Source organism: Oryzias latipes, chromosome 6 (assembly GCF_002234675.1).
Source record: "Oryzias latipes chromosome 6, ASM223467v1".
Classification (NCBI taxonomy): domain Eukaryota; kingdom Metazoa; phylum Chordata; class Actinopteri; order Beloniformes; family Adrianichthyidae; genus Oryzias; species Oryzias latipes.
The window spans coordinates 26550221-26664649 of NC_019864.2; the positions used below are offsets into that span (position 1 = coordinate 26550221).

General features: G+C 39.8%; 3 protein-coding genes and 1 non-coding gene across 7 annotated transcripts; 3 read left to right on the top strand and 1 right to left on the bottom strand.

The window, feature by feature from the left end:
* Positions 1-4213: 4213 nt before the first annotated feature.
* On the bottom strand, positions 4214-42128 carry trhr2 (TRHR2 protein). Of its 2 annotated transcripts, XM_011475866.2 has the most exons (6): positions 41999-42128; positions 28566-29255; positions 26409-26541; positions 24642-24793; positions 20201-20324; positions 4214-8718 (listed from the first exon to the last, which is right to left on the bottom strand). In XM_011475866.2, exons 2-6 carry the CDS (start codon positions 28946-28948, stop codon positions 8155-8157), a joined length of 1356 nt encoding a protein of 451 aa, XP_011474168.1. In that variant the 5' UTR covers positions 28949-29255; positions 41999-42128; the 3' UTR covers positions 4214-8154. The 2 variants fall into 2 exon arrangements, with proteins under 2 accessions (XP_011474168.1, NP_001191721.1); NM_001204792.1 differs by lacking the exon at positions 41999-42128 and having other exon boundaries at positions 8104-8718; positions 28566-29016.
* Positions 42129-46125: 3997 nt separating this feature from the next.
* trnap-agg lies at positions 46126-46197 on the top strand. The gene has a single exon. It is a non-coding gene; the product is annotated as a tRNA-Pro (tRNA).
* Positions 46198-47060: 863 nt separating this feature from the next.
* zc3h18 (zinc finger CCCH-type containing 18) lies at positions 47061-95592 on the top strand. Of its 3 annotated transcripts, none has more exons than XM_011476387.2 (19): positions 47061-47840; positions 49115-50030; positions 56182-56266; positions 57280-57428; positions 57512-57607; positions 59536-59678; positions 60252-60281; positions 61549-61663; positions 63322-63587; positions 68369-68551; positions 70922-71047; positions 76015-76107; positions 76361-76648; positions 87285-87401; positions 87570-87772; positions 87864-88078; positions 88212-88308; positions 89442-89538; positions 94697-95592. In XM_011476387.2, exons 2-19 carry the CDS (start codon positions 49131-49133, stop codon positions 94911-94913), a joined length of 3420 nt encoding a protein of 1139 aa, XP_011474689.2. In that variant the 5' UTR covers positions 47061-47840; positions 49115-49130; the 3' UTR covers positions 94914-95592. The 3 variants fall into 3 exon arrangements, with proteins under 3 accessions (XP_011474689.2, XP_011474690.2, XP_020559850.2); XM_011476388.2 differs by having other exon boundaries at positions 88215-88308; XM_020704191.2 differs by having other exon boundaries at positions 76508-76648.
* A 13914-nt stretch (positions 95593-109506) lies between these two features.
* il17c (interleukin 17C) lies at positions 109507-111430 on the top strand. Its single transcript, NM_001204794.1, is given in 4 exon segments — positions 109507-109633; positions 109635-109649; positions 109746-109972; positions 111103-111430. Coding segments are annotated over 3 exon segments (498 nt in total). The 5' UTR covers positions 109507-109633; the 3' UTR covers positions 111359-111430.
* Positions 111431-114429: the final 2999 nt, after the last annotated feature.

Sequence of the window (114429 nt, forward strand, 5' to 3'; positions counted from 1 at the left end):
GCATGGAGCTCAAGGTGGCGAGAGATTGTCATTGATCTTGTATTTTTTCCATTTTCTGATAGTTTCTCCAGCATTTGATTTCTTCTCACCAAGCTGTTTAACTGTTTGTAGGCCAGTGCCCTTTGTAAAATGTGTTCTAATAATTTATTTGCACAAATGTTTTTATGCAATGCTTGATATGCATCTTTTCGATATGACCCCAGCTTCTTTTATTTACAGATATTTTTCAGTATTTTACACAATAATTCCACAATGGACCTGAAACTGTCCAAAAAACTCAAATCTAAGTCGCAAAAATCACAAAAATTAAGATCAAACTGTTTTTTTTAAATGTTTTATCACAAAGATCAAATGTGTAGAAACAAAAATAAAAATGTATATATCTAAAAACCAAAGCAAAGACAAAGTCAAAATGATGTGAAAAATAACTAATAACGAGGCGCAGCGCTCCTAAACCACAACTACAATGGTCCAAGCAAAGCCGGATATAGGCAGACAAGGTGGGGTGGGGGGTGGGGGGGGGGTAATGCCCCCTAAATGTCCTGACTGCCCCCTCAAACGTAATGGTCCACAGAAATCCAGTAAAGTCCAGTAAATAGAGGGTACTGTCAGTAACCGTTTATAAGACATATCAAAAAGATCAACGCAAAAGATATATGGATGATGAAGTGATATGATGATAGTATGGTTTGCTAGGCATTTTAGGGTCTTGAGGGCCCCAAAACCTCAGCACACCCAGACTTCTACCCACACCCCATAGTGGGGCTGACTAAATCTGGGCCTGGTTCAAAGGATTTTTTCCAAGGGGAACCACAATAAGGCCATGTGTCTTGACGCTTATTAAGTTTATTGGTGAAGGTTCTCATTCTTCCAGGTGAAGTTGTCTAGAAGTTGAGTCATAGCAAAAATACTTCAAATCTCCTTGAAGTCTTTCGCTGCTCATCCTTGTTTTTTGTTTTAAAAGAAATGTCAAAGCAAACATCCCCTTTGAAATCTTGTGTTACATTTTGAATGAAAAATATACTAATGGAGGAGGAGTCTGTTATTTCTACATTGTTATGAATAACCGACGTGATTGGCAAACTCAGTTTAGAGCCCAGTCTTTTTAACCCTTGTGCTATCCTAGGCACTTTAACATTGGGAGTTGGGTCATCTAGACCCACTAGACAGTGCTCTGAACCTTTTTTCTTCAATGATTTGTGATCTTCACTGGTGTCCATGGATTACATGAAATCCTCTCCACCTTTATCCACCTTTGTCATGGTAGGAATAACACGTCAATGTGAAGGTAAAGTCATCTAAGATAGCACAAGGGTTATGGGCTGATGTAGAGCGATTCATTCCAGTTGTGTACAGGTCTACAATCTTGTCCCCCGTGTTCTTCGACCGCTCTTTGGTCTTGGTCATGGTGTTGCAGTCTGACTTTTTAAGGTGTGTACAAGTGTCTTTGGTACAGACAACAATTTCAAACAGGTGCTATTAATACAGGTAACAAATCAATATTCCTTAAAAAATTTTGATTTTCTTTACTATTTATTAGACAATTTGAAATCCATTTTAAGTTGTTTTCTTTGAAGACAACCTTCCAAAAATTAAATGTATGATCACTTACAAAAAATAAAATGGATTAGAAGAACAAAGCATTTGAAACCACAAAAAATTTTATGTTTATGAAGTGGAATAAAGTGAATGAATGAATGATAAAGTTGTAGTAAATTATGTATTGATAACAGTTCATCATCTTCCTCTGTGCTGCAGCTTTGCAGCATCCCTCTCTGGTCCTGTTGACCTTTCGGTGATCTTTACATGCAAACTGAGTAAGGTCCTATTTTCTCTCAAAAGAAGAATCGTGAACAATAGGGGATGAATTCATTACTTGTCTCATGAAATTAGCAGTGTTCCTCTTTAGTCACAGACCGTGATTCTCAGCTGTCCTTCCACGGTTCGAAGCTCACAGTAAAACTGAGAGGCAATGCTCAACAGCTCTCCTCACCTCCACACCTTTTCTCATGCTAATTTACCCTCATTGGTTGTGGTCACATTTGCATTGTAAACAGCACCACTTTAAAGACAAAGCAACAGAAAACGTGTATTTATGTTCGATTTTCCTGCTCGTATGACACATTTTCTGCTATTGAATAAATCTCGGCTGGGAAGGATGCAAACTCGGAACAGCTGGTTCTCTAATCCAAGACAAATGTGACAATCAAGGAGTGGAAACAAAACAATGTGGCTTTAAGGGGCAGTAAAGAGCAGTGACTATTAATCATGGTCACATTAATCTTGCAAACCCCCTTGGAGCCAAAATTTGTTGTGTAGAGCCATAAGGCTGAAGGAGTAATCAAGTATATTTATTCAAAATGGTGTTTATAGCATTCAGAGGTGCTCAATCATGCTGTTAAGGTATTTTAGACATATATTTGTGTGTGGTGCGTTTCCAAGTACAGGTCTGGATCAAAGTGATGGCGGCTGTGGCAGGTCAAGTTATTCTAGGAACCTATACAAGTATCATTAGCATTTATTGTAGAAATGTTTGACACTGATTAAATGCTAAGCTTTCTCCTATTTTTCTGACCTGTCCTATGATGTTTTCTTAATTGGTGACACAGGCGTAAGTTTGTTTTATGCTAAGAAAGAATAGGAAAAATATTTTTGATTCTATGGGGTGTCAGGAGGACTGCACAGTGGTGTGGTGGTCAGCGCCTTTGCTTTACTGTGAGAAATTCTCTGGTTCAAATCCCACCTTGTACCTTACAGTGTAGAGCTTGGATGTTCTTCGCATGAATGCAGGGGTTTTCTCCAGGCACTCCAGCTTCCTCACAAAGTCCAAAAACCTGTTTCATAGGTTGTCCAACTCAGGCCCGGGGGCCAAATTTGTACCACATTGTAATTCTAATTGGCCCGCGAGATCGTATCAAATGTGCATTAGAGCTGGCCCGTGGTATATACTATACCGCTAAAACTACAAATCCTGCAATGCGTTGTTCGTACGTTGGCGCAGTTTAAACTGGCAAGTGCTCCTTTCTTCTGTAGGCAGTCATTGACAGCCATGCTCCAGTCACATCGGACAAATTAATATCACCCTCCACAAAAATGGCCAAGAGAAAGATGGACAACAGGAGCTTTCAAGGTAGGCCTGCTAAAATACTAGGTTTTTGTCAGCTCAGAACCTGACCCCAGACATTAATGAACTTGCATTTTAGGAACGATGCCAGGTATCCGGCTTAGACCAATGTGCAGAGTAAATTAAAGTGTAGCAAACTGAGCTTGAATGTATCTGTTTCTTATGCCCTTTTTCTACTGCAAGGCATGGTCTATTTATAGTTGAAATGTTGGATTTTTTTTTAATTCCATTATTTTTGGTTCTTTTGTTGTCTTTTATTTCAAATGTAATTTCTCGTGTGTTTGTAATATCAAGCTTTGGTTGTTCCAGATTCTGTGTTTAAGCAAAACTAAAATTTGTTTCCCTATTTCCCTTTCTCTATTTCGTAAAATATTGTTCCCAAAACGTAAGCATGGATATGTGTCATGCTCCTCTGTCTGACCTCAGCTCGATTGTCTTTGTAATTCCACCTTTGTTCCCTTTACCACTCATCAGTCTGTCACCTGTGCCTTTGGGTCTTTGAGACTTTAGGATTATTGTTTTACGTGGTTCATATTTTTTCTTTTATGCTTTTATATTTCTCAACTTGTGAAGCACCTTGTGACTTCTGTTCTGGGAAAGGTATATAAATGAAATGTACTTACTTACTGACTTTGTCCGTCCTATCATCACCAGCAGATTGCAGTAGTTGTTACTCGTTCCAGCTTGAAGTTTGTCGAGTGCAAGTTGCTTATTTAACCTCTCCATGACCTTGAGTTTGCCGTTTCAAATTACAGTTTCGGATTTCCTTATTGTAAACAAATATGCCCCTCCTTCTCAATCGTCTCCACTTCTGGGCTACAACTTCTGCCTCTGATTTTGAAACCCTCCAATTTACCAGCTTTTCGCTGTTGTGAACAGGGACCTGGACATCATTGGCTTCATCCAAGGGATCATCACAGTGCATGATTGTTATACCTTTACTTTCTGAGTTGCATCCTGGGTTGTCCATCTTTCTACAGATAAATTTAATTTATTTAGTTGGATAGTTTTGTTGTCAGTGCAGTAAAGCCTTCATGGGTCCACGGTAGCCCACATGCTTTGTCACAAGTAAAGGAATGACTCCTCCAATTGATGCTTCAACAATTTTTATTAACTTTTTTAAAGATGCCTTAAGAAAGCCACAAAGCACACGCATACCAAAATCCCACAGACAAGAGCACAGTGCACATTTCTTCAATCAAAAATAATTTTACTGCAACAATATAGACAACGTCTTGAAAGCAGTGCACTTGAAATTCTCATTACAACACTATCAAGAACATAACAAACCAGCAGCTCTCCAGGGCCAAATAATTACAGATTTGCACACTCTCAAACACTTTCACACGCTGGCTTGTCAAGGGAGTTGTACACTGGTGCCAACAGACAATCCACATACTGTAATTATCCAAAATGAGAACATATAATATCAGAGTAAGTCATTTTAAAGGGTATTTTCGAGGCTGAGTCACAGTGCCCTTTGTTAACCTCTTCAGAAACCATTAACCGTGCTCATTTGTCTGCTGCTGCACTTACAGATACCCCAGAAACTAAAATACCAGCTTTTCTTCTGTCTCCAACCACACTCCCTGCAAGCACTGAACACATATACACTCATCCAGACATCCAGAACACCTAAAACACATTAAAGTACCAGATTCAAGAGTCTAAAACACATTACACCTTACTGATGGAAATTAGAGCTTAACACTTAAAGGTATATATGAAATTAATCACCAACAACTGACTTCAACATGGTCTTATGGGTCTGAGTTAATGTCAGGTTATTTTAGGTGATTTCTCTGTAGCGTGCTAAAGCAAAGGGCTCATTGTAGATTGTAATCAAAGGAGAATGTCTAAGCTGAGTTGAGTTACCTTGGTAATTATTCCTGGAGAACTCAAGAGCAATTTTATTCTTGGCTTTTAAAGTTAATTTGACATTGGACAACAACAAAAAAAGCATGTTTTTCTCTTATGCCTTTTAGCAGTGTAGGTGTATGAATTGGACTAAATTTGACTCCGTAGGTTCTCCGTAGTTGATGAGGAACACCTTCCCTTTACACGCACAACAGCTTTGAAATTTGTGAAAGTGAAATTTTACATTGCAAAGATCATCAAACATCACATTTACGAAATGAAGGATAATATGAACCTGGCAACTATCAACAAGCAGAGTAGCCAGAAACGTTAAGAAGAAAATACAGGACAGAACAAATCAGTTTTTCTTAAAGGCTATTGTTTAACAGGGCGCCTCCATACCAATCCGTTGTTTTTCTTAAAATAACAATAAACTCTACATTAAAGAGTGAACATTTTGTTCATAACACTTGCAAAAGCTTTTCATTATGTTCGTCAACTCCACAAACAGCATTCGCTGTTTGCTGATATTACAAAATTCCTGTCACAATATTCACATCACTGTGCATCATCGTTTACAACACTGAAACACAAAAAGAAGTTAACACAAAAAAGCTCCACTGAAATCTATTTACATTTTAACAAGGTGTTCTCCTGGAAAGAAGGAAATTAAATTAAAAAATGTTTAATGTCCATTTAATGTCCATTGTTTGATGTCCATTAACATAGTCAATGTTTAGGGAAAAAAAAAAAAGCTGAAAAGCTAACATCACTGTTTACAACCTAGACATGCATGCATGTCATCATGCTATTGGATTACTGCAGCAGCCCAAAAAACGAAATGAACCAATGATGACCAGTGTCACCACTTAAAGGGAAAGCTGACTTAAATATGTTCATGGAAGCAAGTAATTCATTTAAACAACACACAACTTTAATGTCAAACATAATCAGTACTAAACTCTATATGAAGTAGCCAAATATTAGAAGTCTCAGATCATAACAACTAAGTAACATACAAACCCAGTAACAGTGACCAAAAATACTTAACATTTTACTATAAATGTACCAATATCAAAATATAAAACAATTACATACTTAGTTTTTGTAGGAATCAAATGTTTGTGTGCTCAAAGTTTGAGTTCTTTATCACTTTCGACCAGAACTTATGAAACATAGTCAACTGAATTTGAACCTATATCGCTGCCTTTCTTAAACACTATTTAAAGTTTCAATTTTGTTATCATTCATGCTTCTTAGCTAATTTAAAATGCATCATTTCACAGCACAGTTTTTGTGTCTTTAGCTCTTTCAACATTTATCAAAGCACCAGTTTGCAGTTTTGCAAGTAAGTAGTTTAACTTCAATATTTATTGTTACCAATTTTATTTTTACATTTCTTTGCCACTATCTCACACATTATGGAGCTAATTAGGAATTCATATGAGCATTTTGGCATTGGAAAACATTGTTTCCTGTTCGGCTGTTTTGGGATATTTTTTTCAACTGTTTCTGGATGCAGCATTTAATTAAAAACGGAACACACTGTTCCACACAATAAACAATTTATTATGCTCCTTTTGGATTTACTTGACCTAATTTCTACAGCTAAATCTATTACATTTAGCCTGTAATTAAGTCTTTTCATTGTGATGCCTTTTCATTGCGCTTTTTAAGCATTTGGTTCATCATTCTTGAAATGAATTTAGCATATTTGACATCTAGTATTTTAACATTTGATTACTGCAGCATTTTAGATGTCACTCTTTTTTTCTGCTAATTAGCCTAATATCACTTGTTGCTAATTGAACATTTATTTTCAACTTAGCTTTTCCGTAGAGATTTCATCCTGGAGAATAATTGCATCTTTTAGCCGTCATGTTTATTTCTGCAGGAATTTTAGCTTTTATTTTTTAAAACATGTTTTATCTCCTTCCACATTCATCCACACAGACCTTTATTCAAAAACTATCAAAAGTACAGGTAAAATTACAAGGATTTTTTTAAAAATTAATCATAAGAATAGCAAATAGTGGTTAATATCACAAAACTTTTATGTCATTAATTACAGCAGAAAAGTTCATATTTTGTTGCTTCGAGAAATGAACATCCATGTAATAAATGGTTTGAATAGTTTTCCTTCACAAAATCACCATTGTGGACCCAATAAACATTTTGATAGTTACTTATCTTACATTAAAATTTAACATTAAGTCTGTATGTACAACAGTCTTGCAGCTCAATGTATCTGTGCATTTTCTGCTGTGAAAAGCATATATTAGATATTTTATTGTCTATTTTTCAAAAACAGAGTAAGTTGCAGTCGGTTTATTATTATTTTTTGTTTGCACAAAACTCTAAGGAAAAGACAACATTTTTAGTTAACTCAAAGATCTAGCTGCAGTTTCTCAAACGGAATTTCTTCCTTTTTGTACGAATTTGCATAAATTAGGTTTCCGGTCTGAATGGTTACTTAAGGAGCGGCCACATTTAGTCTACGGGTTGCTTGAAATTAGTGAACTGGGACTTGGAACAAGCAAACCACTAGCCAACCTAAAATGTAATTTTATTTCTAATAGCTCATATTTTATTTTAAATACATGGTAGTATCGAACGTTCCACCAACTTTTGTCAGCGTGGAGCAAAAAACACACAGCTGGCTGAATGAATTAAAATATAGAAATAGAGTTACTGTCACGAAAATGATGAGCAGCTTTTTGGAACTAAAGTTAAATGTTCACATTACAAACTGATGCACCATTTTAATTTCAATGTGAAAATTGTATTTTAACCACCAATAGTGTTTTCATTGGTTTTACTGATGAAACCTTTATCACATAAATTACAAACTTTCTCCTGCATGGATGTATGTAAAAACTAAGTCACATCTCCTAAATTCCACTAGATGAATTATTTTATGAATTTTTAAATGTAATCCTTTTTACTGTCTGTCTAGTTAAATGAGTTTTGTTAGATAGGTGTGAGTAAACATGCAGAAAATTATCAGCTTAAAAAAAATGCACCCTGTTTTGGGGAAAAACAACAGTAAACAGTTTTTAGAGAAATTCTCCAAAAATTATCATTTCTGGAACAAAAAAAATGTTTTTCTCTTGTGCCTTTTAGCAGTACAGGTGTATGAATTATTCTATATACATGCTTTCCTGCTGATTATTTTATGCATCTTTATCTGAAAATTGAACTGTGGCATTGTTTGTCATAGACTGGTCGAGCTCCTTGTCACCAGCCTGGAGCATCTCGTCTGGATTGTGCCTAAAGCTGAAATCTGAAGGTCCAGTGTCTGCATCGCAGTCGGCTGACATGCCATTAACCGTCAGCTTCTCCTGATGCTCGCCTCCATTCTGCTTCATGTTTGGATCAAAAGAAGTCCCGAGAATGGCATTCCTCGCTTTTCCCTGAGTCTCATTGGTGCAGGGCTGCGCTGGCCGTACGTCTCTTAGGGTGCCGAACCCGGACTGAATGGCCGACTGAGTTCTCTGATTCCCCTCCAGCCGTTGGCAACTATACAGGCCGCGAAATGCCAAGCGGAATTTCTGGGACATGGCGTTGTATATGACAGGGTTGATGGCGCTGTTGGCGTAAATGCATGTCCGGCAGAAAAGGAGAAACCAAGCATTCAGATAGGGAGTGGACACAAAAGAGTTGATCAAAACTAAAGTCCTATAGGGCATCCAGAGCAGAGCGAAGAGGATCACCACCACAGCGAGCATCTTCGTCACCTGCAGAACAGAGGCATAAATTATAAAAGCACGTAGGTAAGCCAACTGGTAAGTAAGCAAAGCCACAAACAAAGGGTGCTTGATTTTCTTCAACTGATTTCTTTCACAAAAACAGGGAACTTTTGGTTCTGCTTTGTATAGATTGGTGTTGCAGCTTGGCTCAGTTCTACAGTAAAACTTAAACCTGACTGCATCAGAAACATAAAGTCGTGGTTTGACCAGACAGTGATCTCCACCAGGCCACTACTAGAAAGTTATTATCTTTCCTCATTTTCTCCCGCAATCTTCAAGAGCCGCTCCAGCCTTCTACTGCCCCATTTGCCTCAATCCGCTAAAAACTTCAATAACTTCACGTTCTTTGGTTCTTCCTCCATTCATCGTTTAATCTACATTTTTTTAAACAAAAACGTGCTGTCCTTTCTCTGAATAAACCTCCTTGCGGTCATTTCTCCAAAACATCTAACATGAGCCATTCTGATCTACTCATTTCCCACATGAACCCATAAACTATCAAATACATCATAAACGTCTTAGGATGTTTTTGTAGCTCAAAGTTTTCTTAAATCTATTTCTTCTTTTTAGTTTTTGTATCACTCTAACTGCTGGATAAAAGCTAATCCCTGAGAGTGAAGCAAATACATTTACGAGAAGCAGCTACTTGTTCATAAATACAAAAACAGTTAAGAACAAATGAGGCAAACTGCAAAACAAAATAATGTAAATCCAAATCAGGCACATTAAGCCATAACTTTTGTGAAACAAACACATCAAATGTAGAATTTTAATGAACAATCAACCTAAAAATGACAAAATATATTTGACCTTACAAGATAGGCAGGTCTGGGATTTGAAGATGCTAATGCAAAAAACATTTTAATTCATTACAATAAACAATTTTTATAGTATACATATTTATAACTGACTTTATAAGCAATTTTTTAAAATCAAAATGTTTCGTTTTGAAAAACCATAAGAGAAATCCCTCCGGCATGTCTTTTATATAAACTAAAGCACACTTAACATCACTTTGAGAATTCCTTAAGAAAAATTGTACATTATTATCACTATTATTTCTTTTTAATTTTGTATACGGGTGACAGCCACACTAAAAGATGCAACCTTTTCCCAGCAGAGGGTACAGTAACCTTAAATAGAGGTCATTTTTTTAAATGCAAAATAGGAAACAATTTTTAGGACAAAATTGTATTAATGCACAGAAATCTTAAAAATATTATGTGCAAACTATGCTAACTGATTGATAACAAGAAAAAAAAACAGTTTAAGTAAAAATAAACTGTGACATCTCACCTCAAAATCAATTTTGTGTTTTTTGCCAAAGGTTATCTTCTCTCTGACATCCTTACATTAAAATTTCCCGCATTGGTTTGTTTATTATGTGGCATAGCAGTGACAGAAAGAGTCTTTTTGTACTGGGAGCTTAAGACATTGACATGTTTTCAGGTTATCATCAGTGAGGTTAATCAGAAAACAAAATAAAAGCTGATGTTTGTAGTGAATTTTGGGTTAAGAAAGTTTATTTGCATTTTTCCTTTTACAAGGACATAATTAATTCGCTCCTTACAAATAAATTGAATTCAATTTGATAAATAATGAGCTCAAAACAAAAAGCAGTTGAGCATAGTGATCTCTAAGACTCCAAAACTAACCCTGCTGGGTTCAACAGATAAGTAACTAAAAATGTAAAAAGTAACTTAAAATAATCGGGATTACAAGGGAGACCTGTTGGGTTTCCCTTTTCTGTTTTATTAGAGTCTGGGGACAGCTGAGAGGGCGCCGCATGCTTTGGATTGGAGCATGACAGCCATAGACATGCACTGGGTGTTTTGGTGACTTTTGAGTATGAACCAAGTCTAAATCAGTTTTTGTTTCCCAGGGTAAGGTGATTTTGTTGGCCTTGAGTTTAAATGCAAGTTTACAGAACGAACAATATATTTTTACCAAAAAAGAATTTCTCCTTTTTTTTCCTTCACGGCACAAACACTTTCATTTGACTTAAAAAATATTTTACTTGTGTGCAATAAATGATCGCCGGAAAAAGGCGCCCATCTTCCAGAGGGCAGATGAAGCGAGCTCCCATCATGCCTTCTGCCCTCCATGCAAATTGTGGGGGTTGTATTATGATTTGAGCTGTTTCTGTTGTTCAAGGGGAACTTTAGAAGAATCGGGTCGGCCAAAGACGTAAGTCTAATCAATTATTTACCTCAATGTCAAAAGAAATAATATTTTTATTTGTGAGTTTTGTTAAGTGACTTCAACACTGGATTTGAGATTGAAAGAAACTGTTAAAATTCACCCTGCTTTCCTTTTCTGTTTTCTTTATATAGGACCTATATAGTATTTCTTTCAATTAAAGTACTGCCAATTATTTTTGGATATTGCAGATACAACGTATGTTGCCAGGTAACAGTGGCTGCCTCATGAATTTCCCCTTGACAAGCTTTGTTAGCCTGACACAGAGTTTTAAAGAGCTTTGTCACTCAAAACAAACACATTACACCCCAGTCTTTAAATTCATTTTGAATATTATGCTGATATGCATTCATAGCAATCTGTGCGTGGAACAGAAATGCACAAGCAGCCATGCATTTGTGCCACGGGCCCTGAAGCTGGTGTGCCGTCATGGCTCATGTGATTAGCGGTGATTGCTGCATGATTATTCGTCATCAGCAGGTCAGACAGGCAGACAGTTCCAAAGGTGTGGAGGAGTTGACTTCACTTGAAATGCTCTTTGTGTCTCCGAGCGCATGTTGATGGGTAATTAAGAAGAGCTTACGGTTAATTGAGCCATTTAGGTAATGAATGGAAAATGAAATAATGTGAAGAAATAAATTGACTCAGTATCAGGTGCAAAATGTAATTATGAGACAGATTAATGAATTAGAATCAGAAGAGAAACTGTCATGGATGGTGACAAAAGGAAAATGGAACAAAGTCCTTGATATTTAATGAAATGCAATTTTAAACTGGTATTTAAAGCAAATGTAAGTTGATCAATAACCATTTAATTTATCTGCTACATTTAAATAACGTTTTTAACAATTTAATTTAAAATACATAAAAACCTTAAAACTAAAATAATCATCTCCTTTTGCGTCTCAAACTCTTCCTTCAGCTGAAATCCCAAAAATATAAAAATTGTAGCAAAGAAATAATCTGATCATCTTTGATCTAGTGTAAAAGTGTTCCCAGTGCTCTTTTTATTATGATTATGCTGTTTTTAGACAACATTTTTTTTAAACTGTGCCGTTTTCTAGGACATAGTTTCTGCAGAGCGGCTGTAGTTCATCAGAAATCCACCTACGAGTGGGACTGTTAGCGCCGTTTTTGACATTTGTTTTTTGTAGGTCAACCTAGACGGAACTCTGAAGGGTCTTGTAGGCTGGGAAAGGAGTTCTGTGAGGATTCTGTGGTTTAACTTGTTTTTTACATTGTTTTTGGCCATGTTCTGAGTTGCTCTTTGTCTCACCAAGTAACACCAGGTTCACGTTGTTCATCGTTGTTCGGTACACTTGTCTTCATTTAGTTCATTACCCTGATGTATACATGTCTGGTTTTCAGTTCTTCATTTTCCGTCATCTGCTCTGCTTTGTCACTCAACTCTTTTGTTGCTCCCTGATATTTGTCATGTTTAAGTTTGCTTGATAAAGATTTCCTTTTCTGCCACTATGCCTGGTCTCCTGCATATTGAGTCCTACTCTACCAGTTCCTGATAAGTTCAGAATAACGTCCATTAATCTTCCATTCCAACTTTCTTCTGCTCAGGGTCACATTTCTCCAGTACATCACAGAGCCCTTAACACTAATTTTTAAGGGACAATTCAGAAAGACCAAACACGCTATAGCATATTCTTATACTGGGAAGAAGCTGGATTGTCTGGAATAAAGCAATTCATGCTCCACATGGACCACACCCATTTGAATCGGTTAGTTCAAAAGGGGCCCAAGTCCAAGAGGTTTGTTTTTCCAGGAAATTATTTCAATTGCATAGCTTAAAGGGAGGCTACACCAAATGATTAATACTTTACCCAGATTTAGCAGCAGATCATAGCTTATAAATGCTATAATATGAAGCACCTCACTTTTATAATTTCAGAGGATTCGCAAACGAAAGTCTCTTGACTTGGGCCCTTCTTGAATTAAACAGGGACGCTGCCATAGTAGATAACTAGTGCTGCCATTTATGTGATAAAGCAAAACCCATGCAAGAGAGGCCCAAGTCCAGAAAATTTACACTTTTAAATGTCAACCATAGTCAATACATTACAACGGACTTGGGACTTTTTTGCACATAATCAGATAGCTTTTCCCTTGAAGACCATAGAACATATAATATCTCTATTTTGAAAAACTGTAGACTAGGGCCCCTATTGAACTAAACGATTCAATTGGAATTCAATCAAAGCAGAGCCTTTTTCTTGTGAGAGAACATCATTACAGCCTGGTTCAGATTATTATGAAATGGTTATTCTGAAAAATGTTGGTTTTGACAGACGGAGGTGTGAAGAATTTCCTGATAACATCATTCCAGCAGGACATGATCATGTAGCTAAACTGACCATCAAAATTACTTCTAACCAGCGAATGAAATGTTCAGCAATGCGAGCTCCTCCAAAAGTGGTGAGGTAACATGCAACTTTAGAACATCCACATCCCTGCTCCTTTGAAATAACTCACGTGGACAGAAATCATTTTCATGTCGGATTGCAGTCTGCTCATGCTGCGAGGAACACCACCGACTCCATGATTGCCAACTGGAATGAATGGGCCTCTGACCTGAGGACTTTTCACATCCTCTGACGTGTCCTTAAAAAACCTTTCACTTGGAAACAGCAGCTCGGATTTGACCGTTCAGTGGATGGGCAACATCTTTCGGCCACTGTCACTTTGTAGAAAAGTCAATAATGTTAAATTGTGGATCGTTTTGTGGTCAAACTCAAGGTTTTGAGTTTTAAAAGGTTGCTTTTTTGACATACTATGCAAAGGAAAGACATATATTGTATCTGACTTGTGGGGATTTTCTTTTGTACAACTTGATTTATTGATGACAATATTTTATCCAATGAATTCTAATTTGACTTTAAAGTCAGCTGTCAATCAAACAATATTTTCCTCCTTGATATTTATTGATTAAATACAAATAATTTACTAATTCACTAAATCTATTTAGACCAAATGAGTTTTCAAACAAGGTTGTGTTTGTGCTTAATTATCTTATAAGTTATGAGGTTTGGTGCCACCTTGTTTTTTTTTATTTGTTAGGTTTGAAGTAAATTTTTTGTCTTTTTAGGTGAGATTCAAAAGTTTTCTCTTTCCATTTTAAAGAGTACCGGTAACTCAACCCCACCAGGTCCATTTGCCAATCATCCACTTTTGTTCATATTTTTAGTTGCTTCACTTCAGTTCCTTATTGATTTTTTTTTTAACCATTTGTGAATAACATTTTAAAGTTTAGCTCTTTTTAAATTGTGTTTCCGTTTGTTCTAAGTTCCCATTAATGAGTTTTTGTTTTCCTTTTTACAACAATACTTTCCAAACATATATTTGAACCTTTTTTCTGTGGAAGTCTGTGGAAAAGGACCAAGAGGAATTCCCTTTGAAACCAAAATAAATGAAGTTTTATTGGTTGAGCCTTAGTCACATGCACATGTACGTAAGTTGACCTGTAGGGGTGCTGCTGACTCTGGGCCTTTGGAAAGTGGAGGTGGCTGCATCTTAAGGGGAGTGAAGGTGTGTCTTGCAGTTTACTTGAGGTTCCTATGGCCATCTTAAGGTATGTCATGAAGTAAAATATACCATTTTAGAGTGTGTGGTACATGTATTGTGAAGTATTTGTAAAGATAATGTAAGTTGCACACAGTGCTGGTAATGCTGTCATACAGTAAGGTGCAAGTACAGGCTCCTTACTGTCCCTGAACAAATGCTGCACGAATGGGGTGTGTGCACGTGATACGTGAGAGTCCATAGCACACCTGTAGGATGTCCACACAACCTGCGCTCTGATTGTCTAATTTCCTAATTTCTAACAGTCAATCTAAAAGGAATATTTTGTGTGAAACGTCTGAGTCTGCCATGCTTTACTCTTACTTACCCTTTAGTGTTATTAAAGTGTTATTAAAAGACCCAGCATGCCCGTAAAAAAAATGTGCATGAACATTTTCTCTCTTAGGTCAATTTTATTTTAGTAATTCCATTCGGTTTAAATGTTTCTAGATGTGTTTGTATGTTTGTATTCTATGTAAAGAGATGAAAATGCCATATAAGTCATTAAAAAAGTCCAGGCCGAATGGTTGGCCCTCACACAGTTTCACCTCACCAGATCCGGCCCTCCTTGCAAGACGTTTGGACATCCCTGCTTTCGTTTAACAGTAGAGAATGTTTTTGGAGAGTACTCTGCAGAACTCAGATCGGTGTCCTAATCTGAATTTGCACATGCATTTTTCCATCAGTCCTTTGCTTGACTTCAATCAAACCTCTCTAAAACCAACAGTCGTGTGAGAAGCACATCATCTTTAGAAGCAAACACGAATAATGCGGGTCGGTCTGAATGCTTCCATTTGTGTGGTATCATTAACCTTTGCTTGAATCTTTCCTCAAACACCTCCCCCCGTCATCCTCACACGCCCTGATTGCTTCCTGTATTGATTATTGTAATTCTGTTCTCTAAGTACCTCCATAAATCTTAGCTTGTCCAGGATTGAGCTGCATGGATCATAACTGTTTTTACCTCCTTCCCCGGGAGCTTGATGCTGAACAACACATTGATTTTAATGTTCATCCTGTCACTGTTGAGACCCTCCATGACTGACTCCTTGATCTTTGAACTCCCTTACATCTCCATGTCTGCTGGTCTCAAATTCCTCCTTTAACAGCTTTAGTAATGGTTTGTTTAAACTTTTTTTTCTCTTTTTATAGAACTGAATTTATACAAAAGTCATTTTGGTAACAAAACTAATAGAGGAATATTTAATTTTACAAATCTAAATGTGTAAGTTGTAACCCTTTTTAAATGTTTTGTCCTTGATTTAACAACTGAGAAAGATGAATTACTGTTTCACATTGATGCCCCTTTGTTTTTTCATTATTGAGAACCACAGATTGATCTGCGCCGCATTTATTTACATCTTTGAATTACAGAAGGGCTTCTCTGCAATAAAACTGAGAAGAAGCAACCACATTGTTGTTTTAGGTTTCATTTTAACCCTTTTACACTACAACTTGATGCTCTTGGAACTGCCGCAACTCTTTAACCCTTGATGCAAATGATATAATTCCAACAGAAAGTGAAGTTTCCATAATGCAGCACCTTACTAAGGTAAAGTGTTACATATAGATCCAAAGCTGCCACATCCGAATCTGTTGGAATGACTTTATTTGCGGGAACAGTCGAAGAGTTACTGCAGTTCAAAGGGTGTGGGGTTTTTTGAGGTTGCCTTGAAAAATGTTTATGTTTTACTCTAAGATGTTGTCAGATGAATTTTATTGTGATTTCACACCAAAACATATCTTTTGGCTCATGCGTGACTGTAAATTAATGCCAGCCTATTAGTATGACAGGCCGTTCTGACTGTGCATTTGTGTCCCTCTGCAAGCAACGATCTTTCTCAGTGTCCCTCATCGCCGCTGCCTGGTGACCATGGTAACGGATCAGACATTTCTGAAGACCTGCGAAACACAGATTGGGAGGGGTCGAGCCAGTCATCCAGGAAGACTCAAGCAATTAGTCTTATCAGTCCTCAGCAATGCTGCACACTTTTACATCCCCTCCCACTTATTCCCCTCCAACTATCCATTCCTTCATCTGAACATGTTCAGGTGACACTTTTTTTCCACATTGCACCAGAAAAACCTGGAAAACCGGGAAAAGCCGGCTTATACCCGGTGTCATGTACAACTTTCCTCTCAGAAACCTGCAATTTGAGATAAGAGCCAGAGTCTGAGCTGAAGGCTGACAATCAGCTGTGCAGGAAAATGGCAGCACAGCAAAGCATTTAACTGTAAAGAAGACAAAGTAAAGCATCCTCCATGCACTGATAATTAAACACATAGCATTATGATGACTTTTTGAAAGAGTGCATCATAAGTGACAGGATATTTTACTTTTTGCTAGAAACACATTTCTTTCCTGGTGTTTTTCAGGAGTGGCAGTATTCCCATTAAATACACAGACTTGCTGATCCTCCCACTGAGCCAGAGAATTAACATTTAGCCTCTGATGCTATCAGCGCAGAGTGTGACAGAGACCAAGTATCCCCTTCTCTCTTCCTGCACTTAAGGAGATCACAGCAACGGGGAAACTCTCAGAGATGAAAAGCGTCCAGTGATCTCACACCCCACTGTCATAATCTCCAATCATAAAAGTGCCATTCTTTGGTACACAAGTTTATCAAACTCTTATCAGGAAGAGTCGGACGATCAAACGATGAATGAGAGCGTCAAGAACTATTGAAGCAGAGAATCATCTGTTATGTTAAGCACACTTCAGTGTAAATCCTACATCACATTATGCAAATCTTCTGCTCTTGTGGAGCTCCTTGAACACAAGAGATTAGGATCTTCTCCGCTCTCCAGTTTGGTCTCACTGAGGCTTGTGTTCGTGCAAACGCACTTGGAAGCAACCAGGCCTGCGGGGAAGGTGAAGCACTCAAGATCCATTAATGTCGAGGGCTGCTAGTTTTAATGCGTGCCTCTGAGCTGTAGGTGACTGCAGACACAGCTCATATATTCATGAAGGCTTCATTCAAGGTTTCCAGGGGGAAGTTGCTGATTGTTTCCCCGGAAAATGCTGACTGCTGGCAGACAAAGCCGTTTCATGTTGAGGATGACCATAAAACTCACCCAGCTGAGACTTAACTCTGCAGGTTCACACCAAACAGACTTGGCATTCAATTTTTTAAAAATGCTCCCGTGGCAAAACTTCTGCAGTTTGCTGAAAAACCTGTTTTCTGGAGGACTCCAGTCCAATTTTTTATGACAGGCGTATTTTTTTAAGGATTAGTTTTACTAGAAAATCATGGCTTGATACTAAAATGCAACAGCTACTATAGCTACAATAGGGCTGCCGTGGTGCAGAGGTAGAGCGGTCGACTTCTGATGATGACTTCTGAAGATCGCAGGTTCGCTTTTTGAATTGCACGCCAATGGGTCAAGGTGTCCTTGGGCAAGACACTGAACTCCACATTGGTCTTGGTGGTCACAGGTGGCCCCAGTGTCCATAAATAACCTGATTCGTAAAATCTAGAAGTACAGACGTTTCATGGCTGTAAAACTCTGCACTACAAACTTTATTCACCTTTCTCAAACAGACATTTTTGCAATTTTCTGTCTTGTTTAAACGTTTACAACATTCAAACCTTCATAGAAAATAATTCCAGTTTTATAGAAAAAAAACAAATATTTAAAGATTTATGTAGATTTGATAAACAAAGCACATTCTCTACAGGAGACATGGCACAGAGTAAATTAATAGACAAGGTCTACAGCCAATCAGGACACAGAACACTGTTAAAACAAAACCTAAATGAAGGATGCAAAGCTACACTGAAACAAATCCGCAAATTGGCGACCGCAAAAGGTGAACCATGATGTGCCATTTACTCTATCTCAGTGCTTTTCAACCTTTTTTGAGCCAAGGTTCACTTTTTCCATAAAAACTTGGATATGGATGATGATTTAAACCATGTTGCCGATGGTTGTAAGAATCACAGAAAAGAGGTAGTTAATTTTGGGTAATATTTTTGTATCAGAGTATTTACATCTTAACCCGAAGGCTTTTCTCTTATTACCAAATAAAAATTAAAATTATTATAATAGGAGACTTCTCTTTTGTGCTCAACAAGGGTTTAATAAGAAGGCACTTTTATGGTTTGAATTCTTTTTATAATTTGAAGAAGTTGATTTTTTTCTGCGGCGTCCCGTCAGTTATGCTGCTTTGTTCTGTTGACATTTAGCCTCTTTTGCAATCCGTCATCCAACCAACCACCCATTTGCTACAGTTATGTCACAATTATGATGGCCTGCTCGGTTCTATTCTAACATCCAGGTTGCTGCTAAAAATAACTTTCCAGAAACTGGACTAAACCAAGTTGACTGAAACGTGCTGATAGCAGACAATGCAAGGACTCAGCCTGTAGACGGCTCTTGCTAAAAAGAGAGGAAATGAAGGGGGGATGGTTGGGCATTCAAAAGGTTAGAGAAACATGTTGCTGGGCAGCTTCAAGGCGCAGTGTGGAACCAGCAGCCAGGTCAGAACGCCCCCACAATCACCTCGAGGAGCCTCTTTTTGTCTGGGAACTGTTGAGAGGAGGTTCCAGTAACAGGAGCTCCCATTGAGCAGAGAAGATAAAAGCCCGTCTGGCGGCATGTTTGGAGAGACTACAGCTGGTGATTTTAAAAACTGAAGGTTTACTCTTTGGTTTCTGCCTGCTTGGTGCATATCTGTAACCCCAACCCCCCGAACCCCCCCCCCCCCCCCCCCCCCCCCCGCAGGACACTGCCTCGCACCTCTGTAATGCCCCTAAAAACTGCTTTGCTGTAACCTTCGTAAGTGGATGAGGACTCTTGATGCTATGTAGAGCAGAATGTTTCCACAGTCCAGCACTACTGAATAGAATCAGGCAATCTCCAGTAGAGAGCATGCTGCACAAAAACCTCCTCAGACTGTTCAGCCATTACAGCTGTGACTGCGTTTAGAATCTACTGTAAAAGCATCCCCAGTGGTGTTTTAATTATGATTTTGCCATTTTTAGACACATTTTTTTTAAACTGTCTCGTTTTCTAGGACGTAGTTTCTGCAGAGCAGCAGTAGGCCATTAGAAATTCGCCCTTTGAGTTGAAGGTGGGACTGTTGACGCAGAGTAAGCCCTCCCCCTTCCCATTATCCATCCCGACATCCTTCTGGTTACACTCTCTCCTGCTAGCTTATAGCTCCTCACAACCCCAGCCTGACATTACCAGTGAAACAAAAATGGAGGGCAATGTCAGAGCTATCCAGCCATACAGCTTTGAGCCAGATACCAGCTCAGACAAGGAAAACAAAGACGGATGTGGATCTATTTGTCTTCAAGTGGATGCATCAGAATGGAGCAGAGCAGGAAGCTTGTGGCATGTGTCTTTACGACACATACAGGTTTTTCACCTGCTCCTAAATCACAATGATTTCAAAAAAGAAATACTCAGGCAATTTTAAGCTCAATTTTGTTTATATATGTCCGCTATTATCAGAAAAATGCCACAAGAACACGTTAAAAACACCTATAACAGGATTTTCATTAGAGTGGGTCTTTAAGGGTCTCGGCCTGGGCTGCTCTGTTGGAGCAGACGTATGACATCGACAGGAAATCACTAATGCGCTGGTATTTAATTGCAGTTATCACAGCAAACACCAGAGGGAACAGACAAACAGAGGAGATGAGCCCACGGGAAGTGGATGGGAGAGGTGACAAAGGTGTGATGAGGCTCAGACCTGTTTCCTGGAGGAGAGCGCGCTCTTTGGCCGACCCTGGCGACCCGGTCTCGCCGCCTCTGAGGTGTCCCGACAGCTCCTGCGCAGTGTGGTGGCGCTGGTGTCGGGCTGGTGAGGCAGAGGGCTGCAGCAATACAAGACAAAGCCCATCATTACTGAACAAACACAAGACTTTTTCTCTCCATATAACAAGCTTTTCAAATCATGATAGATTTGGAGAGAAGCCAATAAAAACCCGTTGTAATCATTTATTCAGGGGTTTTTGTCAATTTTTGTAAAAAAAATACTTTAGAAAACAAAGTGAAAGTTCCACAGAGCTGCAGCATCAGTTACTCAGTACAAAGATTATACTGCAAAGTCTTTGATGTAATCTGTTAGCTACTTTTAAAGGCAAATGTTTAAATACAGTTTGACAACATGGCCCACATTGAACTAAATGAGACTGTAATGATCATGAATATTTTGAAATGAATTTGCTTATTTGAAAAAAAATAGTTTGTAATTAGCTCAGTTTAGTGTTTTTCAATATCTTTTTACCTCAAGACAAATTCAGCTGTGCATTTGAGTTTTATAAATAAACCCCAATGTATGGAATTCTTTTTGGCTGCATCTATAATAAAATCAGGACATTTATATCAAATCAAGAATAGATCCAGAATGTTATGGCATCAATATTATCTTTAGAAAATTAAAAAATGTTCTTGCATTTATTGAAAATTAATGACAGAATGATGATGACCTGAAGAGAGCAGCGGAAGAAAAACCTGCCAAATTCTTAAATCTATTTAGTTCAGATTTAGGAGATTAGGATTTGGGATTTAATCCAATTAACCATCAGTTAGTTTTTTTTCTGATTTCTAGTCCAAAATTGTGGATTTTAAAACTTCAAAAGTTACTTTTAAGATTCATACAAATCAGCACAAAGGATAGGTGAAACCAGCCCTCGTACAAAGTAAGAACAAGAATAATTTGAATTATAAATTACAGCTAAAGAAAATAGGACAGATGGCAAATAATCCGACACAGGTTCATGATCTATGAGGCAGTGTGACACTCATGTGTCACACTGGATGTCTGTTGTGGGGATGTCATGTTCATCATTGCAATGGTGATTGGCCGTTCCCTTCTGTTAGCTCAGAGAAAAAAAAACAGAAGGGATTGACAACATTTAAAAGCCAAAATGTGATGTTTTACCTGGTTGATAATACAGTGGTGCAACAAGGATTTTAACAGTGAAATAAAACATTCCCAAAGTCGGCTTGAAAACGTCAAGTTAGTGTGAATTTCAGGAGCAAACAGTGAAAAAGACTCAAATGTTTTTTGGCTCTTTGCCCACAAACTGTCAACTTTATTCACACTTTATTTGTGAAGTTCCTTTTGGGCCAAAGCAACACAAAGTGCTTCACAAAAATATATTCAAAGATATTATGAAACACAAATAGGGCCCACAGAAACTCTCAAACTCACACAACGTACACCATTACCCGACCACAAACTCCTCTCCTCCTCTGATATCCAGCCTATAACAATGAAAGAAGTCGTCTATGGAAGGAAAATAGACTCACTGGATTTGTGTGTGTGTGTGTGTGTGTGTGCGTGTGTGTGTGTAGTGCTTGATTTGTAACTTGTAACTATATTGTATGAGTTACAAATCAAGCATCACACACACACTCAAATCCAGAGTCTATTTTCTCTCCATACTATGTAAAGAAACAGATGTGCTATGATAATTAAGATTTCAAAAACAAGTCCAAATGTGCCTTTTTAAAACACCAATTCTTTTTTTTTAAGTCTTCCAGAGCTGTCCGCTCCCGCTGAGCAGCAACACCCTACGGCGCCTCCAGCACGGAACTCTACCCCGAATGCTGGTATTTAATTTTTTTTTTTTTAGTATTATTATATCTGTTTAAGAAGGTAAAAGAACTGTCAATTTTTACGATATATTAATACAATCTAAGTCAAAAGCATTCATCTTCTTATTCATTCATCTTCTTAACCGTTTATTCCCTTTCGGGGTCACGGGGTTGCCGGAGCCTATCCCGGCCACTTTGGCGTAGGCAAGGGATGCCCTGGACTGGTCGCCAGTCTGTCGCAGGGTGGAATATCCTCAATCACACATCCATTCACTCTCACACTCACACCTATGGACAATTTAGAGTTGCCAATCAACGAGGTTGTTCAATAGGATTTTAGAGAGTGAGAAGATGCCTGAGGAATGGAGGAGAAGCGTTCTGGTTCCGATCTTTAAGAACAAGGGTGACACGCAGAACTGCAGCAACTACAGAGGAATAAAGTTGATGAGCCACACAATGAAGCTGTGGGAAAGAGTAGTGGAAGCCAGGCTTAGGAAGAAGGTGGAGATTTGTGAGCAGCAGTATGGTTTCATGCCCCGTAAGAGCACCACTGATGCCATTTTTGCTTTGAGAATGTTGATGGAAAAGTACAGAGAAGGTCAGAAGGAGCTGCATTGTGTGTTCGTAGATTTAGAGAAGGCGTATGACAGGGTGCCGAGGGAGGAGCTGTGGTACTGTATGAGGTCGTCTGGAGTGGCAGAGAAGTATGTCAGAGTAGTTCAGGACATGTATGAGAGAAGTATGACGGTGGTGAGATGTGCTGTAGGTCAGACAGAGGAGTTCAAGGTGGAGGTGGGACTACACCAAGGATCAGCTTTGAGTCCTTTTTTGTTTGCTATGCTGATGGACAGGCTGACAGACGAGGTAAGACAGGAATCTCCCTGGACAATGATGTTTGCGGATGACATTGTAATTTGCAGTGAGAGTAGAGAGCAGGTGGAGGAACAGCTAGAGAGGTGGAGGTTTGCTCTGGAAAGAAGAGGCATGAAGGTCAGTCGTAGTAAGACAGAATACATGTGTCTGAACGAGAGGGATCAAGGTAGAAGCGTTAGGTTACAGGGGGCTGAGGTGAAGAAGGTGCAGGAGTTTAAGTACTTGGGGTCAACAGTTCAGTGTGATGGGGAGTGTGGAAAAGAGGTGAAGAGGCGAGTGCAGGCAGGTTGGAGCGGGTGGAGGAAAGTGTCAGGAGTGTTGTGTGACAGAAGAGTGTCAGCAAGACTCAAAGGAAAGGTGTACAAGACAGTGGTGAGACCAGCTCTGCTCTATGGGTTAGAGACGGTAGCAGTGAGACAGAGACAAGAGGCTGAGATGGAGGTAGCGGAGATGAAGATGTTGAGGTTCTCCTTAGGAGTGACCAGGTTAGACAGGATAAGGAACGAGTACATCAGAGGGACGGCTCATGTTGCCTGTGTTAGCGACAAAGTCAGAGAAGCCAGACTGAGATGGTTTGGACATGTTCAGAGGAGGGATAGTGGATATATTGGTAGAAGGATGTTGGAGATGGAGCTGCCTGGCAGGAGGGCAAGAGGACGGCCAAAGAGGAGATACATGGATGTCTTAACAGAGGACATGAAGTTGGCTAATGTTAGGGTAGAAGATGTCCATGATAGAGTGAGGTGGAAAAGGATGATTCGCTGTGGCGACCCCTGATGGGAAAAGCCGAAAGAGAAAGAAGAGAGTTGCCAATCAACCTATGAAGCATGTTTTTGGATGGTGGGAGGAAGCGGGAGATCCCGGAGAGAACCCACCCATGCACAGGGAGAACATGCAAACTCCACACAGAAAGGTCCCCCATTGATGTTGTGTTTTTTCATATCCCCCGGCCGGGACTTGAACTGGGGGCCTTCTTGCTGTGAGGCAAGAGCGCTAACCACTACGCCACCGTGCAGCCCCAAAGGCAAAAGCAGCTGATAAGAAAAATCTGATGACCCAGCATTCTAGCAGAACTTAAACGCATCATCTCTGCACAATTCTGGAGATGTGTAAAGAATCACAACCTCTCACAACAAACACAAAACCGTATTTACGCAAAGATCAGAGATCTGCACGTAAATACGGTTTTGTGTTTGTGCATCAGGCGATTAGACACATTTTGAATTTGCAGTTTGTTTTAAGATGCTGAAATATGAAGCTGTGTGTGCATAAATTGTATTTGTACGTTTTTGATATTTGAGTGTACATGTGAATACACAATTTCAAGTACACACAGTCACGCACAAATTTTATTGTATAAATTACAAATCAAGAATTACGCACGCACAAATCCATTGAGTCTATTTCCTCTCCATAGTTGTCAGATTGTAGACTCAAACATAATGGATGCTTCTTTAAATTTCAGACAACTGTCTTGACTTTCGCTTTTTTATCTTCCTTTAAATTCTGTTGAGCCTTTCATCACCATAAGGAGCAGAACAATGTTTATTGTATTTTATTTTTGCTCATAATTTCAGTCCATTGTTTTGTACAGGTTTAAATGTGTGATTCACACCAAATGTTGTTTAATGTAAGATGTTGTCCCAGACAGTGAAAAAAAGACCCTCGCGGAAAAAACGATGATGGAGTCTAAAATGTTCCAGGTCCCATTTTACCTGAGGTAGAGGATTCGGGCAATCAGTGCGTACAACACAATGGCAAGGAGCAACGGGATGACATAGAAGATGGCGAAGTCAATGAGGTAGATGGGCAGGTAGAGTTCCCGCTTCACTCTGTAGCCACACTGGACGTGTCCATCTGGGCCTACCTGAAGGTCAAATCAAATCAAATCAAATCAAACTTTATTTATAAAGCACTTTTCATATATAAATATAACACAAAGTGCTTTACATTAAAACACAACAAAATATAAAAACAAGCATTGACGATTTAAAAATAAATAAAATAAAAATAAATAAATAAATAAATAGGGCCCCCCTCCCCGTACCTAGCCCCCCACTCCTTTCACACCTCCCACCCCCTAAGTGATGGCAAAGGACAATGAGAAATAGGCTGAGCACAAAAACAGGATGCTGGAAACGCTAATAATTGGAACCTCCCCCTCCGTGAACAGCCGCATAGACAGCCAAATGCAGCTTCACAGGCGGGGACCGCTCCACCACAGCTAAGTGGTGATGCAGGTCCCCATCTAGAGCTGCAGTGGCTGAACAGCAGCCGACCCAGAAGGAGGGGTTCCAGCCGGTCAAGCACAACAAGCAGGTCACTGTATTTTGTATTGTATTCCCCATTCTGGATGGTCATGTGACAGGACATGTGACTACCACAACATTGATTTTTAACTTCCTTAAGGTAGGACTTAAGAATGTTTACACTGTAAGTCATTTAGCCTGTTTGTTTATTAAAAAAAAGTCCACACAGGTCATTTAAACCTAAAACTGTCCTTAAACTTTCATGACATACTTTATGTGATGAGCTGAATAATAGTGTACTGTTAGGATTTTGAACTGCTCAGATAATTTAGCTGATTCCATTTTATTGTATTTATAAAATTGTCATTTTTCACCAACATTTATGTTGTGTGACACATACAGTATGTCAACCACACATAGGATAATTTTGACAGTAAGGAGCAGCAGTTTGAAAAGAGAGCCAAGTTTCAGAACAGATCTATGACAGGAGGGGTATGTAAATATTTTTTTTAAAAGTTTCAATTATGTCTTTTAGGGTCTCTCCAGCTTGTATTATGCCCCCCATCATTTTGCTTGAAAGAAAACAGTGTCTGGATTCCTTGAGTTACATGACATGATGCTTCATATCTGCACATAGTGATACACTGAGTTTTTCTTCAGGCGACTGACATTGCAGTTTAAGCTGCATCTGTGAAAAAACTGGTCCTAGAAGATACCAATGCTCGACTCAGCTCATGTCATATCTGAAATGCTGTGTGTTCCCTGAAGCAGCAGGAGTTGGACTGCTGCAGCCAGTCTTGTAAAAAAAAAGAAAAAAAGAAAACCATTTGGATAAAGTTTGATTACATCAGGACCACCTACAGTTATCACATTTTCTCCACCAAACAATAAAGGTTTTGCTGTATGTCTGGAAAACTTCCTCTGCCCAGCAAAAAGTCTGCTTTAGTCTAGTCTAGTTTCACATTCAAACTATCCTCTGAACTACACAAGCTCAGAAGCCTTGGTATTTAATTGTTTTAGCAGTTTTAACACGTTAATTTAAAAACTAAATGCTTTTAAAAAACATAAATATTGTTTTTTATCTACTATTGTCAGATGGAGTCTGATGTGAACCCTCTGCTGTGGCACTAACTGGACATGCTGTTTGAAGCTTTACAAGCTAAAGAGTTCGAATCTCCAACATAAAATTTCAAAAAAGTTTGAATAAATAACGATTCACATTAATCTTCTGACCTGAATGTCCACGAGAAAGAGCCACAGCATGCAGTAGACGCAGGTGAAGATCCAAACTCCCGCTATGATCCGCTTTGCTCTGGACACCGTGCACACGGTCTGAGCCTTCATGGGATGGCAGATAGCAATGTACCTGTGCGCACAAAAAAGGAAAAAAAAACACGGCGCTCTCACATTTCTGACAAAGCAGACACCCCTGAGCTGTTAATGTGATGCTCAGATATTTTCACAGCGCAGCAAAGCTCAGCTCCACAGCAGACACCAAAGTGTGTAAAACATTTCATTCATTATTCATCGACACAGGCGGCCGGGAAATTGAAAATGTACAGAGAGGTCAGATGATTACTGTGTGGGTATGAGGATTTTTCTTTTTTAATCTCCGTGGCTTCGGCTCCACCGGGAGAACAAACACCGATACTGATTGGAATATGTGAAGTGTTTCATAACATTTCTAACACCAGTTCTCTGAAACAGAACCCGACTGGACCTAAAACAAAACTACACTAGTTCTGAATCACTGAAAAATGCAGAAGTGCAAACATTTATCTGATTTTACTGTCCAACATTTATCAGATAGACTTTCAGGGTTTAAGAGCTTAAAAAAACATCAGATTAACAAACAGGTTTATCCCTAAAAAAGCCTGTAAAGGATCACATATAAACCACTCTCCCAATACACTCAGGATTAGTGTTTATTTTCCGATCGGTGAGCATTGATTTAGTGTGTTGTCTTTAGGAAGTGGGGCAGGAATTCATGTGACAAGGCTAAATTAAATGTTTGTATGTTTTTTTTTCCATTTGGCATGCATCAATCTCAGCGTCTCTACAGCAGAAATGCATGAGTTTTGCTGCATTTCAGCCCAAAACCCTTAGATATAGATATGATTAAATATTCATTTATTTCAAAGAGAAGGGAGAAAAAAAGTATATATTAATTTTTTTATTATAATATAACATTAACAAATATGTTCATTGATGCTGATGAACAAAATGTGTTTATTGTCTTAGATCAGGCATGTCCAAAGTCCGCCCCTTGCTTGTGCTTGCACCACAGCCACTGTCTTTAAGTGCAGTTTTGTGAGCATTTTGAACAGCCAGTGGCTAAAATGGATCATCCTGACTGACTTCCTCAAGATTCAAGATTCATTTATTTTGTCATTGTCAGTGAAAACAGCGAAAATGCGTTTGGAGCATCAACAACAACAATCACTCAGTTTAATTCACCAAATAAATACCCAATAAATCAAATAAATAACCAAAGTGCAGCATCAGAGGCTGATTTGCAATTCTTACATTTTCAGCAGGTTCTCTAAGCATTTATCTTTTAGATGAACAAAAGTGTGTTTGAAGAGTAATCTTTACTTCGTGCCCCAGAGCAGAAAACAGTAACATTTATGATGAATTAATTAGAAATTTGTTTGGCAGCTCCATACTGACACTTAGTCTCTCATTGTAGTCGTCAGGATTCTGTTGCTTCTTATCTTTTTGGTCCTCCACACTTCCTGTATCTTCCATTCATGCCTTTCATCAATGTTTAGTTGTGTTTATTGTCATGTTTGTTTTGCACTTTCTGACAATTTGTTGTAGTTCTCTGCAGCCTTGCTCTTTGCCCTTTTGTTGCTAGTTCTTGACCTTAGTTACTCGCCTGACTACGCTTCAGCCCCAGGACTTGTCTGTGGATCTCAGTTACCTGACCCGGATTGCATTCTTTGGGTTTGTTATGTCTCCTCCTTCAAGTGAGAGACCGTATTTAAATGATTAACTTTCTCCTGAGATATCCGCCCCTACTTTTCTGCAGTACTTGTTTTTTCACACACTACGTATGTCCTAACCTGCTCAGGGTTTACCCTGCCTTTACCTGACAGTAGCTGGGTTGTTCTCCAGCAACCCTGTGACCCTGTGATGATACTAATATTGACTCAAAAATTGGGGGGCAGGTGTCCCCCTTTAGCTCCACTCCTGCTTCTCACACATCTTTGAAAGTTTCTGTGTCATTAGCTCGGTATATCCTCCGCTTGATTTACCGCTAAGCATTCACAGACATTTCTTTATGGCAGAGAACTTAACAACGGCTCTAAACTCTGATATTTTCCCTTTACAGTATTTCTATGATGAATGTCAGTAGTGTGGGCCAGATGGAAGGAGACGTGTCCTCACCTTTCCACAGTGAACGCAGTGATGGAACAGGACGACACGTTGATTCCTAAATACTGAAGGTAGGTGATTCCCAGGCACCCAGCTTGTCCAAAAATCCATGTTCCGGTCAGACTGTCAGACACATTTGGCAGCCCCGCCGCCACCAGCACTGTCAGGTCGGCTATTGCCAGGCTCACCAGATAACAGTTGGTGGGCGTCCTCATGTGCCGGGTGGTGAAGACCACAAGAACCACCATGACGTTGCCAATGATCCCCACTCCACACACCAGTAAGACCAAGAACACCGACACGGTCTTGTACTCCAGAGAATCAGAGATGGGGATGCTGGAGCTCAGAGAGATGTTGGTGGGCGTATCCATCCTGGAGCTCACGTTGTCCGTCATGACTGCAGAACGCTGCTGGTGTGTTAATCAGTGGAGATCAAAGGCAAGTCTTCAGAGTTAAGGGATGGGAGCCGTGATTCCAAAACGCTGCCATGTTTCTTTTTCTTCATTTAGAATGTTGATTCTTACTTGAAGCCAGATGTTAAGCGGAATACTTTAAAAACAAAAAAACAAAAACTTCAACACCATCCTTTTGTTCTATTCTTTTTCTTTGTTCTTTTCAATTCCTGTTGGCTTGCTGCTGTTCTAACCAACAGACAAAGGTGTGTGAAGACCTTCAAAATCTGCTCTGGTCACCTGGAGTCACCTGGAAATAGAAAATGTGTTTGGAAAAACAAGAATAAAAAGCGAATTACTTCTCGTCATATGATATTATTGTTAAGCAAAAGAGTAATTTCTTTAGTAAATAAAACTTTCCACTTCATTTTACTGCTTAACAAAAGTTTGTCCAGAATAACTTGAACCTTTTAATGTTGACTAGAATAAACTAGAATAACTGAGTAGAAATATTGAGATTAACCACCTTTTTTGTATTAACCATTAGCTTTAACTATCGATGTTGGAGACATTTATTTCAGCTGGAAACCCAAAACCTTGATGATTGAGTATTTTTTCATTCAACTTGTTGTGATTCAAGAGCAGACTCTGCTCCATTCTGATGCATCCACTTGTAGACAAATACATCCATATACGTCTTTTTTTTCCTCGTCTGCTGGAGTGTGGCTCCAAACTGTGCGGCTGAATAGCTCGGGGTTGTGAGGGGATGTCAGCTGCTAGCACTAGAGTGTATCAAAGAGCTCTCATCAACAGGAAAGAGAAGAGGGGGCGGGGTTGCTCTGTGCCAATGGTCCCGCCAACAACTCTTTCTAATGAACAACTGCGGCTCTGCAGAAACTGACAAAGAAAACGACACAGTTTTGTTTTTTTGGTCTAAAAACCTCATAATTAAAAGACCACTTGGAAGGCTTTAAAATTAGATTGTAGAGGGTCTTTAAACAGAAAGTCAAGTTGGAATAAACTGATAAATGGCACAATACTTACTGTATATTTTTTTAAATCAAGGCTGCTTTACAGGAAGATCAGTACTGACTGGATAAATGATTTGCACATGAGGTAAGTGTGTCAAACTGTCACTTTAGTGAGCTCTTAGGCTGTTACCTTTCTGGTAGGATAACAAAGGGATTTAAAGGTATCAGACGTAGATTGTCTACAAGTTTCCTTTGCATTAAGCAATAATCCATGAAAAGGATTCCTGAGTGCATAAACACTTTGAAACAGACTTCTGTGATTATCAAATTAGTTTTGCACATTTTACTCCTGCAGAGATGAAGCACATTCTGGCAGATTTGTCCAGAGGGATGTTTTGGGGGAAGCAATTGGCCTTTTTCTGAGGGAGCTGTTCCAAGAGAGTGAGATCCCTGCTGGTAATGGCTTTTCAGTGCCATTATGAACAGGAAAGGATTGATGGTGGTAAGTTGGGCTTGTTTTCTGTGAGTGTTGAGATCTGTCAAGGATCTGTGATTAACCATTACAGGCAGAAGTGCTGGAACTGTCCAGTCTCAGATATCTGGGGCCTCATTTATAAAACTGAAATTCAGTTTGGAACGTGGACATTTTCAGAGTTCCATGCAGACATCTCTTTAGAAAGATACAAACTACATTTGCATAAATGTATGTGATGTTGTCCTTGCATACCCTCAAATGGACATGCTAACATTAAGGCGCAGCTTTGCTCAGCCAATCAGGAAGTCAATAAAAGAGGTGTCAGCAGTGAAAGAAAAAATTGCCACGTTTGGGTCCTGTATGGTTGAAGTGCTGCAAACAGAGGAGGAACACTAAAAAAAAAAAAAAAAGGTTTTGTTTGGGAGACTAAGCTCAGACATTTAAAAAAAAAAAGTTGAGAAGTTGCAGTATCTACCAACAGATACAAGAACAAAGTAAATAACAAAAAAAAGGTACATAGATAAAAACGTTGTCACATTGCGTGGGTTTGTGTGAGCTTCTGCACAGTTATTGTCACAATTTTGTCTGGAATTCTTCCAAATACTTAAGATGACACAGTCACCATAGAAAGAGAATTATATGATTCCATATTCTCTATTTATATTGAAAGACAAATAACTAAGATTTTTTTTTGGTATCTTTCAGTATTGTGGTGACGGCTGCTGACAACAGGGCAGCATTGACTTTGCAGATTATTAAGCCCCGCCCCCTTCCATCATGTCAATCATCATTCAATCATCAATGTTCTTGTAGCATTTTCCCATGATGTGGGACAAATTTAATTTACACTTAAAATTGTATTTACGAAAATTTCTCTATTCAAATCGAGATGAATCAGTTACAGTAGTAAAAATGTAGTTTGAAGCTCTCAGTTGTGACGGTGGGTGGGCCCAAGTCTCCCAGCTCCGCTCCATTCGAATGCACGTCTTCATTTTCCTCATCCGAGCTGGCAAGTGGCTCAAAACTGTACAGCTGAATGGCTCCAACAGTGCCATTTTTGTTGCTGGAGTGGAAATTTAACAATTTAAAAGTAGGAAATATATAAAAACAAAACAGTTTTCCTAGTATATTTTGCTGTGTGACATAATAAAGAAACAACATTAAAAATTGCAACCTGTCGTAAGCCCTTCAGATTTAAAGTTTTGAGCCTCCAAGGTCATTAAAAACATTTAGGCTACTATATTAGATTATAGCATATTCATGATGAAAATATCTATTGTAAGTCCCGTTGTAAAACAAAAAATAAATACTGCGCAGTGACAAAAACGAACACAGCAGTGCACCTATGTGTCTCCATGGGGACTGAACATGAGTGTGACTTCACCCTAAGAAAAAAGTTTACTTCCGGCTCTAATGAAACCAAATCAATTCAGTCGCCATTTTTTCGCAGTACGGATTTCACCATGTTGAAATCAGACTACATCAGCAAGCAGTGATTGGTCCGAGTTAGGCTGAATAAACGTTTCTTCGGCACCCACTCTCACCAATCAGGAGTGAGCTTGTTGGAAGTCCACACCCCTACCACTGAAAAGCAGGCCTCTTAAGAATCTGTTAATCAAAGACCACCTAGTTTCGTTGAGGCTTCTGATTGGTCAGTTTATAACTTGAATAACTTGCACTACAGAAAAAATATTGTGAAAACAGAATAGGATTAGCAAGAAAATATTTTTAAAAAGGTAACAGAGCAGGAATGCTTATTCTGACAAATAGGATAACTGTTTATTTCTCAATAGAAGTCTATAGGATTTTGGCTCCTTGAAGCCAGCAGGCCATGTTTTGACTGCGAAGAGGGAGGGGTCACTCAGTCTAGTTCTGATATACAGTCAATGGTCACATCTCTGAGTTAAAGTCAGGTCTCAGGATCTGCAACTTTTGTATTTTTTGCTTGTAAATGTCTCTAATTCTGCCGTGGAAAATTTTGCAGGATTTCAAAAAGTATGAACATGAGCGGCTATTTCTATGTGTGTTTGTTTCTTTATTGATACCAACGTTAAGTCAACATTCTTCAGTCTCGGCATCATGCAAGGTTGAAACATTACCCACAGTTCCTTCATCTATGCTCACAAACTGTAAAGTGCCTGCGTCTTTATAGATATAGTGAGCAGATCAGTCATGCAGGAAAGATCTCACTAAAGGGGTTTGAGCATCTCATGATGTGTCCTGGACGCCTTCCTGGTGAGGCGTTATAGCTCATGAAATCAGAAGGAGGCTATATCATCAACATACGCTTGACAGAGTAAATCTCTTTAAGATGGTCTGGTTTCAGTATTATTGCAGACGGAGGTAAACACAGGGACGGATCTCTTTGCTTTGTTTACTGTTTGACCTGAATATGGATAAGTAGAAGTTATGGGTCAGTGGATGGGTTTCTTATCTACACATTTATGGTTTCAATCCTCACTGAAAGCCACCCCCCAAAAAAGGTATCATGTCATGTTGTAAAGAGCAATGTAAAACAGCTTTTGCTTTGTGACTTGGTGTGTTACTCTGCAGGAAGCTGCTGCTTCGGGATTGCACACAGTCCTCCACGGCACTCAGCCGGGCTGTGACATTCAAATGATGATTGGCTGTTATTGACATTCTCTCAGCTCCAGGCGGTCTGCACACACTCACAATGAGCTCTCTCATCAACAGTTTCCATTCACAGAGCCACTTCTCACTCAATCACTTTGAGTAAACCCCAACAATCCAGCAGATCCGCAGCAGAGAGAAACCAGGTTTACCAACAAACCCGGTGATCCTGTGGCTCGTGGCTCGTTCAAACTGCAGCTATGACACTTCAGAAACGAAAACTCAAAGTATTAATCAAAAATCATTTTTGGAACTTTGCTGGAGCTCAGTTTTTATGAATTATTAACAAGGTATTCTAACCAGCTATTATTTAATACAATGTTCCCTCACTATATTGTGGTTCACCTCGCTGTTTCTTGAATTTCTTTGGTGCAATTTTGCATGGTTTATTTATTTTTTCACACCACACTGCGTTCTCCATCCTTATTGACTGTTTGCATTGTCAATCAATCTTCCCAGTGCCACGTCTTCTGTACAGAATCAGCTCAGTTTGAAAACATACATCCATTTTCTATGAAGGTTTGAACTGAGAGTTTAAACAAAAGAGAAAAGTGTAAAATTGTTCAGGTCTGTCTAAGAAAAGTGTGTAGTGAGGGGTTTTAGAACCTTAGAAACTCTGTAATCTTTTTACGCATCGCAGGTTATTTTTAGAACTTATTCCCATAAACATGGGAATACTCATATAGCAACAGTTTGGGGTCTGCAGATAGAAGTAATGTTTTGAAGCTTTTTTTCCTTTTTTGGGCTGTTAAATCATTTAAAAACTATTGATGACCACTCTTTTACTCATTGACAGGTCCGAGGTCCTAACTAGGAGAGGGACTTTTTTAACCCTCTAACACAGAGGTGCCCAAATCCAGGCCTCGGGGGCTGGTGTCCCATCCAACCATCCTGCCATTGAAGCTCCATATTGGCTATTCACACCTGATCCAGGTAATCAGCAGCAGATAAGGCAAGATTTCTGGAAAACCAGCAGGAGGTCAGCCCTCGAGGCCTGGATTTGGGCACCCCTGCTCTAACAACATATTTTTAGTTTTTTTGAATTTTCATAACTCTTCCACAATTTGCGTAATTAATATAACTCCATCAGATTCAGACATTATATTACATTATCTGCATAAAGGGTTATGGTAGTTCTTCGTTTGTTTGTTCTCTTCAACTGGCATTATGGAAGGGTGCCAGTTACCATAGTTCCATGTCAGCTTACTTGTTTTTTGTTGTTCTTTTGTTGTTAGCCTGTTTGTGATGAGGTGGAATTTTTGTGCACGTAGCGAGTGCGTGCATGCCTGCTATTACTTTTTGGACTATTTTCCCCACTTCTGGGTCCGAAGTGGTCTGCGGGTGCATCGTTTAAACAATCAACTGTTGGCAACAACAAACTGCTGCTGGAGAAGTGTCTTTAGATTGCAGGAGAAGCTGAGGAGACTAGGGTCCTTCAGAGTTTTCAGGACTCTTCAAGGGTTTTTTATGATGATGTTGCATCTGGCCTCTTTTACTGAGTGAGCTGCTGGGGGAGCAGACAGAAACAGGAAGAGAATTAACAAACTAGTGCAGAGAGTCGTTCTGGAATGTCCCCTAAAGTCTGTGGCTGTGGTGGGTGACAGGAGGATGCAACAGAAACTGGAATCTATTATGGGCAAACCTCTTCATCATCAACCTCTGCATGAGTCCATGGGTGACCGGAGGAGCTCCTTCAGTCAGAAACTTTAACACCTCGCTGCAAGAAAGAGAGCTTTCTTCTTGTCAGCTATTAGACTCTACAATTCCTCATAGACATTGTACATTTTTTAAGTGTATTTGTAGTGTGATTTATTATCTTTCTGCTACAAGGTAATTTTCCCTTTGAGGGATCAATAAAGTCTTATTCAATTCCATTCTAGTTCAAAGAGAGTGTGTTATTTCTGTGTGAAAGGGTTAAGGGGGATTATTTCTGTGTACCTTTGAGGCACTTCTTATATACAGTCCTGCACATAATACATAAACAGGCTTCATTCATTCCTGATTTCCTTATTTCCCAAAGCCAGAAAAGCGTAAAAATTTCTTCCACTACAATGCTCAAATGACTGCTGCCTGTGCAAGTCTGAAAAGGTAAAAGCTTTTTCTGATAAAGCCCCAACTGCAGAAAAAGAAGATTTTACAAATAATTTCAAATTGTCTGAGAGGGATTTCAAGGATTAATGGCAGAACAAATTGTCTCTTAACTTTGGTTTTGTGGGTTTTTATGTGGCTGAAGAACACAGTGAAGCTCCATACGTCGAGCCCTCCTCTCCAGAAGGCTGCCTTTAATAAATTGAGTTGGATGTGAAATGAAAAGTAATCTAGTCTCACTGTTCTGCCATCAGTCACACAAAGCCCACTCTGTGTTTCATCCCACGTGTCTTTGAAGTGATTTTATTTTTCATTCCTGACCAACAGCTAGAAGACTGCAGCATCCTGACAACCAGGGCCGGATCCAGACAGTCCTTGTTCGGGGTGCAGACAGAATATCGGGGGGCAAGTTTGAGTATACTGAGAGGTTGGGGTGTAAAATCCTTCCAAGTGCCCAAAATTGTTCTGGTTTGGAGTAAACCAAGAAACGAGTTTACTGTGCACAGGGTCTGGTTGCCAAAGCTTGCACTATCAGTAGCAGCAAAGCTACCAGTGTGGAGGCAGCAGAGACAGACAGAGGACAGAGCTGCTGCTGTTGACATCTGCACAGAGGCATCAGGGTTACTCATGATGTTAAGGAGCCATCATTTCTTTGAAACGGGAAAGTTTCTCCTAAGAGTTTTGGGTTCCTTAAATTTCTGCAAATGCAGGCTCATTCTGTTGGCTTGTGCTGTGCTTCAGAAGTACTCAGAGCATCTCTGCAGGCTCTGAAGCCGATGAGCCAGAGTAAATGTACAGTAGAGGGTAGTGTTAGGAATGGCATCCTACATAAAACCTTAAAGAAAAGTCAAGGTGTTATGCAAAGAAAGCAATGGATAAAGGACGAGAATTATTTGAAGTAACGAGTGATCAAATAATTTCAACGATTAACAGCAGACGAAAACTCCCAACAGGGGCTGAGCTCTGCTGACAGGTGCAGCTGTGTCTGCTGGGACTGTGAGACAAGGAGCAGGAGTGAAACGAGAGGACACACCCTCCCTTGCATGTACCAATCAGCACCAGCAGCTACTTTGAATGAGAGCCAGAGGGAATTCTGTTTTTCTTTAAATATTTTTGAAATTTGGACCGTTTGCATGGCATTACGTTTGGGGGGAAGGTCCTGGCTTGTGGGAGGGCATTGCCCCTCCTTGCCCGCTGACAACGCTGACTGATTGCTGTAACACTCGAGCTTAATAAATGGGGAGCAGGCAGCAGGTTAACGTATGGACCTCACACAAATATTTGTGTTTTTCTTCTGGAGCTTCAAGGCCCTTGCCTTCACCCCAACTGGACCTCCCCACAACCATTCTGTTTTCATTTATTACAGCTGAAGCCACACTTTAACATCACAGTGAGCCTGTTTACATATCCACTAAAGTGGGCAATCCTCATGATCACTTGACTTTTTTCATCAGATTATTATGTTTACATGCTCCTTAGTAAAATATGATAACTCTGAGAATCAGAAAATGATCAGATATTTATTGGGTATGTAAACAGGCTCAGAGGTTTTGTATAAAATATGTTATTACAGATATTTTTCTGTGTCAATTTCCTAATTCTGTAAATCAGACATTTTATCAAATCTAGAAAATGTCCCTTGCAAGAAAGTTCTGAATTCATAAATAAAGAAAAATAGGGATGTATACAGAACTGGACTATGAACCTAGCTCAGGGGTTGGCAACCTTTACCAATCAAATAGTCAATTGGATCAGTTTCCCACAGAAATGAAAGCACAGAGAACCGCAACACTAGGGGTGTTAGAAAAAATGGTTTCACCAACATATCGCGATAGTTCATTTGCTGATACTTGTATTGATTCAAAATGCAATCAAACTTTTATTTTCGGTTTGGGAATAGCTTTAAAACAGTTTCATGATCATTAGATGAAAGAAGTGTATTTTATAAGGAGGTCCTGGCAACCTGTCCTGCACCTCAGGAAAGGGAAGCAGTTTTTTGTAGGCATATTTTTGGTGTGAGTTTACACAGTTTAGCACTGGAAGGAATACTTCAAGGATCTCCTCAACCACGTTGACAGGCCTTCTGTTGAGGAAGCAGAGGCTGGCGACTCCAAGGTGGGGTTTGACCATCACCCAAGCAATACTCACCAAGATACCGACAACCTGTCCCCCCCACCCCGTCCCCAGCCGAAGTAGGGTGAAGTCCCACGTACCTAATGTCTTGGCTGACACATCTCTGCAGCATTGCTTGGCAGTTGGGGACAGTCCCACTGGATTGGCAGACAATGGTGCTGGTTCCCCTTGTGTTATTTTACACTCGGGCATCAAATTTGACAGCCTGCCCAGGAAATTCAGTTCCAGAGTACTGGAGAAGAGAGCCCACCGAACTTCAGATTCTGCAACAACAGTACAGTTTCGATCCTGGTCGTGGAACAATTAACCAACTCTACACTCTCCATTGAGTTCTCAAGGGTTTGTGGGAGTTTGTGTCATCTGCACCTACCATTCCTCATCAATCATTATCGAACTCATTCATCTCCCTTGTGTTCCCCTTGATATGTACTCCTCCAATTCTGTCTCTCATTGTCAGTTCGTATTAGTTTATTTACTCGTTACAGCAGTCTTCATGTTCTTTGAAGTTCCTACTTTTGACGCGGCCACACCACACCACCAAACGAGTCTCTGGCTTGTCCTCCGGTACTCCTGTCTTAGATCAAGTTACGTAGAGTCTCCCCATTGCCCACCGTCCTCAACCAAGCTCCTGTGAATTGATCCAGTTCACGCATTTAAGAGTTCCCACGCTGTCCACCGGCCTCTTCAAGTTCAACAGCTCTCTGTGGATCTCGCTGTATGTTCTTGTTTGACTACAAACTCGGCCGTTTGGAACTACAAGTTATATAGACTTCTGTTTTTTGGAATTACAGACTTCCTCAGCTTACAAGCTTTCCTTAACTGCCCCCTTCAAGAGAAGAAAAATTTGTATCAGCTGTTCAAATTCATTAATGAATCGTAAGTAGTACCCTGCCTTGTCCTGACTTGTTTCTGTATTGTCCGTTGTTTTAGTGTTGAGCTGCTATGTTTTGCTCATCCAGTCCACATGTGCTTTGTGGATTTGGAGAAGGCATTCTAGTCTGCCCCGTGGTATCCTGTGGAGGGTTCTATATGAGTGTGGGGTCCAAAGAGGCTTTCCTGTGGACCACATGGTCCAATCAAGTATAAACTTGATTCCCATATCTGGCATTAATTCACACCTGTTCCCAGCCCAGGGCTGCCTAATATCACTGGTTCTGTTCATAATCTTTATGGAAGAATTACATGACCTAACCACAAGATGGAGGTGGTCTAGTTTGGGTGCCACAGGATTTTCCTCTCTGCTTTTTACTGGTGATGTCCCCATTGACTTCCTTAAACCTCCAGACCTCCAGAGTATGTTGGGCCAGTTCATGGCAAAGTGTGAAGGATGAAGGTCAGCACCACCAAATCTGAGGCCATGGTTCTCAATCAGAGAAAGGGAGTTTGTCCTTTTTGGGTTAGAGGAATGCTCCTGCCCAATGTGAAGAAGTTTAAGTATGTTGACGTCTTGTGCACAAGTGAGGAAAGGATGGAGTCTCAAATACAAAAGGTAAATTAAACAATGTCTTTTTCACATATTTTGGGATTTTTTTCATGCCAGTACCATGACAGAGCCCACTGTCCAGCGGTCTTTGTGCTGACCCGTTGTGATTCAGAGGAAGCTGAGCCAGAAAGCAGAGCTTTCAATCACCTGGTTAATTTTTGTTCCAGAACTGTTCCATAGTTGTGAGCCCTAGGTCATGATTAAAACAAGAATTCGGATTCAGCCTGTCTGTCTTGGCTGGCCTAGGAATGCCTTGGGGTTACCCTCGGAAGTGGCTGGGTAGAAGGCAGTCTGGGCATCTTAGACTACTTAGACTGCTGACCCTGTGACGCAAAGGTGGATGGATGGATGGATGGATGGATGGATGGATGGATGGATGGATGGATGGATGGATGGATGGATGGATGGATGGATGGATGGATGGATGGATGGATGAATGGATGGTCCGTGTGTTTTGAATTAATATATTAAAGTGCAGCTCCATAGGTTTCATCAAAAGCCATATTCACGGGTGACTCTTCATGTCCAAACGTGAACAAAAAATGTACCAAACATTAGCAAACTGTCTAACCACAGCAAAGCTTTCAAAAATCTTGTGCTGTTGCTACGCTACATTTTGTCGTTGGTGAAGATGGAAGCTATGTGTGAATGTGATTCACACCTTACCTGAAATGTGTAACAGTTTTTCTCAAACTGGTGACATTTCAGTGTTTGGATAAAAACATTTTTTAATGAATCCTTAATTTTATATTGAAAAAAAATGTATTTGTTGTACAATATTCTGTCCACTGCACCAATGATGACACTTACATTAAATAAATCAAGAAGAAGGACTAGTTGTTTTTAAAGGAAAAACAGGCATACCTTTTAGTGGTCCAATAATCTCTAGAGAAAGAGGATATTTTTAAAATATGATGTATTTTAGGAACATGTATCTGTCAAGAAATTAGGTTAAACAATTGTCTTTTTATATAGTACTCAGGTTTTTCTGGAATTATCTTTATAAAACAGGAAGATGATATTAAAATGCTTCTTCTCTTATGTTTTTCAAATGCTAGATGGATGAGAGGCTAAAAAAACAGAGACATTTTGCTAAAATCTTAATTCTCCTCCTTAAATAATTACCATCAAATAGAAAAAAGACATATTTTTACCTCTCCCTAACATACACATCAGCTTCTGAGGTCAGAAAGCTGTGTGCATACAACACATGATAAAGCACTGACCTGCGCTCACTTTATGCTTGAAAAAACAATTGCAAGTCCACTTTCACCAACAGATTATTTAAAAAGTTAGTTAAAAAGTAAATACAGGAGGGAGTGCAACACATAAACCACAGCGGCAGTAAAATGCTGGAAAGACATAAACCATGAAAGGATGACCGCTCTGTAATGAAACGTCATTGAAATAAAGACAAATAGATATTTGCTTCAACATGAATCCACTTTTGATAGTTTTTATAAATTACATTCCAAAGAAAAGCTTGAGCCATGAATCTCCACATCATCCCACAAGAATCGTAGTTTTCTAACTGAAACAAGTAATTCCCTGAGGTCATTTCATAAAACCTTTTTTCCCCTTCAGTATTTTGTAATCCAGCCACTAATTGAGGTGTTTATCATCAACAGACCAACAGATTACTGACTTTTGCGCAGTCACCACAGGACTGTCAGGGTTTGAAAAAGCAAATAAAAGATCTGTGATTTGGTCCGTGAAAAACCTCGAACTGCACAACGGTGTTAAAGTGGACACGTCTGCTTCAGCATTATAGGTCAAAAGCCCTTTCTGGCAAAAGGAAACAGGTGTTAAAGTCCCACTCCGATCATCATCTGATGTATTTTCAATGCATTCCCAGTGGATTAATAATAATCCTTCAATTTTTAGCCAAAATCAAAAGACCTGTTGTTTTTCAGCAGAGCTGCAGCAGTTCCTCAGAAAGTTGCCTCTGAGTTGTAACCGTAAGACTGTTGCTGCAGAGCAAGCCGGACCCCACTTCCCATCATCCATGTGTTTACACTCTCTCTTCCCCACTGACTAACAGCCCCTCACACCCCCACCCTAACATTACCAGTGCAACAAAAATGGCGACAAATGTTGGATTTATCCCAGCCGTACAGTTTAAAGGCAGATTCCAGCTCAGACCAGGAATACGAAGACATACATCGATTTAGTCGTCTCCAACTATGCATCAGCAGGGAGCTTGTGATTTGTAGTGTTAGCTTTGACATCACACCCACAAGCCTTTTTAGAACAAGGAAATAATCAGAAATGCTATTTTAAGCATCTTTTTTTTTATATATGTCCGTCATCATGAGGAAAAATGCCACAAGAACACCAAAAATGTGATTTTCGTCATAGTCTTAGGCTGAAAAAGTTAACATTTTTTAGGTTGTTTCTGCATAAATCTAAACAAAAATTGACTCTTAAAGGGCAAAAATATTTTGTCAGGTAATAAATAACATTTATTCTTTTTTTTTATTTTATTTTTAAAACATAGATCATTTTAGACTTTGGCTGTAAAGTCTCATGAAAAGCAATTACTTTGTCCCTCATTTATTTATATACACCTCATAGCTGACATAATATTCTTTAGTCTGGGCGTGACATCTTTGCATTTCTTTCAGAAAAGGGGCAACAGATGATCAATATTGGAAGAAACTGGATATTTTTCGTGATTGCAAAGACAATTACAAAGACAAAAAATTACAAATTACAAAATTAAAAAGACAGACAGCTGCAGGTTCATCACTGGATCAGCTCAATTCAGCAGGAGCAGTTTCAGCTTTCAGATCAGATGCCTGATGTTTTTGTCACTCTCCGAAAAACGACTTAATGCTCTTTTTTATCTCTGAAAATCAAACCTTTTTTTAAGTTTCTATTGTTTGCTCATAAATACAATTACTTTCCAGCTGGGGTATAAAACAGAGATTGTCAGGTTTGGTGAAATCAGTTTCAATCAATCAGCAGATTGGTGTATAAAGTCAGACGCAAAGCAGCAAAGTAAAGCTTTTGCTCATAAAATAAACATATTTTGGAGCATAAATAATTATTGCATTAGTGAGCAAATTCTAGAATCTCCAGAAGTCCGTCTCTGTCTCCATTCTCTAAATTTAAAGCCAAGAATTCAAATCAAAAGAAGAAAATAAGACATTTCTTTGTGGTTTTTCTACCTGTGATAGCTCTGCTTCCGCGCATCTGAGGCGCGCCAGCGGCACGAGCGCACAAACTGCAGAAAACTCATGATTCGATTAAAATAAATCAATCAAACTTACTCTGTCGGAACCAATTTTGGGTTTTCCTCCCGAACCTCCTTTGAATCTGTCTCTCCTGCAGAAGCGCGTCTCACCTGCATGCGCGTGTCTGCAGCCCGCGCGGCCGGCGCGGGTCAGATCCACGCTTTAAATGCGCTCCACCTGACGGACACGCGCGCTTTTCTGCTGCCGCTCGCGAGCCGTCACACTGCAGCCCTTTCAAAATAAGAGCGTCGACTAGAAGTAAACAAATGTGTTTATTTTGAAAACCAGCAGAAGCAAACTTCATGACAGTCAAGTAGGATATCCAAAAAGACTAAAGAGACGAGGGAGTGTTTTACCACGCGTTAATGTGGGAAGAAAGTTTAAAATTAACAAGAAAAATTGGTTTGTAAATCAATTTTCAGGGCCGTTTATAACCCCCCCACCCCCATGAACTTCCACACAAACAAAACTTTCAAACACGCAAACAATACAAATTAAAACTATAAAACTATACAAACAAGTTACTTACGACCATGAAAAGCAGTATCACAACAAAGCAGAAATAAAAAAAATCATTTTAGATCAAAATAATTTCAACATTTTAAGTATAGTTTAACAAAGAGAAGCTATTATTCTTTTTCATGTGTGTTTGTTTTGTCTGAGTACCCTCAAAACATCAATTTTTAAAAATTCACATTTTAAATGAATAATTGCTGATGTCATCCATAAAACCAGCTCCTTTTGACAAATGAGCATCTTTGTGTTGTGTATGGTAGATTGTAAACTCAAAGAATGACATTTTTGTTGATCTGTCATCTGTACAGTTCACCTTCCATCTTGTGACGGGGTCAGGGTTATGCTGGATTTCTGGAATTCTTGACATCCCTGCTGAGAGTTTCCAAAACTCTTCCTTAAACTCAGAGGACAGAATGGCATTACCTACAGATGTTCCATTTTGGAAGCTAGTAGTTTTTTAATTCTCTGCATCCTCATTGAGCGTTAACTCTTAGCGTAATTACCACAGAGAAAATGTAAAAATGTAGCGATGAGAATAAATGAGAAAAAAGTAAATGAGAAAAAAATAACAAACAGGAAAGGACATCACTAATTAGTCTTTTCATTAATAAATGTGATTTTTTTAACATACAAATGAAATTATTTTACTCTTAGATTCAAATTCAGTTTCAGTAAACAGTAATAAAGTTAGGAATCCTATAAATGTATATAAGTGCAATAGAAAGAGTCCAACAAGAGAAAAACCAAATCAACGTGATAATAAAATCTATGAATTTTGATCAAACAAATCATTTTTACCAGAATCACGAAAAGACAAAGAGGAGTGAAGAAGATGATCGCATATTTAAAAAACTTTTATTCTGTTTTTTACCTTTTTATCATTTTTCTTTTTATTCCATATTAATTTGTGAATTTAAACTTCATATCATTTTTTTATATCCTTCATATCTTGTTTTCTATGCATATCCTTTCCTTTATTTCTATTTCCTTTGTTTCATTTATTTATCTTTATTTGTTTTGTTTTTTTGGTTAAGATTTCATTTTGTTTAATTCCTTCTTTATTGCTTACATAGATTTTTTTTGTTTCATATTTGCGGTAGGAAGCCATGATGGTGATGCCGATGATGATGATGGTGATGATGGTGATGCCCTGCAGTGAGGCAGCTTTTTCTTTACACGTGTGTTGCTGCAGTTGAGACCCAAATTTCCACTTGACTGTCTGTCAAAGAGTGCACACGCTGCGAGCTTCTTCACATCTTTAGCAGTTAAAGCCAGGATATTCCTCCACAATCCACTGAGGGGCCCTCGTCTCACTTTGACCCGTGGATTTGAAAAACAGACAAGTAACACGTGAACTATGATGGCAAAGAGAAGCAGCACTTGTTGGAGGAAGGGGGAGGTTAAAGTAAACACGGTTCAGGGTGGGTAATCTTTTCCAGCAGCGTGACCTGAATGTAGCCACTTCTTTTGTGATAAAAACAGGCTGAAGGCTCGCTGATGGATCCACAGAGGATTTTCCTCTCCTGCTTTCATCTTGTACTTTTGAGCTCTGATTTGAGGCCAATGTTGATTTGAGGAACTGAGAGTAAAGGTTACAGAAAGTGGAGTAGGAATGAAAGACTGACGCCTCAGCGTCAGATTTTCTGGTGGTCAACCCTGGCATTACAACGGGAAGGTTTTTGAGAAACCCAAAAGCCTGTAATGGAAGAGCTGTGGGGAAAGATGGATAGAAAAAATGGCTGACAGAGGAAATGTGAGAAGTGTCCAGTTCTTCTCTCCCCACAGGTTGTCTACCCTTCACGTGTATAAATAGAGATGTCTTCACTCATCCTGCAGAGAGGAACACTCAGTATATGTCAGGCATCAGCTGTTCACTCCAACAAAGCTCCATCAAGCCTTCAAAGGTCGGCATGATGGAGTGGCTGGAATCCATAAGATGTTTACTTTGAATTTTTGCAATCGGGTGTGTTTTTGTTTCCTGGCAGAAAAACAAAAGTTTATCACATGGTTCTGAGGATTGTTTTTATGGTTCCGCAAATGAGTATCTAGATCTGTAAAACTTCCACAGACTTGGAGATGAAAAGTTCTTCTCCTGTTTATGTTAAACTCATTTTAAACAAACAGTTTAGCAACATGCACCTTTTGTGTTCGTTGAGGGGCTGTTTGTGTCACTGGTTCCTCGGTGGGCCTTCTGGCTCCCAGAGCCATTTCAGTTTTGGTTTTGACCCCAGATGCTTTTCAAATTTCCCTTTGATTTTGTTATGTTATGTTGATTATTCCTTATCTGTGAACATATTAGAACGGTTTTACCCTCCTTTTTCAAATGGCTTCATTTATCATTTTGGCATGGCAGTTTAAGAGTTTATTTACTTAAAACAAGGGAGCAAAAGACCATTAATCAAATGAAAATGTTAATGCCATATTATAGCAAATTTTACCAATTTCTGCCTGTAGTCTCTGGGAAAGTGGGAGGAAATAAAAGCAAAACAATCAAAATCATTCAGGTACTTTTTTTTTTTTTTAACTTTACACCAGAACTTTTCTTGAATGAGGTACAAAGTACTTTTTACTTTTGAAAAAAGGCTGCAAGCATTTAATTTACTACCGGCTTTTGTAGATTGATCAATTTATATTTTTTTATTTTATACATTACTTGTTTTAATGTTTTCAGGTTTGATTTGTTGCAATGTGAAGCCCTTTTGTTAGAAAATTGCATGACTGTGTGATTTAAATTAACGTTTAGCAAACTTTAAACATTTACGACTTTTTAAACACATTAAAAACATACAGAAACATCAACGTTTTAATGAACGTGATTCAAGACTAATTGCCCAATAATCACTTAATGAACATGATTTTAAACATTCATCATTCAATTCAGTTCATCATCATAATCATTTCTCAGTCTACTGCTGCCATCTAGTGGTAGAATGCGGGAGCGTTCAGACATAACTCTCGTTTAGTGCTCCAGATTTAATTATATTCTTTTATTTTGCTATTACTTTACACAAGGTTTTCTAAAAGTCTTAATATAATCTACTTAAAGTAAAGTAAGATACTTACAAATTTTAACAAACTCAAAAAATAATTTTAAGACATGCTGACCTAATTCTTGTTTAACTGTCTTTAACTCATTTAACGTGCTACATTTATTTCTAATTCTTAGTGATGTAGACAGTTATCAGTGTTATTTCATGTTTACGCACATGTGGAAAGTTTTAGTGGTAACAAAATTATTTAACCCTTGTGCTATCTTAGATGACCCCCCCCCCCCTTCCATTGACGTGTTCTCCCTACCATGACAAAGGTGGATAAAGGTGGAAAGATTTCATGTAATCCATGGACACCAGTGAAGATCACAAATCATTGAAGAAAAAAGGTTCAGAGCACTGTCTAGTGGGTCTAGATGACCCAACTCCCAATGTTAAAGTGCCTAGGATAGCACAAGGGTTAAGACGCTCTTCTACATAAGTTACGGTACTTGGATGGTGTTGTGGAAGTTGGTCTCAACATGTTATATATAAAGTCACCACTAGAGGGTGCTGTTGGCAACATGTCATAAAGTTTCCAAACTGCCACATCAGCACCAGATGTGAACAATCTGGAATAATTTTTACCTTTACTGGAGGACTCGACCTTGCAAGTAGGGCTCGTTGGTCTAGGGGTATGATTCTCGCTTAGGGTGCGAGAGGTCCCGGGTTCAAATCCCGGACGAGCCCTGTTTTGAGTGCCAGGGGACTCACACTCACGCATTTTGTTGAGGAAAAAATTTTTTTGTTGGTTGGTGTTATTTAAAGAAGTTTATTGTTGATTCATTACCCTGAAAAGCACATCATGCTGACAGGTTGTAGTCAACATGACGTGAAGCTCTATAAGCTAGGGTTTGTTTTTCAGATCTGCAGCTGGATGAACACATAAATATTTTACTTGATAAAATACACAAAAAACAAGTTGTAAGAAAACAAAAAAGGATTTAAACAATGATTTTAAAAAGTTATATTTAATCATTTCCATTGTTTAAAAAATAGAGACAACTTTTGTCTTAAGACTCTTCGCCCATCTTTTTCAGAACGTTGATTATTAATTATTAATAGCTCTTCCCCCCCCCCCCCCCTGTTATGTAAACAGTTAACTTTGGAAAAAGATAAAGATATACAACATTGTTTATACAGTCTAGTAATACAAAAATCAAAAAACAGAAAGAAAAGAAAAATATATATACTGTATACCACCTGAATTCAGGTGGGTAGGTCAGATTATGACAGCGAAGTGGTCAGTGTCTGGATTAATATGTTCATTAATATTCATCAATAGTGACCAGAATGTACTTCCCCAACGTGTTCTTCTGTTTTATTGCGAATTTATGCACACAATTTAGTTTTTATTATATTCTTCTTTATTTACTTGCTTTTTTTGTTGCTACAAATATATTATTTGTATTATAGATTCCATCAACAATTATCCAAATAATTAAACATATGACATAAAATAAAGAGATTACTGAAATGAATGAAATGAAAATGAAAAAAGAGACAGATTTCACTCAGATAAAGGAAAAAGGGGAGGTGGCTCCTTCTCGCGACCCGCCGCAATCTGTCGTGCATTGATGACGTCATTGTAATGGCCGCTCTCCCAGCGCTGTGCGGGTTCTTTTCTTTTCTCCGCTGATTCAGTTGCATCAAACCGAAAAGCGTTCATTGTAGACTGTGGTAGGGCACCTCAGAGGGAGGGGCTGCCGTTACAGCATCAGTGGCTTAATTAAAAAAAACTTTAGTTTTGAAAGGTGATTGAGAATCACGCTTGTTAGCGCTTTTAGCTTAGCTGCTCAGAGATAGGCTGTGAGCGGAAAGATGGCGAAGAGATGCCGCCTTGTCGCACCGGTGCTTGTGCAGCTGCGAGCAGGCTCTAATGTCGCTTAGCTCTCCGGTGTCCGTGCGTGTATATGTGTATAAGAGTATTTTGCGTCTGTTTGTTTAGCGGTTTAGGTCTTTTAGCTGGATCTCCACCGTCGTCGACCTCGAGGCCTACTAACTTAGTTGGCAGCTAGCTTGCTAGATATTGGATGCGTTAGACTAGTTTGTTCCACCTGGTTTATGGCCAACTAGTTATGGACGTTTTTGGTGGGTAAATGTGCAACACTGGAAGTTTATCTGCTGTCTTTCGTACATTTACAGCCCGTTTTTCTTGCTAAACGTGGTTGTAGCATGCGCTACATTGGTTCTTCTAGTTGAGCCTGGCTCTGTCTGTCAGTGTAGCCTGATAACAGTTTCGGAACTTAGCCTAGCGTAGCAGGAATTATTGTTCATTCGCTCGCTGCTTGGCCAAAAAATAAGTCGCCGTCGGGAGTAAACCCTTCAAATAGGTGAGTTTTTTTTCCCCTGTGAATACAGTTAACCTTCTGTGATTAATAGCCTGTTAAAACACACTAGTGAGCCATTTTTTTTAGCTGCGGTTCGTGGTCCTCTAAGAAACAAAACAAACAAACGAAATAAAACCGTTCAAACAGATCGATGCTGGTACTGGCTCAAATTAACTTCGGGGGTGGTTTGCAAAATTCAAATGTAATGTTTGGAATTTTATATGTCGGCTTTACTATCGGCTGTTTTACACTTTGCACTGTTTACACTTTTTGTCAAAAAGTGCAAATTAGGAAACAAAAACAGAAAAAAACAAATGCTATTCAAAATTGATTTCATTGAAGCTTTTCATTTTTTGTCCACTTTTTTTGTGTAAATTGAAAGATCTCTCTTAATTACTCTTAAATACTCTTTTTCATTTGTAAATTAACCCAAAAAATGTATTCAGAAAATTATTTTTATTAACCGATAACGTGATTTAAGTGTGTATAAATATACTTTTAACGTCGGTTTTAGCAAAGATCTAAGATTGTTACAAAACAATTAACAAACAATTATTCTTAGTTTAAAACAAACCAATATTGACAATGAATTGTACCGGCAACCACAAATATATGAATCCAATCGATGATAAAATGAATCTTTACACCCCCACTCAAAACTGATGAAAAGTGCTGTGAAAACCCAAAAAGATGTAGAACTAACGAAATAAATTTGACATTTTTAAGACAAAATTTTTTTAGGCTGTTGATGTATTGATTTAAGTGCAGGGTCAGCCTACAGTTGTTTAGTGTTTATCTTTGTTAAAACAGTCATTAAAAAATTCTGTATATTGTAGTTTATTCTACATGGATGACGTGATGTACATTTTTGCATCTCATAATTACACTGGCAAGGTGGATCAGTAAAACCAGTTCAGTTTCAACTGGCAGAGGGGAAGTTTTTGACATTTTGAGCTGTTTCTGTTTAAAAGTTTGTAAGCTAGAGGTGTGATGGGTCATGAATGGAGCATGTCCTGCAGGTATGAAGCGCTTTGGATGAAATGATTTTCTCCGTGCAGCTTCTGGTGGCTCCAGATTTGTTGGGACTTGATAAAGTATCAAAGACCTTTTGTCATACAGTTGAAACAGATTTCCTCATTGTGGTGAAACTTGATACAGTAAAAGAGGGTGTTGTTTTTGGCCGGGTGGTCTGGCAACTCTGGGTTTGTAAATATGTAGCTTTGAGTGTGATCTCATGTTGCTGGAATCATTGTTTGCCTTTTTTTTTTTTTTTTCAGTCAGAACTTTGTCCTCATGGATACACCTGAGAGCCCCACACAGTCTCCACAATCCCCCGAAGATGAGGAAAAGGGGTTTTCCAACAGAGGGGGGCTGGACTCCCCCGATGAAGAGGCTGATGGGGTCATCTCAGACAGTGAGTTGCTTCAAGATGATGAAGATGGGGGCATAGTTGAAGAAGATCGAGAAATGATGGGGGAAAGCCAAGGGCAAATTTCAGATCTGGAGGACGAGGTGGTCCCGGATTTTGTCTCAGATCCAGAGGATGATAAGCCTGTCGGAGAGACAGGTGAGATGAGTCATGAAGATGAAACCATCCTCCTGATGGACGGGGATGAGGATGGGCCACAGGAGGAAGAGGAAAGAGTGATTGACACACCACGATCGCCTGATTCGGAGCCTGAACAAGCCCTCTACCCTGAGGAGGATGGAGACGATGCAGATGAAGGATACGGCTACTACAAACGCATCTCAGCTGAACAGGGGGCTCAAGAGGCCGATGATGACGAGGAAGATGAGGAGAATAAAGACAAACCCGAAGAAGATGAGGAGAGTGAAAGGAGGAGGAGAGCCGCCGCAGCGAGAGAAATGAAGGACGATTCTGCCTCGGTGTCTCGCGAGCTGGACGAGCACGAACTGGATTATGATGAAGAAGTCCCAGAGGAGCCCAGCATCCCTGCACACGACGAAGAGGATGATGAGGATGAAACGAAAGCAAAGGGAGAGGAGGAAGAGCAAGCACAGAGCGACGAAAAGAACATTAAGAAAAAAGAGAAGAAGCGGATCCTTCCTCCGTCTCCGAATGATCCCAGGAGGGAAGAGGACTCCAAAGGTCTGGAGAGGACTCGCAGAGACTCCTTCATAGACAGGAAGAAAGAGGATGATGATGGAGAGATAGATGAAGGAGAGATTGATGTAAGTTATTCTTTTCATGTTTTTGATCTGAAAGTGGTTAAAAAATCTTTCAGCATCATGATTTGAGTTTCCTCCCAAACAGTTTTCATAATCATTCAAGGCTGCGAAAATAGTCATGTTTAAAGTCATGTTTTATAGATATTTAAATATTTATTCAAATGTAAATGCGGGCTTAAAGGAAACAGAGTTTAAAAGTCGCATACTTTAAATAAAATCCCTTTTGTTGTTATCTGCTAAAATTATAATTTTTAAACTCATATAAATTTCAGAGTCCCTGCCACTCGTGTTAAAAAAAAATATAATTTGATACAAAAATATTTATCTGGTGTCAAAATTTCTGCTCTAATCATTGCAAAAGTAAAGTGACATTTTAAACATTTGGCTCTAATGTTCTTTTTCCAGTTTTGACCATTTGAAACTGATATTCCTGAAGTAAAGACATCTTTACCTTTTATACAGTACAGACCAAAAGTTTGGACACACCTTCTCACTCAAAGAGTTTTCTTTATTTTCATGACTATGAAAATTGGAGATTTACACTGAAGGCATTAAAACTATAAATTAGTACATGTGGAATTGTATACATAACAAAAAAGTGTGAAACAACTGAAAATATGTCAGAGTGTATGTTCTTCATAGTAGCCACCTTTTGCTTTGATTACTGCTTTGCACACTCTTGGCATTCACCTGATGAGCTTTAAGTGGTAGTCACCTGAAATGGTCTTTCAGCAGTCTTGAAGGAGTTCTCAGAGATGTTTAGCACTCGTTAGCCCTTTTGCCTTCACTCTGCGGTCCAGCTCACCCCAAACCATCTGGATTGGGTTCAGGTCCGGTGACTGTGGAGGCCAGGTCATCTGGCGCAGCACCCCATCACTCTCCGTCTTGGTCAAATAGCCCTTACACAGCCTGGAGGTGTGTTTGGGGTCATTGTCCTGTTGAAAAATAAATGATGGTCCAACTACACCCAAACTGGATGGAACAGCATGCTGCTGCAAGATGCTGTGGTAGCCATGCTGGTTCAGTATGCCTTCAATTTGGAATAAATCCCCAACAGTGTCACCAGCAAAGCACCCCCCCCCCACCATCACACCTCCTCCTCCATGCTTCACGGTGGGAACCAGGCATGTAGAGTCCATCCGTTCACCTTTTCTGCGTCGCCCAAACAAGTCTCTTCTGCTTGTTGGCTTTCTTTAGCAGTGGTTTCCTAGCAGATATTCTACCATGAAGGCCTGATTCACACAGTCTCCTTTGAACAGAGAGATGTGTCTGTTGCTAGAACTCTGTGAGCCATTGACCTGCTCTCTAATCTGAGCTGCTGTTAACGTTAACCTACCATTTCTGAGGCTGGTGACTCGGATGAACTTATCATCCACAGCAGAGGAGACTCTTGGTCTTCCTTTCCTGGGGTAGTCCGCATGTGAGCCAGTTTCTTTGTAGCGCTTGATGGTTTTTGTGACTTCACTTAGGGACACTTTCAAAGTTTTCCCATTTTTTGGGACTGACTGACCTTCATTTCTTAAAGTAATAATGGCCACTCGTTTTTCTGTACTTAGCTGCTTTTTTCTTGCCATAATACAAATTCTAACAGTCTATTCAGTAGGACTATCAGCTGTGTGTCCACCTGACTTCTGCACAAAACAACTGATGGTCCCAACCCCATTTATAAGGCAAGAAATCCCACTTATAAACCTGACAGGGCACACCTGTGAAGTGAAAAACATTTCAGGTTCACCTCTAGAAGCTCAACAAGAGAAAGCCAAGAGTGTGATCAATAGTAGATTAAGTGATTAATATTGCGATGACGATATAACTTGCGATACATGAACTAATGGCAAAACAACCAAAAACATAATTCTCCTATTCACTGCAACAGTTAATTTAAATTAAAGTCAACATAACTTAAATATAATCCAAATGACCCTCGTCTACATAAGAGGCAAACATCTAACATAGAAGAGCTCCATCCGATTGGTCAACAATGCAAAAGCCTCCATCTGATTGGTCGAATGCATACATGGATTTATTTTAATTTGTAATTACTTCAAGTTGCCATAAGATTGTTTTAGCGCATTTAAGGTAACCATTTATTGTAATTTTTGCAGACTTTTGCGATATCAGTGTTGCACAGCTTGATATTGCGACGATAAATTTGCAATTTTTGTGCAGGCCTAGTCATTCGTGTTTAGATAACTTCTAATGATCCTATTGTAATAATAGCTCTGCCCTCTCTATTTTTTTAATAGAAAATATGGAGATTTTTAGCATATTGCATCTGATGAACTTATGATCTTGTTTTGAACATCCTTTCCAGGTTTGACTGTTTTAAAATGTTCATTTTTTATTACAAAGCTGTCAATATATATATATATATATATATATATATATATATATATATATATATATATATATATATATATATATATATATATATATATATATATATATATATATATATATATATATATATATATATATATATATATAATCTAGCCGCAGGGGTTGCAAGCCAGTTGCCTCTGTGCCGGTCCCAAGCCCGGATAAATAGAGAGGGTTGCGTCAGGAAGGGCATCCGGCGTAAAAATTGCCAAAATAACCATGCGAATCATCCACAACACTTTACACATACCGGATCGGTCGAGGCCCGGGTTAACAACGACCGCCACCGATGCTGTTAACCTACAGGGTGTCGGTGGAAATTTGACTACTGTTGGTCGAAGAAAGAGGGGAGGCAGAAGGGTCCGTGGCCAGAGAGAGAAGGGAAAAGGCAGGAACATAGGTTTGAGAATAGGGACTCTTAACGTTGGCACAATGACAGGGAAAGGCAGAGAGCTGGCAGACATGATGGAGAGAAGGAAGGTAGATGTACTGTGTGTGCAGGAGACAAGGTGGAAGGGCAGCAAGGCACGTAGTATTGGAGGAGGATACAAACTGTTCTATCATGGTGTTGATAGGAAGAGAAACGGGGTAGGTGTGATTCTGAAGGGGGAGTTTGTAAACAGTGTTCTAGAGGTGAAAAGAGTCTCAGACAGGATGATGAGCCTAAAGTTAGAAATTGAAGGGGTGATGGTGAATGTAGTCAGTGGGTATGCGCCACAGGTTGGCTGTGAGTTAGAAGTGAAGGAGAGATTCTGGAGTGAGTTGGATGAGGTCATAGAGAGTATCCCCAGAGGAGAGAGAGTTGTTATTGGAGCAGACTTTAATGGACATGTTGGTGAGGGCAACAGAGAGGATGAGGAGGTGATGGGCAGGTTTGGTGTGAAGGAAAGGAATCTGGAGGGACAGATGGTGGTGGACTTTGCGAAGAGGATGGAAATGGCTGTAGTCAACACTTACTTCCAGAAGAGAGAGGAACATAGAGTGACATACAGAAGTGGAGGTAGGAGTACTCAGGTGGACTACATCCTATGCAGACGAGGTCATTTGAGAGAGGTTATTGACTGCAAAGTGGTGGTAGGAGAGAGTGTAGCCAGACAGCACCGCATGGTGGTGTGTAAGATGACTCTGGAGGTCAGGAAGAAGAAGAGAGGGAAAACAGAAAAGAAGACCAAGTGGTGGAAGCTACAGAATGAAGAAACTTGTGAGGAATTTAGGCAGAAGTTGAGACAGGTCCTGGGTGGTCAGGATGAGCTTCCAGATGACTGGGAAACTACAGCAGAAATTATCAGGGAAACAGGTAGGAAGGTGCTAGGTGTGTCATCTGGAAAGAGGAAAGACGGTAAAGAGACTTGGTGGTGGAATGAGGAAGTACAGGAATGCGTCCAGAGGAAGAGGTTGGCTAAAAGGAAGTGGGATGTAGAAAGGACTGAGGAAGGTAGACAGGAGTACAAGGAAGCGCAGCGTAGAGTGAAGAGAGAGGTGGCAAAGGCCAAACAGAAAGCTTACGATGAGCTATATGACAGGTTAGACACAAAGGAAGGAGAAAAGGACTTGTACAGGCTAGCCAGACAGAGAGACAGAGATGGGAAGGACGTGCAACAGATAAGGGTGATTAAGGACAGAGATGGAAAGGTGCTAACAACTCAGGAGAGTGTACAAAAAAGATGGAAGGAGTATTTTGAGGAGCTGATGAACGTGGAAAATGACAGGGAAAGAAGGGAGGAAGATGTGGTTGTTGTGGAGCAGGAAGTAGCAGAGATTGGAAAGGATGAGGTTAGAAAGGCTCTGAAAAGGATGAAGAGCGGAAAGGCCGTTGGTCCTGATGACGTACCTGTGGAGGTATGGAAGTGCTTAGGAGAGACAGCAGTGGAATTTCTAACGAGGTTGTTCAATAGGATTTTAGAGAGTGAGAAGATGCCTGAGGAATGGAGGAGAAGCGTTCTGGTTCCGATCTTTAAGAACAAGGGTGACACGCAGAACTGCAGCAACTATAGAGGAATAAAGTTGATGAGCCACACAATGAAGCTGTGGGAAAGAGTAGTGGAAGCCAGGCTTAGGAAGAAGGTGGAGATCTGTGAGCAGCAGTATGGTTTCATGCCCCGTAAGAGCACCACTGATGCCATTTTTGCTTTGAGAATGTTGATGGAAAAGTACAGAGAAGGTCAGAAGGAGCTGCATTGTGTGTTCGTAGATTTAGAGAAGGCGTATGACAGGGTGCCGAGGGAGGAGCTGTGGTACTGTATGAGGTCGTCTGGAGTGGCAGAGAAGTATGTCAGAGTAGTTCAGGACATGTATGAGAGAAGTATGACGGTGGTGAGATGTGCTGTAGGTCAGACAGAGGAGTTCAAGGTGGAGGTGGGACTACACCAAGGATCAGCTTTGAGTCCTTTTTTGTTTGCTATGCTGATGGACAGGCTGACAGACGAGGTAAGACAGGAATCTCCCTGGACAATGATGTTTGCGGATGACATTGTAATTTGCAGTGAGAGTAGAGAGCAGGTGGAGGAACAGCTAGAGAGGTGGAGGTTTGCTCTGGAAAGAAGAGGCATGAAGGTCAGTCGTAGTAAGACAGAATACATGTGTCTGAACGAGAGGGATCAAGGTAGAAGCGTTAGGTTACAGGGGGCTGAGGTGAAGAAGGTGCAGGAGTTTAAGTACTTGGGGTCAACAGTTCAGTGTGATGGGGAGTGTGGAAAAGAGGTGAAGAGGCGAGTGCAGGCAGGTTGGAGCGGGTGGAGGAAAGTGTCAGGAGTGTTGTGTGACAGAAGAGTGCCAGCAAGACTCAAAGGAAAGGTGTACAAGACAGTGGTGAGACCAGCTCTGCTCTATGGGTTAGAGACGGTAGCAGTGAGACAGAGACAAGAGGCTGATATGGAGGTAGCGGAGATGAAGATGTTGAGGTTCTCCTTAGGAGTGACCAGGTTAGACAGGATAAGGAACGAGTACATCAGAGGGACGGCTCATGTTGCCTGTGTTAGGGACAAAGTCAGAGAAGCCAGACTGAGATGGTTTGGACATGTTCAGAGGAGGGATAGTGGATATATTGGTAGAAGGATGTTGGAGATGGAGCTGCCTGGCAGGAGGGCGAGAGGACGGCCAAAGAGGAGATACATGGATGTCTTAACAGAGGACATGAAGTTGGCTAATGTTAGGGTAGAAGATGTCCATGATAGAGTGAGGTGGAAAAGGATGATTCGCTGTGGCGACCCCTGATGGGAAAAGCCGAAAGAGAAAGAAGAAGATATATATATATATATATATATATATATATATATATATATATATATATATATATATATATATATATATATTAGTTTAAAATCTTCACTTATAGTTAAAATATAGTTTTGGTGGATTGACAATAATTCTTTGGAAAGTCAATACTGTTAAAGATTTATAAAAACTTAAAATGTGCCAATAAAACCAAATATTGGTTGGAAGAAATCCTTTTTGCTGACCTTTGTCTTGAAAATGGAAATTAATTTAGTTTATTCTAGAAGTCTAAATTATTATTTATGAAGATAAATGATAAAATCCAGAATCCTGAATTGCTTGGTCATGTCTGATCCTGCTGCAGTGCAAAGCTGCCACAAAAATTCCTAAACAGGCCCCATAAGACAATTCAATCAGAGTTAGGTTCTCATACTTTTGCAGCTTTAGGTCTCGTCCCCAGATGTGTAACAATAAAAGTAGAGAATTCAGTTAATTGGATATAAGTCATAAATTATTTTTTTTTCGTGTTTTGCTAATGTTTTTATTTATTTTCTTATCACAGGATGACGACCTGGAGGAGGGGGAGGTCAAAGACCCGTCAGACAGGAAGATCAGACCACGTCCCATCTGCAGGTTCTTCATCAAAGGTGCGAATGAACTGCGGATCCTTGAGTTAAAATCAAACAAACCACATATTTTAGGTTCATTAACACTTGCAGCAAGTTCCCAGGCAGCTGTTTACACATTTTACCTTAAATTAAAGAAATACAGGAAAAAGGAAAATCTATTTTAAAGCTTACAACCTTCTGCTACCAGCAGGGGGAGCTGTTGTCCAAGGGAATCAATAAAATAAATGGAAAGCCTTCCCTCTCTCTGTCTAATCAGTTTGAGGGGTTGTGAAGGATTAAAAATGGGAGGAATTGACAACAACACATGTGACAAATGAGAAAACTTTGAAATGATGTGGTCTTTAACCGAACTATATCTTCATAGAGTTCTGCTCTCTGGAAAAGTCGTCTCAGCTTCTTGTGAATGTGAATAAAGCCGAAAAGGACAGTGGAGATGTCATAATTGAAAGCATGTCCGGACATGATTGGAATTGTCTTTCAAAAATAGTTACAATACAAGCATGAATAGGAACATAACAGTTGTCAAATGTGGACAACCGAGTTGTGTTTTGGTATTTTTATAGCGCCACTTTGATTTTTAGACATCCAACAGCAGTTAATGACCTTCATTTGGCGATTAAGACAGACATATTACACATTTACTGCAAAGACTAATCCAGGAGGGAAGTTGGAACTCTCTGTAGAATCACATGATCACATAACCAGCGTTCCCTATTTTTGGTCACAAGGAGAGAACTCTTGAGTTTTATTAACAGATAAATGTGCATTTAGATCAAAACTTTTTCTTCTGGAGTTTATTACGATTATTAGCAAAGAGCAATTTCACCCAAAATAATGAACTGAAGTGAGTTTTCACTTTAATCTTTGTGCACAAGCACTGTTTTGTTTTTTTCCTGATAATCTGCTGCAGCTTGGTCAGTTTTTCTTAGGTAAAATAATGTGATATGATCTGCTGGTTTGTAGCAGCAGGTGAACCCAGGTGATGCTGAACGTTGGCTCACTTCTGTTGTGCTGTGTCTTCTTCCTCTCAGGAAACTGCACATGGGGGATGAACTGCAGGTTTATCCACCCAGGAGTCAACGACAAAGGGAACTACTCCCTCATCAGCAAACCGGACCCCTTCTCACCAAATGGAGCCCCTCCTGGGGGGCCACTCCCGCTCATGCCCAACACCCCCTGGGTGTGTGTCTGAGGCCTCAAAGTCGCCATAATTGCCCCTGTGCTGCCTGTGAGCGTGTGGTCATTTCTTTCTGCTTGTTGCAGGTCGGCCCACCCGTGGAGGAGCTGCCCCCACCACCTCCTCCTGCAGAGCCTCCTGTGGAGAGCGCCTGGGAGAGAGGACTAAGGCACGCCAAAGAGGTAAGACATGTTCATGCATCTTTGGCTTTGGTCCGATCGTAACTTTGTTTTTTGAAGAATGTGGCTAAAGTTTGGCGTCTTTCAGCCAAACGGAGCAGGGCTGTGGGCGGGTCACTAGAAAAATCACAACTTCAAAATCGATGTCATACAAATTCCGACATAGTGTGACGATCATTGACCCTCACCTCTGAAGGGTTTATCTCCCCCTGGTTTGGGTGAGGTTGGAAGTATTAGTGTTGGTAAAGTTTTTATTTTTTACCAGTGAGCTAGGTTAATTCGACTTGACGATTTCTTTTTGGGAATATCTAGATTTAATTTGCCCATCTCTCTGCGCTCCTCCGTTGTTCGGAGTAAAATCAGTTTGCACGTCTCTGACAAAGCGCAGATGTGAAAACGACAGCAGCAAGCAAAGAGGAGCTACTTCTGCAAGGCTGAGGGGGGGGGGGAACTAGCGCACAAGAGGCGCCCCCAATAACTTCTGTTGGTTGCCTCCGTGTAGCTTTGAAGCAGCAGAACATGTGACGATTTTTAACAGGATCCAGAAAGACCTGGAGGATAAACCTGTTGGACTTACAGCAGCCACAGAAAGTTTCATAAAAAGTGTTGATTTGGAGACGATGGCGTCGTTACACACTGATGCTATCATGCTAAATGCTAGCGGGCTGTCCTGTGTGTCGTCTACAGATGAGCACAGACTTTATTTACACAGAGTGGATAGATGCAACAAACAATTTCATAAAACATTTATAAAAACTGTATTTTTCTAAATACCATAAGAGGCACTTTGAATGGAACTTTATTACCGGTATTAGTGCCTTTGTAACATTACAGAGCCGCCGTTCAGCTGGAAAAAGCCCCGCCATGGTGAGTGCGCTGCATTTTTACTGACAATGGCAAGAATCCAAAACAGGATCATGTTTTTAGGATGTTTTTGTCAGGATTTTATGTAAAAATGAATCAACAAGTGGCAGAATTAGGAAAGAAAATCTGCTCCCCTTTAGTAAATCTGTTTTTGACTTTCTTAGGTTTGAACTTGACTTAACAGTCGCTTCAGAGTACAGGTGTCAGACTGAAACCCCTCTTTTTATAATAATGGAATACTTTTGTTGGTAGATTTTTTTTCTGTATCTACCAGCCAACTTGGCCGGTGAGTCAGAAAGGAAGTTTTGGTCTCTGGGGTTGTGACTTCAAACTCGGAGCATCAAACCACAAACGGCAAAATCAGTTTCAAGGCTGTTGCCACCAAAGATGCTCTGCCGAGTGCATTCTAGTATTTGTCTTTATGAGATGCTCAAGCTCCCAAAACATCTGCTGCATTGTTCTGCAAACAGTGTTACAGATTGTGTTTAGTTGAACTTTGTGTTTGGGACAATTTCCAAAGGAGATGTTGAGATAAAATTGTTTTTGTTAAATATATTCTATCATTGGTCATTTTTATGAAAGAAAGTAAAAGCAGGGAGAGAAAAAATCGATTAAAATTGAATTCAGAATGAAAAAATCAGAGATTTTCTCTTTTTGGTCGGGTCGTCCAGATTTACAGTGAGCTTTTAAAGCTCAAATTTGTAAAGAAAGGAAATATTTCAAATTTGAAAACTGTTCAGCTGGGATGTTGGACTAAACTGTGTTTTAAATTTGTATCTGTTACACAGTTTCAGTTCAATTCAATTTTATTTCTAAACCCCAGTATTACAGTATAGTGGTCAAAACGGGCTTCACTTACTGTTCAAAACATAAAATGAGTTATAGAGTATCATAGCGGATTGATAAACTAAACAGACTAAACTAAACTGGACATCCCTTCCCCAGACCCTTTTTCTCGGATTAGGAAAAACTCTTGATTCTGGGGGGAAAAGTCTTTGGGTTAATCGTTGGAAAAGCCGGCTGATGGATGGAGTGATCTTCATGTGAGCTGCCTCTGTCTGCTGCAGGTGCTGAAGAAAGCCACAATCAGGAAGGAGCAGGAGCCCGACTTTGAGGAAAAGCGCTTCAACGTGACGATCGGAGAAGACGAGAGGGACTTTGACAAAGAAAACGAGTTCTTCAGAGAACGCAGCTACCGCGTCATCAGAGAGTATGTTGATCTGTTTTTGTCATTTATGTCCGGATATGTAATCAGCGCCGATATGAAACACAAGACCCGCATATCAGGCTGCTTTTTTCCCCCTCCAAATTTGCTGGAATTACCTTAATAATGCTTGAAGAGTTAAGGTAGTTGAAAGAAAGTCAACACTAAAGCTCCGGTGTTAAAGGGCTAAAAATCCTGAAAGCATTTTTTTACAGCACCATGCACACACATGCAAACTAAAGCAGAACAAGGCCGTTGGGTTGATCCTAAAAATGGGTGACGGCGGCGTTGAAAGTAAAGCTGCTTCATTTTTCTGCTCTGAATGTTTTTGTGGTCAATCTTTGGTTTTCTGTTCAACGGCTGTCAGGTTTACCATAATCATGGAAATGAGCTCCTGTTACCTTTTTAAATGTCAAATCCTGTAACTAATAAAAAAAAAAATGTTTTTAATCTGATCTAAAGGCTTCACACAGGACAGCTGTGCTTAGAGAAAACAGGAAGCTTGTCATAAAGTTCTAGTCGGACTCAAAGCGATCACAGTTGTGCTTAAATCAATAAAACGTCACTCTTCTCTTTCAGGGAAGTGGATTTCAGAGATCCAGTATACAGGTGAGTAAAAAAAGAAAAGTTTCTGGTAGCCTCAGCTGTTTGCTGATTTTATTTATGATGGACTTCAATTATTTTGGGACAATAGAGTACCTCCTCTAGAATTTAAAACCCTCATTCGTTCCTGGTTCAGTTGAACTGTAGTCCAGAAAACTATCATGTCAGGAGTCATCAGCCGTCAAGAACTTTTTAAAGGTTTTTTCACTTTATTTTATTTCAAAGGTCAGTTTTGTTTTCCACCAGCACATTTTCCAACATTTATACAACACAATAACAAAAAAAAAACCAACAAGTTCACATATTTTATCAAAAAAAAAAAAAAGAAAAACTTTTGCACAGAGCTACTGAGCTTTAAAAAATTAAAATCTTTCAAATTTGTGTCAATTCAGGACTTGGTTGCATTGAAACCATTAGATGAACTTATTGGTTGTTTTTGTTTTTTCCTCTGATCTTTTGAAGAAAACTGTTTGATTGCATCCATTATTTTCAACTTCATCTCATCTCTATTTAAATAGAACTTTCAATCAACAGCAGCCGACACAAAGTGCTGAACACGAGAAATGAAGAAAACTAACACTAAAACATCTTAAAACACAGAATTAAATATAGAGAGATAAAAACAATAAAACCAGTACGACAACACAGCAACTTATCAGTTGCAAAAGAATTGGCAGCCTGATGATGGAAATGGAGCGAGGAGATCTGAGGGAATCTTCGTGTTGGAAAAAAATACAGGAAAAAATGGGAATATCCTAATTTCAGCATGTAGCTGGAAGGAAGGAAGGAATGACGGGATTGACTGGAATTCATTCATATACAAGTTAGAATGCGTTCTGTCTAAACAAAATAGAAGTTTAGTTCTGCTTGTCTGACAATTGGCTGTGAGCAAAATAGATTCGTTAGTGAAATTAAAAAAAAAAATGTCTGCATAAATTCTATTTATCCATCCATTCACTCCATTTTGGTATTGGCTTTTAAAACAATATTGAAAAGCTTTCAGGTAAATAAGTAGATTTCCGCAGGATCCAAATCTTTAGCTGTTTTAAGTGGAAGTTTTCTGAAAATAAGCAGAAGCCATAAATATTTGGTAAGATGTTCTCATTTTTGTTTTGTAGAACGATTGAATAGAAATGAACAAAATACATTTTTTTGCTCTTTTGACAATAATGAACAGGCTGCTTTTAAAAATGTCCTGGAGTTTTAGTCTTGAAGATTTGTAGGAATCAGTTTGCAGTTGGCAGCAGTTTCTCATTGATGTTTTTCTCTGCAGCGACCCCTACGCTGACCCCTACTATGACTATGAAATGGAAGCTTTGTGGCGCGGGGGCCATTATGAAAACTTCAGAGTGCAGTACACTGAAGCCCCCATTCCTTACCACTTCACTGTGAGTATCCACCTCTGACTTCTAAAAAGCTGGAATTTGATCAGATCAAGAAAATAATTGTTTGGTTTTCTGTTCTCATAACACATTTGGGTTTGATGCTGCTATCGCTTTTAGTCTTTACTTGATTTTACATGTTAAACCAAGCACTTCAACACAAATGTCATTATGTGTGCGCGTAATGACAATAAACTCCGATGTTGTTCATTCTTGTCGGTTTATATCCAGTGTTTAGCCGCTGAAATTTGCCTTTTTGTTATTTTCAGTGCAGACTTATACCATGCAAAATCAACTTTTTTAGCTTTTAAGTGTATTATAAGGTTAATTCATCACAAAAAACAACCCCAAAGCGGTACTTTTGATCCATTCACGCATCTTTGAGTATTCCTCTAAAAGCGGAAGTGTGTTGGGTGCACGCATTCGTGTTGTGTGTTACGAAGAAAGGATAACGGTAAAAAAAGAAGTCCCAAATATTAATCCAATCGGTGACCTAGTCCGGTCTAGTAATTGATATTTATTACTGAAATTTGAATTGTAATTCATCAAATTATTCTGTTAATTTTTCAAATGCTAGGTCTTAAAAAGTCATAAATATAACTTGAAGAAGCCTGTAGGAACCCTGAATAATGAATACTTCTGAAAGTAACTATTTGTTTAGCGGAGTGACTTTAACCCATAAAAACCCAGACCAATTTTTCCTAAAAATAAACTTGTGTAAAACCTAGTGGACCGCTGAATCCATTTCTGATATTTTTCTTTTACACTGTCACCATGGGTTCCTATTAGAGGTAAGATCTTCGGGTCAGGCACTAAATGACAATCATTACGTTCGGGTCGGTTCGGGCCTGGCTTCTCTCTCGCTGACTTTTAAAAAAAAAATATTGTAATGGCTGCAAAGAAGCTCCTTAAGCAGGCGGTTGTCAAACAGCTCTTTATTAATCCTGTACCACAGAACGGTTACCGCACGAACCGAAAGGCACAGCCAGCTTCTTCTTACTCAGAGGGAGAACGTTCACGGAACACACACACACACACACACACAGGTAGACCCCGCCCCCCAGTCACCACCCCACCGTTGATTGACATACACTGTAACTAGCAGAAAGAGGGGGGCGCCGGCCACCCGCAGCTCTGCACACGTGAATGAACGTGTCGTGAATGTAATTTTCCCTCCGCAAGTCCGCATCTATTTTGTTTAAGTATCCCCGATATGGAGCAGCATGAAGTCAAGGATACACTTAAGACAGGAGAGCTGAAAAGACAAACACTCACCGCCGCGGCTGCAGTATTTCTCCGCATTAAGCGAGTGCGCGTCAAGATCTCTCTTTCACTCTCTTTGTCTGGCCTCTTATTCTGTGTTCAAGCGTTATTTCATTGTGCAAATGCATTTATCATGATCATAAAAATATGTAGATTATTTTAACCTTAAATCTTGCGTTTTTTTTCTGCCAAAAAACTATGGGATGAATTGAAATTTCGGGTTTACTTCAGGCTCGGACCTGCAAATCAAGTTAATTGGTCGGGTTCTGGCCGGGTTCGGCTTTAATGCCCGCGGGCCTGTGTCGGGTCGGGCTGGATTTTTCAGGCCCGATCTTACCTCTAGTTCCTATTGGTGAAAGGATTATCAGTTGACATTTTCCTCTTTTCTTTCTTTTTTCCAGGAGCGCGAACGCGAGCGGGAACTTCGGGAGCGTCACAGAGAGCGGGAGAGAGACCACCGTGAGCGGGAACGCCGACAGCGGGAAAGGGAGCGGGAACGAGAGCGGGAGCGTGAGAAGGAGAGGATGAAGCGGAAAGAAGAGTGGGAGAGGGACCGGATCAAACGCGACGACAAGGAGCGGCCGAGGATGCGTCCTCCTCGAGACCCCAGAGACAAGAAAGAAGAGGAAAAGATGAAGCCGCGCTCCCCCCCCAACCTGCCCGTCAAGTAAGTGACCTTCAGTGACCTGGGAGAATCACAGAATCGACCCTTTCCTTCCTCATGTCAGGTCTTTAGTGAAACTTAAAGGAGGAAAAAACACAATGAATGAGGAAAAAGTGTCATATGTCTAGTCGCGTATGGCTCATTTTCTTATAATACACGCATCTGTTTAAATGACAGAAGCTTATTGTTACAAGGTTTTAGTATTGCACTTTTATAAAACATACTTTTTTATACATCTATAAAAGGACGATCTATTGAGACCTCTTTGGCCTCTTCTGGAGTTTGCAAAATTCAGTTTTTCAAGACCATCCTGTTCATGATCTCATTGTTACCTCAGGTGGCTTTTGGGTCAAGTGCCTTGCTCAAGGGTACCACAATGAGTTGACTCAAAATGTGCTTGTCTAAGTTCAAACTAGTGACTAAATGACTTGCCAGGTGTCCCACTCTAACTACTGGGCCTCTTTTTTTACTTTGATCCAATTAAGAACAGGGACACCCGGTGGCCACGTTGAGCTATAGCAACCTCACAGATATAGCAGAGCTAACGCAGTTTAAAACTGAGTGGCCACAGTCCTGCTTGTTATCCAAAAATGTCTGCTGCTGCAACTTCTGGTGGACTTGACACATCTGATCCAGATAATCAGTAGTTGGTGAGGGAGAAAACTCTGTAAAGCCCATAGGAATGTTGGTCCTTAAAGCCAGAACTTGCAGACCATTGATTTAGAATGTGATGTTTTGTTCAAAACTCCCATCATCCATATATTTAAAAAACAGTACCGTCATCTTGGATCACCGTTTTGTAGCTAAAGTTATGAATATTATTAGCAAAATGATGATCCTGTTTTATCTCTGGAACCAAAACGTGGTTTAGGTGAATGATTTACAGGTACATCAATGAAACGACGTGTGCGTAATACAGGATCATTACACACATAAAAATATTTCGAGACATCATTTTTTGTCATTGTCATGATAAAAGCCTTATATATATTTAGAATATCACAGCAGAGGGCCGGCGTCCTGCTGCCTTTTTAGAAAGCCTGCCCTGTCTGCCATTAAGGAACTTTCCCAAAAAGAATCTACAATGGTAGCTAAATTGGCCTGGAGTTTGACACTTGAGATTAAAAAGCTCAGGAAACCGTTGCAGGGTTCCAAGCTTATGAGCTGAATTGGGTGCCACGCCATGAGTTGTCAACATTCATTTTTTTTAGATCCAAGTTTTGATTTTGTTTAGGCGGTAATGATCTAAACTAGAATAAAATAGGTCTTGAAATAGTTAAATAGCCAATCTGATCATCTGGATGAAGCCCATGTGCTGAACTATTCAAACATGTAGTTGTAGGGTTACAAAAGTTAATAGTTTCTAGCTAATAGAGTTAAGAGTTCTGGTTCTTTGCCTGTCCGTACTGAGAGAAGATCCCTCCATCCTGCGGACATCCCTGCAGTTTCTTTAATTTTCGTTTTTTTGGGCGTTTTTCCTTACAGAGAAGGAGGGTCTAAGGGCAGGGATGCCCAGTTTATTCTGTTTAGTTTAGTTTAGCCATTACCTATGTAATTCTGACTATTCTTTATGATCACATGTTTATTATACAATTACCGATATGAAGCCCATTGAGACAACTGTTGTTGTAATATTGGGCTATATAAATAAAATTGAATGGACTCTAATCATCTTTTGATCTATTTTAAAATGTTGCCAGTGGTTTTTTATGCATAATTATGCCGTTTTTCACCTGTGTCATTTTTAAGACATAATTTCTGCAGAGCAGCAGTAGTTCATTAGAAATTCACCTCTATGTTGTGGGTGGGACTGTCGGTACATAGCAACCCCTCCCCTCTTCCCCTCCATGTTGCTGAAAGCTCTCTGTTTACATGCTCTCCTGCTATCTTACAACCCCAAGCTAACATTAGCGGTGCAACAAAAATGGCGAGCCATGTCGGAGCTGTCCAGCCGTACAGTTTTCATGATCCAGATTCCTGCTCAGACGAGGAAAACAAAGACGTTCGTGGATTTATTGGTCTGGAAGTGGATGCATCAGAATGGAGCGGAGCAGGGAGCTTGTGGCCCCCCAGCGTCTTTTTTACGTCCCAGACGGCATTTTCAGACAGCATTTTTTCCTCTGCTCATGATTAACGAGTTGAATAAAGAAAAACTCAGAAGTGCCATTAAAAGCTTCATTTAAATTTTCTTGATGTCATCCATCAGAAAAATGTGGCAAAAACATGTTTAAAAACACAATTTTCATCAGAGTGGGTCTCTAAGCCTTTTGAGTGATAATTCTGTATAAAGTAGGTGTTTCACTTTTTTAATTGACTAACAAACATTTAAGGTTTTAATTAAATTCTAGTCTAATTTTTATTTTGATGTACCTACTGATATATTGCAGACTGTAAACGTAGGATTCAGTCATTTTATTCATGTGATTTTGATTTATAAATGCAAAGTTTTTTCTTTATTGATAAACGGATTTGGTGACAAACCATCGGATTTGCATGGTTCTTTTGTTTCATGGTTTACCTTAATCTCCTCGGATTAGGTGCTTTTGTTTCAGAGGTGACTGTACTCTGTGGCATCCTCTGGAGTTTGATGGTGTGGAAAAGGTTTCATGTTTCCATAATTGTTCTCGCATTGTTATTGTCTGCACTTTTGAAACGGCGGAAATTTCCTGTGTTTTCCTTCAGCTATAATGGCGACGCTCCTTCTTTATTAACAGACAAAGCCACACCCTCATATTTAGTGACGTACACCTTGTTGTTGAAATGATTGGCAGCTCTATTTTCACCTTTTTCATTGGCCAACAGGGATACGTGTACAAACAAACGAATGCCAAGAATTGATGTGGGTCAGGGCAGAGAGTTTCCTTACTTCTCATCAGTCACGTTTAACGACATAATTATTATTTTGTGCGCAAATAACATGAGCTTCTCAAGGGACCAGAATGTGTCCGCTCTACCACAGTCTCCCGTGTGCTCTTCAGACTTTATGAATTCATTTCCCTCTCAGGTTCGTCTTTTCTAGTCCTCCCAAAATACTTTAGCTGATGGAGCTAAAAATAGCTGCTGCGTTTTGATTTGATGCTCGAAGAAGTACATTGTTTGCTCGTTTCACTTGACTTCAGGAGAATGTGTGTCCTTTGGCAAAGTCCAGTTGCTCATCTTGGTTTAACTAATATGATGAAATCTGCGGTATATTTACAACAGTTTAGTCTGTGGGGTTTGTTTAAATAATGACTGAATTATCCGGCCTGACGTTAGCAGAAAGTACACACCTCCAAACTTTCCCTCCTTTTTTCTAGATCTTATTTGTGCACCACATATTGGGTCAAATGGGAATATCCACTCATTTAATTCATTTCCTCAGACAAATATTTGAACTAGTGATCCAAAACACTTACATAAAATAATTTTGTGACTCTTCACACAGCAGGTGGAAAGTAAATCACTCAGATGTTGTTGGTAAACCAGGGCTCCAAATTTATCTTTTCCTCATGGAGTGTTTGGAGATGTAAGAACCATTTTTATTTAAAAATAAATTATGTCAGAGGTAGGGCTGCACGATATGAGGAAAACTCGCGATATGCGATATTGGTGATTAATATTGCGATAACGATAATTTGCGGTATATAAACAAATATCAAACCAACCAAAAAAATAATTTCCATTTCAATGCAACAGTATAAAAATTATACTCCAAATGACCCTTGTCGACATAGGAGGCAAACATCAAACATTAAAGGGCTCATCTGATTGATCAACAGCGTAAACGGGTCCTTCCGATTGGTTAAATGCATGAAGGGATTTATTTCATTGATTCAACATTTCAAGCTGCCATGAGTTTGTTTTAGCACATTTAACCCTTGTGCTATCTTAGATGACCCCCCCCCCCCTTACTTTGACGTGTTCTCCCTACCATGACAAAGGTGGATAAAGGTGGAAAGATTTCATGTAATCTATGGACACCAGTGAAGATCACAAATCATTGAAGAAAAAAGGTTCAGAGCACTGTCTAGTGGGTCTAGATGACCCCACTCCCAACGTTAAAGTGCCTAGGATAGCACAAGGGTCAAGGTAACCATTTATTGCGATTTTCGCCGTCTCTTGCGGTATGCATGTTGCACAGCTTGATGTCGCGATAACGATAAATTTGCGGTATATTGTGCAGGCCTAGTCAGAGGCAATTTAATAGAAATAAGACGGGTATCTTCTGTAAACATCTGCCCTTTGTTTTCTGACGCACTTTGGGGCGTAATTTTCTTAGAAATGCGACAGAATGAGTCAGTCTTCCAAAAACGGATGTGCTCGATGTTTATACTAAGATGTTGCATCAGATGTCTTTTATATTTTCATTCAAGTTATGCACGTGCAGGTCTGTTTATTGACACAAATGCTTTTCAGTAGTTTCACAGACACGCCTTGAGTAGGAAGTTGTTTACCCGTGCTGCAATGCAGTGAACAGCAGCAGTTTCACTGACGCTTGTTGAGTCAAACAATACAAAAATGCTTTCAATGCTCTCATTCATGTCTCTTAAATATTTAGGAAAAAGTCTGTTTGTGGTCTCTGAAGGCCACGGACCCCTTTAACTGTAAAGAGGTCCCAAATGTTCCTTTAAGTCCTTCTAAAAGGACTTACTAGCTTTTGAATGTAGTCCCTTAAATAAGCAAAGATTTAATATATTGTTGTCCCACAGTTGTGCGAAATTGTGATTATAATTGTCAATAAAATACTTTGTCACTAAAAATTGGTGTAAGGATAAGCAGGTTGAGATGTGTGTGAAATCTCTCAGCAGGCCGATGGAGCCACCTTCAAAGAAAGAGATGCTTCCTGTCATGAGACGACCAGATGAGTGGAAAGACCCATGGCGCCGATCCAAATCTCCAAGGCGACGGGCCGGTTTGGGCTCCCCACCTCGAGGCCGCCGGCGACATCGACCCTCAGGCTCCTCAGTCTCCTTGTCCAACTCTTCCAGGTAGAAAATTCCTTTCAAATGAATGTTGTTGTTTTTTTTAAATGATTTTATTTTATTAATCAACGATTGAAGACCACGGTCAGGAAAATTTGGAGCTTTAGAAATTCCACTGGTCTAGCTCATGCAGTGTTTCTTCAGCTGTGACAATAATGCCTTTTGTTTTGTTTTTGTTTTTTAAATTACTTGGTCAACAGGTTTTTTGTGTTGTCTATAAGTATGTTGTCTTGGAAGTATCTCATTTTTATTTTTTTATTTTTTTTTGATAACTTCCGGTAATGTTCATATCTCGCCCCTTATTTTAGTTTCCTGTCAAAGTTGGCCGGCCTGTTTTAAGTAAGCATTAATGGCTAACGAAGTATGCATTATCTGAAATTAACGCACGACGTGGAAGCTTTAACCATCCGACGCGAAGCAACCATTTTTGCTTCCGCTAAGTGCGTTATTTTTGTTATTTTTTTGATGAAAAAAGCGATCCAAACCACAAAAACAACAAGAATAAAGTACTAAAAACTGATTGAATATATATTTCTTTTGTAAGTGACCATGGTTAAAAGCAGGTTAGTGGCCTTCAGTGTTCATTTTCAGAAATTAATGCACTTCGCTTGAGCAACCATCTTCCGCTTCGTGTCGGATGGTTTAGGTTTCCACTGCGTGCGTTAATTTCTGAAAATGCAAACTTCGTCATTATCCCGTTATCCCTCAAATTTACAGACTTTTTCCAAAAAAATTTATTTAAAGTAAAAAAATATATTAAAGAACAGGTAGTCCAGCATGTTACAGTTGCAGTTAAACTGCATGATTTCTACTCTGTGAACATGTGAGTTGAAAAAAATAGGTCAGATTTAAAGTTGCGGCTGAAAAAAATTACTTCTGCAAATTGCAGCAGTCTGGAGAAGGGTTTCCACCTGAATTTTGTTTTTTAGTGAGCTAAACTTTTACATAAAGTCCGTTAATCACTCACGGCACAATCCGATTCATGTCCAAATGAAACACAGGAGCCTGAAGTCACACAAGACCCCAGAGGAGCATTGCATAATTAGGGTAACCTAATTATCAGAAAACAAGCATAGAACAGCAGAAGCGTGTTGTTTTGGTTCATTCTGCGCCTATTGGTGCTGTAACGCTTACCAGGAACAAACCCTTAGAAGCGTTGAAAGTTTATGCAGTATTTAGTTGGAAAGTTCTGTGGAAAACCTCGGAAAATGTAATAACAGTTTTGATCTGGATTTTGTAATAATTGCACTTCGATCGTCAACTTGCAGATTTATAGTGTGAAAAAAACAGACGCACAATAAGGAAGGCAATGTTCATGTTGTTAGTTTCCCTGGGAGTTCCTGATATGTTAAAAAAAAAAAAAATCCGAATTATATAGGTTTTGCAAACACGCCCATGTGTCACGCAGGCTCTTCGACTGACAGACATATGCATAGCAAATCATCAGTGAATAACAAGAACTCAAGTGTGGAAACATGGGTGTGTCTAGTGCAAAGTACTGATAAAAACATTCTTAGCTTTCTACACGTTCTAAACAAGCTGCTTAACTTCCCTCGGTGTGTTTTTAACAAAAGCTGATTGTCTTTTTACAATAAGAGTTTGTCTCACGATGGTCAATATTTTTCTGAATTTAGTTGGTCAGGCTTAATTTCAAAACAAGCAAAGAAAATAACATGCTGAAAAGATCTTAATGTCAGCCTTGTATAAATAATCTTACCTCTTCAGAATATGCTTTTTTTTTTATTTTAAATTCCATCTTTGTGTATATTTGTCAAACATTTCAGCAGCTTCTTTATGCTATTAGCTACTAGTCTTATTTTTTCTTCTTCTATTGAATCAACTAAATAAAACTATATCTTTTATTCCCTTTTTTTCTGAGTTACTATTTCCTGTGCTCCTAAAAATGTAAATGCAATGTGAAACTGGAATAAATATATAAAGATGATCTGAAATTAAATTTAGGCATACTTTTATCACTTGAACAACTAAGAAATATACATTTTTATTTTATATCTTTAACCTTTTTGCTGCGAAACGTATGAATCATATGCGTAACCTGGGAAAGGAACAAAAGTACCCTAGTTTTAAAAAGTGAGCCATGTTATCCATCCGTCACTTTGCATGTTGTTTTCCAGTTTGCCCAGGCCTGTCTGTTTTGCCTCCAGATGGGGGTAATAGGGGTATTTGATATCAGAAAGGTGTTTATCTTCTTTTCATCTTATTTGAAGAGGGCGAAAGTCTTTAATCCTTATCTGTAATTCATCACAAACTTGTCCCTCAGCTAAATTAAATCAGTAAATTCTTTTAAAGTGTGTTTATTTACACAGATAAAGAAGTAACATGTAGTCCTAAATTTGGGCGCCTTTTACTCCTCAGGTCTTCATCTCGCTCTTCGTCATACACTGGTTCCGGGTCGTCTCGCTCCCGCAGCCGCTCCTCCTCCTTCAGCTCATACTCCAGCCACTCGTCCCAGCACAGCTCCTTCAGCGGCAGCCGTTCCAGGTAAACATCTGCTCCTCTGTTTTAAAAAGGGAAATGACAGTAAAAGCAGTTTCTGCACGCAGCTTATTCATAAACTCGTTTTATCTTCTGGCCGAATGAGCCTTTTTCATCAGGTCATTGAAACGGTTGGTTTGCACTTGTAAATCTATAGCTTACACTGCTGAAACGTTTTTAAACTTTGAAAAAACATGAAAAAGCGCTTCAAGTTGTTCAGATAAGAGTAGTTTTAAACTGTTTTCGATAAACCCATCAGTCATCAACATCATGGTGAAGGCTGTACTAAAGAAAGCATAAGTTAGTATTACGTGCAGTGCTCAGCATAAATGAGAACACCTCCTTTAACCCTTGTGCTATCTTAGATGATCCCACCCTTGCATTGACGTGTTCTTCTTACCATGACAAAGGTGGATAAAGGTGGAAAGATTTCATGTAATCCATGGACACCAGTGAAGATCACAAATCATTGAAGAAAAAAGGTTCAGAGCACTGTCTAGTGGGTCTAGATGACCCAACTCCCAATGTTAAAGTGCCTCAAAGTATTGAGTCCCAGTAGTCTTCATCATTATCAGCATGGGCCCTAGTAAATTCTTGGCACGCTTTTTTTTTGTACATGGTGGCCAATGCACGCCATTCCTCTGCAGTGTACGCCGCATGGTGTAACGGGAAACAGTCGCTCCAGTTTGCCTTTCTACTGCTTTAGCTAACTGCACTGAACTTGCATGTCTATTTTCTTCAACTCTTCTTATCAGAGGATGCTCCTGTGGAGATGTTAGTTTCCGTGGATGGCCTGTAAGATGGTTGCACTTCCATCTTTCTTACATTTTTGGATCACTATTGCTTTAGTATTTTGACTGATATCCCTTGTGCTATCTTAGATGACCCCACCCTTACATTGACATCCCTACCATGACAAAGGTGTATAAAGGTGGACAGATTTCATGTAATCCATGGACACCAGTGAGGTTCACAAATCATTGAAGAAAAAAGGTTCAGCGCACTATCTAGTGGGTCTAAATGACCCAACTCCCAATGATAAAGTGCCTAGGATAGCACAAGGGATATGTAAAGCTTTGCAGAACTTCTTGTAGTCCTCACATCTTTTGTGCAAAGGAATGATTTCCTTTTTCAGATTTTGTGAAATTTATTTTCTATGGAGAGCCCTTGCTGACAGCATGAAATAGGAGGGGCTTTTCTTTGTTAAGAAATTCCCTTTTATATTTAGCTGTGTGCTGGACACTTCTCGAATAAATCAGTAGACTCACTTGTGGCTTTCTCCTAAGACTATGACTGGGATGGACTCATTTTTGCAACATGGGCTCCAATTAATTAGTTAGGAAAATCAATTATTTTGTGTAACTTAACATATCTAGTAAGCAATTAATGGCATAATCACCTTTGTAGGTGTATTTGGTAGTATAGTATTTCACAGAAAATGTTGATTCTGAAAGGACACTAAAGGTTTTCTGACAAATGTAGGACTCATTTGTGTACTCATTTATGCTGAGCACTGTATTTATAATTTGAACAAAAAGGTTTTGTTTTTTTCAAAAGTCCTGGCTGTTCTTGAGCAAATCATAATTAGTGGTGCATGATATGAGGAAAACTTGCGATATTAGTGATCAATATTGCGATGACGATGTAACATGAACAAAAAGCAAAACAACCCGAAACATAATTTTCTTTTCACTGCAACAGTTTAATTTAAATAAAAGGCAACATAACTTAAATAAAATCCAAATGACCCTCGTCTACATATATGGCGAACATCTTAACATAAAAGCTCCATCCGATTGGTCAACAACATGAAGGCATCCACCGGATTGGTCAAATGCATATATGCATTTATTTGATCTGTTAAATACTTCAAGCTGCCATAAGATTGTTTTAGTACATTTAAGGTTACCATTTATTGCAATTTTTGGCGACTTTTGCGACATGCATATTGCACAGCTTGATATAGCGATAACAATAAATTTGCGATTTATTGTGCGCGCCTAATCATAACGATGCTGCGTTTCAGTCCATTGTGAACGTTTTTACTACAACAGCCTTTTATGAAATACCTTAAGTAGCAGTAAGTCATTTAAAAATATTCTAAGACAAACATCAGCTGCAGTGTTTGAAACAAAAAGACTGTCTCTGCATTTTCCCCTATTTACTACTTTGCTGGTCTCGGGCCCCCAGCCGCCCCCACCCATCATCTGCTGGATTATTCAAATATGTAGTTGAAGCGTTAGATAAGCTAATTTTCTCTAAGAGTTCTGTTACATTGCCTGTCCGTCATGGAAGAGGATCCCTCCTTCCTGAGGTTTCTTCTTTCTTCCGTAATCCGTTTTTTTTTAGGAGTTATTCCTTGCAGAGATGGAAAAGTGCAGGGATGCCCAGTTTAGCTTAGTTTAGTTTAATTCAATACTTATTGAATTCTATGACTTCATGGTCTTTATGATTCATGTTTATTACACAATTACCGCTTTGAAGCCCATTGAGATTACCATTGTTGTGAAATTGGACTCTGAATTGAATACTGTAATTTCCGGACTATAGAGCGCACCTGATTATAAGCCTTACCCATTACATTTTTAAAGGACAAACCATTTTGTACATACATGAGCCGCACCTGTCTATAAGCCGCATGTGCCCACATTGAAACGTGTTGTAGAATGAGGATGTATATGCGCTGAAACCGCGCACGTTTATAAGAAGGAGCGGAAGGAGGGGAAAGCGCGCAGCAGCGAAAGTGTGTTGGGGGTGCGCATTCATGTTTGACATACAGACTGAAGGGTACTTGAAATAAAAGGTTTCCCCCAGAAGAGCTGTGAATGATTCTATTTTAACCCGCTCTGGAGGCTCTGACGGTCCGAACGGGGAAGTGAACCCCGAAGGAAGATTCGCCTTCAGCGGCGAGGATCTCCCCTGCATTTTCCGACCACCGTTAGAAAGAGAAAAAGTAATCGCGGGAAAGCTTCAACACATGATATATTTACAAAGAAAGACGGTACACAGAGTTTTCAAAGTTTTAATAATGTACCTGAGCTTTTCTTTCCAAACAGTCCCTGTGACACAGCAGCAATATGGTAGTAACAGCACTAACAGGGCTGGTTAAAAAAAAACTACCAGTAAAAGTCACTGAGAGCAGCAGTAACTTATAGTGTCAAATACACGCCTGAAGTTTTCTTCCACAACAGTGACACACCGTAACACAGCACTAACGGGGCTGTTATAAAAAACATAAACGTCACTAGGAGCTTTCTTCATCTTCTTCCTGTGCACTGAAACCATGGAAGTCTTCCTCCTCAGTGTCTGATTGGAATCGCATCAGATATTCTTCGCCACACACTCTGTCTCCTTCGTTGTAGCTGTCAGTGTCACTCTCATACTGAGGTAAATTCACCCCTGAGCTTGCGCTGTCCTCTCCGTCACGCAGCAGACCGGCTTTTCCAAACCCGTTGGTGATGGGGGATTTTTTCATACTGCTTTTAACAATTGCTTTTAACTTGAAAGCTGCGTCATAGCATTTCTTCTTGCATTGTCCATGATTAGGATCTGTTCGTGCTATTCATTCACAAAGCGGGAATTTACATTAAACTTTTGTCTTCCTTGACACATATACCGTATTCCCCCTGTCTCACTCTTACCCTTTCTGCTCGAGCACCCCTAGCAGCCGTTAGAAAAAATGCATTTAAAAAAAGAAAAAAATGCATAAATTAGCCACATCATTAGATAAGCCGCAGGGTTGAAAGCGTATGACAAAAGTAGCGGCTTATACTCCGGAAATGACGGTACTTTATTACAAAAAAATCATTGTATATGTGACGTCGAAAAATACGATGGGCAGGCCGCAGGCTCCCTTCTCCGCTCCATTCTGATCCTCCACTTGCAGACACATGGATCTGTGCACGTGTTTGTTTTCTGGATCTGTGGAATCTGGATCCAACCTGTATGGCTGATAGCTCCAATATTGTTCGCCATTTTTGTTAGGTAATGTTAAGTTATGGCTGTAAGCTAGCAGGAAAGGGTGTAATAAAGCTTTCAGCAACGTGGAAGGAAACTGGGTGGGGTTGCTCCACGGCAACAGTCCTGCCTACAACTCAGAGGTGAATTTCTAATGAACTACTGCCGCTCTGCAGAGGCTATGTCCCAGAAAAATGACACGTTTATGTTGGCTAAAAACGGCAGAATCATAATTACCGTATTTTCCGGACTATAAGTCGCTCCGGAGTAGAAGTCGCACCAGCCCAAAAATGCATTATAAAGTAGAAAAAAACACAGATAAGTCGCACTGGACTGGATAAGTCGTATTTTGACGGGAAATGTATTTGACAAAATCTGGGACCAAGAACTAATAACTTTCACAACCTCATATGACACAATCATAGCAGACTGTTTATCTCATAATTTCACAGTAATTCTTTCTCAAACCTATTTATTTATTCTTTTCATGAAGCATCATTGGCCAACTAATGCTCTGTTTTCATCCTGTATTTGTAGAAACAGTTGTCATTTCTATTGCATTTCTGAATCTATGAAATCATTGGAAAATAGAATATTATGTTGTTAAACTTCAAGATCTTACTGTAAAAAAAGGTTTGCTGATTCTCTGAGTCATTTAACATACTTTTAACACTTAACATACCTCATACATCAAATTGACCCAGGAACATCATCTCTGTTCCTCACAAATGAGCATATCAGGAGGGTTAATAATGTATTTATTTCAATTTATTTCTACTACAAGTCGCTGCGGAGTATAAGTCGCACCCCTTGCCAAACTATGAAAAAAAGGGCGACTTTTTCCGGAAAATACGGTAAAAGACCACTAGGTGCGCCTTTAAAGTGGATCAAAAGATGGTCAGAGTGGGTCTTACAGGTTGTGTTTTGCTTGTTGTAGATTCAAAAAGAAAAATGTATTTTGCAAATGTAGTTTATCAACCCATTGTCTGTTTGTTTTGTTTTTTTTCCTTTCTCAGGTCTCGATCTTTTTCTTCGTCTCCCTCAAAAAGTCCAGCAGTACCCCGGAATGCCAAGAACAAACCAGACCTCCTTGCTGTGTCCGCTCGAGGGTAAATCTCCTTCCCAAAGTCTGAATAAAGATGTCACCACCCTCACTTCACATTTCTTTCACAATGCTCTTGACGGAGAGGTTTGATGCCTCTAAATGTACTCAGGGTTCCTGCAAAGATGAAGGTTTGAATGTTAAAACTCTTTATCCTGCTATTCAGCTGCATTTTACTTGAACGCTTCTGTGTTTACTGATCAGCAGAAATCTACCTGCATTGTTTGAACTCACAAAGGTTTTTGTCTTCCCTCCTATAGCGTGCCACCTAAGCTGGGACCCATGCCTCCTCCTCGCAGGGAGAAGCCCCCCCTGAAGAAAGCCCCCAGTCCACCTCCACCTGCTGGACCGCCGACCAGGCCACCCAAACCCCCCACAGAGGGAGGCAAGCCTCCCTCTGTTCTCAGAGAAGCTGGAAGCTCTGGGGGAACCGCAGGAATGGGTGGAGTGGGTGCAGCAGGCAGACCTCCCCAACCACGGGAACCTGGGAGACCCCCGAACCCACGGGAGGGCAGGCTAAGGGAGAGGCAGCAGCACCCTCCCCATAGGTGAGCCAGCTAAAACCTTAGGACGGGGGTGTCAAACTCAATTCCTCCGGGTGCCAAAATCCAAAAGCCGCTGAAGTTTGTGGGCCGAATGTGATAAATGTTTATGGAACACACTAAAACGAAACTGTGAGAACTTCCCTTTTTTAAACATAAATATGAATAAAAATAGACTGAAAATATTAAAATGGAATAAACCAAATTAATCCTTAAATAACTTATATTTTCCTTTCCATAAATATAACCTGTCAAAATTATACAAGTAAGAAATAAAGTAAACGTTAAAAGAAAATAAAATCAACATTTCATTACTCTTGTTATTTTATATAAAAAAATAAACTTGCATTTTAAATATAACCAAAGATTTTGCTCCTCATAAAAATTTATATTGTCAAAATTTCACAAATTCCAAATAGAAATATGCAGCTCGCTCACGCAGAGCGGCCGGACGGACTGCGGTCCAAAGCCGCCTCCGGAGCGCCACCATAACAAAGCATCCTCCCCTGCTCGCAAACACAGAGCTGCTCTGCTTAGAGACATGGTTTGCTTGCGCGTAGCAGGCAGCCGGTCCTTTTCGCGCTCAAAAGCCTCCTCTGGAGCGCCACACCATCTACGTGTGACGTAAAAGCCAGAGCAGTAGTGACCCATGATCGGAATAAACGGTGTACCGTAAATTCCGGACTACAAAGCGCACCCGATTACAAGCCGCACCCACCCATTTTCACGAGTTTAATTAGCTTTATACATACACAAGCCGCGTCACAGTACAAGCCGCGCATGTATTAGGCAATATTGTTATTCTGACAGATCACGGCCAGCATCCCAGAGTGAGTGCAATACATTAGCACATTGTGGGTGGTGCCAGCTTTGCTTCTGGCTCATGTATTTGAGTGTATCGACATCTGTCAAACAGCATGGACCTCTATTCTGTTCACAAGTTCCTCAGTTATGGTGTTTTTATTTCATTTTTTTTTTACTTATTGACAATCTAGGTATCATACATAAAATTACAAACAGTAACCATATAATCAACATTACATCCCCTCAGTTATGATGAGGAAATTTACATCCGCGATTCCATATTTCCCATGAGTCTTAGGGGCTAAAGGCGGGGCCAACGCCCGGCTCGCTTTTCTCTTGTACGTGTTTAAGAATGAGCAGCAGTGGATGGAGGGGTTAACGGGTACAGCTCTCCTTCCGCTTGTGTCGCGGCAGCGTTATGGGAGTAACAGGACTGGTTAAAAAACACACCGGTAAAATAAAGCAGCGGCGACTGAAAAGCGCGCGCCTCAGCGTGATACGCGCGCCTCAGTGCGGCGCGTGCGTCAGAATTCAGAAGCCTTAGCGCTCCGCTCCCGCCCCGCGCGCTCCTTGTCTCCCCTTCCTATCTACTCCGACAGCTCTGGCCAGGGCGGCTTCAAGGAGGAGCACTTCGTCCCCGTTGCGCCGGTGGATGGAGCAAATCGTTTCTGTGCAAAGCAATCGGACTTAATACTGTACGTTTTGTGTATGAGGGGCGGGTGCGTTGTTACGTGTGGGAGCCTTCAGACTGCCATCGGCCCCGCAGCTCAATCAGCAGGAGAAGATGTCTCCAGCTCACACGGAGGCTGTGAGTTTTTCAAAGCAAAATTCCGCTTTTACGGTTTCCTTAGAAACCGTAAATGGAGTGTAAATTCACTCCATGCGCTGTTCTCTCCGTCACGCAGCTGACCGGCTTTTCCAAACCCGTTGGTGACGGTGGACTTTTTTACGCTGCTTTTAACGATTGCTTTTAACTTGAAAGCTTCATCATATTGTAGCGGCGATTTGGTGCACGTTGGGTCTAATGGCACCAAAGCATTCTGGGATGCGGCCGGGCATGCGTGTTTCATTTTGTTGAACCATGACTGAAGTGTCTAAGACCTGAAGTCAAGTCCATGCTGTTTGGCTGCTTAGAGGTGTGTTGAATGTAAATGCCTTGTGCTTGGTGTTAGATAAAGAATTTAAACTATTTACTGAGTTCGAAAATACATACATGGCGGCCGCTAATTAAATCCATAAATTAGCCGCGTCACTGAATAAGCCGCGGGGCTGTAAGCGCAGGAAAAAAGTAGCGGCTTGTAGTCCGGAAATTACGGTATATGAACCATGGTCAACACAACACCTGTCTGCTGTTTTGTTAGTCTTCATCACTGAGAAGAGCTTTTCACACAGTTATGTGCGACCAAACATGCACAAGGTTTGAGCTGCATGTAGTCTGAGTTGGGGCAGTTCTGCAGGAATGGAGTGAATAAACTGTGCCGGCCCTGCAGTGTCGTACTTTGCCTTCATTGTGTCATTACACTGCAGCTCAGTCGGTTCCGTCTGAATCTGCACAGGAGCAGCTTTCACACCGACTGCAAACATTTTGCAAAACAACTTCATAAATTAAAAAAATCTGTACGACATTCCTTAATCCCGCCTACTTCAGCCTTACTGACCTTATGTGTTGCATAAGTGTTCAGCACACCTGTCACCGAGGCATGCTTGTATTAAAAAAAATGCGCATGAATATATTTGCTCTACAGACTCACCGAGGGGTACACCACCTTGATGTTTCATGCAGATCCACCTGCATGTCCTTCACAGGTTTTCCCATATTTTTGCCCACAGACAGCCCAGATTCATCCGTAAGGGCAATTGTGACTAAGACCTAAGCTTGTAGATACGCGTCCAGTCACATTCCAACTTTTGTTTATTTACGCATTAATCTTTTGTTCTTCAAACTTACCTGGTAACTTAAATTCTCTCTGAAAAGAATATCATTGTAAAAGTCTAATTAGCAGAGAAAAAAGTTATGGGAACTTTCATGACCGACTCATCGACTGTACAAATAAACAACTCATAAAAGGTATAATAAGTAGGTCTGTATGTATTGTATGGATATAAATACGGTAATGACATTTTTTATGTCCACTTTTAAATTTCAGTAAATAGACCAACCCTTACTTCAGCAGAAACTCCAGTGGTAACTGCAGACCAGCGAAACGTTGCTGCAGAGGATGACTAAGTAAGCTGGTTACATGGGGCCTATTGAGCAGTCCATGTGCTTTAACTAAAATACACAATGAATACACACTACACAGACAAATAAATACACAATAAAACAAAATACACAGCAATTTTAGGAAAAATCTTTCTACTGAGATTATTTAAGAAAATATGATCCAAGTTTGATTGATTTGGAGAAAATACGAATGTTTCTTATTGATACAGAAAGCTTCAGATAGCAATTAAGTGTTTACTTTAGTAACTGAAATGTATACAATTATGAATTTTCAGCTTCGATCCATAAAAATCAATGATGTGCATCAGTTAGTTCAAGGGTCTGCAACCTTTACGCTTAAAAAGCCATTTGAAGCTTCTTTTTTTTCGAACCCAAAACCCAGATAGCCGCAAAATTCCCCAAAATACTATTTTTTTGTCCATTCTGTTAAGCCATTTATTTATATAAACGAAGTTTAAGTTTCTTTTTAAAGCCAAAGCAGAGGGGCAAAAGAGCTGCTTGTAGCTCTGGAGCCTCAGATCACAGATCTCTAAGTTAGTACCTCAGGGTTCAGTTTTAGGATCCTTTTTTGTCTATTCAAACCAACTGAAGCTGCCCTTCCACAAAAAGCTGACATGAATACTTTATGTATTTGTCTTAAAACCTCACATCTGATTTTTTTCTTCTGCTTCTCAGACTGCTGGATGTATTTTCTTTAAGGAAGGTCACTCAACATGATGTTGGGTAGTTTGCTTAAGTTTTTCAGACATTAATTACGCTGTCTGGAATGCTTGGAAGTTATTTACCTTTTGTAGAGACCTTTTGCAGACGCACTGATAAACTTTTAAAGCATGTTTTTGAACTGCGAGAGAGGAAGCTGGAAAGCCCACAGAAAACCCACAAATGAACAGGGACAGCACACAAACTGTCCAAGGGGAGAACCCAGCTGGCATTAGAACCAGAAACTTTATGCTGACTGCTCAGCTGTAGACCAGTGGGCACTGCGTTGAACTCATTACCAGTAGGTCATGACTAGTAGATAGGGGCACAGGGACAGTCAACCAGAAAGGGCGTTTGGCATAAAACTCGATAAAATATGAAAGTTTAGAGCAACCAGCTAAATCTTATCAGTTTATACTTTAGTTATTTGGCTCTTTAAAATTAAATTCTTCATCTTGTGGAGTCTGATGTGGAGAAATTCACTCTCCAGACAGAACTACTTGTTCAGTTTTAAATACCCAGACATAGTTTCTTCATTTCAATCAATGATTGAATAACCATTGATTATTCAAATGTGCAGTAGTGGACAGATCACTTGTGTTTGCACACTTTCCAGGTTTGAGGGCTTGAACAGTTTGCAGTAAATACTGCAGGTGGCTGCTTTGTTTTGTTATGCAAGTTTTCTCAAAGGACGGCCCTGATTCTTTGCAATCTATTGAAGTCTGTGGCATTCATGAAGGATAGATGGAATTTCAGATGGAAGAAGGCTTGCACCTCGCGCTACTTTGTGAGGAAGTCCCCGAAACGAGTCTACTAGCTTTTTCAATGTTTGCATAAACAACGGTGGAGGGGCGATGTGTTTAAGGAAAAACGCAAACTTGTGTCTGGGTCCCACACTGTGCTTGTGTGAATGTCACCATTCAGAGAGGAAGAAATGTGGAAGGTAGGGGGGGGAAAAAACCAGCCGTCCTGTAGGTTAGCTTTTGTCTGTCTGTGTGTGGGTGTGTGTTTGTCTGTGTGTGTGTAGGCAGTATGGCTTACAGGTGGAAACTCTCCTGGAAAACCAGCCGCCCAACCTGTTTGTTGTTCTTTTCTGAAGCATTTCTCTCCACTAGATAGTTGTAACGCTTTACACGCAGAGATTTACTGATAAATTCCCTCAGGGTTGCACCAAAGTATTAATTGTTTCTGATGATATTGTCTATTAAGCTTTTTCTTTTCCTTGATTAAATTGAAACCATCCCTACTGGCGTTTCCCAAAGGAAGTGTTTGCAGGCTCCAAAAATGCCAAACTCCCATAGACTTTTATTGGGAAAAAAATATTACTATTACAAATTACTATAACTTTTACTCTGTCCTATTTTTCAGAATAACCATTCTTACTGTAACAAGTTATTTCTGTGGTGGAAGTTGTTCACGTTTCAAACTGACAGATTCTCCTGAGCCTGCTTAAGTGGTAGGGGCGTGGGCATCCAACATGTTCAGTCCTGATTGGTGAGAGTGGTTGCCCTGGAAATGTTGACTCAGACCAACTCGGATCAATCACTGCTTACTGACGCTGTCTGCTTCCAACTTGAAAGCATTCATAATGCAAGAAAACAAAATGGCGACTGAAGTGACGTCATGTCGTTGGAGCTGAAAGAAAGCCTTTTTTTTTTTTTTGGGTGACATCACACTCACTCAGTCTAGCTCTCTTATACGATGGAAAGGTTTGTCATACTTTAAATTGACTTTGATTATATAGGGGCTGACATGGTTCGAGCGGTCGACCTCTGATCGGATTATTGCAGGTTCAATTCTTACTCTGCCTTCCCTCAAGTTGAAGTGTCCTTGGGCAAGACAGCGCACCCCATGTTGCTCCTGGTAGTTGTAGATTGGCACCAATGAAAGGCAGCAAAAGCCTTGTGTGTATAGGCATGTGTGAATGGGATTCTAACTGAACCTTTGAACCTTCAAGGAGGGTAGAATAGACTTAAACAAGTATTCGCCATTTACCATTTAAAAAGTTTGGAAATTCTGGTGATGTATCCACTTCAATAACGTTAACAGTCAAATGGGGCACACTAAGATGAATTACTATTTTTGATTCGTGCCAGTAATTTGTTTTAAAGGGCCCATTCCATACCATTCCTTAGCCTTTTTTAGTAAACAATATTCATGTATATGATAATATATTACCTTTGGCACACAAAATAACAATTTTTTTAAATTAAATAATTATTTTCCTGAGTTCTTTTCCAACCCGGAAGTGAGATGACTCCATCTCTGAGGCTCCGCCTTTCGCTCCTTGTGGGTTCCGCCCATTTCATGCCGTCAACCTAGAGCCGGCCTTGGCAGCGTCTGTGTTTCTCCCATGCAAACAAACAAAATCCAAACTTTTGCAAAGATGGATGTGCATCTGGTGCATATAAAAGAAAAGCGGTTAGCTGATCACCGTGAGCTCCGTGGAGAAAGTGTGTGTGTGTGTGTGTGTGTGTGTTAGCCTGGGGGCGATCCTTGCTGCGCAGACTCTCCCTGGAAGAGGCTGTTCCTCACTTATCTACGTCACAATGTGAGAACCCGCTCGTTTTTGTGGACTGGGAGGAGATGGTACTCGGAGTGCAGGTTTTCAGAGGAACACTCATAAATGTGTGAATGGATCAAAATATCGCTTTGGGGTATCTTTACGTGAGGAATGAACATTATAAAACACTTAAAAGCTCCAAAAAATGATTTGACACGGTATAGGCCCTTGAAAAAGTTAAGGTTGTCATCAAAATTACAAAAAAAGAACACTTTAGTTCTGAACAAGTTAGAGATGCATAACCAATATATTTCCTTAACTCCAGTACTTTAGACTTGTCATAGCAGCAAGTATTTTGTACATGTTTGTCATAACTGTGGTTTATAAATAGGTTCAGAAAATACAAAAAAGTAGACATTGAGGTGGGAGGTAATTTCTCCATAAAAGTTCAGTGAATGAGCAACAAGATTAACCATTAATGACTTTGCCTTAACTAACCATCCTTACAAATGTGTTACCAGCAATGAGCTACTGTTTGTAATGTGGGAGGAAAACAACAACTTCAACCCTGTAGGCATAATTGCTCTGTGGAGAGAAGCTAGAAGCCAAAAAGACCCATCTTTGTTTTTCCATCTTTAACCTTAATCCTGAGGTAGAAGTCCACTTACTCATGTGGTCGCATCATCTGAGTCGTTTCCCACTGTCTGAGGCTGCCTTGTAAAACTGTTTCTGTGCTTTTAATGTGAAAGTGGATCGACCTTTCTTATGGGCATCCTCCCGAATAGTTCTAATTCCTCAAAGATTAATTACCTGGTTAAGCCGATAGTTTACAGAGTTAGGGGGGAGTTAGAACACCATATTCGTTCTCTTAATAGGTCAAAAGCAGATGTCTCTGACATATAATGAGTGAAGTCATGTAAATTGAATTCAACTAGTTTTGGAATTTGAAACCTGAAAATCCACAACGAGCTGGAAAGTCCTCAACTAAGGTTCTTCATAAATCTACCTGCCGGGCAAAAAAATGAAAGAATCTTTCACAATATCTCGTTCGAGTCCTTTAACCCTTTGACAAGGGAACTTTATCTCAAGTGTTGACATTCTTTCTATTTTTTTTTTTTTTGAAAGAACACATATTTGATGCAATTGACGTAATTCCAGTGGATTTCAAAGCCGAGAAAAAGCAGCTTTGTGCTGATGTCCAACACTTCACTGTAGGTAGGAGCTTACGCAATCAATGGAAATCCGCTGATCTGTCACAGAGAAAGCGGCTTTGCATTGCGTTTGCAACACTGAAGTGCTGCACAACAGACCAAAGCTGCTATGAAAAGCTGTTTTTTATTTTGTGTGCGAGTGTGTCAGAGTCTTCCGATTCATCGTGTTCGTGTAAACAGTCAAAGATTTATGATATGTGAAAAAGTCGGCGATGTGTAGATGTCACCAGTAACATCTCTGATGTTAAAGGGTTAAAGGCTTTTTTGAAATTGAGCAGTCAGCTGTCTTCATATTCATTTTCTTGGTAACACTATACACTTCCGCTCTTATTTCACCTTTCATTCCAGCCCTAATAAGGTTTTACGTTTTGTAGTTAAAACATTTAGGTCCAACTAATGGGCCTGAGTGACCTTGAAAACAGCACAGACTGTTGATTTGGACAGTTGTTGGCACGAACCACTGAGACAGAAACACACCTGTGCACAGGTGAGGCAAAGTTGACACGCAGGTGCATGAAAGCAGAGCTGGAAAACAGGCCCCAAAGTATTCAAACGAGTTACTTTGCTGTGCAGGAGATCCTCAATAAAATGTGGAAAACATTTCCAAAGGTCACGCTCAGAATGTTGTGATGGGACAGGCTGCTAGATAAGCATGTGAGTGTTGTGTGTGGCTTTGAAAGCATTTTCCAGATCAGATGTTTCTCTGCCGATGTGTTGCTCCACCAAAACAGAATGTGCAATGATGGAAAATAAAAATAAAATAATCATTATCTGATCTTTGATCATGAAGGAAGTACAACTAGTCAACAACACAACGTGTTACACTGTACTGCTGTACCTTATGACACAGTATTTAGATTGGACTTGTTTTTTTTTTGTGTGCATACTATTGTTTTGTTTTGTTTTTTAAATAAAGTTTGATTTGAACAAATACTAAAAATCATCTTTAGAAAAAGACATTAGCAGTTATCCTGGATAAGTAGCTGTGGCTACACAGTTGACTGTATAAGAAAACTGGTCTGAGTTTAGTGTGAAATCACCCATAGAAGATGACTTCCTTCCAGTTCCAACAAAATGAGTCAAACAAGTGTGCGCCTTGTCTGAATAGTTTTTTATGTATTTATTTTTCTTTACTATGTGTTGGAAAATTATTTGGAATGTTAAAGAAAAAGTACTTTTTTAAGCTGTTTGGCAACAAAAGATTTTGAAAAGTTCTAAAATGTCTTGGAATCTTTCAGAGACGTATGTCTCCTATGGGGTGACTCTTGAACGGCTTCAATAAACCAAATCAAGTGATTCAAAATGCTTTAAACCATGTAAAATTAAGTTTAAAGTGTATTATAATGTTAATTTCTCACAAAAAATAACCCCAAAGCTGTATTTTGATTCATTCATGCACTTCTGAGTATTCCTCTGAAAAACCTACTCTCTGAGTTCTCAAATTCATACTTATGAAAGTAAGGAAGAGCCCCTTTCAATGCACATTATGCACATCTATCTTTACAAAAGTTCAGAAAATGAAACACAGACACAGGCCGGCTCTATGTTGATGTTGATGTTATGAAACGGGCGGCACCCACACAGAGCCAATCAGAGATTCAGTCAACTTACTTCAGGGTATGAAAATGAGCTGGGAAAATATATTTCCCAGCTCATTTTCATTAAAATAAATCATTCTCTAGTGTGCCAAAGATAATGTATTATCATTTATGTGTATAGTTTACTCTGAAAGGCTTAAGAAAAGCATGATATAGGCCCTATAAACAACAAGGCTCAGTTGGGAGGAAGAAGAGTTGGTCACAGAGTTTGTTGGTCTGTATATAAATTCTTTGTTGAAGTGAGAGAAAAAATTGGTACGTTTTTGTGATTGAACGAATTCAAACTAAAATAATACTTTTTTATGTTTGTTTGTTTTTTAAACTTAATGCAGTCTGGCAGTGTTATTCAAATGGTGACCCGCTTGCCACTTACAGGTCGCCGGTTTGTTGCAAAGCCACACACTCTCACACCTTGGGACAATTTAGAGATACCGATTAACCTGTGAAGCATGTTTTTGGAATATAGGAGGAAGTCGGAGTGTCATGCAAACTCCATAAAGAAAGGTCCTAGACTCTATTTGAACCAGGACGTTCTTGCTATATAATTATCTTTTACAGAATGATTAAAAAGATTTAAAGAGAAAAACACTCTGAGTGTGTGCAGACATGCTTTTTAAGCAACAGTCAGTTTGAAGCCCTTCAGAATAAAAGTGGCACTCAAACATACCAATTAACTTAGAAGCACAGTGTTTGTTACGACACGTCTTTTTTTTTTTATTAAACTGCAAATGGTGTGACCGATTTCACAGAGTGAAAATCTAATAAATAAGAGCTTTTCATATGAATCCGCTGTGTTCTGATGATAAACATATGATTGGTTTATCATTAAAAAAAATTTAAAAAACACTTTTTTTCGCTAAAATCGTACAAACTCAATTCATTGTGGTCCATGTTCCCCAATCTAGTGAACATTGATGCACGCTTGTTTTTCGCAGAGACTTCTGGGACATTTTTAGTGAACTGGATTCTGGAATGGGGATACCCATTCAGACAGCTTTACAAAATAGTGAACACACTATAAAGTGCACTACGAAGTGAGTAGTGGAGGAATTCAGGCACAACCAACCTATACAGGTTGTGCCTGATTGTGATGTCATCCATAAAAAATGGTTTACTTCCGACTCCAATCGAATAAAGTCACCATTTTTGTGTGTTATGAACGTTGTCGTGTTGAAGCCAGACGTCGTCAGTAAGCTGTGATTGATTCAGGCTGGTCTGAGTCGACGTTTCTATGGCAACTACTTTCCCCCATCGGGAGTGAGCTTGTTGGAAGTCCACACCCATATTACTTGAAAGCGGGCTCTGGAGAACCTGTCAAAGGTTTTGAACATTTGACGTGAGACCGCCTACTTTTAACGAGGCATCTGACTGGTCAGTTTAGGAATTGAATAACTTTCACAACAGAAAGGAAAATATTAGGGGGGGGGGATTAAGATTTTCAAGACTGTTAAAAAAGAATTGCCATTCTGACCAAAAAAAATGACTGAGTAACAGATGGTTATTTCTCCTAGACGGATTTCTTGGAGCTTCCTGTTTGGACCGTGAGGGGGAGGGGTCACTCAGTCCTGACTGAAGTTCTCGGTTTTTTCCCCATATATTCCAGGAGAACTGTGAGTGGGAGTGTGAGTGGAAGTGGCAGCAGTTACACCGGTTCCAGCTCCAGATCCAGGTCATCCTCCAACTCCCTGTCTCGCTCCCGCTCTGGATCCAGAAAGTCCAGGTACCCGCCTGCACTCTGCTGCAGCTGACCGAAGGCTTTCTGGAGGCTGAGAATTCTTACACCTATAAGAAAAGTTTGCATTTAATCTGTAGACTGAAGATGTGTTGCTGTGGTGTGTTGGGCCTGTCTGTTGCATGCAAACATCACGGCCTGCTGATCTCTCCGCAGATCGCTCAGTGTCAGCAGCGTTTCGTCCGTATCGTCTGCATCGTCCAGCAGCTCCATGCGTAGCGCCGACTCTGACGACATGTACGCAGACCTTGCAAGCCCGGTGTCCTCCGCCAGCTCCCACTCGCCCACACCCAACCAGCCCCGCAAGGAGCGCAGGCCTCCACGAGACCGCTCGCCTCCGGGCCGGGACAAGAACAGGGGTGAGTGTCCCACCAAACACGTGGCCGGCTCACAGTCTTAAAGAAACTCTAGCTTGTTGAGGTTTAGTCTGAAAGTTTTTGTTAATTGCAGAAAGACCGTCAAAGAAAGATGAGCTTTTTAGGGAAGATCGCAGGAAAATGGACCAGTCTGGAGCTCCACCCAGAGGGGCTGGTGCCCCACCTCGATCTGGACCTGGCAATAGGGGAGGCCCCCCTGTGCATCCTCTACCTGTGGCTGGTGGCCCCCCTGGAAGCTATGGAGGTTCAGGTTCCCACAAAGACATCAAACTGACCCTGCTTAACAAGGTTAATGGTGTTTCTATCAGAAGTTTTGCTGTGAACTTTACCAAGGAATAACAGTATGTTTGCTGTTTTTCTGTCAGTTAAATTAACTGTTTGTTCTGAAAAAGTTGGTTGAATTATTCGTCTTTTGGGGCAGCAGGGAGACAGAGGCAACAGAAAGAGGTACCTGCCTTCAGACAAGGACCGGTCCGGTTCCCCTCTCAGCAAGAGGATGGCCATGTCTCCAGACCGAGGTAAGAAGCCACAATCGCAACAGGACCAATGATCATGGTCAGGTTCCACGCTGCGGACGCACAACCGGCTATTAGCTGCTTTCATCTTCTAGTGTTTTCATTCCTTTATCTCAGGGGTTTGCAACCTTCAGCACTTACAGAGCCGTTTGGGTCGATTTCCCTCTGACAACAACCCAGTAGGAAAAGTCATAAAGTTGTACTTCTACCCTTTAGAAAAATGAAAATAACAACTTGTATTTGTGTTACTGTTACACTTCATTTAAAATATGTATTTGTTTTGTGATCTCTCAATCACACAGAGGAAAGTAGACACTGCCCTGCAGTTTTCTCTGTGCTTTGCTGTTGTGCAGCTTCTTATGTTCTGTTATCTTAGTGTTCTGTAATAAATCGAGACTGAATTGAGGTTCTTATACTCTCTCAACCACATACATGCTTCTACCATCACCGACTGTGTTTTCACCATCACTGTTTCTCAATGAGTGGAGGTTCAGATAATATTACAGTATGACATTGTTCGTTTTCTGCTCTCACTAAGTAAATGTAGAATATTTGTGAGATGTACTGAGGTGTGAGAGGGAGCAGAAACGTTTATCCCAATTTTTGGAGTTATTACTGTGTTTATGGACCGCCAACATACAACATGACTGCACTCAGTCGCTTCTGCAAGTTCAACAAATGTTACTGTTCATCCACATCCTAACCCCTAATCCTGCTGCATTCGCTTCTGATGGACTCTTATCCCATTTGTGACTCGGGTAACCAATCAAATGGGGCCATCGGCAGAACAAAGATGGAGACAATAGTTGGAGCTTGCATCCCAGTCAAAATAGCAAAGTTTTTAATTCACCTCATATTGGCTCACTGGGCTCATTAAAAAGGCAGATAATGATGAGTGTCAAAATGCCAATCGAGGCTCTTACTCTGCATCCTGACTCTATTTAGAAGTGGTTCCATGTTACCTTTAGCCAAAGAATGGGAGCAGACAGACCTACAGCTTCCAGATTGAATTTAAAAGCAGATTTCTGAAGATGAAAGATTTTATTTTTGATAAATCTCTGAGTCCGCTCAGCACTCCATGAACGTTGCTGATCTCTTGTAGCCAAAAATATGAATTTAAGATCTGTGTTTTTCAGGCCGTGATAAAAAGATGCCTGGTCGACCCCCAATGTCTCCCAGAATGGATCGTCCGAGAGGACAGGGACCTCGACTCATGCCCCCCCAGGGGGACAGGTTTGTGCAGCTTTTAGCATGGTGTACTCGTGCATTTGAACTGGAGGCTTGTTAGTGAAGTCATTCTGAGACATTTAATGATTTCAGAAATAGAGGAAAGATGACAAAAGGTAATTCTAGAAACCTTATTCGATATTCCAAAGTTGAGTTTTAATCACAGTAAAATTGAATAGACGTTTTGTAAACTGGGTAGCGTGTTGGCTGACGGTCATTAGCATGTGCTGAGTTGCTTGTTACATAATGGTAGCATGTTAGACCTAGACCGAGAAATAATTCTGTTCATCGTCCCCATGAACCAATTTATTACTTTATCTACAAATTAAATTAAAAAATTAAATTTTTATGTACATGTATCATGACATCAACCCTAAATTCTGAGGAGCACGAGTCTGTCAATAAAGCATTCTGGATGTGATGTATTATTGGGGTAACTAATTAAAAAAAAAAATATCTTTATAAATGTTGTTTTGCTCAAACCGCCTCCAGGAAAGGAGTGTTTTCTATTTAAATGAAGATAGTTCTTCAGCTTCAAAGCGTTTCTATTTCAAAATGCAGAAAAGTCGGCTGCTTTGTCTCCAATTACGTAATGTTTTGGAATGAGCTCATGATGTGCAGATGAAAGCACGCTTCATATACGTGTCACTGCATACACACCAACATCATACTTGATAAAGATGCACTTCTAACAACGCCATGCCAGCTCTGGAAAAGCAGGATTCTGGCAAAAAATGTGCAAGTCTGCAGTTTGAAATGTTTAGAAACCAAAAAAAAAAAATCAGGAAAATGCAAAGATGTGGCTTTTTCTTGTGTTTAATCTTTGAAACTCGCAGCTCTTGATTAATTTTTGCCTCTTCAAGAGCTTTAAAATCATACTTGTGGTTACAAAAGAGTGGGTTTGTTTGTATTAACCTGTTTCAGGGGAAAGTACATCAGCTTGTTTTTAAACGTCCATAACGGTAAGTCCTTTAAGAAAACAAACCTTTACTTAAGACATTACAAGAAAGTGTTGGTTGTTCACAGCAGCATGGAGGAACAGACGGGCGTCAATAAAGCTGCATTCCACATCATGTTCACATTCATGACGGCACATGCAGGAAGGTCTGAACAAGTGGGGCTGGTTTGGAGCAGGAAAACCTCTTTTAAAGAAACAGATACAGGAAAGTCAGTTGGTTTCTTTTCGTCATGCAGCAGTGAGTTAAACCTAAAAAATAAAAAAACCCAGAAGATAATAAAAATAAAAAAACTTAAGCTTTTGTGTTTTTGTTTCACCGTAACAAAACTGCATTTGTGTGGAGACAGACACAGGAATGTCATGCTGAAAGTCACATCTGATGCCTCCTGCTTTACGGTCAAACCAAAACCTGAAACAGATCCGCAATCCACCGGTGTGCCGTCTGTCACTGCACGCCGGTTACATGCTGCCCAATCTGATCAGCGTTTTCCCAGAATGCCCCAATAATGGATTTAGAGTCATGGGAAGCTAGACTAAGACCACACAGTGCTGGGTAAATTACTTTTAAAAATTGATTATTTTACTCTAGTTACTGGATGAAATTGTAATCAAATTACTTATTGCTTATTTTAAAATGTAATTCGCTACACGTTACCTTACTTTTTTTCCACAACCGGAATCCTCTTGTCTTTTATTCACTTTGTTTAAAGCAGTGGCCTCATACAAAGTGTGAACATGGTTCAAGACAAAACCTGGTTTGACTAGAATTCAGACAACAGTGTGAAAAATGACACAAAAAGACGTTCACTGCTCAAAGTGAGATGTGGGAAAAAACTATCTTTCCAATCTGAAACTCTTTTGAAAATTCAAAGAAGTATTTAATGCCTCCAGCAGTTCCTTTCTCCTCCTCAAATGCAAAAGTCATTCTGGCTGGAGGGGGCACACTTTTGGCTCCTAAGTGACTCTTAAGGTTGTTTTGCTGCTTATATCGATTCATTACCAACAACAGATAAGATTATGCACAAAATGAATTAGTAATGGAAAGGAATGAAGGTTCGCCGCAGCAAGACGGAGTACATGTGTGTGAATGAGAGGAATCCAAGTGGAGGAGTGAGGCTACAGGGAGAAGAGATGAAGGACTTTGAGTATGTAGGGCAACAGTCCAGAGGAAAGGCGAGTGTGGAAAAGAAGTGGAGAAGTGAGTCCAGCCAGGTTGGAAGGGGAGGAGAAAAGCGTCAGATGTGATCGAAGAGTTTCATTTCAAATGGAAGAAAAGATGTTCAAAACTGTGGTGAGACCAGCCATGTTGTTCAGCCCAGAGACAATGAGGAAGACAGGAAGCAGAGCAGGAGGTAGCAGAGAGGAAGATGCTGAGGTTCTCTTTGGGAGTGACCAGGATGGAGAGGATCAGGAATGAGCACATCAGAGAGGTAACGTCAGAGAGGTCAGACTGAGATGGTTCAGACATGTCCAGAGGAGAAACAGAGAATATGTTGGTGGTCTAGAGCTGCCAGCCAACAGGGTCTAGAGAGGATGTTTATGGATGCAGAGAACGAAGACATGAGGGTAGCTGGTGTCAGAGTAGAGGGTGCAGAAGACGGGGTTAGAAAGAGGAAGCTGATGCGCTGCGGCGACCTCTGAACGGAAAAGTCTAAAGGATAGGAAGGGAACAACTTTAGTCCAGAAACTTCTGGAAGTTAGATTATTCTCCAGAAACAAAAATATAAAAAATGCTGTCCAATTTGGTTTGACGTTTTCTGGAAAAAATAAACCTCATCTGTTTGGAGACATAGGAAAAGATGAAGATGCGGATAGATTTGTGTTACTATAATGTTTGCAGGATTGAAGGAATTTCATTAAAATAATTATCAGAGCAGTTGGTTTTTTAATTTGCTTTTTGTAAATTCCAAATACAATTCCAGTTTAAGCAGCAGAAAGAATTGTTCATTTTACTTTCGGTTTCAGATTCTTCTTATTTCTGTTTTTTTCCCCCCTGAAGTTTGAATGGAAGTGTTCAGTTTGAAAAGGTTTTTCTGTTGTACTGTGTTCCTTCACGATGTGGCAGTTTGCCTTTAGCAGTCTCGCTGTTTTTACAGATTCTTTTTCAGTGCCATTAAGTTATTTTTATTTATTAATTACAGAGCATTGTGTTGCGTGTCCTTTCCGGCTCTGGACTGTTGTCAGTCTCATCGGTGCCGTGTCTCTTTTACTGAATGCGTTCAGATTGCCCAATCTGCATAAATCTTCAATCGCAAGCAGATCTTTGTTTTTACTCTATAATACTGAACTTGTTTGTCTTTAAAGGTTTGAACTTTGAGAGTTTAAACAAGAGAGAAACGTGTGAAAATGTTAGTGTTTGTCTCAGAAAAGTGTATAAAGTGTGTAGTGAGGAGTTTTGCCCTAAAACATCTTTAATTCTGCTTCATGGATTTGACCCACAGTTTTTGAACATAACTGCCACAGTAAATGAGGAAACATTATACAGTGGGGCAAATAAGTATTTAGTTAGCCACCAATTGTGCAAGTTCTCCCACTTAAAAAGATGAGAGAGGCCTGTAATTTCCATCATAGTTAAACCTCGACTACGAGAGATAAAATGACATAAAACATCCATTGTGGAAAATAAGTTTTTTGGTCACCTAGAAACAAGATTTCTGGCCCTCACAGACCTGTAACTTCTTCTGTAAGAGGATCCTCTGTCCTCCACTCATTTTCTGTATTAATAGCACCTTTTTAAAATGGTTATCCTCGGCTCTAGAGGAGATCTTCATGGAGGAATGGGCCAAAATAACAGCAGCGGTTTGTGAAAACCTTGTGAAGACTTACGGAAACTTTTGACTGCTGTCATTGCCAACAAAGGGTATCAAACAAAGTACTGAGTTTACTGAGTTAAGTAGCTTTTGTTATTGACCAAATACTTATTTTCCAGCATAATTTACAAATAAGACGATAGGATTTTCTGGATTTTTTCTTTATCATTTTGTGTCTCATCGTATCATCATAAATTACAGGACTCTCTCAACTTTTTAAGTGGGAAACTTGCACAATTCACAGTCGCAGCGGTTTTAGGCACAGGTAAAACGGACAATTGTCCAGGGCGCAAATTTAACGGGGGGTGACAGCGGCTCAGTGCTTGGAAGAAAATCTGCACCACTGTTGGTTTCCTATGATCTGTTAAATGACAGAGTTTGTAACAGCCTGAAACGGTGAACTGCCGTCCTGGCAGCTGCTCCTGTCTTCTGTCACACGCAGCTGCGTGTGTGAGAATGAAAGGGGAGGGGTAGTGGGCTCAGGCTGCGAGGTGAACCAAAGCATGCAGAGCGCTAGATTGCACAACACCAGGATCAGCACAATACTTTAGATTCCTCAGCTTGTGCTAATGATGTCATTCTTTAGGAACTATTGTAAACATTTTGATGATGTCTTTATTTTCCATATATGTATCTTTGTCTGCCTGTGGTTTAGTTGGTGTCAGTATTTGACATGAAGGCAACAGGTATTGCAGGAAAACAGCTGCACTTTATGAGATCATAAATAAACAATCCATCATTTAGAAAAGAAAATCAGAACGATGTTTTTATGTATTGTTTCAGACTAAAGAAGTTAAATATATTGGTGCTGCTGTGTTAATGTTTCAGATCAATTTACATTTATTATTATTTATTGATTTAATTATTTTTCTCTGCATCAAATGGTTCAGTTGGTCAAAATGTTTCTAGTTTAAACTAGACTGACAGATTTTTTATATTTTTATTGTTTAAAGTGGATTTATATATATTTTTTTCTTTTGTTAATGTTAAAAGATACAATTTCAGGTATGCTTACACAAATTTTATAGATGCTAACCTAATAAATTGTCAGCGGCCTTGCAAAAAATAATTGAGAAGCACTGGGTTACACACACTAGAGGAAGAAGAGTTTAATCACTTAGAATATATATGGTTCTTCAAGTTTTTAGAAAACCTCTTGCTTGTAATTAAGACTCCAGCAGATGATCAGCCTGAACATCGGCTTTAATGCAAGAATCGGCTTCAGGTAACTTCAGACCAGAAAGTGAATCTAGAAATGTTTTCTGGAGGACAGAAACATGTTTTTGAATTTCTGTTGAGAAAGACGGACTTTTGTTTTACAAACTGAATCATTAAACTGAGTGAAGCTGCTGTGAGGCGGGCAGAGCGTCTGACCAAAATATCTTTCTCCTCGCAGAAAACGCCCCCTGTCTCCTCCACCCAAGTCCTCTGGGAAAATCCCAACGACCCCGTCAAGCAAGCCGCCGGCAGCAGCCTCGACTCCGGCTGGGGGGTCAAGCTCGGGCTCTGGGAAGCCCAGCAACACGCTGTCCCGCCGCGAGGAGCTGCTGAAGCAGCTGAAGGCCGTGGAGGACGCCATAGCACGGAAACGGGCGAAGATCCCCGCCAAATAAAGGGGAGGGCGGCCTCCTCGTCTGCCTGCTCGCTCCGCCTCGTGAGCCCAAAGGCGGCGAGGGTGAAGGGGCGGAGCACTGAGGCCCCCGCCCTCCAGAGGACCTGTAAAAATGTGTTGTGGTTCATGTTTAAAGGCTGTGATGTAAGTGACCTGGAGGTAGGCGCTCGGATGTCCTCGGAGAAGATGAAAGCGTTTTTCTTCGGGAGGGGTACCTGGACACGTGGTCGGGGGGCTTTGAGGCTTCGTTGCGCGAAAAACAGCTCAGCAGCGGGAAGCATCTTTCTCACGAAAACAGATTTATACTGAACCTGCTTTCTCCACCCCCTTTTATCATCTCGTTCTTTTGTTTGATGAAGTGGATCGGTGGCCAACCTTCACTGAAGCACCGCCCGCTTCACCGTTTTCCGCCGCTTTCACTTTTGTACAAAAATACGAAAAAAGTCAGATTCTTTCAACTGTATGATTGTAGACGGCAGTGATGTGCGTACAGTATTTGCTTTCTTTTTTTTAACTCGAGATTTACTTTTCCTCTTAGCTCTTAAAATGATAAACCAGTCTTTTTTTGTGTCAGACTTTTAGTTGGAGGCGTACGAGGGGTGGAGCAGGGCGTTGAGAGACGGGCGATGTCTTGCTTTTGTGACAAGAGCCTTCTAAATAAACTATTTTGATAAAGCGAAGCGCCAGCGTGGTTTCTGTTGGGGCTCTAACAGAAGAAACTCCGTCCCTCAAAAGAGCATCATTCTTACTTCCTCAGCATGGAACGGCCCTCTGCTTCAGTGAAACATCTCCAGCGCCTCATGACAAATGCTTCGCTGGTGTCTCTGAAACATTCTCCTGGAATTTCATTCAGCTCTTCTTCTTTTTTTAGGCAAAGAAAGGAACGACAGCGTGATACTTTATATAAATCAGTTCCGATTCTTCCTCAGATCCATTACTGAGGAATTACAGAAACTGCCAGGACTTGTTGACTTTCATTTCCAGTATCTTCAACAAAAGGATGGCAAAAAAGGATATTCTCATGAATTGTTTTGCAAGTAAAAACCACTGATAAAGCCAGATTTAGAAACAAGGAAGTGTCTGTGGGTTGAGGACGAGCTGGATCAGGGAGATGAATCTCAGGAGATGATGCCGAAGCTTCTTTTCAGGACGGAGAAACCCCTAAAGAGTCGCTTCTATCATCTTTTGAGCTATTTTAAAAGCGTTCCCAGTGGGCTTTTGATTATGATGATGCTGTTTTTAGCCAAAATTAAAATTAAAAAGTAATTTACTGGGACATGGTTCCTGAAGAGCAAAAAGAGGAAAGCATTGACATACATGGATCTAGTCTATCAGTGGATGAGAACAGACCGGAGCTGGGAACTTATCAAATCAAATCAAACTTTATTTCATAAAATAGAAAACTTGTGGCCCGCCCAGAGTATTTTCTAAGTCACAATCTTTTTAAAACGTTTTTTTCCCATCTGACCTGATTCACAGCAGTTTAAATAGATACTCAGAAATGCAGTTTTAATTTTATTATTCTTAATATATGTCCTCCATCTTGAAGAGCAAGAAATTAAATGTTGCAGTTTGTCAAATGACCAATAGAGGCTGGTGCCAGGTGGAGACTTCTCACCTGGATCTTATTTAATTAGGGGTGTACCCATTGACTATGTATGACCACCCCCCCCCCCCCCCCCCCCCCCCCCCCCCCCCCCCCCGTAATTCAAACAGGAAGTACCTGCTGGCTCCAAGAAGCCAAAATCCCATTGACTTCTGTAGAGAAATAACCAGCGATTATTCGGTCATTCTGTTTTTCAGAATATCTATTCTTACTCAAAATCATTTTTAACATGTTTCTACTATTACTTTTTCTTGTTTTTTTATTCATATCTTTTCTGTAATGCAAGTTATTCGAGTTGTGGACTTCCAACTAGCTCTCTTCTAATTGGCAAGAGTGGTTGCCATAGAAACAGAGCAACCAATCACCACGTCTTTACTACGTCTGGCTCCAATACGGCGGCGTACTTGTGGTGGGGAGGCAACTGAATTAACTTAATGTTATAGAAAGTGGAAGTAAGCCCTTTGAGTGATGTCTCACTTGCTCAGTCCAGTCCTCGTTTACAGTCGAGGGTTCAAACGTGATTTAGACTATTTATTATTCATCTTTAAAAAGAAAACTGTCTGTTTCAAATAGTTATTTATTAACCTTAGATAAAATGGATGTATTTTACAAAAGAAAGATGTAATTATAAATGATTAGGCCAGACTATAATTAGAATAATTAGCTAGGATGTTTATAGCGGCTGCATGGATCAGTTGGCTACATGTAGGATTGGCGCATAGGAAACCAGAGCTCCATTCCCAGAGGGCGTGATGAACTTCATCCAGTAGGGGCAAGACCCTCCAAGTTCCTGCCTAACAATGTAGCTACAAGGGGGCTGAGTCTGGGTCTCCCTGTGCCTGTCCCCAGCCCGGCTAAAAACGAGGTTGTGTCAGGAAGGGCATTCAGTGTAAAAACTACCAAAAATAGAATCACGAATTGGTAAAAAGCTGGTTCCTTGTGGCGCCCCTAACGAAAGGTAAACATCAACATGCAGTATTCTGCTGCATCTATGCAGCAGAATATCACTGTGAAGTCATGGTTTTTAATAAAAAAGAAGCTTTTTCTTTTAAAGACTATAGAATCAAGCGTATTAATTCCAAATGGTAGAAAACTTATTTTTAAAAAACTAAAGAGGAATCTTATTCAAAAATGCATCAAACGTTTCATCAATTAAACTTGTCATTTTGGTAAAACAAGTTGCACGTAAAGTAAATCCCACCTATAATTTTATTTTCTTTACATTTGATGAAACTGTTTTGCGTTTTAACAAAATCATTGAACATTTGAAGCTTTTTTCCTAATAAAAGACCTAAAAAATGAAGCAAATAAAATCATCCTCTTTTTTTTTTGAAGCACATTAATTTTCAAATTAAATGGCTGCCATCAAATGCGTTTAAACAATTGACAAAACTTTGCAGACTGATTTGTGATCCGTATGAGACTAACATAGTGCGAAAAACCACAATTACAGTAAACATTTTAGTAGCTTCCAATGCGCAGACTCCATGTTTGCATAAAAATGCTGTTTTTGCTTATTGCTAGTTTCGTTTCCTTGATCTAATGTTTTACTGGCTCTGACCCAACCTTTCTCATTATTTCTAAGTTAATCTTGCAATCTACCTGAGTCTTTTTAAAACTTGCATTTGTTCATAACTCTTCCCCCTGGGGTGTTGGCAGCCCTCCATAAAAGCTTCTAAAAATAGATCAACAGAATGGATCAAAATGATGTCATAAGCTTGGGCTCTTTCGAAACCATACTTCCTCATTCAGAACCATTCAGTGTTACTTGCCTGATTTCAGCCTGTCCTCCTGCACTCACTTTCGCATTTGCCTTTTTGTCTGTGAGTCACGAATACTCTAAACCTACTACGCTTGCATAACTGGCAAAAAAAAATAAAACATGAAAAAGAAGGAAAGGCCTCTCAGATGCTACAAGCCTCAGGGAGCAAAAGTCGGACAGACTCAACCAATTTAGCCGTAGAGTTGAAAACTTTACCCCTCGTCTCACCGATGCAGAAAGAGCTCAGCAGCTCATCTAGAACCGAGGAGAGTTGGGGATTTGTTTGAATTCTTGCAATTCTGCAAAATTCATTGCAATGAAAAGAGAAGAAATAAAAGGTAAAATTCCTGCAGATTTCATACATTCGCCCACCCAAACTGTAAGGTTGGTTGGTTGAAACCATAAAGTAATAAACATCCCTAAAATGTGTTTTTAAAAAGTTTAGAAATATTTCTTATACTATATTCTGCAGAGGTCAGATGTTTTCTGGATTTTTTTTGATCTCTTGTTGAGAATCATACAATCGTTTGTCTGCCGGACTAAATTTCAAAGAAGCATCCAATAAATGTCCCCATGTGTCAGCATTTTAGATTGCTACTCCCTCTGATGATGTGTCAAATATTGAAGTTGAATGTGTGTGTGTGTACTTTCTTTTAACTGCCATCTTCCTCTTTTTTTTTTCTTTTTTTCTTCTTCCCTGATAAAGTCCAAGCTTCTTCATACAGCGAGAACCGCAAACTCCAGATCTGTGATCCGTGTATGACATATGGTAAATCTATAGAGTACTTCAAGGAAGTCGTCTCAGAGTTTCCTCCAAAGTTTGTAACCTTTAAATATTCCTTTAGTTCGTCATGACTGGGATGGCATTAAAGTTCATTTTTGTCACTATAACAACAACCGATGCTCATAACGTTTTAAGAAAGCTTAACTTTCAGAAATGCCTCTCTTTAGTCTGCAGCAGAAATTTACAAACCACAACCTGAAACTGGTAAGGTGAGTTTATTTAAGGTCATGAAATCCTCCTGTTTGAAAATACTTTATTTAAACAAAAATACAAACATAAAAGAGGAAAGTATTGAAACGGTTTCGGCATAACTTTTTCAATATTTTCCAAAAAAAAAATCACATTCTGTATTTTAACTTTTACACATTTACATACTTTGTGCATAGACGTACAGAAATATATACACATTCTTTTGCATTGCAACTATACACAAACCTCATTTTCATAAATGTACATAACCCAGTAGGATCAACCAAGCCTCGCACATTTTAGAAAAATGTGACTAATTTTTTACCAAAGCTTTTCTGTCATTTAGAGTCAGCAGTTTAAAAACAGAATAGAAAGCCAATAAACATGGTATGACATTCAGAAACAGTTTAAAGTGGACAGACAAATAGAATAAAGAGCAGATTTTAAAAAATTAATACTTGTATATCTTTATTAACGGTTTTTTTTTTTTTGAGGAAAAAAGGCTGAATGCAAACCGATTTGATCAGTCCTCAAACTAGGGATGCAAAGATTCAATTACCCTACAATTTGGTCTCGTAGTAGAAAATGTGGTTCGGTTTTAAAAGCAGAATTGTTGCATCTCCAACTCAAAGCTTGCATGTGATAACAAGCTGACACAGGCTGTCGTCCTTCCTCATCACCTGTTTGGGGGAAACTAGGTGTTTCTTCCTGATTTTGAACATTTCAGATTACTTTGCCGGATTCTGAACCACAAGTAAACAAAACAAAAAAGCAGATGTAAAACCATATATTTAGAAATCTCAATTCTTGTTTAAATTTGGTTCTTTTTTTGTTTTTGTTGTTGTGATACCAAGCCAATAGTGGTTAGAAAAGCAGAAACTTTAGCCGCAGAATTGTTTGGGATGCAAGAAAAATACCCATAGATAATCCATATTCTATACCAAAGATGCATACTAAAGTATGAACAGTTTGTCCCATTTTATTTATTTATTTTTATACCTTTTAAAATCCATTTTCTTTAATATTTAAGCATTTTTTATCAGGTATAAAAATCGCCTCCTAAAATAAACTACTAGGGACGTTCATACAAAACAAGACTCATGTGTCATTCAAATAACATCAGGCATTTAATTTAAAGCATAGTAGTATAGTAAAAATTAAAACATAAATATACAAAATCCTTTTAATAATCAGTAGAAATTCCATCAAACTGCTAAAAGCTGATCAGTTTGGGCTCCTCCTGAGAATCCAAAACTAACTGACTTGGAGCTTCTAAAGTCAGAAGAATCGTCATCGTTTGTTGTTGCAGGAGGAAAACAAGTCTGAGGACCTCCAGCGTAGATTCATGCTGAATCTGCTGCTTTGAGTCCTTCCGGGTCAGAAAGAGGAAGATCTGTTTGGTTTTTACATTGGTGTTCATTTCCAGTTTTGGGTTAACCGAGGCAGCTGCTAACACACTTTGGAGCTGACCACCTCGGCTGTGGTTCCTCTCCCCATGCAGATAGGAAATGGTGGATACCTGTACAGCTTTTCTACCTCTACAGTCACAATCCCAATTCACACACTGATGAACACGAAGACTGGCGCCAATTTTCCCCAAGAGGCAAGGTGGGGTTCAGTGTCTCGCCCAAGGACACTTCGACACATGGGCAAGGCGGGAATCGAGCATGCGGTCTTTCAATCAGAGGTCGACCGCCCTTCCGCTGCACCGCGGCCTCCCCAGGTGGCAAGTTTTTTCCCAAAAAAATCCCAACTTCTCCCTCAAGGAAGTTCCAGTTTCAGTCATCCAAGAAAATTTAGCATGGAAATATATTCATCAGGAAGTCCTCTCCCAGTGAACCTGAATCAAAGAGTCCCGTTTGAGTCGAGAGGCACCAAATACCGAGTCTGAAAGTCTAGATCTCAGCCAAGTCCTGCAAATCAAGATCAGCTGCTGATTTGGACAACGACTGGTTGATTTCAACTCAATGTTTTTTCTTCTAGTTTCAGTTTTTCACGCTTTCTCCCATCAGTTGGGGTTCACTTACCGCTCACATGACCTCACTTTTCACTCAAGAGAACTCAGAGGGGTTCATCTTTTAATCAACAGGTGCAAGGTGTTCAGATATTGTGCAAAACAAGCCCTCATTATGATCCCTCCCCTGCCATGCTCAACAGTAGAGGAGCGCTTTTTCGGTTTGTTTGTGTTTTTGCTAAACCTGATTCTTGGGATTCAGAAAAGCTCCTCCCTTTTTTTTTTTCCCCCACGGGTCTGTAGAAACCAGTTTCAGAAATGTTTCCGCTAAGATGCTGGGGCTCCTATTTCTTCGGTTTTATCTGCTTTTCATTGGCTACCTTTGTATTTAAGGATTGATTTGAAAACCTTAATTCTGCAGCGCTCTCAATGGGCAGACCCCTGTTTACGTTTCCCAACTGTTGGTGCCATACGTCTCCAGTGGTCACCCTTCAGTCCTCTGGTCTTAAGGCTTTTCAAGCAGTAGCACTGAGACGGTGGAATTCCCAGTATTGTCTTTTTTTAGAAACAGCTGAAGACGCCGTTTTAAATTAGCATTTAGTTGATTGTTCTTTACTTTGTTTTGTTTACTGTTTTAATCATGCATTTTGTGATTTTATTTAAACAAAGAAAGCTTACTGAGTGACTTACCTCTCCTTCCTGTTTGTCCAGTCTTCATGTTGTTTTAAGTTTTCTGCAGGTACTTTACCCCCCAATCTCTTTGTTTTCATACTTCACGTCTTGTTGATTTTTTTTTTTGTATGTTTGTTTTGGGGGGGGGTAATTTTCAGCAAAGATGGACACGCTGTCATCTATCATGCTTGATTTAATTAACTGGATAGTTATTTATCAAAGTAAAACTAGCATCAAGCGGTGGTCCAGGGAGGAGGGCTGATGCTCTTTAATTGTCCTAATTTCTTTTAGTAGTTAACCTTCATAAATATTCATTGTGTGTTTCAGTTTTTCAGTTTCTTTATTTCAAAATGAACACAGTACGGTAGTTTAAATAGACAGATAAATCAATACAGTGTGCTTGTGTGGAGGCATGAAATCTGTGTGTTAATAGAGGGGAGGGGGTAAAGGGTGGTTTGGGTGTTTATTTTTAATTTTACGGGTGTGTTTTTGTTTTTAACAGCGCTTTGAGCTGTGCAAAATATGAGAAGCGCTTTTTATAAATAGTTTATTGATTTGATTTGATTTGATTTGATTTGATTTGATTTGAGACCTCAAGATACAGGTCCCTCCAAGGAACTGACCTGAGGAAACCTGATTCCAGATGCTACCAAAACCCTCATGCTGAGAAGAGGATGGCAGCTGGCACCAAAACAGATGAGCTGCACGGATAAAAGTATGAAGATTGTGAAGTCAGGACTGATGTCAACCTTTAGTACTTTTCTGGCATGTGAGGGTTTCCTAAACCTCGTTTGAGTCTGCTTTGAAAATCGCATTTTTGTACCGCTGAACAGAACAAAACCTGGTGTCCTCCTCTTTTATGTTACAATTATTTATTTGTTTATTTGTGACCAACCACGGGTTCAAATATTTTTAAAAAATATTTATACAATATAAAAATGCAAAAATCATCTAAACTATACAAAATATTGCTTTTAATAAGCAGAGTACTCTATTACCTGGCCCTTTTTAGGGGAAATTATTTTTTTTCTGCACCGCGTTTCCTTTTGTCCAACTTTTAATGGTCAGTCAAACTGGCCAGCCCCAGCTTGCTTATTTAACTCAAAAATAAAATTAGAATGAACACTGACTTATTGATTGACTGCAATATGTCACTTTCCCAGAGGAAAACCCTGGATTCAGACCCGGCCCACGAAAAGCTGATCTCCGTTCTGGGGAATTTTCAGACATGGCTAATGGATAACTTTGAGAATGTTGGATGTTTGACCCCAAATTCTTTTTTACTTACACCATACTTGTTGTAAAATAGTAAGTTAGAAATCTGATAAAAGAAAAAAAGAACAGTGGAATTTACCTGTCATCTACCAGCTTCTGTTCCTCTGTAATGTGAGTCAGTCAGGTGTTTTTTTTTTAATCCCTCGCAGCAAGTGATGATGTTTTACAACATCATAATAAATTTTGCTGCAAATGCTTTCAGAAACTGTAATAAAAAAAAGCCCCTAAAAGTCGCAATGTACGTAAAAAAGGAACAGCCTTGACACAATTGTGCTTTGCAAAACAATTCAGACAGATCGCAGCTAAAAACATCATGATTGTCAATATACCTTCGAACTACAGTGCCTCCCTCTAGGGCCTTCTATCATGCAAAATCAACTTTTTGAGCATTTAAGTGTATAAAAATGTTAAGTCCTCACAACACCCCCCCCCCCCCCCCCCCCCCCCCCCCCAGAGCGGTGATCCATTCTCCCCCAGGCCAACAGACACACCCACTTTTATATGTACAATATGCACATCCATCTTTGCAAAAGGACGTTGGACGTTGTTCGATTTCGTGGGAGAAACGCAGACACGCTGCCAAGGCCGGCTCTAGATTGACGTCGTGAAATGGGCGGCACAAGGATCGAAAGGCGGAGCCTCTGTGATCGAGTCGTATGTTCTTTGGTGTGGGAAAGTTAATTTATTATAATTTATATGGATCTAGTTTTCTCTGAAAGGCTTAAGAATAGCATTAAAAAGGGCCCTTTCATTTCCTTTCTTTATTTCCACACGTTAACTTCGGAGTACCACAGGGATCTTTACTTGGCCCCATATTTATGTTGTTTGTTTTTTTTGGGGGGGGGGCTTTAATAATTAACATCCTAGGAGAGCAAACTAAAAGGTACATAAATACACATGCATTGTTAGAAATTTAAACTGCCAACACAAGGAAGAGCGCTCCTTGGCTACTGCTGAAAGGAGATTTTCTCATTTTCTTGTGCACCAAAATATATTGCTAAATGTGAACTGTCTCTAACTCTGAATACCAAATCCCTTTTTTACATCCCTCCTAGGATAAGAATAAGTTGTTCAGAGAAAGACAAAGCTTTAAATGTTCCTCCTCTTAAAAGGAAAACTCATCAAACAGCAGATGAACCAGATTGGTGAGAAAACTTGATACCAGACGTAACCGTTTGGATTATTTAAGCGTGTCAGACGTGTTTTCATCATAAAAAGTCTTCATCCAATGAGGACTTGTTTATTTGAGGTCATGACAATAGGGAAGGTGTTGTTGACATAGAAATTGAGTGTGTCACACTGATTTGTTGATGTTCCATATAAAGAAGGTGTTTCAGAAGAATAAATTGGTTTTCTGAAGGGGAAACAGGATGCATCTTTTATAAACTGCAAATATATCGTGTTTAAGAGACACTCAACAAGTCTTGGTCTGCAGCAGGAATTTCTCCAAGTCATCTGAAACAAAAACACTTTAAACACTTTTCACCATGACTGGTAACTTTTCACCTTCACTGTATCTTTAAACTTGAGTTTTAAAGCTGCACAAACCAGATTCAATAGCGTATTTAACCTAAAGTAAATTACTGTAACTGTAGTAAACTGTTGTTTTTTTTTTTATTTGGCTCAACCCGACAAAAGGACAGACCTGCTATTTTTACTCACACAGCTGGCCGCGCTCCAACCTTCACATCATCTCTGATGATGCAAAAGCTGCTGTTATTTTTAGCTCCTGCTCCAGAATTTCCAGCTCTGTGTTTACTTCAGCACTGCCACCCAATCTCCTGAGGAAGCTATTAATTTACAGCAAATATTTAATTTTGCAGGCCGGGTGTCACTGAGATAGTTAACCATGTGTGGCGTGTCAAAAGAATTTAACATCCTAACAATGAATCTGAACAAAGAGAGAGTATTTTGATTTACAGGCAGATATTTCTTTATAAAGGAACAAAAAGTCCAAGGGGTAAAAAAAGAACGAGTTCTTGTGGACATAATCTAAAAGTAGATCCAAGCTTGTATATATAGACAGAAGGGAATTCCACACGAAACACTGTTTATGCAAATGTGTTTAACTTGCAGCTCTATAAGTCCCACTGCGATCATCTTTTGGCATAAAGTGTTCCCAGTGTCTTTTAATTAGGATTTAATTATGTTTTAGCCAAAAACCTGTGTCATTTTCTAGGACATAGTTCCTGCAGACCGGCAGTAGTTCATTAGAAGTTGTGCGCAGAACTGTTGCCGCGGAGTAAGCGCGCCCCCACTTCCCATAACCCATCTGTTTACACTGTCTCCTGTCTGCAAGTCGATGCATCAGAATAGAGCTGAGCAGGGTGCATGTGGCCCGCTCAGTGTATTTTCTGCCATTTTTCAAAATGCATTTCTTCTGATTCACAACAATTTCAAGAAAAAAAGTACTTTGAATTTTAATTTTAAGATGAATTTTCATTATATATAATAAAAGTGCTACAAAAGCACCAAAAACAAGATTTTCATTGTAGTGGGTCTTCACTTGGTCTCTGGAAGAGGGTTGAGTGTCGTTTAAATAAGCTGCTAAATCAACTTCAGCCATTACTCTTTGAAACGATGGAGTAAATTCTTTCCTTACAAATCTGTTAATAATGTTTTAGATCCCAAAACTCCATAAATGAGGCGTGTTTTGTTCATTTATATCAGCCTTTTCTGCTGCACACAGCTTCACATTAGCAAAGTGCAATTACTGTTGTTACTTGGAGTTGAGTTCTGGCATCTATATTGATTTTAATTCCAGATGCCATGACTTGACTTCAAGACGTCACCTGGATAAATGAGAACCGTCCTTTGTCAGAACAGACGATTTCTTTTTCCCTGACATTTCCAGAGCTTGCCATGCTCCTCCTGATACGACTAACACACCGATATCGAAACATCTCCCGATCCATCATGGTTGTTCGTCTCCACAGTGCCTGGTCAGTTCACCATCATTCTCTCTGAAAAGTTCTTGGCGTGATCATCTTCCGCCTCTTTTGGAGGTACTTTTCACCTTGACTCCACGATTTTCATCTCAGACCGAGGAGATTTACTTCTGTACCCCTGGGATTCTGGTGCTGTGTACATCTACAGCTTGCTGTTCTGTCTTGGGCATCTTCAGGATAAGCAGCACGGATCGAAGCTTGGATCCACCTGGTGGGGTGAATCCGTGTTTCTGGAGATGCTGCACTAAGGGCCTGCCTGCACATCCATTAACAAACCAAGCCATGGTGTGATTTTCTGATGTCAAGCCCTTATAGTTGTTGAAGAAACTTACAGAAAATGGCAATGGTTTTCACCGGGCGCTCCATCACCTAGTTTTCTTGCAGAATTACTGGTGGATCTCTTTTGTAGTAAACTGGATGGTGTCTGGAGCACATATCAGTCTCCTGTCCCCCGTTTTGCATGTAGAACCTGCAAGTGACTTAAAAACAAACATAGCAACGCATGAACGCCTGAGTTTTGAATGCTGAAGGCCGGAGCGCACATATACGCACGTTTACATAGAAGTGGTCACTCAAACACGCGTTTCCGAGCCCGGTGTGAACGTTGCTTTCGAAGTTGTTTCCATTTGCTCGCGGAAAACCAAAGTATTTGTAATTGCCCTTCTAAGCAGCCTTCAGGCAGATCTTTACATGTTTTTACCATCTGGTCACACAAAAGCTACAGTAGAAAAGTGATTTGAATAAATGATGTTGGTCTGATTATTGCAGCCAGACGGGTTGACCACAGTATTTTCAAGTGATTTGTTTAGAGGAATTCCACAACATTGTTTACGACTGTCTGACCACAGAGCAGCCTCTTCAGGTTCACGCTTCCAGCAGTTTGCTGAATCGTGTGACACATCTCGGTTCCTCCTAAACAGATGTCTAGAACATGTGGAATAGCCAGGCAGCAGATCTCAGCCTGGCAGAAATCCTTCAGGTAATGGAACATCACCTGTGCAGCATTAGGACAAGAAAGCTCTCCCCGTGATCCTCTGGTCACAATTATTGACCATCGTCAAAGTACAGTACAGTTAATTGAAATAAAGTAGAATGCTTTGGAATTCTCTAAAAAACAGAAAATATCCAGTGAGCAGTAGTTCTGTCAGTGGAAATTCTTAGTTGATGCCAGAGGTCAGAGGAGAATAACCAGGCTGGTTCTAGCTGATAGAAAGGCAACAGTAACTCAAAGAACCACTGGTTACAACCGAGATATGCAGAAGATCATCTATGAACACACAACACATCCAACCTTAAGGCAGATGGGCTACAGCAGCAGAAAACCACACATGGTACCACTCCTGTCAGCTAAGAACAGGAAACTGAGGCCACAATTCACACAGACTCACCAAAACTGGACAATAGAAGATTGAAAGAACGTTGTCTGGTCTCACGGGTCTCCATTTCTGCTGCCACATTCAGATGGTACGGTCAGAATTTGGTCTCAACAACATGAAACCATGGATCCATCCTGCCTCATATTAACAGTTGAGGCTGGTGGTATCATGGTGTGGGGGATATTTTCTTGTCACACCTTACACCACATGTATAAAACTCAAGGCCTCCATGTCATTTTATGTGGCCCGCAAGACCAAAAAAGCTTTTAAAATAAAAATATTTTTTTCGTTGATTACATATTATTAATTTGTAGCTGCTGTTGTAATTAGTCAGTGTTTGTAGGTCTTATGTGTGTATGCAAATTGTTGTCATCAGTTGGATGCTTGGTTGTGTTACAGCCTTTTTTTGTAAAATGTTACACATGTAGTAATACATGTTCTTTGCAGCTCCGTTTTATGTTATTTTTCTTTATTCACTGGGACAGGTTGATCCTTCATTATTGGATTTATGTGGGTTTAAATAAGCCGACAAAATTTAAAAGGACTTATGCTAGGCTAACAAGCAAACATGTTTTCTATGCAACTGTAATTGTCACTTTGAAAAGTTATAATACATAAATAATGAGTCATTTAACATTACTGAGTAGTTGCATTTATTCTTTTATTAGATTTAGTTACATGTATATGTTATATCTGGCCCTTTGAGGACAGCTATGCTGATGTGGCCTCTCGGTGAAAATGAGTTTGACACACCTGCCTTGCACCAATTGAGCATCGTTCTAACACTACCTGAGTATTGTTTGTATGTCCATCCCTTTATGACCACTGTGTACCGTCTTCTGATGACAACTTCCAGCAGGAGAAGGCTCTGTGTCATAAAGCTAGAATCACCTCAGACTTATTTCTTGAACATTGCAATAAAATCTCAACTTAATCATTTTTCCGGAATCCTTTATTTTTTAGGAGTTTTTCCTCACCGCGGGATGTCCAGTTTAGTTGAGTCAGTTTGTTAGTTCAATTTAGTATTTTCCCATTGAATTATATGTGTTCATGATCCTTTTGATTTTATGTTTTACTTTTTCAATTACCGGTACGAAGCCCATCGAGACGACTATTGTTGTGAATTTGGGCTATACAAATAAAATTGATTTGATTTAATAGAGAACCTGGATGGAACGAGAGATCGGCATCATGGGATATGCAGCAGACAAATCTGTTAATAATTGACATGATTCTATCATGTCAATATGGACCAAACTCTCTGAGGAAGGTTTCCAGTACCTTATTGAATCCATACCATGAAGGCGGGGTCAAACCCGGTAATAGCAAGGTGTACCTTAAAGTGACAGGTGAGTGTAAGAATAAGTTGTTTTTTCATTTAGAGTAAAAATCTCAATTTTGAGGGAAATATTTAGAAATTCATGTCTCTGGATAAAAACTTGCAGTTTTATTTAAAATTTCTTCAGATTTAGAATAAAGCTGTTTTCAATCCAATCCTCTGATTTTGTTGATGAAAAGATGAAATATTAATTCAGCTTAAGTTTTAAAATATGGTTGATTGTTTTGTTGTTTCTTTTAAACATGATACATAATTCCCAATTTTTGTAAATATGCAGAAATAAAGTGCCTAATTATCGTCATTAAGCCTTCATTCCCCAAATTGACAAAAAAAATACAAAAACCAAACTCATCAATGCAAACATAAGAACCACATAAGCAGGAGGAGAAGCTAGACTCTTACCCAGGTTTGGAGAGTAAAAAAAGTATATTTGCAAAATTTATTGTAAATGTGAATAAAAACATGTTTATTTGAGGGAAAGGGGCATGATTGGCAGTGTTTCTGGAATGATCTTTACATGAGAGCATCTCTCAGAAAGGGGGGTCCTGTATAAAAAGTGCTGTGATTTTGTGAAAGTGTCACGTGTTTGTCACCGGCTGGGATTAATGAAACGCTTCGGTTGCGGTCCGGTCGGGTCAGGACAGCGAGGGCAGTGGAATCCCAGCTGCTGTGTTTGTTAAAAAAAAAAACGCGCCTGCTTCCTTTTTCCTATACCTGTTCACTCCCACAGGAGGAAGTTGTAGATTCTCTTAAAAGGGACGCGCCAGAGCAGTGGACTCACTCTCGGGTGTGACGCGGCGACAGGACCGGATCAGAGATGCGGCTGAACCAGGTGAGTCAGTGTCTCCAGCTCGAGCGCACATCTTCTTCATAATCGCATCTTCACTCCAGCTCCTCATCTGCGGTCTGTCTGTCTCTCTGCCTCCAGATTCTCATCGGGACTGTTTGCCTCGTGGCTCTGTGCGCGTGCAAAAAGTGTGTCAGCGTAGATGACCTGAAGAAAATAGAGGAGAAGGCGATGAGAAAACACGGCATCGGCATCTGGCAGCACAGCATCTCCTCTCCCAGCTCAGACGCAACCGGCTGTCCGGTTGACCTTTACCAGAACTGGGACTCCAAAGATGAAAAGAGATCCGTCTCCCCCTGGAAATACACGTGAGTTACTCCTCCTCTTCATCCTCATCATCATCTGAGAGTCTAGGAAAATCTTTGGAGCCCATCTTTTAAGACTTTGGAGAAGATCTGGAAGGAGTTGAGACTCCACAAAACCTGAACCCAGATGGAATCAGTTGGATTCATCTTTCTGCTCCTTTTTCGGTTTAAACAGTTTTTTTTTTTTACTTGAGTCGCTTTGAGATGTCAAACATGTTTCTTCCTTTTTTGTTTTAGTCTTTACATTCCTGCTAATATAAAACACAAAAATGTATTCAGATGAATCCAAAACTTCATTTAAAAACAGCTAAATTTGTTTAGTTTCTGCCTGATTTTACAACTTTACATAATAAATTAAATTACTTGAGTAGGTTTTTTTTTTAGCCATTATCTTATTTATATTTACTTAATGCTATTTTTAGTTTTGGAAATGCCACCCTCTCACTATTCTTTCAAAAAAGAACCTTGTGTTAAATGTTAAGTAAAAAATAAAAACTGGATAAAAACCTGACGTACAGATATCAAACCCATCTGAGTCTGCAGAAACCCTGGAAATAACATTCATTAAGCCCAAGCTGCTGCTGACAGGAGGAGCTCCTGCCTGGAAGCGTGAAGGGAAAACCCCAGCTTGCTTTGCATCACCGCAGCTCCAGAGTGGAGAATCAGAAGGGATGAAGAGTCTTTCTACTTTTTGTTGAAGTCTCTTTACTAAAACAAACATAGTTTAATTCCCACAAAATAAAGGTTAAAAAGATTAGCTTAAATTTAACATCAGTCCGAAATTCTACCTGCAGCCTTTACAACAAAGTCGATTCAATTTTATTTATATTGCCCAATATTAAAACAATAGTTGTCTCACTAAACAACAAACATTCGATCAGTAAGCAAATAAATGAAATGTTGCTGCCCAATTTGTTAGTGTGGTTTTGCAGTACCACCACTAAACGATAGGTGGCAGTATGACTCCCACAGCTGATGTATCAACGTTCTGATGAAGCATCCATGTAAATCAGCCTCAGATGTGGCGTCATCCAGAGACCACTCATCACGCTAAGCAGAGTCTCCATGCCGAGCAGCAGATCTTAAATTTGTATTTTCTTTTTTAAGCTTCATGATCCCTTTGTTTTTTCCAGGGAAGTCACAAGGGAGGGTTACTTCCCCCCCTCCTACATGGAGGCCCAGTGTCTGTGTAAAGGATGCATACTAAAAGAGGGCAACAATGTCATTGAGAGCCACAACTTCAACTCCAAGCCCCTGGTGGTGTCCCGGATGTTTCTGAGACGAGTCCTCTGTGAGGGCGGGAACAACGGCACGGCCAAGACGTACAAACTGGAGAGGGTTCAACTGGATGTAGCAGTGGGGTGCATCTGTGTCAGGACCCGAAGCTAGGGGGGGCGCTGGGGAGTGTGTGGTGATGGTCTAACGAGCACGATGCCCTGGGGCACCGGTTTCACCCCCAGGAAAGAAGCACTTAAAACTTAACAAGTCTTCAAAAACCTGATTTTATAATAAATCTATTTATTTTTTATTTATTTGAGCTGTATTTGTAGGCCGTCTCGGTCCCTGAACACCAAGTAATTTTCTGCATAATGCAGCTGAAGTTGGTGTTTTACTGCCTCTTTATTTTACTTATTGATGCTATGTCATCAACAACTAGCTATTGTATAGTTTTTGTTGTTTTTCTGCGCAGCAACACATTAACGTGGACTAATTATTGATATTCTTTATTTCTTGATGAATGTTATGAGCATTTAGACTAACTGTAAGCCGATTTCTTTCTGTTGAAAGTTTATGTCAAGTGAAGCTTCTTCGAAGCAAACGATCCCATTTATTTCTTTATTGCACCATGAAGAAAGATGCAGACATAGATGTTTGTGGTAAATCCAAAAGGAATGGATTTTTAACGTTTAATATATTTAAAAAAAGAACAATGTAATGTTTTATTTATTTTTTATATTTCCAAATAAAAATGAATTGAAAGCAAAATCATTGTCTTTTTCCTCTTTGTGTTTTTTTATGGTTTAGTGAGTTTGTTGCCTATTTTTTTATCAGTCTTGTCTAAACACATTTCTGTGAAAGCGTTTTAACCCTTGTGCTATCCTATGACCCCACCCTTACATTTACATGTTGTCCCTACCATGACAAAGGTGGATAAAGGTGGAAAGATTTCATGTAATCCATGGACACCAGTGAAGATCACAAATCATTGAAGAGAAAAGCTTCAACGCACTGTCTAGTGGGTCTAGATGACCCAACTCCAAACGTTAAAGTGCCTAGGATAGTACAAGGGTTACACTTTTCTCACATTATTGCAATGTCTGTAGAAGCATCCTTTGATTTTTATCTGAACTGTTGCCGCTGTGTTTGGATCAGTGGTCCTCCCTGAAGGAGGATGTTCTTCTTCTTCTTCTCCAAAAGACGGAAGCTGAAATGACCACAAGAGCAGAAAAATGATCAGGAGTAACCCATCATTTCTGTCACATGACATTGATGTCATGGTCTTCATCTAAACCTCTGCGATGAATCTTTCCCTTTTCTGTTTCACAGGAAGTGTCGAAACACTTGTGTAAGATTTCCTTTTTTTTTGTCTTTTTGGTCTTTGGTGTAGTGGTTGGCACTCTCTACTCTGTCTGTTTGCACGTGTGGGTTTTCTCTGGGCACTCCGGCTTCCTCCCACAGAGCAAAAACAGGCTCTTGGTTAATCGGTCACTCTAACTTTTCCCTTTGAGTGTTAGTGTGTGATCACCCAACAGCAGCTGGGTTGGCTCCCGTGACCCCAAAGGGGGATTCAACAAGTTTAGAAAAAGAATTTTGTTTCCAGAAATTGTTTTTATGCTGATAAAAGTTCTGCTTGTGTTAAAAAATACATAACTTTTTTCTTTTTAACTTCCCTGGTAAATCCGTCACAGTAGAAGAAGAAAAAAAAAGTCATTAATTAGGGGAACTCTGCTGTTCCAACAAGCCGGGTTCATGGGAAAAAAATAACTGATTGGTATCAGGAGTTCTTGAACCAATAATAAGTGTTTCTTTTGGATTTTTGTTGGACAGAATTGAGTTTAGTCAATTATAGCATCGCAGTTCCACACCATCACACCACCACCTCCATGCTGGCTGCTCCTCTGATGGATTTCTGAAATGCTGGCAATTGTTGTAATAAATGGAACACACCTTTCAGAGAGTTCCTCTTTCATCTCTTCCTGTTTCTTCACAAGTTTGGGGGATAATCCCGATGTTTTGATCAGCAGAGGGAGAAGTGTCTTTCTTTTGGTTCAAACTTAAACTCTGACTCTTGACTGAGACTCCTCGCAGAGTTCCACCTCGACGCGAGTCCTGGTTGTGCTTTTGGAGTCATTTCAGTCGCTCCTTTCTCCACGTGGATAAAAAACTCGCTGTGGTTTTCTGAAGCACCAAAGCTGGAAGTCGTTCGAGCTGAAACATTTCAGTGATTTCTGTAACCGTTGTGCTATCCTAGCCACTTTAACATTGGGAGTGGGGTCATCTAGACCCACTAGACAGTGCTCTGAACCTTTTTTCTTCAATGATTTGTGATCTTCACTGGTGTCCATGGATTACATGAAATCTTTCCACCTTTATCCACCTTTGTCATGGTAGGGAGAACACGTCAATGTAAGGGTGGGGTCATCTAAGATAGCACAAGGGTTAAAAGACTTTGCATGAGAATTGTTTTTTTCTGTCAACTTCTGGTCTGATAAATTCCACTTTCATTGTTTTCAGAGGTCTTGTGCTTTTAATAAGGTATTTTTCAATATCCTTTTGATTTTCTTCTTAACCCTTGTGCTATCTTAGATCTATACTGACAGTGGATTTATACCAGAACTGTTATCAGTTAAATGTGTCTGTCGGAGGCAGTGAATTTAGAAGATTCAGGTAAACTTCTAAAAATAAATACAAAACAGCACCGTTATAGTTTTTTTTCTTTTTTTCTTCAGGCTTTTGGCTGAATGTTGGTGTCTGAGTCTGTGCATACATGAATTCTTTTTTTTTATATTTTGCAGAGCTTCTATTAAAATGGGGTGTGTTAAAGTGCAAAGCTGAGACTGAATGTTTGTGTTTAGATCCTGAACACGTTCTGCTGTAAGAGCAGAACCGGTGACAGATTTTATATCAATATGTGTTGAAGAGTGTTCTGCCGTTTGATTCACAGCTTTAAAGAACCATTTTGACTCTGAAGTTTGGAACATGGAGGTAGGGATGGGAGTTCAGGAAGAAGCGTGTCAGCTGTTCTGGTTCCCTTTGGTTCTTAAACGCTCATTAAGACAGATGAGTTTGTGCCCTAAAGTCTGGATGCATCCTTAAATCTGGGAACTGAACCCGTCAGAAAATGAACCTGGAGGGTGAAATATCACATGAAAATCTGTTTTAAATGTTTGCAAAGCTGAAAAACACAGACTGTTTGAAATGAAAAAGGCACAAGGCAGAAGCTGAATAAACACATTGGA

What these genes read in the sequence shown, in the direction of transcription:
- trhr2 (XM_011475866.2), bottom strand. Translation starts at nt 28,948, where the DNA reads ATGACGGACAACGTGAGCTCCAGGATGGATACGCCCACCAACATCTCT. An exon ending in ACTGCGTTCACTGTGGAAAG is followed by an intron (nt 26,542 to 28,565) that starts GTGAGGACACGT and finishes TTGTGCGCACAG; the next exon opens with GTACATTGCTATCTGCCATC. An exon ending in CGCTCTCCTCCAGGAAACAG is followed by an intron (nt 8,719 to 20,200) that starts GTCTGAGCCTCA and finishes TCTGTTCTGCAG; the next exon opens with GTGACGAAGATGCTCGCTGT.
- zc3h18 (XM_011476387.2), top strand. Translation starts at nt 49,131, where the DNA reads ATGGATACACCTGAGAGCCCCACACAGTCTCCACAATCCCCCGAAGAT. An exon ending in CTGCAGGTTCTTCATCAAAG is followed by an intron (nt 56,267 to 57,279) that starts GTGCGAATGAAC and finishes TCTTCCTCTCAG; the next exon opens with GAAACTGCACATGGGGGATG. An exon ending in TCCTTGTCCAACTCTTCCAG is followed by an intron (nt 68,552 to 70,921) that starts GTAGAAAATTCC and finishes TTTACTCCTCAG; the next exon opens with GTCTTCATCTCGCTCTTCGT.